This window comes from Hakea prostrata, chromosome 10 (genome assembly GCF_041222555.1).
Source record: "Hakea prostrata isolate BN-2017 chromosome 10, UWA_Hpros_2, whole genome shotgun sequence".
Classification (NCBI taxonomy): Eukaryota; Viridiplantae; Streptophyta; class Magnoliopsida; order Proteales; family Proteaceae; genus Hakea; species Hakea prostrata.
In genome coordinates, this window is record NC_142609.1 from 38,863,932 (window position 1) to 39,008,110 (window position 144,179).

General features: G+C 37.4%; 4 protein-coding genes across 19 annotated transcripts; 1 reads left to right on the forward strand and 3 right to left on the reverse strand.

Annotated features, from left to right (window-relative positions):
* Nucleotides 1–4,439: 4,439 nt before the first annotated feature.
* LOC149002832 (uncharacterized) lies at nt 4,440–26,966 on the reverse strand. 4 transcript variants are annotated; one of them, XM_089138886.1, is made up of 9 exons: nt 26,431–26,966; nt 22,699–22,770; nt 10,832–16,917; nt 10,140–10,674; nt 9,057–10,044; nt 8,874–8,952; nt 8,698–8,764; nt 8,406–8,528; nt 4,440–5,646 (listed from the first exon to the last, which is right to left on the reverse strand). In XM_089138886.1, exon 3 carries the CDS (start codon nt 16,525–16,527, stop codon nt 15,598–15,600), a length of 930 nt encoding a protein of 309 aa, XP_088995012.1. In that variant the 5' UTR covers nt 16,528–16,917; nt 22,699–22,770; nt 26,431–26,966; the 3' UTR covers nt 4,440–5,646; nt 8,406–8,528; nt 8,698–8,764; nt 8,874–8,952; nt 9,057–10,044; nt 10,140–10,674; nt 10,832–15,597. The 4 variants fall into 4 exon arrangements, 3 of the variants coding, with proteins under 3 accessions (XP_088995012.1, XP_088995013.1, XP_088995011.1); XM_089138887.1 differs by having other exon boundaries at nt 4,440–5,499; nt 5,621–5,646; nt 9,057–10,674; XM_089138885.1 differs by having other exon boundaries at nt 9,057–10,674.
* Nucleotides 26,967–36,654: 9,688 nt separating this feature from the next.
* On the reverse strand, nt 36,655–58,788 carry LOC149002833 (uncharacterized). Of its 10 annotated transcripts, XM_089137638.1 has the most exons (10): nt 58,136–58,788; nt 55,544–55,675; nt 51,325–51,396; nt 44,626–45,550; nt 43,938–44,536; nt 43,761–43,848; nt 38,622–38,760; nt 38,451–38,506; nt 38,184–38,249; nt 36,655–38,089 (listed from the first exon to the last, which is right to left on the reverse strand). In XM_089137638.1, the coding sequence occupies exons 8-10, from the start codon at nt 38,469–38,471 to the stop codon at nt 37,568–37,570; spliced, it is 609 nt and encodes a 202-aa protein (XP_088993764.1). In that variant the 5' UTR covers nt 38,472–38,506; nt 38,622–38,760; nt 43,761–43,848; nt 43,938–44,536; nt 44,626–45,550; nt 51,325–51,396; nt 55,544–55,675; nt 58,136–58,788; the 3' UTR covers nt 36,655–37,567. The 10 variants fall into 10 exon arrangements, with proteins under 10 accessions (XP_088993764.1, XP_088993757.1, XP_088993761.1 ...); XM_089137631.1 differs by lacking the exon at nt 55,544–55,675 and having other exon boundaries at nt 58,136–58,787; XM_089137635.1 differs by lacking the exons at nt 51,325–51,396; nt 55,544–55,675; nt 58,136–58,788 and adding exons at nt 49,238–49,303; nt 49,566–49,683.
* Nucleotides 58,789–64,912: 6,124 nt separating this feature from the next.
* On the reverse strand, nt 64,913–73,606 carry CPFTSY (signal recognition particle receptor protein, chloroplast (FTSY)). 4 transcript variants are annotated; one of them, XM_089137193.1, is made up of 12 exons: nt 73,225–73,606; nt 73,028–73,132; nt 72,817–72,890; nt 72,621–72,679; nt 72,473–72,510; nt 70,867–70,987; nt 70,703–70,771; nt 70,528–70,610; nt 69,903–69,971; nt 69,166–69,228; nt 68,922–69,047; nt 64,913–66,018 (listed from the first exon to the last, which is right to left on the reverse strand). In XM_089137193.1, the coding sequence occupies exons 1-11, from the start codon at nt 73,549–73,551 to the stop codon at nt 68,934–68,936; spliced, it is 1,122 nt and encodes a 373-aa protein (XP_088993319.1). In that variant the 5' UTR covers nt 73,552–73,606; the 3' UTR covers nt 64,913–66,018; nt 68,922–68,933. The 4 variants fall into 4 exon arrangements, with proteins under 4 accessions (XP_088993319.1, XP_088993320.1, XP_088993318.1 ...); XM_089137194.1 differs by having other exon boundaries at nt 64,914–65,955; XM_089137192.1 differs by having other exon boundaries at nt 64,916–65,904.
* Nucleotides 73,607–77,756: 4,150 nt separating this feature from the next.
* Nucleotides 77,757–108,984, forward strand: LOC149002835 (E3 ubiquitin-protein ligase COP1-like). The gene is made up of 13 exons (XM_089137112.1): nt 77,757–78,462; nt 81,020–81,097; nt 86,214–86,369; nt 86,970–87,329; nt 89,800–89,957; nt 90,093–90,158; nt 93,568–93,646; nt 96,157–96,312; nt 96,992–97,090; nt 105,534–105,638; nt 106,761–106,940; nt 107,813–107,923; nt 108,003–108,984. Exons 1-13 carry the CDS (start codon nt 78,127–78,129, stop codon nt 108,171–108,173), a joined length of 2,055 nt encoding a protein of 684 aa, XP_088993238.1. The 5' UTR covers nt 77,757–78,126; the 3' UTR covers nt 108,174–108,984.
* Nucleotides 108,985–144,179: the final 35,195 nt, after the last annotated feature.

Sequence of the window (144,179 nt, forward strand, 5' to 3'; positions counted from 1 at the left end):
TTTTACTTGAGATATGTGACTATTTTTATAACCAAGGAACGGAGCGCGATCAGGAAGAGACGGGGAGGCTAACAATGTATAGGTATTTAATGGAGAGACGGTATCGGACGTTAAGTCAAATAGGATAGCGGCTAGTATCGTATGGTATCGCGGGATACTTTAAACCTTGGATTTTCTACTAAATAAACTACCAAAAGTTATTAATTTACAAACCTAGCCTCACAAATAAAATAGTAAAGATGTCAACAGGTAACTTAATCCAAACAAGTAACTTAATCGAATAATTTTATCGGACGAATAATAATCAGCAAGAAAGGATGATATACCTGATACACGAAGAAAATTGCACCGAACCCATTGGACCGGGTTCGCACCCTTCGTCTTGGTTAGATCACAATCGGGACCCACCTTAACCTAATCTCACAATCGGATGAGGGTGTCGCATTATTGCTGTCAGTCACGAACGACCTCCCGAATCTTGCGATAGGAAGAGCTAACTTATAGGAAGCAACTATCGTCAAGACGGAAAGGGAATCGTGTTAAGAACGGTAACTACCTGCACCCCCAAATATCTAGGGAAAAACCCTACGATCGAACGATCATCTAAAGAAATCGAGAATTCACTTAACGGTCGAGATTTGGAGGTAACGTCTATATAAACAAGTGATCCGCTCACTCTAGAGGTATCTAAATTGTTTCCCTACTATTTGTATTCATTTTTTAGCCTATGCATTCAGCCAAAGCATTGTGATCAGTACAGCGACTGACTTAAGCTTCGAAGGTGGCCTCCCGACCCCAGCAGTCCGGCCACGTCTAACCTTGTTCTACAGATCATCTTCATAGATCCGAAGAGTAAACAATTTCTGGACGCATCATTTGGTGTCGTCTGTGGGAAACGCTTCAAGAAGTCATGGTCACCAGATCAACAGCAGCAGCTGCGGCGGCTCAACGAGAATTGAGCATTCGTCCTCCGAATGGAAATGATCCAAATCCCTGAAGGAAGCCGTGCTCAAGAGGTTCGTGAAGACGGAGGATTAGGTGATAACAAATGCCTAAACCATTTGAATCCTCTTCAACAACAATTGGAACAAATGCCAATCCAGTTTTGAAAATGCAGAATATGCTTCATGCGCTGATCAGGCAAGTAGTGGCTCCCCAAGCACTTGATCAAGAATAAGTCAGAAGACGTGCGGGAGAAGTAGATGTGCTCATACTTCTAGCGCGAGGGCATTCCCAACAATGGGATAAACAACTTGCCGAAGGCCAGAATTACGGTCAAAATGCTCAGAAGGACCCCCGAGGGTGAACCCAAGGATTGAGAACTGGGGAACTTCCTAGAAAGGACGATCGGCATGATCGGCCGCAAGTTAGCCGAACCAGAATGACTACGAGGCTACGGAGAGGTGTTCGTACTCACTCACCAACATCAAGACGTTCGGGTTGAGAAACCATTCGGGCTAACGATGGACGATCATTGCATATCGGTCGAGAGTGGATTGATATAAATAAAAAAATTGGGACAACTTTCCCGAGGGAGAAGGAAAGATGACATCTATTCGGTCATTAGAAAAACTCCATTCATGGAGGCTATTGTCGGGTTTGAGTTTCCATATAATTTTCGCCTCTCCACGTTTATTTCATTCGACGATTCGGGAGATCCCATTGCCCATATTAATTACTATCAGCAGACTATGGCAGTAGCGGGAAACTCTAATGAAATTCTTTGCACAGTATTTAGTTCCTCCCTAACCAAGGTAGTGCAGAAGTTGTTCTCAAACCTTCTTTCGGGAAGAATTGTCAATTTTAAGGAATTGGCCCGAAAGTTTATCGATCGTTTCCAAAGTGGCATTCAAATCAAGAAGACGGAGGAAACCCTATTTACGATCAAGCAGGGGAAGAATGAATCTATTAGGGAATACCTGAAGAGATTCAACAAATTCACTATGGAGATTGAAAATTTGGATAAACAGATGGCCAAAACTGCTTTGTTTACTGGGCTCACAAATTGAAAGTTACTAGAGTTACTACTTCAAGACATGCCTTCCATCTACTCAGAGTTGGTGCAACGGTGTTCAAAACAAGCAAAAGTAACAGAGATACTTGACGCACATCGAAAGAGCCAAAAGTGCTTAGCAAAGAGCAAAAGGCTCCCGAACGGAGCTAGAAACAAAAGTAGCCCATCCATGATCGGGCAAGAAAGCCACGATCAACTTGGAGATGGTACTCTCCCGATCAGGATGATTACACGCCCCTGAACGCTCCTCGATTGGAAATCTTGATGTAAATAAAAAACCAAGATATTTTTGAAATGGCCATAAAAAATAATAGCAAAATTGGGAGAAAAGAACATGGAGAAATACTGCCGTTTTCACAAATATTATGGACATTACACGAATGAGTGTAGACACCTGAAAGCAAACATCGAGAGATTGATAAACTAGGGGCACTTGACCAGCTTTGTTAAAGGTCAAGAAAACGAACAGAAGACCACCGTCGAGAAAAGGGACCGTTCGGGAAGCAGAGAGCGCCGGTTAGAGATAACTACCCATCGTATCCACTCCGAAACGTGGGGAGATGGATAATGAAATAACGGCTCTATTAGGCCCGCTAAGGAAGGAAACGTGCTTCCTAAGGCAACTCGCCCACTCTTCAACTAAATGGGCGAGATTAACGGAGACGCCGCCTCCTAGTAACCTCTATATAACCTCCATCCTAAGATGAGAAAGGTACAAGATTCAACTTACTATTAGTCTCTACACTTTGAGAACCCTCTCAAGGCCTTCTATTGTTGCCTAGACTAACTTGGGCGTCGGAGGCGGTTCCCCGACCAACACCAGGTCGGCCCACTCTTATTTTCTTTGTGATTGCAGGAATCTAAGATACTTGTATTCGGCAAGAGAAGTCTTCAAGAGTTCATCCAATTATCCGGCTCTTGAAGAAGGTCTAGACGCAAACAAATATGTTTAAATACTTATGATGTGCATGATTCCTTTAACTCACAGGTGATGAAATTGTCACTTTAGGTCTTTACTCTGACCTGCAGATTACAAAAGTTTCACTTGTTGCCTACATCTTAAGTGTTTCTTGTCTTAGTTGTTTTTCAGATTTGAATGGGTTCATACCCATATGGTGTCTCTCCATTTTTAGAGCAACAATGGAGGGAAGAAGTTCTGTACCTCCACTGACCTCCAAGGGATTCTAGCCATAAAACCACTAAAGATAATCCTGGTTCTTCTAATTCTATAACACATAAAAACAAGGCTAATAACCTTGCTGTCTCCAATTCCACAACATTCAAGAAGTGTAAAAAGAAAAAGAAAGATCCTAAACCTGTAGTTTCGGAGGTTGAGTGGCCATGTAGTCCGAATCCTGAGCCACTCAGGGAAATTGGCTGGCTTGAATCAAATCCCAAATCTGATCAAGCTACTAGGCCTGCTACTAGCTGAAGAACAGGCAAAATTTGCTGCGCTTCACTCGCAGCAGAAGAGCTTGAAAGCTTGCCAAGAATTTCTCTCAAGCAAGGTTTCTTCAGATGATGATGATGATGAGGAGGAGGAGTTAGATGATGAGGAGGAGGAGTTAGTGGATGATGATAGTGATGAATCTGAGCAATTCAAGTTTTTTATGGGGATTTTTAAAGATGACAGTGATTTGAGGAGTTATTATGAAAAGAGCTGGGAAAGTGGAGAGTTTTGTTTTTTGGTTTGTTGTGGAACTGGAAAGAAGGTTGGGAAGAGGTACAAGAGTTTAGTTGCACTTGTTCAGCATTCGACAACAATATCAAAGACCAAGAGCATCAGGGTAGCGCACTGAGCATTTGGGAAGAGTATCTGTCAGGTTCTTGGTTGGGAAATTCATAGACTTCCTAGCATTGTTCTGTCTTTAGATGGGCCTCTTGGTCAATCCCTGGGCAAAGAAGAATCTGAGGTAAATTGTTATACTGTTGCCACCACGTATTGTTTTAATTATTTGGCTCATTGATGATGTGAAGTTGGACAATGCGAGTGGGTTCGAAGGAGAATGGTGTTCAAAAGGAAGATCTTCAAAAGAATTTGGTAGTCCCTGATGATGATGATGATGACAGTGACGATGAGTAATGAACAATAGGCTCTGAATCAACAGAAGGCCGGCCTTGAAGATGGATCGAAGACACTGTAGAAAGAAAGATTCGCCTAGAGTAGATTGTATAGAAATTAACAGAGCAAAAGTGGAGTATGTGGCTTTAATGGGAGGACCCAAAAACCAGTAGTTTTAGATGTTGCTTGACTTCCTTCTACTTATTTCTTAAAAAATCAGATTGGTCAATTTATCTTATTTATTTGGTTTTCCTTGTAGAGCTAAAACAGGTGGGGATAGTTTTTTTTTTATAACAAAATATGTGAATTGTTTCCCTGCCAGACAATGTACATTTTCTGCTGAAACCCAATAAAACGAGTGGGGATGATTTCTTAACAAAATATCTTATTTCGTGCATTGACTACACTCTTATTGGGTAATTTTACAGACAAGGTGGAATTTCTCAGAGAATAAGACTTCATTCTTCCACTTCAATAGTTTTGCGTTGCATTTGTCTCCTCTACATTCCTATATTGCTCTTTGAGAGTAGGGCTTGACTTCTGGAAGTTCATATTCTTCTTGAGGTTATGAAAGTTATTGAGGGCCTACTTTGGCATAAAAAATGCTGTGAACAATAACAAATAGAAAGCGGGATACAATGTTAATTAACATTAAACGTAAGAAATGGAATTATCAATTTTTATCCAGATTCATAAATACTCTTTTGTATTTTTTTCCAAAAAAATTCTTCCAAGATTCCATTTTTGTGGCTGAAAGTAGGATAGCAGCAGCAGCTAGGTTTCATTTGCAGAGCTTCTATCCTGTTCTTCCACCCCTGACCCTTTGATGTTGCTTCAGTGCATTCCTTTCATGGACTTCGTGTAACATGTGCTTCAATTGGCTTCCAATTGAGGCGATGGTTTATTCAAATGCCATGAAAAATGGATTTTATTGCATCTACACTCTTAAGATTCCGGATTACTGCGTGTACCTAGTGCAGTATATTCTTCTGGGTCTACTGTGCTGACATTGAAATATATGTATAGGCATTTCTTATCATAACTAAGCTCATGCAGTGCAGATTATGGATGTGCCTGCCATTAATGATGCAACGAGTCTCCTTTGAGATGATTGAACTAGTTCAAATGGGGTGCACTTCTAGCACTTAGATACAGCTAATATAAAGACTTATTGGTTTCCCTTGGCTTATAATTACAGCTATCCCCCTCTAGGCTAACAATTGAGGGTTAAAATACATTTTTTTTGGCTCCATATCTTTCTTATAAAATATATAGGAAAAAGAATGAAACTGAGAAGCCACATAAGGTAAATTCAACGACTTAAAAACGCTTATTTGACATTCACAGATCAACTAAACCAGATGAAGAATCAAACAAAATCTTAGGACTGAACTCCCTCATTTCAGCAGAGCATCAACATCAGCTGCAATTAGTACCACAAGCAAATCAACAAAAGCACCAACAATTTGGGTAGTGGATCTGTTTATTATCCTCTATTTCCCAAAACGTAAGCCTGCTAGCTCTACTAGTTACGATTTCTATACCTTGAAACTCAACCGTCTGGAACTCCCTGGGAACAAAAAAATTTATGTAACAACAATTAGGTTAATACTTCAAAATTCACTTGTAGAACTTACAGTAATTAATGTCAACACCACATACCTATCTTCAGCACAAAAAGAGAGAAAAAAAAACTAAGAAAACATAAGATTTAGAATGATCCACAAAAGATTTAGAATAATCCATAGGCGTCAAAAGATTATTTTGACAAAAAAAAACCTATAAAAGCTGCTGCACGAATGCAATATAAAAAACATTCCGACTTTAATAAGAATAAAGTGAAATAGAGCAATATCCCAATTTCTAAACAAGAAAAATTAAAATGCTAATTACTTAACCACACTAGCTTGAAATCTAATGATGGGAGCCAGCTTGTCACTTAAAGAAATTAACTTCAAAATAAAACTAGAAAGACAGAAATAACTAAGCCTTCAACAACAACTTTTATCGAAGATGGCATCAACATACAAGCTTGATTTAAACAAGAGGAAGAAGTTGAAAGACTAAGGTACAGAGAAGAGACAAGAGGAAAAAGTTTAGGAAGATGCAAATAACCTTCAAAATATTTAGCATATTAATCCTAGAAGCAGCATTACATTTGGTTGTTTCACTGTCAAATCATTGATCTTTCCTAATCTACCATATCTATACCAATTCTCCTTCTCAAGACTTTTAAACTCAAACATCAAATGAAAATTACCTGAGAAGAACCTATTCCCTGAGTCAAATCAGTAGCTCTCACATTCTCAAACCACAATGTAGAATTCTCCTCTTTCAACTGATCAGTTCTGATTTCCAGATCTTCCAAGGATTTGTGGATGCCTACTCGAGAAGAAATGAAACTAGTTAAGAATATAATACATGTTAAGAATTATAGATCCTCACACTAAGAAATGAAACTAGCTAGAACAAAGGGGAATATATGAAAAACATACATAGAAAACCAATTTTACAGCCCTAGTTTTCAATCCTAAAATTGAAAATTTTACAGCCTACTAAACCAATCATACCAATGAAACAGTTAGTTAAAGTCTTAAATAACAGATTATTTAGATATTTAGATTTCAGCATGTGTCTTTAGTTATTTAGATTTCAAATCAGGAGTCCAAGTTAGGTTGTGGGATCCTTGTTTGTTAAGGATTCCCACATAGTGTTAGTGTCTTTTACTAGGGAATAAATAAGCCTATTATTTCTTTGTAAGTTTCAAGTCCGATTTATTGAATAAAATTGATTGAGTTTGAGGATCATGGTTTCCTAGTTGAGGGGGCCATGGTTGAGTGAAAAGTTTTGTCTAAGGATCAGCATTCTAGCATTGATCAACTTCTCTTCACCAGCATCTTCAGCATCACAAGACCTTTGTCCCCCCCAACTCCTGCCCCCCCATCACACTCCTTGCCTCCTATCACTCTCACAGCCCTCCCCCTCCCTTCCCCTGTTTTGCTCAAGGTCTAGGAACCCCCTCCCTCCACTGCAGACCCTTTCAAGCCCTTCCCCACCCCCAACAGCACCCTTATCACCCCCCCTAATGCCTACAACAGTCCCAGCCCCTCCCCCACCTCTCCCCTAACCCTACAGCTCCCCTACCCCCTCTCCTCCCCTGCAGCTTCAAAACCCCATGCCCTGTAGTTTCCTTTTCCCCAGCACCTTTAACTTTCCTTTTCTCTCCCTAGGATCACACCTACCCCTAGGCCTTAGTTCTACTATTATTCTCCCAATTAAACCTAGTTTCCCTAGTTCAGAAAAATTCCTGCACTTCATCTTCTTCCTCTGAACTTCTTCAGTTGTCAAGTAGGAGGACTCTCTTGGTAACTTTCATACCAAAGATAAAAATTACCAATCCTTAAGATTGGCAGCAGGTAATTAATCTGGACTGCAGGCTGGAGAATTCATATGGTAACAAACTAAAATGAGTCAGCCACACATAGTTCACTTTAACTGTCATTTAAACATGAATTTCTGCAATAGAAATAGATTTTGTGTTGTCTTCTAAAAAACAATAGCCAAACAAGTTAAGGAACGATGAGTTTGTTTTCTCGCATATTTCCTTTTTCACATCTACAGAAGAGTATTACAATGTATGCCCTAAAAGTCAACTACCCACCTCCTGAAATAAGCTAGTAAGATCACTTTAGGAGATGGAAGAAATGGTACTCTTGAGTATCCTTCTAACTCTTTAAACCTTTAATGAAAAGAACTTTGCAGCCACAAAAACCTTTGAGGAACCTTCTAACTCTGTAGGATCAGTAAAGGAGTCTCTGAATTTTAATGAAAATGTAGGCAACATCTAGAATAGAATCCCTTCAAATTACAAGATTCTACTATTTCAAATGGTTATAAGAGATTGATCTTAAGCACATTGCTGCAGCCTGGTGCGCAATTGTCTTTAGTTCTAGATATCCTATCTGATGAGCAATGCATGGTCAAAGAGGTCATTTTTACAAAAACTTACCAAGGCGTATAATTTTATTTACTTTATTTTTCATTAGTAGAAAATTTTTATAGTACTACTGTAATGCTTAATGTTTTTGAATACAACAATCTGGAATCATACACCTAAACAATAATTCAAATGAAAAACATCATCCAAACCACTAGTCTCCAATGCAAAGCTGGGGTAATGCTCAGCATACTTAATGCTAACCTCAACTCAACTTTATTGTGAGATTATGTGCTACCTAGGTACTCTATTGAGATGATACCTAAGTCATAACAAAGTAAATCACTAACTTAACAGCAAAAAGGTGTAAATAAAACAAGAATACAAATTACCAATTTTATGCCTCACAAGAAGAGTAGAACCAAAAAGCCCCTTTTCCAATATGTTCTAGTACTTCGTACTGCTCCATCTTTGGTCAAGTATTTGTTCCTTGATATCCTTGAAGATCTACAAATCTAGCATAACATAATTGAAAATTGAAGTGCAAATTAAGCACCTAAGGCCAACACCATGCACTATAACAGGAATATAAATAACTAGGGTACAAAGTTGAAAAATAAAAATGACAAAAAGAAAATATGCTTTACAAAACAATGGAATATAGCATTGTTGGAAAGAACAAACAAGAGGATTTTGAGGCTTCAGGTCCCTATGGCAAACTCCAGGAACATTGTGGATATAACTCATGCCCCTAAATAACATACAACTTTAAAAGAGTTAGAAAAATAAGTGTCACAAGGGAAGTTGGGTGGTATGTAAACTAGGAAACCATATAACAAAGAGAGTATATAAACGTTGACCTGAGTAGAACCTTGACACGGATACAGCTGATCGATCGCCCATGCCAGACACTGTTGAACCTTGTGAGGTACCTACTTGCTGTATAATCCAACAACACATAAAAACAACATTATTGCAATTTAAAAGAAAAAATATATTTTTTAACTTACATTTTAAACGATTTTTTTAATTTTATATTATACCTGTAACACTGACAAGAAATTAGACTATGGCATATCTTCATATCCAACATGCAAACCCAATGTGGTCACTGAAGATGGTATTCCGAATGATGGTACGTCGATGGAGCTCTGTCCTTCCACTGGCTTTTTCCTTCTATTCTTGTTTCAGCCTTTTTCATGCCAAGGTTTCTTTATCTTTGATCCACCTTTTTGAGATTCTTTCTTTTTAAAATGTAGTTGTGTATATGTTTCAGCAAATTCTATTGAAACATGGTCAACATGGTCTACACCAAATTCATCTTCGAACTCGGAGCTCCTGATGTATCCCATTAGCATGCCTATCGAGTATCTTGAGTCCAACCTCTGTATTACAGGCTTCATCAAGAAGTTTCAAATATCTGGGAGCCACCATCCTATACCGCTGTAAGTGACTTAATTTGTCATTTACTTCAATACCTTCCATTTATCTCCTGTCATTTAGGGACAATATTCTTATCCCCTTCATCCATCTCATCAAAATATATCTTTTAGGAATGGACTTTATTTGTGGTAATTCAAGACTTTCAAGGCATGACTACAAAGGATGCCTTCTCTCTCAAATAGTCTACAACTACATGTCATACTCCCCTCAATTGGATTATGCAGCACTTTGTGTTCCTTTCCAATCTTATGTTCACATTCATTTTCTTCCAAGATCACATAATGACAATTTAAATCACTTACACTCTGGCCTTTGATAACATGACTAAGATTCAACTCATACTCCGTCTTAAACATCTTAAATATATTTGGAGTATATACTCTAAAAGCTTCTCTCAAGACACCTATCTTTGAATGGAAACCCAAAGTATAGTGTTTCATGCATCAAACTTTTGTTTTAGTTCATTGGCATGTTTTGCGTCTACAACATCTTGAAAGTGTTCTATAAATCGTATAAGATCAAAACTGGACTTCAAACATTTTTTCAGATCCGCATTGATGCTTTAAGCAAGTTGTGTGCTCCTCACACCTATTATGAAAAATTTATGCATATAACAACATGCTCATTTTTCTTTCAATTTATATGTCTTATCCAACCAAGAAGTGTCTTCATACATCATATACCTGAGGTGTTTCTTTGCATTTTGCAAAATATGCCAACAACACAATGCATGATGGGTACTAGGTGAAACCTTTGCTATTGCCCTTGCCATTTCAGCATTTTGATCAGTGAATAGGATCTTCAGCTTCTTCTGACCATTACTTCTAAAGAAAGTCTCAAATAGCCACTTAAATGATTCAACAGTTTCATCATAAAGCAATGCAACACTAAAAATAACTAGAGTCCTATGATGGTTGAAGCCTGCAAATACACCCAAGGGCCTATATTCCCTATTTGTGCAGAAAGTAGTGTAAAAAACTACCACATCACCGAACAGTTCATAATCACACTGCATCTCATAATCAGCCCAAAATATATTTGTTATCTTTTCCTCATTGTCCATCTGTAAATAGTACACAAAAGTAGAGTTTATCTCCCGTTGTTTATCTAAATAGAGTATCAAACTCCCAACCTCACCAAAAGCTAGATCACGTTGCCGTTTGGTATTGAGATAATTCTGTAGATCTTTCTTGGTGAAGCCAAGATTTTCATTCCCTCCTGCATGGAAACCCCATAAATCAAATGTTAATTTGGTCCCCAGTTCAGTTCTCTCAGCTAAATCTATCTCAGTAGCTTGGGTAGTAGATTTGCACGCTAAGACCGCATTATGACGGTTGACATGTGAAGAAGAGGTGGTGTTCTCCAAAGTCTTTACATTTATACTGTCCATCCGCCTGTAATGATATGCTCATCTTTGCACCATAACCAATTCTACTCTCTGCACGATGTACTATTTTCACTTTATCTGATTCCTTTCGCTTTCCTTGTTTACTACAAACATAAGTCCTTTGCACGATAACAGTTGGATCTTCTGTGCTCTTATGGCAATAGGCTCTTCTTATACCAAATCCAATATTACGCCCATATACGTTATAGAAATTATAGGTTTCTTCCGACGCAAATCTCGTGCCAATTCGAGGCTCAGGACAACCAACCATTGCAATAAACTAGCCAATGAACCACTGAAATACAATTATAAACACAATAAAATGTGAGGAAACATATTTAAAATTCCAACATATTATTACAATTAGGTGTATCTAATAAAATTTTATTCTTCCATCAACAAATAGCACACACAAGTACACAAACAACACAATGTAAATTAAAGGTGTAAAAAATTTTTTTGATGGAATATGACGTTCTGGTAGTTATTCTAAATTGATGAGCTATGGATAAGTTACTCCAAATATTGTGGATTACCTCTTGGTAATTACTCTAAATTGATAAGGTATGGGACCTGGTTATTGAGGATGGCATTTGTAAGACTTAGTTGGATGCCGGGAATTACACTTCTATGTGGTTCAGCGACATACTTATAAAAGCTACAACATCTAAACTCCCAGAGTAATATCTTTCTATTTAAAGCACAACTGGAAAATGATAAAGCTTTAGAGAAACTTCAGATATCAGATTATATCATATTAATAGAGAACTATAGAAACTTCAGAGAAATTAAAATATACCATTTAATAGAAGCCTTAACCAATTTATGTAGCTTAATGAAAGTAGACAAGAAATTCATAAAGGACACATTTCTTTTCACCTTTATTCTCGACAAGCAAGTGCAAAATTTCCGTTCTGCTTTCTGATTTCATTATTTTGTTTTTGGCTTTCTCAATTAAAAACTTACATCATATTAAAATTAACACTGCTGTACACATACACTCGTGCAGAACAGCTGAAGTAATTTATCTTTTTATCCTTCTAACTACTGTACACATCCACTTGAGAGATCTGAAGATCTTACAACAGTTACTGCACAAGTTGGTCCTGAATTGCTGCTTTAATAAAGCTTAAAATCCACAGGTTCACTAGACCTCTATTCAGTCATGGATGGCACATTGTAAGTTTATATGGAAAACAAAACAAAGAAAACTATCACAAGGATTATTTAAGAAGATAACAAAATGCAGATCAGATACACCATAAGCCAACTATCCAAAGGTAACTACAAAAACTACAAAACAATGAGATTGATGACCAAAGTATAAGAGACCATAAACCTGAGAAACATATGGGAACAACAGATAATTAGAATGTACAACATGGGCAGCCTTCTCCTTTCTATGTATTCATGTGTCATCCAATTATCCTTTAACTGATTCTTATAAGAAACCAGGGTATAAGCTGCGTAACATGAAAATGGTAGATGAAAAGTGGGGCGCTAAAATGATTGGTAACAAATCTTATCCTGCTTGACGCATTAGTTTATTCTCCTTGTTAAAAAAAATGCAAAAAGAAAACACCTGGTTCAGGAATTCAAATGCCAAGATTCCATAGCGTACACATCACAAGCAAGCAATTAAAAATAAATAAATAAATAAAACATCATCATCCAAATCTAGCAACAATTTTTTAGAGTCTGACCACATAAGTTATCAAAGAAATTACCCAAAGAATATGAAATGGTTTCAGCAGTAAAATACGTTAGAAATCTCCATAGAGATAAGACCACAACTAGATAGATTTCCTCCCTTCAACTCCCACACCAAAACCTGACACATTCTTTCAGGATCACTAGAAACCAATTTGAACATATTCTATATGTAAATGACAGATTTTTTTTTTACTCGCAATCCTTTTATTGTAGGGTCACCTGCTTAGACATAAATCCAGGGCCACATGACCAGAAAAGGAAAAGAAATAAGACTTATGAAGATGATTTAGCAGACAACATCAGATATAAATGGTGACCTTCATTAGTTCTTCACATTACACTGTGTGTTGATATTTGCGAGGACTTGTCTCTAGTTAGTTGGATACCTCCAATTGAGAAGAGATGATTACCAAGAATTGATTGGCCTGTTAGATTGATGGGGCTCATTCTTTTATAATCAAACAAATGAACTATGTAAGATGTACCCTGTAGCTAGGGCTGACTTAAGGCCTTGGGTATCTGTGAGCTTCCAAATTTAAAAATAGCAAATAATTACTTGACATGGTGTCAACCTGAATTTCTTGAAGGAACAAAGATCAGCATCAGTTTGAGTCCCTTGCCTAGTAATGTACTTAAACCTTGGACATCAATCAGCTGGTTGAGAACTGACAGGAATGGCTCAGTGAGCTTCCTAATCTAATGGAACTTGTGTTGAGTAACAACTTTCTTCAAGTCCAATTTCTGTTTTTTTGGAGAGATTGTCAATCTTGACAGATATGGAGCTGAAGAGAACAATCTGAATAAAAGCCTTACCTAATTTCTATAGGAAGCAGCAAGAGAAGAGAATGCTCTTGTAAAGGAACAATTGAACAAGTTAAATGGAAATTAGCAACAAAATAAGAAACTCCATTTAATGAACTGTTAAGCAAAAAGAGTGAATAATAGAAAATTCCTTGGAAGTTTCAACTCTCAACAAGAGTGGAGGAGTACTTACCAAAGAAAGGTGGGAAATATGTAGAATGGACAAAAGATATCAGATTCATAACATCCACCCAGTAAGATGAAGAAAAAAAGGAAATGACAAATGCATGTCTGAAATGCAATAGATACCCACTAAATGCAAATGCATGACTTGCTATAACCTTGAAAAGATAAATGCAAACGTTCAAACACATGAGCACCATTGGCATTGAAAATATTATCGAACTTTAAAAGAAATTAGGTAGATTCATAGCGCACAGAAGAACCAGCATCATGCACTCAGACCCCATGAATTTCAAAATTTGGAAAAGTGTGAGAAACCGTGTTCACAGGGAAGCACATTCCTTCAAGATACAAGAAAGAAAACATTATTCACAAGATATAGGGCAAGCATTGAAGGTTTTACAGCTTACCAAGGAAGCAAAATGCAGAATCTCGTTTGCAAGATATGGAGTGAAGAAGAAGAACGACGAAAAGCCCTATTTTTCCCCTAGATTTTGTTTGTTCACAGGCTCGCAGGCTCTCTCTCTCTCAAAAATCTCTAGTTCGCAGCTCTCTCTCTCTCAGAAATCTCTCTCCGGAAGAACAAGCAAAACGAAAGTTAGGCTCAAACGATAATGAAACAGAAGAGGGTAAGTTTCACTCCGGATTGTTGAGCTTGTCATCGTCGGAAAAACAGTATTGAAATTTTCTCTTTCTCTGTTTCGCAGGCTCTATCATTCTCCTTAGTTTGTCCGTCGGAAAAACCATTGTCGTCATCGGAAAATTCCTTGTCGCAGCTCACTCGGAGATCTCTCTTTCTCTCTCCTCTCATATTGCTTTTCGAACAATGAATGCTTCGGTTCGGTCTAAATTGAGTCGGTTTGGTTTGCAAATGTCTTGAGCCGAACCGATTTACCTACTTAAAAACACTAAACCTTCACATGTTTAAAATCAACGGCTGTAGTTTATTGTTATTTTCTGGGTCAATCTGAGCCGTTCACAGCTCAATGCGGCGCATAAATGCGCAGCACCGAAGCAACATCCAAACAATCCCTATCTACCCCTTCTTGATTGCATCCATACCTATCTCCACAAAATACACAACAAATTAGCATCATGAATGAAACGACGAAATCAATTGCCTCTAAGATTAAATTATGTAACAAATGTAACAAATTCCACCTATATTTCCCAACAGAAAGCTTCAAGCAAGCAACAGTGTCATACTTAGAAAGAAGCAAACCAAACAGTGATGCAAAAACTATCTGCGGCCATCAAGGGGGCAAAAGTGAAACAAAACTGTATTATTTTGGAAACCTTACACAAGGAAAACCGATCGTTGATATTCTAAATCTATTTCACACATAGTCAAATAACAAAAGATAAGAAATAGATCACAGAGAAATTGTTCAAATCCCCTGGAATACACATTGTTCACCAAATTGTTCAAATCCCCTTTAGATAACATTCAGAAAACATTTAACAACAAATAACATCCTCAAGCTACTCATAATTTTCAGAATTTGCTGCTGATATTTCAGAATCTGATGAAGAGCTTGAGGGCTCCGAAACCTCCGGAAGGTGCAGGTTATCAGCAATTTGGTCCATAGGCCGACGCATATACCACAGATGACCCCTGTTTCGTGCATTTGTTCCCTCAATTTCTAACAATCTTTCATTGATCTGCTGTTGAAAACATAGAACGAAAGTATACAACTATGTACTCGAATCGGCAAATTTCGCCCCCCAGTTTCGGGGGGTATTTTTTGTCAAAATGAACTGAAATTTGGTGGGTAGCCTAATTTGATGCCAATAAACACAGTGGAATGACTGATTTTGCCTAAAAACTCACCCAAATTTGTGTTGTTGATCGCCATACACTCGACTTTATATACCGGTAAAACTGTAATTCTACAACATAAAACAATTAAACTTACATAAATATGCACAATGATAATAGAGTGATAAACATCACTAAAAAAAACTATTATACTAGTAACAAATACAAGTATACAACTACGTACCAGTCAATACTAAATACCAAGTATTATGCCTCGGTGGATCCACGTCCCCCAGTTCTATTCCGTTGATAGTTGGGTACAAGGCCCAAAGGCTACATTGTTAAACTTACGCTCCATTATTTTCTTGAAGTCACTCCAAGACATATCATACTGATGGTTGTTGACATACAAAGAAACCAGGCCTGTGTACTTTTCATCATCCATGACTGTAAAACTACTCCCCTCAGGGGGGTAACATGAACGGAGCTCTTCAATTGACATCATATGATCGAAAGGATATCGGTATGTTGCCTCCAACATAGCAGTTCTTTGCGAACCAAATGGAAGCATAAGTGGGACACCCTGATGCTGATAACCCCAACTATCATTACCCCAACCACCATACGTGCTGCCTTCCTGTAAACCCAAGCCCATGGAAGATCCATCATTATATCCATGGTCAGGTGTATCATCGTGTCCATAAGCAGAAGGGATAGCATAGCCATAAGCAGGTGTGGAGCCTACAGACTCCTCCAAGGTCATGAACCCCATCACTCCCGACAACCTGTCCATCAGATCGAAATAGCCGTATGAGCCATTCAATCGAGTATCATCACTATAACCAAAGCCATACGACCCATACCCATGCATGTGCTGCTGCTCCCCCCATGAGCCTCCCCCTCCCTGGCCGATTGTAGCTCGTAGGACGACCACGATAAAGCTCACCACCATGATCATCATCTTGGGTGGCATGCGTGTACTGAGTCTCTCCAGTGCATCTCTGGGGGGGATGTTGTGCCTCTGATAATGGAACATGATATCACTCCTGTACTCCACCACCACCAAGACCGTCGTCGTCATCATCATCCCTCCGAGTATGACTGGGACTGGGGGCAAGAGTGTCATCTGGATCATCCTCCTGCGTGCCAGGTTGCACCATCCAATCCTCATCCGCCGTGGTGGCAGCCGCCTGATGTACCTGCCCTTCTCGAGATGCCATGTACTCATCTACATCAACTCCCACAGCTTGAGCAATGACTAGGTCTGGCCTACCTCCAAGCTAGTCTAACACTGGCTTGCCCTTGTCCAACAACCAATCAGTGAATGGATGTCGGTCATCTGCAGTGAGCTCGAAGATATCATCGAGTTGGATGTCCCTGTCTGTCTCAGTGTTAGCCTTTTAACGAGTATTCTCTAACTTCAGACTCATGTTGTAGTGACAATACACGAGGTCATTCAAGCATTGACTTCCCAACCTATTCCTCCTCTGGAAGTAAATCATCCCAAATGTACTCCAATTCCTCTCACACCCAAAGACAGAGCAAGTCTGAGAGAGGATCCTCACTGCCACTTTCCGGAGGTTCTTTGCATCGCCCCCATACAAAACCCACCACTCAACTGCATTATCACAAATAAATTAGGATCAAAGAAAGTAGTCATAAAGCATAATTAATAGCCTCCAAACCCCCCCCCCCAAAAAAAAAAATGCAAGCCCACGCATGAGGATCCCGTTACTGGGAAGGCCAACACCCTTCCCAATTGCCATGTAGGAGAGGTTGTTTCCAAGTTTCAAACCCACAACTAATAGATTGCAATTGTGCAATTAAACAGTTGGATTAAGCTCGCCCACTATTTCGTAGTAAAATAACCTACCAAAATTCCAAACTAACCCAACGGTCACATCCTATAGAATCAAAAAGAAAAACTTTCTAACAGGCCATTTTTGAACACAAAACAGAGCATACAAAACCACAAAATCCATGAAAATAATGATGTTAAGCATTGAGCAGTTAAAAATTAACAAAAATAGCATTGACATCACTTGGAAACAACACACATCATAGCTGGTATGGTTGATGAATTTTGCAGGCAAAATATAAGTAGGGAAAATAAAGCAAAATAGAAAATTCCTATAAGTCTAGCTGCCTTACATTATAGTCAAAACTACCATTATAATTCACCCAAAAAAACTCCCATTATGGAGAAAAGAAAAATAGAACAAGCTGAAAGTGTAAACCACCTTCCAACGCAATGAAAGAAAATATATCTCTAAAATGGAGCATTTAATATTGTAATCAAGCTGTCCCTACACAGGTAGGGGGCCTACACCACTGTTTGTGAGAACAGTAACTTCTTGTGAATTTTGTTGTGGCCCTTCATGTTTCAATCAACATTGGTCTTGGTCTCTTTAACTAATTTTCTACTTGAGCAAAAACATAACAAATAAAGTCTCAATATGAGATAATTACTAGTGAGGCCACAAACTCAGAAAACCAAAGAATGACAAATATTTTATTTTCTTCCTAAATGTTAATTTGAAACTTGGTTCCAAAATTATCAAAACAATAAGCATGATTCTTAAAAGTCTTAAATCCACTATGAATTCAAGAAATGATTTATATTAGTGTCAGCAGTTATGAAATGTCATTCAAATACAAGAAAAATCATCATTCAACAAAGTGCATCAAAATTGTCGCAAAGAGGAAAGGTAAAAAAAAAAAAAAAAAAAAAAAAGAGAAAAAAAAAAAAAGAAAAAATAAACATCAAAAATTTGTCACAGTTATATAAAAGCCAATAACTCTTCACTTCATGTTCAAAGTTTATAAAATGGATGTAGATACAGCTCTCCGAGGGATATGAGGTTAACCTTTGGCATTACTTGCATGTAGGGTTTGAAACCATGGCAAAAGACACTTCAATTCTACTTTGACTTCAGAAATTGCAAGTTGGTACTCTCCTCACACCCGCAAGGGCCCGGCGGACGCCGCCCCCGCGCAGCGCCCTGTTCCTAATACAGGGCCCCGCGCCTAATCTCGACCGATCATACCGATCGATACTCCTCAACATCCCTTGATCAATAGGATTCCATTCATTGGGTATATTCTTTGTGATATAGGATTTCAATGAAATTACAATGAACACGATACTCATGAATAGAACAAGGGACCTTGATAAGACTGCTGATTTAGCAAGCCTAAGACCAAAGAGACAAGATGCAGAAACCCATTTGGCTACAAAAATAAGACTAGCTAATTGGTCAACCGCTGTTACTCCCAGTAATGCGGGTAGTTAAAACATAGCATCTTCTAATAGAATAACCATGACAAACACATTGAGAGACGAATCAAACTTTCTTCATCTTCATCTAATTTCTGAATTTCAGGAGTTTTAAAATTCTTGAACTAAATCAAAGATCAGAGAACTTTCTTCCCTCTTTCTATCAGATGGATCAAGATGTCACAAATAGACTTAAAACCACAAACATCTGCACACTCCCCCAGTCGCCCATTAAAACACCTACAACATCATTAGGTATAAATTGTTCCAGGAAAGATCAAAACATTGTGGGTGACATCAACTTATATACAAACCTCCATCCAATAGGTGATAAACTAATTGTTCCCAGAGTGGGGGGAAAGAATCCTCAACAAATAGCAGTGAGCAAAAATTAAATCCCTCGAATCTCTTTATAGCTTAGATAGAATCATAGAACCACACTAACTCAACCCAGAAACAGTACCAGTGTTCATATGGGAATGTTGATGGACAAAAATTGGCTAAAGAAATCCAACATCAACAAAATAAACTTTCTTAGGAATATACAATGCCAAGAAAATGTAAGGAATAACAGCAAGGATAGGAAGACAAAGATGAAACACAGCTTGTACCTCTGGTTTGCTTGAAGAAACCAACACCTTCGGCAAAAAAATGTCACTACAAAACCAGAAGAACTAAGCACCTTCGACTCAACCTTAAACCTCACCTTCAAGCTTCAAAGAACGGTTAACCTTCGACCAACTTAGGTTATTCTGCACGAGTGTCTTGTTCTTCACGAGCGTCGAAACCCAACTTAGGTTGTTCAGCTCAAATGGAAGAAGAAATGAGATGGAAAACAAGCTTCTTCTCCTTCACGAGCTTCGATCGAAATCAGTAGGGAAGAAATCGAAATAAATGGCGCAGGAACGATCGAAATCAATTGCAGCAAACCTCCTTGAAATCGAAATGACGAAATGAAATGAGGGTTGGGTGTTCCATATTGGGTTTTGTGTTTTTCAAAACATTTTGAAAATCTCAATTGAACCGCTGGTTTTTGAATTCATATATACGTATTTTGAATCAGGTACAAGTGGTTTGAATCGAACCGCATTAATGCGCTGGACTGAACTGTCAGGTAAACCACTGCTTTAACACAGTGTATTATGCATTAATGGCGCAGGACCCAAGCAAAATCCAAATATCTGCTTGTGTCTCAAGCTATTTTGAAACTATTATTTTTTTGATATCTCGTATGATATAAACAATGGTATCATATTGCGTATGTAGTCCCTTCCCCTTGGGATATTGAGATTATTAACTATGATTGCCAATACACTTAATTTCACGTGGAGCTTTTAAATTTGAACTAGGTGTGCACATGAGTAATTTCTTAACACTGAAGGAAGCAACAATACATGTCAATATCTAGTCGTATTTTTCAGGTAGGAAGCAACCCTACATACTGATTTCTAATTATGTTAAGGTAATCAGACTGAGAGAATTACAATCTGTTTTGCAGTGAACTTAATTACAGTTAGTTGGGGTGTCCTTTTAGACAGGATTGGAGTTATAGGTGGATGTTGGGTGTACTTGATTTCAACTACGGTGTGACATTAGATTAAGGAGGTAGGGTAAGAAAAATCCTTTTAGCCAGCCAGCAGACCTATTGGCCCATCTTTTGGTCACGTATCTTAGCCGTTATTTGAAAGAGAAAAAAAGGGCCACATAATAAACCCCACAATTTGAGATTTAAAAAAGGAGGGGAAAAAAAAGAAAAGACAGGCTTTGTTTGCATTTTTACTGTGAACGACAGTGGTGAAATTCTTATGCCCTATTGATTAGTGACAGAATAACCCAGGTCTTGGTGAGAGTTCTAGCTCATGTTTCTTCATTTCGGTATGGGACCTCACAATAAATTGATTGAGCATTTCCTCAAACTTCATGTCCCAGCATTCACTGGAATCACAAAAGACGTCCTATTCCCGAACAAGTGGTTAAAAGAAATGAAGAAAGCCTTTTGCCACTTAAGGTGTGATGAAGAGTAGAAGATATTGTGGGCCAAACAGAAGCTTCAACATGAGGCTGATGCTTGGTGGAATGCCACACAACCTGTCTTGGTGGCACAGCATCCGGTGATCACGTGGGAGATTTTCAAAGAAGCATTCTGCCAAAACTATTTCCAAGTGTCGGTAAGAGATTCCAAGGAAGCTGAATTCATGGCGCTTCAGCAAAGACCTCTTCTCTGTTCTTGACTTTCAGCAGAAGTTCGAGGAGCTCTTCTTCTTTGCTCCGGTATTTATGAAGACTGACTTGGAGAAAGCCAATAAATTCTCGAAAGTTTTGAGGCCTACCATCAAAACATACATGGCCATACAACCTATCGTGAGTTATGCTCAGGTTCTGAAAGCGGCAAAGAAGATTGAAGAAGGAGAAAGAGAGACCTACCAACTACAGAGGAGTTTGGCTAATAAGGGACCAACTCCTTATGTGAACAAAAATCAAGGAAGGTTCACTAGGCCTTCACCTTACCCCAGTCCTAAGTTTCAACCAAGAGGATCAGGGTTTGGTTATGGGAATAATGGTGCACCTAGGCGGCCAGCTGGAACTACTCAACCATCAGGACCCATCTATGTTAATCCGCATCCTGTCAATGGCCCTAGACCAACAGTTCAGCCAGCTATAGTTCGTGGTTCAGGAGAGCTTGCATGCTTCTATTGCAAGAAACCTGGACATATGACTCACTTCTACCCAAAGAAAGGAAGTCAGCCTAATACTTCTTTCAAGCCACCTCAGCAACCTCTAGCGGGAAAGATGTATAGTTTGACTGGGACTGAGATAGACCAGAGTCATGATGTAGTGACAGGTACACTTCTTATTGTTTCATTTCCTACATTTGTATTATTTGACACTAGAGCCTCACACTCATTCATTGCATCATCATTTGTGAGTCGTACTTCTTTACCATCTAGTAAATTGTGTCATGAACTAGTGGTTAGTACACCTACTCAGTCTCTAGTAAAACTTGATAATGTAGTTGGACCTTGTCTTATAACTGTAGAAGGATAAGATCTAGAGGCTCAACTTGTCAAACTGGATATGAAGGACTTTGATGCTATCTTAAACATTCTTTCTTTTCTTAGAACTTTGATGTTTAGTTTTTGAAAGGATGTTTCGAATATTGTAATCCTTTCTTTTCATTCTTGTTAATTAAATACTTGGACTTGTTTATTTCCTGTCCATTTAATTTTACTTAATCATGTATTGTATGGAATTGTCACTGAACCTAGATCTTGCGGTGTATCACCCCCACGAGTATTCGAATATGACCGGATCCGGCTGGGTGGGGTGTGACAGTCTAAGACTTGATCTTGCGATTATAGATCACTCCCTCGAGTGTTTGGGTACATGGATATTAGACGAGTGGTGATCTCCGATAAAAGGGAATTTGACTTGAAAGTTAAGAGTATGACAAGTTCCATCCTTTAATTTGCATATCATCTGCTTTTCAACCATCTAAGTTCACAATGAAATACCGGAAGACATTAGGGGGAATAAAAGGAAAATGGGAGAAGAGAATCATTAAAAAATACCTTTAACAAAACACTTGAAACAAGTAGAAAGTTGGCTTGGAAAAAAGAGCAAGTCAAGGAGCTGAATGAAAAAAACGAAGCACGAGAGATGAAGGGAGATAGTGATAAAAAGCAAACAGTGTGTGAGAGACTTATTTATAGCAATAAAATTTACTGTGTTGCAATGGAAGAGGTATGCATTTACTGTGTTGGTGGAAGGTGAGGGATTTTTTTTGGTAGGAAAAAAAAGGGTTGTTGAAAGTCAAAAACCATTTTTAAAACAAAGGAAATAAAAAATAATAAAAGCTCCTAAGTTTCTGATCTGATAATATCAAATAAGACCAACTTGCATCAATTGGGACTCCGGCATTTTGATGAAAGTGACGTGACGGTGATGAAAATTAACAAGAATGTGGGACCTCATCACAAAATGGGTCCTCCACGGTCCGCATGATGGTTTGTGTTTGCATTCATTTGACGGCTAAAATTTTTGGGCAACAAAAAAATATATCTTCCTAAATAAAAACAAGAAACAATTATATTTAAAAAAATTTAAGAAATTCAACATACTTACCATAGTTGCCGAACCAATCGACTCCAAAGAGGGTCTTTCTTAAACACCAACATAAAAGAATTTGACTATTCTCTGCAACAATACAAACTATGTTAGCTACACCAAAAGAATGAAACTCAACATAAGTTAAAGCTGGTAGAATTCCTATGATTCATTTTCTTCACAATTTACCCCCAATCACACAAAACCACAAAAAAAAGAGTTACTAAACGTTGCTCAGGAAAACTAACAAAGACTGGGCAAAGTAAAAATGCTTGTACTCAAGGTAAAATTGGAAAGGAAAATAATTAAATTACTGCCGGATAAGGACCAATTTAAACAATATCAATAATGAACGGGCAGATCTGAAAATTCTCTACATCAATTACAGTGTGACTGAAAATATAAAATTCCTTAAATACCTTTATATAGTCTAATTTAAAATTTGCAATCCTTACCCAAAGTAATAAAAGAGGAGAAGTTCCAACATTAGAGTTTATACAAATAGAAGAGAACGGACCCATATACAGCGAGGGTCATTCTCGACACAAGTTCAAGCAATTACCAAACACTCACTACAGGTGAACAGTAAGTAAACAATGGAGCCAAAAAAAAAAAGGAAAACAACTTATCAAAAGTGCAAGAACAATGAATATGCACCCCTTGGATCCTTAAAATAATTTTAGAAGAAACTAAAAAGGGCCATCTATTAAATAGATCTGAATAAATGAGGAGCAATGGCTTATCCTTTGTCTTTTCTATCTTCATTTTCTTTGTTTCTCTCATTTTCATCTTCTCCTCTTGTTACTAAGGAGGATGAAAACTTCATAAGAACCCCAAAAGACATTAGACAAAAGAAAAAGAGAAGTAAATCACTGAAAAGAAGGTGCTAAAGGATGTAAGGAAAAGCCCATCTCAAAGGATGTAATGAAAATACATATATACACGAAATACACAGACCATAAGCACCAGATTATTATTGCCCATAATGCACAGATATACCACTGACATTTCAAGTTTCACCTGAAGAACTGTGGGAGAAAAATGGGCTTCTCTCTTTCAACGCCAGAGATAGTTGTGGCAGCTAGTAGCGCGAGTAGGCGGTGGGGGTTTGCAAGAGGAGGAAGAAGGAGCAGAGGGGATAAACTTTCAAATCTGAAGCAGGAAAAATTGAATATTAAAGAGGAATTTGGCCATGTAGAACCAGAACTTGGAAAGTTCAATTGAAATAAAATGCTTAAGTTGAGAGAGAGAAGACAGACAAGTGAGAGACAAAGAATCCCTACAGCACTGAAATCATCTTTTCTGCCTGCAGAAAAGAATCTTTTCTTTTCCGTTCTTGCTCTTGGTTCCTATGGTACTCTCGCTATACTTCCCTCAGACTCCACATGGTATCTTAATGACACAAGTAGCCATTGCAATCAAGAGCTCTTTGCTCTCTCATGTCTACTTTAGTCTATAAACTTGTGTAGAGCCCTAGAGACTTTCTAACTCTTGTTGTAAGAGAGCAGATTGGTTCATCAAATAAAGGAACTCCGTTTATGTCTATTGGCATCATTTCATTTAGAGCAACCACAACCTTCCTTACTTGAGATAAGAAAGACTTGAGGCAGACACAAATTATTTTGCCGACAGCATTGTCAGCACATACCAAGACATGGTTATACTCAACAATGAGTTAATGATGCAGGAATTGTGTAAAATAGAGGGATTATTCAGTCGTCAAGGTATTTTTAGTAGAGTTAATTGAGGTATTGGTATTTGTCAAAGACAAATGTTATGGAATTCACTTTTATAGACTAATAAAGAGGGAGAATCGAACTACCTTGAATGCAACTTTTCTTTGTTTTGTAGATAACTAAAGGCTCTTAATTTCAACCATGTATCTAGTTTTATGTTTCATACCAAGAGCAACATTCCAAACAAATCTCTCTTTTTTCTTTTTCTTTTTTTTTTTTCCTTTTTTTTTTTTTTTGGGGGGGGGGGGGGTGTGGTAAGCCACATTCCAAAAAAATCTAGAGAAATGATTCATTAGCTTAAGCCAACATACCACATCGTGGAAGCTTATTTGTGGGATCTCAATAAATGAAAATAAATGTACATACTAGATTAAATGATGCAATAGCTAAACCCCCAACACTCAAATAGTAATGACAATGTTTGATGACACCATCAATACCCAGTGGGATGGGAAAGAAGCTCAATGAATTACTTGTGAAAAAACACCACAACCCCATTCAATGCTAGTTGAGAATTGTCAAGAAGTGCTAGGACCATATACGCCCAGCAACCATCTACCATGCATCAGTATAACTACAGAGACACATCGACCTTTATGTAGAGCCTTCACAAATTAACCTCGCACTTTCTTGTAATAATTCCAGATCTTGGTTACCAAATAAATCACAATTACCAATCAAAGTGAACAACTCCAATTAAGGAGATTCTCAAATAATAAAAACAAACACTAAAAATGACATTAAGATAATAATACAGTAAGAATAACTTCTAGATTACAACCATAGGTAAACTTGCTGAAAAAGAACCATCAAACTGTTGTTGAGTTGTTCAGAATAAAAACAAGGCTTTTGTTTTCAGCCCAGAATAGAAGAAGGAATAGGAGAGAACAATGAACTGCAAAAAGAATACGATTATAATCTGCAGAACATTAACGAGTGGAACCCCGCAAGCGGGACGACGCCAGTGGTCAATGGTAGCATCTTTGGTATCCACGGTTGTAAGATCATTGTAACTCACCAAAACAAATTAGCCTAGAGACCAATAAAAAGCTGCTAAGTTCAGTACGGAAGAAGAAACAGACATTGATCCAGTGAAAAGTTCAATTGTTTGTAGATCATCAAATCCTTTGGATATTTACCCCAAAAAAAAAATCAAATCCTTTGGATAATTGTAAGATCACTGTAACTCACCAAAACAAATTAGCCTTCTCTAGGCCAGGGGATGAAGAGTAGACTCTTGGGAGAACCCATTTTTTATGGGACCATTTTGGAACATATTTTGAAAATATTATTTTCTATAACAGAAATTTGCATGCTCTTACAAGACAATTGGATCTCAAATTTGTGACTTTAGGTGTTCATCCAAGAGTAAGGAGCTGTAACATTGATGGTTATAGAGTATCAAAAGTTTGACTCGGGATTTCTAAGTACAACTTTCCAGATTTTCAAGTTAGACCTAGAGGGTAGAACTTGGGTTATGGTGGAGGATTTGGGTGATCAGATATTATTTATTAACAAAACTAATTCTACATCTATCTCTGTACATGACTACTTTAGATCTAGAGGAAATTGTATATGCCTTACACCTTGTGAATGTCCCCTTGATCTCAAATACAAATTAAGGGAACATTTAGATTGTTTCACCTGGAAGATAACTGCAGTGAAGCTTTTATCTCGATTGACAAATAAATTTCGGTTGAAACTGGAGAAATTTCAAATCGAAACGAAACTTAAAAAAAAAACATACACAAAAGGAACTAAGTTGTAACTAGTATTAACCTGCATTTTAAGCAACTTAAGGGTGATAGATCATGGGGAACTCACTCGAAGCAAGAAACAAAAAAAACAAAAAATAAAAAAACCGACTGCAACTGATAAAAGTATACGAGTTCACGCGAACATAGACTAAATAAAGTGGAAAAAAATGAAAAAACTAGGGAAGGGGATGAAATGAACGAGATTTCATAAAGAGATGAACAAAAGTTAGAGAAACAAAAAGGATTGTAAGTCTAACCTGATACAGTTGCCATCAGCTTGAAATGCATCTGGCAAGGATCCCGCTTCATAAACTTCATCTCCCCAATGCTTAGCCAATTAAAACTCCAAAAGCTCAGTAAACCCACCTCAACCCATTAACTGCCACCAGGCACTGCAAAAACAACTTTCCTACCCAGCAACAGTCTCAGACCCTACCGTGAAGCACCACCACCACCACTCAACCCAAGATCCCAAACATAAGAAGAAAAAAAAACCCAACAAAACCCTCACTTACGTTCTCTGCCTCTCCTTTTAATTCGCTGACACTCACAAAACTGCTAACCGTTCCTCCTCACGAGCAAAAGAAGAAGAACCCCCACTCGAAACCAGAGCGATTTTCGTAAAACCACCGTTCCCAAAGAAGCTGATGATGACGATGGATCATAAATGAAAATACATCAAGTACCCAGACGTCTATATCTCCCTTTACCCTGTTTTTCTTTAAATCACTCTGATGACCAAAGATTTCAAGGGGGTAAAATATCGAGATCTCCTCCACCCTTTTACTCATCGAGCTTTCCACAATCACTCACTCTCTCTCTCTCCTCCTCAGATTTGTAGGGATCATCGGGGAGCACTGACGGCACTGTAACCACACAATGCAGCCGGGGCCACAAGTAAAAAACAATAAAAGAAATTTTTTAAATCATTAATTTCACATGTCAGTGTCAGCCCTAATGTATCGTGTGGTTGCAAAGTCGGCAATGAGCACTCTATGGTACCATGATGGGGAGATGATCCCGACTCGGTATTAAAGGGCTACGCTGTCATACAAGTTAGAGGACTTACATTGCAGAGGTGTCGGGTAGTGTAGGGGGCTATTGAGTCTTGTTTGGGTTCTACGCATTGACCATCAAGCCTAACATTTTGGATTGTTTGAATTTCAATCTCTACTGTCTAAATTCAATGGTCAAGATTGAATTTCAACTAAAATTTTGAATTTGACAACTGAAATCTTCAGTTGATGATCATCATGCCATTTAATGTATATGACCCAAGCAATTTCTAGGGCTATTGAAATTGCTCGAATTAATTCGATCAAGTGAAAATTCGGCCCATTAGATTGAAATCTGGTCAATTTCGATTGTTGAATTTCCATGGTTAATATCAAAATTTCGGTTTAATCGAGTATGAGTGATTCGTTTGACAGTCATCACAATAAATGTACAAAGACTCAATAAAGTCCGGGGCCCTATGCAGTGCAGAGGGTCACATGTTTCAATGGAACTCTATAAGCATTTATTACGCACTACAGAAGCAAAATTCCCCCAATCCACCCCTTTTCACTTCCCCATGTGGTCTGTACTTGATCGTTTGACCATTCCAGGCTGAGTTCCCTGCTCATCTGCTGCTGACCGTCCACGTGGCTCAAAAATATGCTGGTACGGGCATCTACTTAGGGTATATGTCATATATTTGATCATCCATAATCTTAACGATTCAAATCGAATCTTTTAATTACCAAAAATTTTTTTTTAAAAAATCGAATCTTTTAGCATTATATAAAACTGACAGCAATCAGTCGCATTATATCATGCAATTTGCATCGAATAGCTTAATTCCTCATTCATATCGTTGAGCTTTTAAGTTCGTCCCTGCATTGAAGTAATCTTTTTTACTTGCAGAATCTTTTCACGTGTTGTCCCTTCTGTGCACTCTCTTCTTCTGTGCACTCTCTTTGGTACTCTCGCTGTAAAATTCCTGGGGACTCAAACCACTACCTCTTTAGGTTCGAGCCTTGCCAACGCAGAGCTATTCTAGTGGTTGAAACCAACACCTCTTAGTGAAGAGGTTGTGGAATCGACTCTCACTAAGGCATATTAATATCCCATCCCCCGGCTTAATAAAGCCCTTTGTACAAAAGAGGTTTCGAGCCTCACGTGTCTACCATTTTACAAAGCGTTTTGTTAATCAATTCTATTTTATGAATATAATATATATAATATATCACAAATGCGGAGTATTTTTATCTATTGTTCATGTCATATACGGGTGAGCGGGTGTAAATGGATTGAATTCGAATCGAATAATAGTAATATTATATCCGTATTCTATTATATTCTGACGAATTTGGACAATATCTTATCTGTTTTCAGACGGATTTAGTCAGATTCTTATGATAATCAGATAATTATTTTCTTAAGTAAATTCTTCTAAATGTATGTATATGGATTGAATATATGTTTTCAACTACCTATTGACATCTTTAATATTTTATTTGTGAAGCTAGGTTTGAAATTTAAAATTTTAATAATTTTTGGTAGTTATTTTAGTAGAAAATATATAAAATAGTCACATATCCCTAGTAAAAATAATAAATAACTAAATAATCCAAACAAATAACTTAATCAGATAATTTTATCGGACGGATAATAATCAGTAAGAAAGGAAAAATACCATATACGCTTCCTATTAGTAATCGAACGGATTCGGATCCATTAAACCGATGCGGTTGTGAATTTGGGAGCGGATCTCGATTATCCATTTACACCCTTAGGCGTGAGTCGAACATCCAATTGCTTCAATTTTAATTATTGGAAAAATACTTTATTTTTATGTCAAAATATTTGAACATAAGACAACTAATTTCAATTTGGTCAAATAGTCAGCTCAACACTTTCTGAAGTTCACTTCTCAGAATGTGCTCTATTAGTTCTCAGAGTCAAGCTAAGAATGAGCATTCGATGGACTTCTTGGGAACCACTTCTCCTCTAAACAACATCTTCCTCTACATCACATTTCTCATGTACCATTAAGCCAAACATCTGAAATGTTAATTTTGTGGGATTTCATACTTTGTTTTGTAAACTAAACCCAACCATATAAACCATTATGGTGTGGGGAACCTAAGATTTTTATCCATATAAACCCCTCATGGAGATCATTAACTTCCATGTGATAGAGTGGCCATTGATGAGTAGCAGCAAGTGAAATCAATATTGAACAAAAGTAAATTAGCTGATGTGGGCATGCATTTCTTATATTGAATATAACTTGTAAACTTAATGTGACAATTAAACTTGTGTTGAAGTTATTTGAACTTATATTTAATTAAAATTTGTAATGAAAATATGTGACCATTTACTTTATTGATGGGAGGAGTGATTAAGTTACAATTAAAACCAACTAAGTTGCATTGAAGTTATCTAAACCTTTATTGAATAAAAGTTTGATTAAACTTGTAATAAAGATATGCTACCATTTATTTCCCTTATTGGGAGAAGTGTTAAGTTACAATAAAAGCCAACTAATTAAGTCCCTTTTTCTATAACCACCACCCCCTCTTTGTCTCACTGAAATACAAAATTGAGAGATAGAAAAAAGTAAAAAAAAAAAGGTAAATATCACTTACCTCCCCTCTTACCTAGCAAATGTATCAAACACCTCCCCTACTTTTTCCATTAAATTTAACTTTTACCGTTAAATATTTTTCTAAAACCCCAAACTACCCTTGGCTAAAAATATTTTTTATTTTAAACCCTAAATTATCGTAATCACCCTAACAGTTAAAATACTAAATTACCGTCAATTAAAATAATTGTTAAAAAATCAAAAAGGCATAATTAAAACCCAAATTATCTTTAGTTATTAAAAGCCAACATACCTTTTTTTTTTAAAAAATTATCAAAAAATTAAAAAAACCCAAAATAGTAGTACGTGTTTAATTTTATCAACATATCTTTTTTTTTTAATTACATTTTTGAATTTACTTGATAGTAGTACGTGTTTTTTTAATTGTTTCATCAAATTAAAAAAAAAAAAAGGTATCTTGGGCTTTTAATAATTAAAGATAATTTGATTTTTAACTATGGTGTTTTGGTTTATAATAATTATTTTAATTGAGTGTAGTTTAGGGTTTAAAATAAAACAAAATTTAGCCAAGGGCAGTTTGGAGTTTTAGAAAAATATTTAATGGTAAAAGTTAAATTTAACCGAGAAAGTTAATAGAGGAGAGGTGTTTGATATATTAGCTAGGTAAGAGGGGAGGTAAGTGATATTATCCAACTAAGAGGGGGTGTAAGTGCTATTTGTCCAGCTAAGAGGGGAGGTAAGTGATATTTACCCAAAAAAAAAAAAGTAAGATTATTCCCAAGTGACAATTAGGATCCAAATCGAATTTTTACCTATGACATGCTTATCCAGAAGCCACCCCATCAGCACAAGATTATTGGGTTCTTCATCAGTTATACCCGTTATACCTAATTGTTCTCAAATCCACTAGTACATGGGGAGTCACAACCTACCGTCCAACCCCTTGTAGTCTTACGCATTAAGCATTTTACAAGATCAAGTTCTACCATTGATTGGGCTAATATGACCAAACCTTACCCATGAGACTGGTGTTCAATGAAATGCTAGAACATGGTAAAGTGAAGAATGCATTTTATTTGAACATGTCATCCAAACAATGTTTTCTCTTAATTAACAATTACATTCCGAAAATGAGAATACATACCAAACTTACATAACATTTTCTGCTTGAAAAGTGGAAATGCCATTAGCCGCATGATCCCCGCATTCAGCCAATCAGCTTTGAAGACTTTGGATAAATATTTTCTACAGCATCGTATGGGTGTTAGGTTGGGGGGAAGGGGTGAGGATATTTGATCTTCCTACTGCTAATCACAGTGAAAAGGTAAACAAAGTGTAGTTACACAAAGATCAAATTTGAGGATCAAATGACAACAACCTTCTCTGTTCATCTGTTGGATTTAGTAGCCATTGGCAAAACAACCATGCTACCCCAACCACTGATGATAAGGAGAGCATCGCTAGAAAACCAAAATGTGAAACATCATTTGCAATTATAACTACTCCCAACATTACAAACTCTGCAAGGCTTGCCACTGAAATCTCTGTCGTCGCAATTAGTAAAGAAGGACCTTCATGACCTTGGTTATGAGGCTCTTCATGACATTGGTCATGGGTCTTAAAGGTCTTGATCATAGTGATGAGGTGGGCTAACTTGAATGGTGGAATTACTTAAATTCTAACTCTTGACCTTTATTTCTCATTTCAACTTCATGACCATTCATGGCCATTACCATGAGTGGGGGTTAAGGTCTTTGAATGGGGTAAAGCCTATTCATTCCAAAGAAGTGAATATGAGAGTTACTTCCCCAAGTAGTGGGGAGGTTAGGTCAAGGGGGTTTATTCACATTAGTGGAGAAGGGACAAACCATTGATTCTCCATTAGTGGAGAATTGATTCTCCCCTTGTGGGGAGGTGTGGTTTGGGCCTATATAAACCCAACCCTTCCTTGCATATTGTGTGCTATTGTTACTCTCCTCACTCACATTATTTGTTTTACAAAGTTCATTTCTTATTTGAGTTGTCTAAGTGTTGTGCTCTAGCTTTACAACAGGATCATGGTGAACCCTGTGCACGCTGTGGTAGTCTAACCTCAAAAAACTTTCAGTTCAACTCCAAAGGTCCATAAATGGCTAAGACTTTCTTTAATGTTAAGGTAAAAGACAATACACTATCTTTAGTTAAGACAACTCTGACTTAGCATGATAAATTCCTAAATCATACAACTACATCCCAAAGATCGAATTTTCCACTACAACATAGAAGTTTCATGAGACGCTTACAATAAAACACAGGAAGAAAAGTAATGGCACTCTTTGGGAAAGAGAACCACTCCAGTACACAGCAACAGCTAGAGTGAGAAGCGAAGCCTGGGATACCAACCCAGCTGCTCCAGCCTGACACAACAAGCCATATCAAGGAAATAATTGCAAATGAGGAAAGGAACTGAAGAGAGAAAAAAAACGAAAATATTGAAAATAGGAATGTCTTTATAGAAATAAAGGAACCTTCAGCATGCCTAGCCGCATGACCAGATTTGCTGAAATAAATGTTGCAGCAACACCCATGAAAGCACATAATCCACTAAATCCATCAATCAATTGATGGATTTAAACCCGATAACAGCCAACTACAGGCTCAGAAATCATGAATCTTTCAGAGAAAAAGGAAGAAACAAGAAAATAAATGCAGAAACATCAGGATAGGATTTCACAGTCGATCACAAGGTGAATGGGGGAAAACAGGTTTTCCTGGATCTGTCATACACATGGGCATCAAATAAGACAATTTATAAACACCATCTTGCAGTTCTATTCTGAACCAAAGGAAAACCACAGAACTAAATCACTTGTAACTCTTACTAAGAAACTATTAATTAAACTCATTCAGTGGTATGAGCAAGATTGGGGTGGACAAAATCTCCAATCTCTTGCCTTCACACAAGAATCCAACATAACCAAGGCTTCCAATTTGGTTGTATGTTGAATTGAAGCTAGCCAGCAAAGTTGCACAGATCAGAAGTCAAGAAAGTACCTTGCTGTGTCAAGAATGCAATCATTAATCATCCAGGAGTAAGGACAACATTGAAATAGAGGAGCACATAAGCCAAACTTGCAGGAAGGACGGGCTTGTTGCCTGTACTTTGTCCACCCCTTCTTGATTGCATCCATACCTATCTCCACAAAGTACACAACAAATCAGAATTAGGGTGAGAGAACCAAGCATTTTTTATTTATTTATGATAAAAATGAAAGTTGGATTAAAGATTTAAGCAGAGGTTACAGCTAGTGTGAGACATAGTGTATTTATAATTAGACCCTATGTGTCCAGTAGTCAGGCTGAGAAGCCAATCTCTTGTTGTGTCCTGTTTTAGATTACAAACTTCTAGTTTCGATGTGATTGGTAATATCATCGCTAGCAAAGGAAAAAGGGTAGGTGATACTTGTGATATCTCCCCGCCCTTAGTTAGATGTTTGTTTAGAGTTTGATCACGCCAAATGTACCGTAGTTGTACATTGGTTTGAATCGCTCTTCTTATTACAGTCCAAATAGTTTCTAATAAAAACTTCAAAATATGTCCTGGTTCTGCCCTGCCTTGTTGTAGATCCTTAACGATTCCATTTTCAAGTAGTCCTACACTCCATCTATCTCCTTGTGACTCAGAAGATATACCTGCACATAAGAGTGTTGGTAAGTTTCCAAAATTTGTTAATGACACAAGCAAATAAGGCAGCTGATTGAAGAATTAATATCATTATTTGTCATCTCCTCTAAGTGATTTGGATAAATTTTTTGGTCCTTAATCCATCTATTTACATCATTTAATAGTTGGATTGGGTCAAGGTTTTTATTATTTATGAGTTTAGCATTCCTGTTTAACCAGATAAAGTAGCATGTTATTATGAAAATTGAAAAAAACCATTTCTTTGTATGTTTATCCATGTGCCGTTCATGAAAGAATGAAAAGCATAGATTAAGGATAGAGTTGTTTTGGATGTGCCCTGTTCGCAACCCTAGTGGTTCTGCTGCCCATATTCTCTTTGTCCATTCACATGATATGAAAAGAACCAAGCATTTTGAAAATGAAAACACTTACGATTGAATTTGGTGAACCCCAAGGGTTTCAGAATTAAAGGGTTATGGTCAGACCCAGCCGCCGGTAATTTATCCACCTGTTGGTTTGGAAACAAACTCAACCACCCTGGAGAGAAGAAAATCCTATCCAGTTTTTCCTTAATCAGGTTTGGTGGTTTTTACTTATTCGTCCAGGTGAATGAACACCCCGGAGCTGAAATTTCAGTCAAATTTTCATCATTAATAATTTTTTTCAGTCCGGGCAAAGCACCTGAGGCTCGAAACACTCCTCCAATTTTATCATTGGCTTCCAGGAGTTCGTTAAAGTCGCCCAATATGACATAAGTTTCAGCCAAGTTTTGCAAGTTGGCCCCTAGAGTCTCCCAAAACCCTCTCCTTTCCGAGTATTAAGGTGGAGCGTAGATGAAGCAAGTCACATAGCTCCTCCCCTCTATCCAACATCGCACAAAGAACATTGAATTGTCCCAGAAGAAAACTTCCGCTTTGCAATTCATTGAGTTAAGGACTAGTAGCCCCCCTTTCAAACCTCTCAATCCTTTACTATCTTCAAACCCTATCACCATATAATATCTGAACATACCTTTTTTTTTTTCTCTACAAACTTAACATGATCCTGACATTTGGTTTCACACAGGAAAACTAAATCAGGTTTATGTTTTTTCAAAGATTTTTTTAGGCATTGTTGAGTAAATGATCCATTAATTCCCCTCACATTCCAAGTCATGAATTTCATAGTGAATCCAACAAGCGAAATAAACCTGAGGGTTGAGTTCCAATAGACACAGGCTGATTTCCACTTTCTATATCCCCAAGAAACACATAGATCACAGAAAATTTTACATGTTATTTCACATAAAAGGAAATACCATAAAGGGAAAGCTAAAAAAGAGCAACAACGTAGGTTCCAGCTAAACACTCTCATGTAGGACAAAAATACGAGAGCAACAAACTACCGACAAGAAGTTATGCAAAAAACCTATTCCTAGATTTTTTATCCAGTTTTTCCTCCAGATGTTAAAGACAGCAAGAATTGAAATAAGAAAGACAATGCAGAAATCAAAAAATTCAGAGTACTTATGATATGGAAAGACTTGAGAGAAGCTCTGGGAAATGCCGGCATCCGGTTCCTCCACTGGATTTGGAAACACATCGTGCGCCACCGCCTGATCCTGTGCCATTTGTTGCATAGGTATCCCAAAATCCGGATTGAAAAGAAAGCGAGCCTCCATGGATCCCCATGAATCGCCTAACATCACATTAGGATCCTGAGGGTCCCTAAGCAAAGCATCAATGAGGGGGCTAAGGCGTTCAAAGGGTTGCAATTGCGAGAAATCAGGGGTATGAGTGATTTCGGGAGAGTTCCTTTGGCGCTTCCTACTAGGATAGATAATGACATCATTGGGATCCATTGTTTCCACCACATGGTGGGTAACCTCATCAGTCTGTGTGCTTGCTTCACAAGGTTTCGGGGTAACCACACTCACCGACGTTTCTAATTTTGTTTCCGTCTTCGGGCAATCGCAATTGGACACGAAAGTAACCGATCGGGTTTTGAGGGCTTTGATGGTAACTCGCTTGAACTTTTCGATTCTCTCCATTGCTGCCAGTACCTTTTTAAAAATTTCAGATTCCCTTATCGTATCATCTTCCTTTTTACCTTCCATTACCCCTGCCACTTCAATTCGGAGTCCTTCATTCCCTTTTTTGTTTTCTTTATCTTTTTCTTTGGATCCATCAGTTTTTGGTTCTTCCCCAATCCTCTGTTTTCCTTTCAACTTAGAAATATTTTCTAAATTCTGTTGCTCGGATTTGAACAAAACAGCCTCCTCTAGCGCTCCTTCTTCCTCAGCCTTTCCTTTTCCTTCATTTCCTTCTCTATTTTCTTTATCTTTTTTCTCGGATCCATCATTCTTTGGTTCTTCCTCCATCATCTATTTTCCTTTCAATTTAAAAATATTTTTGAGGTTCTGCTGCTCGGATTTGAGCAAACCAACCTCCTCTCGCGATCCTTCTTTCTCAGCCTTTCCCTTTCCTTCTTCACGTTCAAAAACATGTTGCTCACCGCCAACCTCCCACGAGATCAGCATCTTGCCCTGGTGGTCATCCATGGTTTTTTTTACTTTGTTTTGATTTTTCTTGTTCTGAACAGTCACCGCCTGATCACTGCCCTTGCTTCCTGCACCAATGACCAAGGGACTTTCAGTATCCTTATCCAAATCCTTTTAAAGCATCGCCTATTGAAACATATTAGAAACCCCTTCAGAGTCCTTAGGAATCGTTGGAAACTCTCGGCTGACTTGTTCCTCTGGAATTTCTAAGGCCACGTTTGGTTCCGCGATTCTATGGAATCCAATTCAGAGTCATGTTTCTATAGAATCATGATTCTGTGGAATTAGGTTCTGTAGAATCATATTTGTTATAAAAAAAAACTGTTTGGTTCTCTTGATTCTGACAACTGAATCTGTTTGAAAAACCACTTGGTTATCCTGATTCTGAAAGTAAATCTGTCTGAAAAACTGTTTGGTAACCTTGATTTTGAAAGTGAATTTGTCTGAAAAACTATTTGGTTACCCTGATTCTGGGAGTGGATTCAGCCTTTTAAACAAACCACCACCAACAACAACTTGACATACTGGGTTCAAAAAAAATAACATTCTAGAAAATCTTGTACAAAAATAAATAGACATTTCACATCTGCCTCCCCTTGAGGTATCTTCTGAAATGAATGTGATTTTTCTTGTCATGTATTAAAAAAAAAAAAATTCCATGCCACGTATGTATGGCCATCTAACATAAGTCCTTTGTCACCTTCAATTACAGGTAAATATTTTAACATTTTGGCTCACACTAAGACATTTAATATAAAAAGCTTACAATCAATTTTGAAATGTGGGTACAACACTGAGGGCTAATAAACATGTATAGTTGACCAATTTTGCAACTGGAGCACTAATAACCCACTTGATATCCAGAAGCTCTTGATACTGAACAACCCTTAAATATGTCATTTTATTGTAAGCACAAATTTATATTATCCTTCTCAGTACTATACAGACTAGATCATATTTTTCTTCAGGATTTCTTCACTACTGTGATTCTGTAACTTCTTACGGAATCGCCTGATGAAAGCTTCTGCCAATTCATTGACATCATCTCCTCTCAGAGCTTCTACCTCTATATTTATGGTTTCTACACAGGATCCTCGCCATCAATATGCACTACTAAATGTCTATATTTAGTGATTGGTACACTAAAACAGCCACCATTTAAGGTTTTTTAGTGACGGGATTATGGAACCGCCGCGAATTAGCTTCTATTTAGTTACTAACATTTAGTGGCGGTATGTTTTGAACCGCCACTAATTCAACATATTTAAAGTGTAACTAAGTCATACTTAGTGACGTTACACGTGAATACCGCTGGTAAATTACTACCAAATAGTGGCGGTTTTCTGTTTACCGCCACCAAATAGGTTAACATTTTTTTAAAGATTATGCCTTAAATCAAACTGAAACCAAACCAATTGACACCCTCAGTGTGTGATCTAGCTAGGAGACCATACCCAATCTAACTTCAGTTTGCTTTTTTTATAATAATCAATCAACAGGGTTGCATAATCTCAAAGAAAAATCTTGGGGAAAAGAGAAAAAGTGAACTGTAATTTAACTTCATCTGTGTATCTCTTTGTTAACTTTAATTTACAAAATTTAGTGAAACTGTGTCTCATACTCCTGCTTCTGCCGATCCTCATCATCACTTCCTCCTCCAATCTCCAGAACTCTTGGGTGGAAGAACTCTAAATCCAATTCATCCTCACTATTAACATAAACAACTTTGAATATATCATACTTGATGTTAGGAGAGAAAGGTTCTAAGTAGAGTTGAATTGTATTTCTATAGTCAGAATTGAGAAGCCATGAGTAGCAAGACTCAAGTGATTTCCACACATAAAGACATGCAACCCTTGGTCTCTCATCAGTACATTTGAAGCAAACCCCAGCAGCTAATCCTTCCATCTTCAAGAAATAAGACTTGAACAGTGCCAGACACAAGTAAGGGAGGTTGTCTTCAAACCCATTTGATCTCAAGTCCATTGTGTTCACCAAAATGGTGTCGTCGGTAGAGAATTTTGCCGCCGGAAAACCATTCTTCGATTCGCCGGCGTAAGCGTTGAAGAAGGTATCATCCAACAAGATTGCCATACTAGATATTTGGTGCAACTTGGACAACTAGAAAGGCACAGAATATTCAATCCTTTCTTAGTTTGGTTTCCAATTCAATTGTTTGTAAAGAAGATTTGAATCAGATTATGATCAGACTTACAAGAGTTTCATGAAGAAGCTTCCTTTTATCATCAGATCTCTTCATCCATGCTCCATACCAGATGATCTGAAAGTTCAAAAGAAATCAGAAAACCATAATAAGAAAGCAAATTTGAAAGAACCCAAGATGGAAATAGAGAGATTAGAAGGTATATACTATTTAATAATGAGATTGAACTGTCTTAAGTTTCTGGTGGTTTGACAGATCTGTCACTCTTCTAGCCAATTATGCATTTTGAACTAATAAGATGAAACAGAAATAATTTACCTGATTAAAAGCAAGTGCCATAGATACTGCTCCTCGAATGAGACCAGCCCACCATACTGTAATATGCAGGATCAAAATTGCCAATTAATACGTCAATGTTAAAAAGGATGAAAATCCAATAAACGAAACAGAAAAAATAAAAGATGAAAAAGCAAAAAATCACCAGCTTACTTGCTGTTTGAAGGTAATTTTTGCATGAGGAGCCTTCTTAGCAAAGTTGGATAAAAATGACAATGGAAAGACAAAAGCTGCTCTCCCCACCAGAACCAAGCCTAGTAGTATCGAACTCACTCCAACTGATTTCCCAGGACTACAAAGAGAATAAATCAAAATTAAAGGATTTAATATAAGTAAATAAAAATCTAAAGTTACAAATAAATGCAGTTCTATTTGCAACTTATGAACCAGAAAGTAGTCCTGTAAGTTGAAATTCAATGGCTGACATTCAAAAATATAAAAGAAGTACAGAGAAAGAGAATTAAGAGGTATTCAACAGCAAGAAAAAGTGAAAAACATGAAGTCAAAAGGATTATTAAAACAGGCCAATTGCATACTGTTGAAAGAAACGATTGTAGTAGAATGGCTTATTGATCCATGATCTCAAGCCCTTTATTTATAATAAAGTGGAAAGTAGACTATTACAAGGAATAGAAGTTTACATGAATGCAAACTCTAATTTAACTCATATACAAACTCTTATTAGACTCCTAATAGAATCCAACACTCCCCCTCAAGTTGAGGCATGGATATCACACATGTCCAACTTGACCAAAAAGTATAAAACACGTCCAGGTAAACATCTGCAATTTGATCTTCAAACTTATAGATTACGTCTGCCTTATAGACTTCCATTTGATTTGTCCTCATCTTTACTGCAACTTTATGTCTCCAAGGAAGAACGCCCAAGTAAAAAAGTAGAATCTTCAAATGTTGAGAAGACTAAATTTCTGCACAAATCTGAGGGAAAATATATTTTTGGGGTAACAATAGCTAGGGTAAAACAGCCAAAGTGAAAGTTTTGATTTGTAGCAATGTTAGATCTTTAAAGGAAAAGTTTACCAAGGGACAATCTCCAAAGGTAGGGGAAAATTTGTTAAGATAAGTGACAATCTCCAAAGGTAATAGAGATCAAGTTCTGCAAAGGTCAAACGACAAGTCCTTTGCAAGGTTAGATCTCCGAAGGGAAGATGTCAAGTTAAGGGGCAAATCTCCAAGGTTAACGAGAGATCAAGTTCGCAGTCAAAAGATAGCTCTATAGCAATGTTAGATCTCCAAAGTGGAAGATTGCGAAGGTAAGGGACAAACTTTCAAAGGTAATACAGATCAAATTCTACATAAGGAAGTCTACATGAAAGGCTTTGAATTGTAGACATCTTTAATCTCCCCCTCACGTGTAGCGTTACACGTGGGAAGATAATAACAAAGGAAATTCCAATGGGGAAACTTGGAAAGGAATAAATTGTAATGGTAAGATAAAAGTATCAGGAAAACAAATCTAGAGAAAATGACAAAATTTGAAAGGGGGTTGACCGAGCCTACGGTGCCACTAATGAAGGTCTGATATTACCAAATGGACCGGATTAGAAGATGTAGTCAAAGCAGAAGTAGATCCTCCAATCGGCTCGAGCAAATAAAGTCCATTTACCATGACCAATCTCCTTCCCGGATCCGAAGTGGCTAGGTAGGAGTTGGTAGGGGTAGTAGAGGAAGCGATGGTCGAGGCTGACCGGCGAGAAGACGCATAATACGTCCAGAGTAGAGAACTCCTCCGCGAAAACCAACATCTGCGAGAGGGTGTGGTGGAAACGCTCGAAATATTAGTCTTTGGTTTTCCCGTCTTTGTGCTCGTTTTGCTCAAAATCAGCAGGCTTCCCATGCGGTTTCCAACAATTTTCCTTGGTATGATATGGTTTGTGCACGGTGCTCACACTGACAATCTCCTTAGCCGGATCAAATTTAATGCGAAGCAGTGTAAAGCTGATTTCTCCATAATAGGAGTATGAAGCAGACTAATCGACGACTTTCCTCACACCGAACAAGAGCATAAGCGTTTAGTGTAGGAAAGGGAGAACGACTAAGACTTGCACTCGATCGATCGTACTCCACGCCAAACCCGCCAGAACAATACCGAATCTTATCAATGTACTCTTATATGTGCCACATCATCCGGATTAGTGGGGTGATAATCCCCATAAGATCCAACTCTGCCAAAGAGATCGCAACTCGCATAATAGTGGGCCACGTTAGTTCCTTTTGGGTAGTCTCATGAAGCTTCTTTCGTATCTCATAAACCGTGCATCTCCCCAACGTCCAATGTTTCAGTAGCCTCCAGCCATTTGGGTGCGGTATCAAGTAATAGGTAACCCCGGCAATATTTGGATGCATGGAATTCAAAAGGAATGACATAATAAGAGAGTCGTTTGATATCCATTTATCCTGTAAACACTTGCGGTAGTGGGTTTGATAGTAGGCCCGTAATGTATCCAACTAGTCCTCTTCCGCAATAGTCAAGTAGCGGATCAAGACCGATCAAGTAATTGGCCGCAAATCTTACCGAAAGAGAATGAAAAGTGGAAAAATATTCGGATCGTGGGGGAGTATCATCAATAGTTGTCATGTTGACAAAATTATCTGCAGTTCTTCAGTCTTCACCCTCTCGAAGTAATAGAAACGTCGCAGAATGCAATAGCCAAACAACTCAGACAATTTTTCTCCTCCTTTTTTTATTTATTTATTTATATTTTTTTTTATAATTATTAATATTTTTAATAGAACTAGAGAAAAAACTGCGTCCCGGTTTTTGGCTAATAGAACCAAAGACAAAAAGGAAAAATATGGTTTGTCTATTTTGGATAATGAGCTAAGAACCGAACCAAACCAAGCTAAAAACCGAACCGAGGTTGAACCAAATAAAATAACCAACGATATATTCTTCCTCACACGCCACACGAAAAATTGAAGACTTACCGGTTCGATGGTGGAGGAGGAGCGATGATCGAAACTCGAGAAGAAGAAGATGAGAGGGGGGCTCCTCCTTTTTCTCCGTTCTTGGTCTTTTCTAATTGAGCTTAGTGCGGGGAACTTGAAGAACTGCGGAAAAAGGCGATGGGTTTGAAAAATTAGGAGCCTAAGGTGCGATGTGATTTCTCTTCTAATCAATCAAAAGAAAAAGCAAAAACAAAACAGAGGAAGCAACGGAATCGCGTCTCTCCCCCCTCCTCCCCCCAATCGAACCAGAGTCACGAACAAAGAACAAAGAGAGAAAAAAGGACGGAACCGAAAAGAAGAAAGAAAAGAAGGTCGATGGGTTAGAACCACGGTGATGGTTCTCTCCCGATATGGGTAATTTCATCTAGACCCCTAAGGTTTGGTCCAGGTCACTTAGTCCAAAAAAAGTCTTCGCATATGGCTCCCCTGAGGTTTCTAAAAATGACTAATTCAGGACAAATCATAATTTGATGACTAAAATACCCTTATGGTGCAATGGTCAAGATTGTATCATATATGCCATTTCGATCTAACGGTTTATATTAAAAATAAAATTTTAATTACAATTTCAATCTTTTTATTTTATTCTCAAGGATCTTAAGAATTTAAATTTACAAACTTATACCCTTGATTGAAAACCAATAAAATCACATTCCCAATGGTATTCTCATCAAAACCCTAATTGTCCTCAACGTAATGCTACTAAGACCGAGACATGGATGAAAGAGCAACCGGTCAATATTACGGCTCCCATCTCGGCACCCATTGTTTGTGACACGAGAGAAAATCTTCTTAGTATCTGCAATGTCCGCAACTCCATTGAATCTATCATACTCGCTCTTCTAGCCCATATCAATCCAAACGCTGATGAAAAGCACGGGTGATTTTCAATGCAACATGTCGATAATGAACTCGAACGAGAGATTAACGGGGCCATAGATTTCTAGTTTTACTCAGAGCTTTCTATTAATGAAATGAGACTAGATAGGATAAGTAGAAAAAGGTAGAATTTTGGGAAGATAGGCTTGGTTGCAAGGAAAGATCGTCTCATGGAAAATATCAATATGCACGATTCGAGGGGAAAATCCAACGCCACCCAAACCTACCTCATCTTCGATCCAGCTTGATGTTGGTCTTCGACGAAGTAAAAGATCCGATCAAATATAATCAGACAAGAGGGGTTGGGTGGATTGAAAATGGTTAAACGCAGTGATTGGACAGTGAAATGAGGCATGGTCATGAATCACCATTGTGGAAATCAAGGGTATATATTTGTAAATTTGAATTCTTAAGATCCTTGAAAATAAAATAAAAAGATTAAAATTGTAATTAAAATTTTCTTTTTAATATAAACCGTCAGATCAAAATGGCATATATGATACAACGACCAACCATAAGGGTATTGGTCATCAAATATGATTTGTCCTTAATTAGTCATTTTAAAAACCCAAGGGAGCCATATCAAAGGAAGATTTTTTGACTAAAAGGACTGGACCAAACCAGGGGTCGATTAAAATTACCCTTTTTGGCAAAAAAGAAGAAAACGAGAAGAAAAAAAACCCAATCGAATGCAAAACAAGAACGAAAAAGATAGTGCAGAGAAAAAAAAAAAAAAAAAGGAAAGAGAAGAAAAAGATCATAATCGAATTTAGGCTCTCATGCCATGTTGAAAGAAACGATTATAGTAGAATGGCTTATTGATCCATGATCTCAAGCCCTTTATTTATAATAAAGTAGAAAGTAGACTATTACAAGAAATAGAAGTTTACATGAATGCAAACTCTAATTTAACTCCTATACAAACTCTTATTAGACTCCTAATAGAATCTAACACATACCTTCCAGTAACACATTTGATGAACCTTCAAGTGCTTGACACCATGGGATAAACTATTCTCTCAAGGTAGAAAAAGTATATAGACAGATGGCTGGTCATCCTCATGAAAACCCAGAAATTGTTTAAAGTACTGAACCATATTATAAATTGTCCAAAGTACTCAAGCATCATATTGTAAATAAAAACATCTAACAAATCAAATCATGACCCATGATTAGTTAGTACTAGAGAATGATCTGTAGTAACCTGCATACATTGTTTTCAAGTGAAGGGAGGGGGAAGAAACAGAAATTGTGCATATACATAGTAACTAGAGCTAGACAGCTCTTAAGACTCCATTCGGGCCTCAATGAATTAACATAACCAACAATAGTGAATTAACATAACCAACAATAGCAAAACAAACCAGTAAGAAAAGTACCAATTGTTCCAAATTCAAAGAAGCACCAAATGTAAATAGCAATTGTTCATAAAAAAAACATAACCATCTTGTAAATTGTCCCTTGGGGCTTGTGACCCGTCAAAAGATTCTTCACACAGCCAACTGTCCAACTAAAGCGTTAAAGAGGATACCTGAAACCAATAAAATATCATAAATAACGAATATGATTCAACTGAATGTACTGACAAATGCATGAAAAACAGTAAACACATATCTTAACCTCATCAAGTATATCTATCCAAGTAAAACTTGATAACAGTTGCTCTATCCTCCTCTTTCTCACTTGGTAGTGCATTTCCCAGCTGGCTATTTTTTGCAAATATATCTTTTGCAAGCAGGCGGGTCTCCAAGTCAAGTTCTGGTATTGCATTAATTGCATCACAAACAAGTTCTTCTTTACCCTTTTTTCCCTCTCTTTCCTCTCTTTCCTTTCCCACACTTTTGGCCAACTCTCTCAAAGCACCTGATATCTCTTTCAACGGACTCACAACTTTATCAGCTCCTTTCTTCTTCTTCTTAGGCTGTCCAGAGACATCATCAGCCCGTGGTCTACCTCGAGATCAACTGGCACCCCCCCTCTTGTCCTCCTTGGTTGCATGGTATTTCAGCTGCATTAGCATCAAGGTCAAAACCCAAATTGTCTATCCCAATCCCATGCAATGGGGTGTCTTGGTCATGTGGTTCGATTGGTGAGTCATTCATAAGATCTGCAGCAGTTGCAGCCTCATGACCAGTTGCAATCTCGTTGCCTAAGGCTGCAGCAACATCTAGGTGAATTTGACGCACAGAATGCTCTTTCCAATACTTCTGCTCCTTTTTCTACAATTTTAAATAAAAATTTATAGCTTAGAAGTTACCATATAGTATTGTGAATTGACAAATGATAGTTTATGAATATAAACTGTTACCTTGACATCAGTCCAAAAGTGAGGGCCAGCATCGAATCTCATTTCACTATTGTTCCAACCAAGACCACTTTGCTTCTGTAAATCTGAAAGTGCACGGAGCCTAGTTTTCCAGATACGAAAATGATTACGGCATTGATCACAATCATAATGTTTGCCATACATTTGATGTATCTTTCTACTTATCTCCATCCAATGTTCTTTCTTGAGTCCGTTGTCTCCATCTCTACCACTTCTATGGATTTGTAAGAACTCCTCCAAGAGTGTGAGGGATATGTCTGTTGGCCACGATGCTATGTCTTTGTCTCATGATTGTGACGCATTTACAGGCTCCATCTGGTACAAATATAATTGAGTGACAAAGTACATGTATATATGCAGTTATGATGCAATGCTACCACAAAAATCCACACCATAATTTCATAATGTATGACAAAAAGATTACCACATAATTAAGATAAAAACAAAATGCTTTAGTATATCTGACAACAAAAGAGTTATTAATTTAACAAAATACATCCATTTCTAAAATACAAATCAGTAACCATGCCTAGCAACTATAAATAGTATTACACAACACACAACAAATTGTCCTATTTGTAATAGTTTAACCATGGTCATATCTTGAACTAAAATTTTCAGATGTTGCACATTCTTCTTTTGAGACTTCAACACATCTTCCACATCCACATCTTGTTGTATCTGCATACCACTGGATGTCTCTAAGGGTGTGTGATGTTCTCCAATTGGCTCACACCAACGGAAGAAAGAGCATCCATTTGGAAAGTCTTCACACCCTTGGTACAACCTATCAGGATGCCTGGATGAGACTGAAATTTTGATGGCTGAAAGTTTCCCACAATTGCATCTCTTGTTCTTATACTTCAAGTAAGAAGTTGTCACATCATTTACACTAGACGTTGACATCCTGAAACATATGATATACTTAATACCAAAATGATGGTCATAGTAAATCCACACAATTAAAATAGAGATGCAATTCTAACAGTAGAATTAAACATATTGTGACAATTATACTACAAAGTTAACCAGAAAATTAAAGCAAATCGAAGTACATTTCAAACTCAAAAACATACATTTAAATTAATGTACTTCATTTTAAACAGTAAATGTTAAAACTTAATTGTCTGATTCTGACTCATTGTCACTCTCCGATTCTATGTCTTCATCATCATAAACTTTGGTTGTGTATGCATGCCACATTTGTTCTGCCAGTCCATTTCGAAATGCTTCTGCACCTAGATGGATGTTGTCGTGGTCTTCATTTTCATCAGACTCACTATCATACTCATCTTCAACAATGTGAGGTGCAGAAGAGGAACCTGTTGTGGTCCCTAACCCTTGCGTCCCCTCCCCAGCAAGCCATTCCTCCTCTTCTTCAAGAGTGTTGTGGTTCAAAATGGGGTTGTGAAGCAATACACAAGCTATAACAATCTTTACTTGAGTTATGTATGGAAACGTTGCTTCAACCAACCAAAAGCACCTTCTATGACATGGCACAACCTTGCGTGCCTCAAGTTAATCAACTCCTTTGCATTTTTGGGTCTTTGATTTCCCCTCTTCCATTTCTTGAGATGGTACCTAACATTCCGACATGGTGTCAAAAAACCTCTCTGATTGGCAAAACCAGCATCCGCAAGATAGTAGTTACCAGGTGGAACAACTAATTTTCCATCTCCATCTCTATGAATAGCATTATCCAAAATGCGAGAGTCAGATGCAAACCCTTCCCAACCAGCAAGTACATATGTAAATTTTTTGTCATGGTCGCATGCAGCTAAAATGTTTTGTGTAATTTGACCCTTTCTATCACGGAACTTCTTATGTTGTTCATCCAAGACCCACACTGGTATATGAGACCCATCAATCGCTCCAACACAATCTTTAAAGAATGGGTAGAAGCTTTTATGGTTCTCAGCTATCTTCGGATATGTGGTGAGACTAGGGGGTTTTAGAAGTAATGGGTGCAGTTTCATCATTGCGTTTAACACTTTATTAAAGTGTCGACTAATTGTCTCACTAGAATGCCCAAAATTGTGGTTCAGATTTGAATTTTTAATGTGATGTGCAACACAATGCAGGAACATCGTCACTTGTTCCTCAACTAATACCAATTTGTTGTCTTCTAAGAGCCCTATCGTACGCAACAAATGAATCAAGCTATGAATTGATTTCTTGCTCATTCTTGTTAGCTCACGACACATACACTCGGTGCCACCAATCATACGTTGGGTCTCAAGAAATCCACGTCGACCATCTAGTCTATATGGTTCCCTCCTAAGGTATCTTCTTATATACCGGTCCATTATGATGACAACCACAGTGGCCACCATAATAATTATCAACTCAATGCGGTTGGGGAAGACACGATCTCTTGGGTAAGCCATTTTTCAGCAAGGTGAGTATCGGACTTGGGCCTGAAATGTAATTATAGGGAAAATATATATAGATTAAATAAATAAATAAATAAAATAAAAATGAAAGAAAAAGAAAAAGAAAGAAAGAAAGAAGAGAGTCTATGATATATCATAAACCCAAGACTTCTTCATCCCTTCTTAATATCAGAAACCATCATCTCCACATATCCAAGTTTTATTTCTTATACATCATAAATTCATGAAACAGATGCAATATTATGAAACCACCTACAAATAAATGTAAGACAGTAAACCTAAGGATAACAATTCCAAATATGATGTTCAAGCTCCCATAAAATCAGTAGAAAACTCTGGCACAAAACCAAAATAAAAGCAAACCAGTGAGACCCTGGGCTTCAGATCAGGGATGAACTGGAGCTCCTAGTGATCTAAGATTCTGAATGTCCTCAAAGTCTCTAGTGGATCAGAGTTCTTATTGCTGAGAAATTGGATACCCAAAGTTGCAGGAGAAACTAAGCCTTAGCAATTCTACAGGGTTTAGAAGGTCTCTCTTTGATGGATTGCAGCAGCAGCAGCAGTCTATTTTTTCAATTGGTGCTCTATCAAGAGGCTCTCAACGACAGCTCGTGGCAGTAACAGCAACAGTAACAAATTAGGGAATCGATTAGCAAAGGGAACAGGGAAGAGAAGATAGAAGGAAGAGAAGGGGTAAATGGATGGGCTATCTCAGCTGTTGACTATGGATTACGCCATAGGTAACAGCAACATGGCTTGTTATTTCAATTCTTCTAAAATTCTGTTCTATTAAGGAAACAGCCACTAAAGATTCAAAAAGAAATAGAAATGATCTAACACTTAAAATGAAAATGTAAGAAGATATAGCAAGTAGCAACTCAATGAAATGGTAACATAAGAATTAGAAACTGATGTTTATTAAAAATTAAAAAAGAAACCAAATAAACTTCTAAACTCCATGTGATCTAATATTGGGTCCCATAGATCTTCTAAGATTATTCTCACTTAAGTCAACTATGAGGCTGACACACTGATGACACAAACAGTGGTTTGGTCTCTTTTTGGCCCTTCTAGAACCAGCTTGGTTGGTTGTTCCTGCTTGAACAGGCCTGGCAATGCTGGTCCACTGTGTCCTGGTTCCATGGTCTTCTTCCATCCAGCCTTTGATTCTACTTCACCTATGGCTCCCTAAATGCCACATGCAACTGAACCTAACAGGATCATCTCTTTTTATCATCCCAATTCCACAGTTCTTTCCAAATTTTCCACTGAAAATTTACATGTCCTCAGTCTGTTCCTCCTCTTTCCCACAAGTGTTTGAGACAATTGGACTCTGAGATGTGGGCCCACATGATCAAGAAGAAAAAGAGGGGGAGGGGGTTGCTCAAAAAGCCACACTCAGAGCTCATTCTGTACATGGTAGAGAGTAGACACAATTAACAGGTGTCAATTCAATCCCAAAACAGATTAACAGGACTGATACCAACCAATTGAAACTGGGACTTAACGAACCACTTAATAAGATTAGATTTTGAAAAAATTTACAGATAACTGGTCACCCCAATTCTGAATGGTTCACCTCATAGGCCCCAACTGATGACTAACAAAACCCAACTCAAGAACGAAACTTAGAAAAAATAAAACAAAACAAAGATAAATAACCAACAGAAAACCTGGAACTGGACCAAACATACTTATAAACCATTCACCCATTGAAAACCCTAAGATTGATATCTTTCTTGACACATTGATTTCTCCAAAGCCCTATCTTATCACAACCCATAATAACCATCCCATTCAAAATTAACAACCTGAAATGTGCCCAATTCCATAACAAAGAACCCAAATTTTATTCTCTTATCACTGAACAGTTGGAAGAAGAATAAACTCACCATACATTTGACAAAAGCTATAGAAAGCAAACCAAGATTCATTCTCAAACATGAGATGACCCTATCTGATGTGCCAAATTGAAAGCAAGGATTGAATATTTAGACCAGCTTATGAGTAAATCAAAATTAAAGGATTTAATATAAATAAGTAAATAAAAATCTAAAGTTACAAATTCAATGGATGACATTCAAAAATATAAAAGAAGTACAGAGAGAGAATTAAGAGGTATTCAAGAGCAAGAAAAAGTGAAAAAGTTGCGACTCGCGAGCTATAACTTGAGGTTTCCCCGCGAGTTGGAAGAACACTACCTTGCTTGTTTTAGTTTTCCTCTACTCCATTGGATGTCTCTGTTGTTTCTTTTGTTTTTGGTTTTCCTGCACTAAGAGAGCAAGGAGTGAGACGCCATTTGCAGAAATGGGAAGAAGAAAGCTACGAATGGAAGCCAAATCGATGGAGGTTACCCAAGAAATTGAAAAAGAGAGAGATCGAGCTATCATTGCTTCCTCTACTCCACTGGATATCTCTGTTTGTATTTCGTTTTTGGTTTTCCTGCACGAAGAGAGCAAGGAGTGAGACGCCATTTGCAGAAATGGGAAGAAGAAAGCTACGAATGGAAGCCAAATCGATGGAGGTTACCCAAGAAATTGAAAAAGAGAGAGATCGAGCTAGCCTTGCTTCCTCTACTCCACTGGATGTCTCTGTTTGTATTTCATTTTTGGTTTTCCTGCACGAAGAGAGCAAGGAGTGAGACGCCATTTGCAGAAATGGGAAGAAGAGCTCGGGGCCGGGAGCAAGAACCCCCGGCCCCAACGGAAGAACCCCCCCGAACGCCCAACCAAAAAGACGCCATTTGCGAAATGGGAAGAAGAAAGCTAGAAATGGAAGCCAAATTGATGGAGCTCAACGAACCCAAGCACTCGAGCTCGACGGACGGAAGAGAACCTCTGCAAGAGCTGAACCCTAGAGATACAGAAAAGCACGATAATACTGATTCTGTTCGAGTCTCCCAAATTTATACCATGGTTCGATTTGGGTGATTCTATTTGGAAACCACCTCAAGAGGTGGTTTCCAATGAAATCGGGTTTTTACACTAAAAAGCAGGTTCCAATAGAATTAGGGTTCCGAGTCAAGCATAAACCAAATGGTTTTTTTTTTTTGGAATCATGATTCCCTGGAACCTGATTCCAGGGAAACGCGGAACCAAACATGGCCTAAAGTTTTCATTTTCTCCTTGAATTTTTCCTGATTTTTCTCTTGAACTTTCTTTATTTCCAGCTTTTTCTCCACCGGAATAGGGCGATTCTTCACAGAGTCCTCATCCCATCGACTTCCACTCGAGCCGTCCTTCACTTGCCATCGACTTCCTGCCCCCATTCTTCTCACCATCCCTGGCAGAGTTAGAAAATCTTCTAACGCCTTTGTTGATAACAACCGATCCTTTCCGAATCTTATTGGAGAGGTAATAAGAATTCTGCAAATCTTATCCCCCATACCCACCTTCGTTTCTCCCTGTCGTACCGGCTGACTGACACTTCCCCGCTGAGTGTGTGATCTTCCCGCAGATATCACCCAACGTCAAAAGTTCATATTTGACTTGAACGTGAATCCATTCCTCATTTGTACTTTGGATTTGGGCGAAGAGTTTCACTGGAAGGTTAGAATTGAGCATCACCTTCACCCTAGCCGAATCAACAGGTAAGTTCATACCTTCTACCTCCAATTGTATATCCACAACCTTCCCTATCGCACTTGCTGCCTTCAAGATCATTCCATACTCGAAGCAACCGAAACTAAGGCCATGTAACTGAACCCAGATTGGTACCAGAGGCCCGTCATCTCCTTGCCTCTCCGGTATAGGTTTCAAAGCCAACTGCAGCAGACCATTTCCAATCCACCATGACGCTCTCGACATAACCTTGTTCCTGTTTATCTCCAACCCAAATATTGCCCTGGAACCCGTCTCGGCCGTAAGTGAGATATCGATCACCCCTACTGGAACCCAAAGCTCCATAAGAAATCTGCAGATCTAAGAAATATGCAAGTTTTTTAAACAAGAAATATTGCCCTGAACCCGTCTCTGCCCGTAAATGAAGTCAAAAACCTTTTTTAAAACAAAGGAAACAAAAAATAATAAAAGCTCCTAAGTTTATGATCTGATCAGATCAAATGAGACCAACTTGCATCAGTTGGGACTTCGGCATTTTGATGAAAGTGACATGACGGTGATGAAAACTAACAAGAATGTGGGACCACATCACAAAATGGGTTCTCCACTGTCCGCATGATGGTTTGTGTTCACATTCATTTGACGGCTAGAATTTTTGGACAACAAAAAAATATATCTTCCTAAATAAAAACAAGAAATAATTATATCTAAAAAAATTAGATACTTACCGTAGTTGCCGAACCTATCGACTCCAAAGAGGGTCTTTCTTAAGCACCAACATAAAAGAACTTGACTATTCTCTGCAATAATACAAACTATGTTAGCTACACCAAAAGAGTGAAACTCAACATAAGTTAAAGCAGGTAGAATTCCTATGATTCATTTTCTTCACAATTTACCCCCAATCACACAAAACAACAAAAAAAGAGTTACTAAACGTTGCTCAAGAAAACTAACAAAGACTGGGCAAAGTCAAAATGCTTGTACTCAAGGTAAAATTGGAAGGAAAATAATTAAATTACTGCCCGATAAGGACCAATTTAAACAATATCAATAATAAACGGGCCGATCTGAAGATTCTCTACATCAATTACAGTGTGACTGAAAATATAAAATTCCCTGTATACCTTTATATAGTCTAATTTCAAATTTGCAATCCTAACCCAAAATAATAAAAGAGGAGAAGTTCCAACATTATAGTTTACACAAATAGAAGAGAACAAACCCATAAACAGCGAGGGTCATTCTCGACACAAGTTCAAGCAATTATCAGACACTCACTACAAGTGAACAGTAAGTAAACAATGGAGCCAAAAAAAAAAGAAAGGAAAACAACATATCAAAAGTGCAAGAACAATGAATATGCACCCCTTGGATCCTTAAAATAATTGTAGAAGAAACTAAAAAGGGCCATCTATTGAATAGATCTAAATAAATGAGGAGCAATGGCCTATCTTTTGTCTTTTCTATCTTCATTTTCATCTTCTACTCTTGTTACTGAGGAGGATGAAAACTTCATAAGAACCCCAAAGACATTAGACAAAAGAAAAAGAGAAGTAAATCACTGATAAGAATGTGCTAAAGGATGTAAGGAAAAGCCCATTTCCAAGGAGAAAGGATTAAACCATATAGTTCTTCTACTCCTCTATATATATATATATATATATATATATATATATATATATATATATATGATACCATCATAAGTGCGTGGATGACATAGCGCGTATGTGAGAGCCACACACGAGCGGGAGCGAACGAATCGTTTAATCTCCTCACCATTGATCACGTGATTTGATTTTTTTTTTTAACCACAATGTGTGTGTGAGTGCCATGCACTTGTCTTTCGGTGATTAACAGAACAGGGTTCTGCCTGAAAAACGTGAGGGTCAAGTGACCAAGACTGTTGTGGTGACAATAAAATTTTTCTCAAATCTCAGATTTGATTAAATCATTGTTACTCCAAATCCTTTGGTGCACCACATGCCTTTTCCATATTAACTGATCTTACACAATCAAGATGCTCAGCCACTACCTACGTTGCTCTAATGCACATAGCAGGCGGGACTTACTTGCAGGACTTTAGGACTGGCACATCAGATCATGTAGTGCTCAAGTTAATTAGTACACAGGTCTTATAGGGAATTTATGCCAGATTCATCCCGGTAACAAAGATAAAACTTCCTTTAAAATTTGTGATAAAATAGAAAATAAAAATTAAGAAGTGAATATACATATGAAGTGCAGATGATGCATGATGTCAAAATTTAGAGGGGCCTAGGAGAGATGATAGAAGCACGACTGTAGGCTTTCATCCTCAAATCCTTCATCTAAGAAATTAATAGGAAAGAATATATACAAACAGAGGCTCTAAGATGATGCATGATGTCAAAATTTAGAGGGGCCTAGGAGAGATGATGAAAGCACGACTGTAGGCTTTCATCCTCAAATCCTTCCTCTAAGAAATTAATAGAAAAGAATATGTACAAACAGAGGCTCAAGATAAGCTACATCTTAACCACTTAGGGTTCCCTTTCGGGATCCCTGAAGTGTAACTAAATACTAAGTAGAGAAAAGATCAAAACATACCATTACGAAAGCTTGTCTTTATTTCTTCAAGAGAATGTTACAAAGTAAGAACTTGTAACAAGAGTGAGCACCATTACACTTGGAGAGCCAAGAAGAGAAAGAAACTTCACACTTCTCTATTCTCTTCATCTCACACTAGATACTTCTATTTATAGACAAATGGAGAGTATTATTCCTAAGTACACATGTCACCATTACAAACTAAGATACAATGTACTATTACACTTGTCAAGTTATAACAAAGATGGAAGAAAAATGTCTAAGGTACATTTTTCAGGGTACTAGAATACCCTTAGCCCTTTTAACTATTTACAACTTTGTCCACTGAGGTGTCACTTTAATGATTAAAGGAATGATTCCATGCAACACCCTCTAAGCATGCAGCTGTGTATTCTGCTTGGGACCGTAAATTTGGGATTTCGTAAAGAACCACCCCGTGGCATTCCATGTAGTATAAAACTACTGTTTTCCACATTGGTTTGGTTCAGGAGGGTAACCCATATTTTATAAACAGGGTTCTTGCCTGGCATACTTTTATCTTAGCATACTCAAGTGTGATAAACACTATGTTTTGTAACCCGTGTTCATGGTTAGCCGGTTTTATACTAGTCTAGCCTAGTTTACACAATGTTTTTCATGCTTGGTACTAGCATGGATCCTGTTATAGCCCGAATCGAGGGTTAAGGACAATTATGTAGCTTCAATGACATCTTCCCAGTCAAGGAAGATTCCTAATATTGTTTCCTTGGTAAACCACGTAGAATGTGGCCTTACCCTTCTTTGTTCTCAATTGTCCATACAGGAAGGCTGCTACATGTATCGCATTGGCCAAAATTAAGATATTCAATGTGGAAAACAGTAGTTTTATACTACATGGAATGCCACGAGGTGGTTCTTTACGAAATCCCAAATTTACGGTCCCCAGCAAATTACACAGCTGCATGCGTAGAGGGTGTTGCATGGAATCATTCCTTTAATCATTAAAGTGACACCTCAGTGGACAAAGTTGTAAATAGTTAAAAGGGCTAAGGGTATTCTAGTACCCTGAAAAATGTACCTTAGACTTTTTTCTTCCATCTTTGTTATAACTTGACAAGTGTAATAGTACATTGTATCTTAGTTTGTAATGGTGACATGTGCACTTAGGAATAATACTCTCCCTTTGTCTATAAATAGAAGTATCTAGTGTGAGATGAAGAGAATAGAGAAGTGTGTAAAGTTTCTTTCTCTTCTTGGCTCTCCAAGTGTAATGGTGCTCACTCTTGTTACAAGTTCTTACTTTGTAACATTCTCTTGAAGAAATAAAGACAAGCTTTCGTAATGGTATGTTTTGATCTTTTCTCTACTTAGTATTTAGTTAACACTTCGGGGATCCCGAAAGGGAACCCTAAGTGGTTAAGATGTAGCTTATCTTGAGCCTCTGTTTGTATATATTCTTTTTTATTAATTTCTTAGAGGAAGGATTAGAGGATGAAAGCCTACAGTCGTGCTTCTATCATCTCTCCTAGGCCCCTCTAAATTTTGACATCATGCATCATCTTAGAGCCTCTGTTTGTATATATTAATTTCTTAGAGGAAGGATTTGAGGATGAAAGCCTACAGTCGTGCTTCTATCATCTCTCCTAGGCCCCTCTAAATTTTGACATCATGCATCATCTGCACTTCATATGTATATTCATTTCTTAATTTTTATTTTCTATTTTATCACAAATTTCAAAGGAAGTTTTATCTTTGTTACCGGGATGAATCTGGCATAAATTCCCTATAAGACCTGTGTACTAATTAGCTTGAGCACTACATGATCTGATGTGCCAGTCCTAAAGTCCTGCAAGTAAGTCTCGTCTGCTATGTGCATTAGGGCAACGTAGGTAGTGGCTGGGCATCTTGATTGTGTAAGATCAGTTAATATGGAAAAGGCATGTGGTGCACCGAAGGATTCGGAGTAACAATGATTTAATCAAATCTAAGATTTGAGAAAAATTTTATTGTCACCACAACAGTCCTGGTCACTTGACCCTCACGTCTTTCAGGGCAGAACCCGTTCTGTTAATCACCGAAAGACAAGTGCATGGCACTCACACACACATTGTGGTAAAAAAAAAAAAAATCAAGTGATCAATGGTGAGGAGATTAAACGATTCGTTCGCTCCCGCTCGTGTGTGGCTCTCACATACAGATATATATATATATATATAGGCGAAGTAGAAAAGAAGAAACCCAACCAATTTGAAGCAGAAGTTTCAAGTCGTCAAGATGAAAGATCTGTTCACAAGCTCCTACAAGAAATACACAAACCATAAGCACCAGATTATTATTGCTCATAATGCACAGATATACCACTGACATTTCAAGTTTCACCTGAAGAACTGTGGGAGAAAAATGGACTTCTTTCTTTTAACGCTGGAGATAGTTGTGGCAGCTAGTAGCGCGAGTAGGCGGTGGGGGTTTGCAAGAGGAGGAAGAAGGAGCAGAGGGGATAAACTTTCAAATCTGAAGCAGGAAAAATTGAATATTAAAGATGAATTTGGCCATGTTGAACCAGAACTTGGAAAGTTAAATTGAAATAAAATGCTTAAGTTGAGAGAGAGAAGACAGAGAAGTGAGAGACAAAGAATCCCTACAGCACTGAAATCATCTTTTCTGCCTGCAGAAAAGAATCTTTTCTTTTCCATTCTTGCTCTTGGTTCCTATGGTACTCTCGCTATACTTCCCTCAGAGTCCACATGGTATCTTAATGACACAAGTAGCCATTGCAATCAAGAGCTCTTTGCTCTCTCATGTATACTTTAGTCTATAAACTTGTGTAGAGCCCTAGAGACTTTCTAACTCTTGTTGTAAGGGAGCAGATTGGTTCATCAAATAAATGAACTCCGTTTATGTCTTTTGGCATCATTTCATTTAGAGCAACCACAACCTTACTTACTTGAGATAAGAAAGACTTGAGGCGGACACAAATTATTTTGCCGACAGCATTGTCAGCACATAGCAAGACATGGTTATACTCAACAATGAGTCAATGATGCAGGAATTGTGTAAAATAGAGGGATTATTCAGTCGTCAAGGTATTTTTAGTAGAGTTAAATGAGGTATTGGTATTTGTCAAAGTCAAATGTTATGGAATTCACTTTTATAGACTAATAAAGAGGGAAAATAGAACTACATTGAATGCAACTTTTCTTTGTTTTGTAGATAACTAAAGGCTCTTAATTTCAACTATGTATCTGGTTTTATGTTTCATACCAAGAGCAACAGTCCAAACAAATCTCTCTTTTTTTTTTTTTTTTTTTTTTTTTTTTTTTTGGGGGGGGGGGGGGTGGTAAGCCACATTCCAAAAAAAATCTAGAGAAATGATTCATTAGCTGAAGCCAACAAACCACATCGTGGAAGTTTATTTGTGGGATCTCAATAAATGAAAATAAATGTACATACTAGATTAAATGATGCAATAGCTAAACCCCCAACACTCAAATAGTAATGACAATGTTTGATGACACCATCACTACCCAGTGGGATGGGAAAGAAGCTCAATGAATTACTTGTGAAAAAAAAACACCACAACCCCATTCAATGCTAGTTGAGAATTGTCAAGAAGTGCTAGGACCATATACGAACAATATGCATCAGTATTACCACAGAGACATGTCGACCTTTATGTAGAACCTTCACAAATTAACCACGCACTTTCTTGTAAAAATTCCAGGTCTTAGTTACCAAATAAATCACAATTACCAATCAAAGTGAACAACTCCAATTAAGGAGATTCTCAAATAATAAAAACAAACAATAAAAATGATATTAAGATAATAATACAGTAAGAATAACTTCTAGATTACAACCATAGGTAAACTTGCTGAAAAAGAACCATCAAACTGTTGTTGACTTGTTCAGAATAAAAACAAGGCTATTGTTTTCAGCCCAATAGAGAAGAGAGAACAATGAGCTGCAAAAAGAATGCGATTATAATTTGCAGAACATTGACCAGTGGAACCAACATTTTACTCGAGATCAATACAAAAGCTGCTAAGTTCAGTACGGAAGAAGAAACAGACATTGATCCAGTGAAAAGTTCAATTGTTTGTAGATCATCAAATCCTTTGGATGATTGAATGATCACTGTAACTCACCAAAACAAATTAGCCGTCTCTAGGCCAGGGGATGAAGAGTAGACTCTTGGGGGAACCCATTTTTTATGGGACCATTTTGGAACATATTTTGAAGATATTATTTTCTATAACAGAAATTTGCATGCTCTTACAAAACAATTGGATCTCAAATTTGTGACTTTAGGTGTTCATCCAAGAGTAAGGAGCTGTAACATTGATGGTCATAGAGTATCAAAAGTTTGACTCGGGATTTCTAAGTACAAGTTTCCAGATTTTAAAGTTAGACCTCGAGGGTAGAACTTGGGTTATGGTGGAGGATTTGGGTGATCAGATATTATTTATTAACAAAACTAATTCCACATCTATCTCTGTACATGACTACTTTAGATCTAGAAGAAATTGTATATGCCTTACACCTTGTGAAAGTCCCCTTGATCTCAAACACGAATTAAAGGGAACATTTAGATTGTTTCACTTGGAAGATAACTGCAGTGAAGCTTTTATCTCAATTGACAAATAAATTTCGGTTGAAACTGGAGAAATTTCAAATCGAAAGAAACTTAAAAAAAAAACATACACAAAAGGAACTTGTAAGTTGTAACTAGTATTAACCGGCATTTTAAGCAACTTAGGGCGTGATAGATCATTGGGAACTCACTAGAAGCAATAAACAAAAAACAAAAAATAAAAAAACCGACTGCAGCTGATAAAAAGAATATGAGTTCACGAAAACATAGACTAAATAAAGTGGATAGAAATGAAAAACCTAGGGAAGGGGATGAAATGAACAAGCTTTCATAAAGAGATGAACAAAAGTTAGAAAAACAAAAAGGATTGTAAGTCTAACCTAATACAGTTGCCATCAGCTTGAAATGCATCTGGCATGGATCCAGCTTCATAAACTTCATCTCCCCAATGCTTAGACAATTAAAAACTCCAAAAGCTCAGTAAACCCACCTCATCCCAAAAACTGCCACCAGGCACTGCAAAAACAACTTTCCTACCCAGCAACAGTCTCAGACCCTACCGTGAAGCACCACCACCACCACCACCACTCAACCCAAGAACCCAAACGTAAGAAAAAAAACCGACAAAACCCTCTCTTACGTTCTCTGCCTCTCCTTTTAATTTGCTGACACTCACAAAACTGCTAACCGTTCCTCCTCACGAGCAAAAGAAGAACCCCCACTCGAAACCAGAGCAGTTTTCGTAAAACCACCGTTCCCAAAGCCAAAAGCTGATGATGATGACGCTGGATAACAAAAATGAAAATACATCGAGTACCCAGACGTCTATCTCCCTTTACCCGCTTTTGCTTTAAAGTTTAAATCACTCTGATGCCAAAAGATTTCTTTTTTTTTTTTGGTAACCGATGCCAAAAGATTTCATGGGAGTAAAATCTCGACATCTTCTACCCAAAAAAACAAAAAATCTCGACATGTCCTCCACCCTTTTCCTCAAAGAGCTTTTCTCTCTCTCTCTCTCCTCCTGAGATTTGTAGCAATATTTAAGTATAGAAGCCCAAGGTTTTAAAGGGCTACGCTGCCTTGCAGGTTAGGGGACCTACATTGCAGAGATACTGTGTCTGGGAGAGTAGAGGGTTATTGAAATTGCTTGAGTTAATTCGATCAAGCGAGAATTCGGTCCGTTGGATCGAAATCTCGTCAATCTTGTCAATCTCGACGGTTGAATTTTCATATTTAATATCAAAATTTCGGTCTAGTCGACCAGAATGATTCAAGTAAAGTGGAGGAGACTATACACTGCAGAGGGTCACAGACTCACAGGTTTCAATGGAGCTTTATGTCGTTAATGCACGCCATCCTCTATAATGACCAAATTGCCCTTCCCTGAATCCCTTATTCCCTTCTTCTAATTTCAAATTCCCCAATCCACCCCTCTTCGCTTCCCCATGTGGTCTGTACTTTGGTCGTTTGACCATTCCAGGCTGAATTCCCCGCTCATCTGCTGCTGACCGTCCACGTAACTCAAAAAAATGATGGTACGGTCATTTAGCTGTTAGGGTATATGTCATATATTTGATCATCCATAATCTTAACCATTAAAATCGAATCTTAGCTTTATGTAAAACTGACAGCAATCAGTCACATCATATCATACAATTTTTGCATCAAATAGCGCCCCTTAATTACTCATTCGTATTATTGAGTTTTAAGTTCCTCCCCGCATTGAAGTAATCTTTTTTGTTTTTTCCTTTCAGAATCTTTTCACGTGTTCTCTGTTCTGTGCGGTGTGCACTCTCTTTTGTACTCTGGCTGCAAAATTCCTCGGGGACTCCAACCTCTACGGCTCTACGACTTCAGGTTTCGCTCCTGACGTGGCTGCTATTTCACGAGTCCGGATTTTTGGAACCATAAAAACCTGTGGGGCCCACAGTGAAAAATATTTTTTGAAAAAAAAAAGCATGGGGGAGCACTCTGTGCTTTTCCGACGGAAAAATGATCCGAATTCTATAGGAATGGATCTGTAAGTCTTCATTTGGTAAGCGAAGTTAACCCAGTTTTAACTGCTACAATCACCCAAGTAAAATATACCTCTTTAAGCATTTAATCATCTTTTAAAGGGCCTATTTGGTAAATGAGTCTAGAGATTTTAAATATCTATAAATTTCAAATCTATGGATTCATAATTCATCAAATTAATTGTTTGGTTGTGGAATAAAATTTGTGGAATCATTATAAAAAATTTATTTGATTGACGTGATTTTTATGAATGTACAAATGTATAGTGTTTTTATAGTGGCAATGAAATCTTTGGATTTCACCCCACATTCATACATCTACAAATTCACGTTTTCAATGTTAAAAGATAATCTCTAGATTTCATGAATCCAAAGATTTTCACAACTAAACGGGTATAATTCTCCGATTCATGAGTTCAGAGATTTCAAATCTTTGGATTAATGTAACCAAACAGGCCTTTAGGGTATTGGTTACATGAACCCAGAGATTTGAAATATTTGAATTCATTAATCTGAGAATCATACTCGTTTGGTTGTAAAAATCTCTAGATTCATGAAATCTAGAGATTCACCTTTTTACACTAAAAACGTGAATATGTAGATTTATGAGTAAATGATGAAATCCAGATATTTCAAAAAAACTATAAATTTGCACATTCACAAAAAGCATGTTGATCAAATAGTTTTTTAGGATGAATCCACATATTTCATTCCATAACCAAACATCTAATTTTATAAATTATAACTCCATAGATTTGAAATCTCTATCTCCAGACTCATGTAACCAAACAAGCCCTAACGGAATTGTGTTACCCATAATCCAAGTACGCGTTTGGTAACATTTATGCTCTAAGTGATCAGTTCTTATGCAAAACCGTTTTTTAATGTTTCTATGCTAAAATATCATTATTTGCTTGATAAATCCCTTCTAAAAATATTTTCAAATTGTTATTAGAATAGGCTAGTGTTTGATAAACTCGTTCTAATTTTATCACTATTGTTTATATTCTTTGATAAAAACATATTTTTGATGTTCTGCAAAAGGTGTTAGTCAGACCACTTTCGAATCGGTCTATTCTTAAAGAACAAAAGAAGAACGAACCGTTTTAACAAACGCTTCTAACCCTTTTTTCCGTTCCCAAATAACTGAAGAATGCCAAAAACGTCTTTTTGAAAAGAACGTCACCAAACTCGCCTTGACTTTACCATTGAAGGCAGCCCATTCTCATTGGTTATTTTTTTGATTAACAGATATCTGGTTCGAAGAATTCTCTGGGTGACTCGGAGCAGGGAAGGAGACTTTGGATTAACATTTTTGTATATCAAACGATGCACAATTAAATCTAATTCCTAATTCAACGGAAGGGAGTCCATATGGTATCTTAAAGACATAGACTGACAACTCCCAAAAGGGAAAAAAAATGAAGCAATAGGGAATCATAAGGAATCCTAAGGAAAAAAATATGAAAATGATTAATAAGTAAAAAAGAAAAATAATAAGTTAAACCAAGGTACGCAATATCACCGAGTTTCGGTGGTTTTGGTTAATGGCGAACTGAAACCTAAACCGAACTTTGGTTTTGCAAAATATTGCCAAAATTTCGGCGTATATCGCCTAATCAATCGATAAATAGGCAAAATCTTGAATTTTGCGATATTTAGCTATTTTTCGTGATTTTATAGTGAAATCTTTAAGTCAATGGACAATCTTACCAAATTTGTCCCAATAATTCAAAACCTAAAAGGCAATGTGCCAAACGTGCTTAGGAAGGAGAATATACATAAAATAATTCAGATTAGGCAAACATTTTGTAACAAAATCTTCAAAATTAATGAACAATCTTATCAATTATATAATAGTGATTAATGCCTCAAAAGGCAAGTACCAAATGTCGTTAGGGAATAGTATATACATGAAAGAATTTTGGAAACAATTTAGGGCCTGTTTGGTTACATGAATCCAGAGATTTCAATTATACCTGTTTGGTTGTAAAAATCTCTAGATTCATGAAATCTAGAGATTCACATTTTTACACTAAAAACGTGAATCTGTAGATTTATGGGTAAGGGGTGAAATCCAGAGATTTCAAAAAAACTATACATTTGCACATTCACAAAAATCACGTCGATCAAATAGTTTTTAAGGATGAATCCACAGATTTCATTCCACAACCAAACATCTAATTTTATAAATTATAACTCCATAGATTTGAAATCTCCAAACTCATGTTACCAAACGGGCCCTAAAAATTATGTAATAGAATCTTCAAGGTCAAAAGATTATCTTTCCAATTGTATCCAAATGATTTAGGCCTTAGAAGATAACATGTTAAATGTGATTAGAAAGGAATATTTACATGGAATAAATTATAGGAAATAATTTAAAATTATTAAATATTTGCATAAAATTATGGTAGATACCAAATTTAAACGCAAAATGACCAAAAATACCTCAGGGGGTCGAAATCTACAGATTTTTGGGTGAAATATCTACGAGATTTCGTCTGTTATCACCATGGCGAACTTTAGCGATATGTCGCACATTGAGTTCAACAAAGGATGTCCCTGTAGATTGCCGTGGGAAGATATCTGAATCTCCAAATGGGGAATTAAAAAAGGAGAGTAGTGTAGCAACGAAGAGATTGAATTAAGTCAGTTAGGTTTGGATCAATCCGGTTTAAATTAATTGGGTTCAGATTCACTCAAGTTCAACCTTAATCTTGAAAAATAAAATGCTCTCAGCTGAAGGATGGTTGTAACCACAGCTGCAACAGACGATCTGACCCCGAAACTACGAGAGGTTCCTCGGCATCTGCATCCAATCCATCTCTAAAGCATGATTTCAGCTTAAACAGTTTATATATGGAGTAACAAGATCTCCTACTCCATTTCCTTAGAAACAGCAAAAACAGCCTCTCCTAAAGAGCAGCTCTATCTCCTTGGAAGATTTGCAAAAATGAAGCAATACAAGACAGGTGTGCGAAGTGTGAATTGTGGGATTACTGCATCGGTGGTGTAGAGAGTATATGGTGCGAAATATAGCCAGATATCGCTCTTAGAGAACCGAGCGATATGGCGAAATCTCATCTAAATTTTGACCTCCTTTTCAAAGTTTTTTTTTTTCTCTCATTTTGAGCATAAATTTGGTGCATACCCTAATTTGATGCTAATATTTGATAAATTTGAATTATTTTCTATAAATTATTCCATTTAAATTCTCCTTCCTAATCACATTTAACATGTTACATTTTAAGGCTAAATCATTAGGACATAATTAGAATGATTACCTGTTCACTTTCAAGATTATATTACAAAATCATTTCATAATTTAAATTGTTTCCATAAATTATTTTATGTATATATTATTCTCTAACCACATTTGGCACGTTTGACTTTTGAGACCTAATTCACTAGAATATAATTGGTAAGATTGCTTATTAATCTTGAAGATTTTGCTATAAAATGTATTCATAATTTGAATTTTTCCATAAATTATTCCATGTAGATTCTCCTCCCTAATCACACGTTACATTTTGAGTCTTGAATCATTATGACATAATTGGTAAAATTGTCCATTAATCCTAAAGATTCTGTTGTAGAATCGGGAGAGAAATTGTCTATAAATTGCAAAAAAATTGCCTAAAAAATTGCAAAATATCGATATTTTACCGATATAACACAATATATCGCAAGAAAAAGCGAAATATCTCACATTATTGAGTTTCAGTGGCTGTTTGGGTTTTCCATCCACCAAAACTTGCCGTACCATGAGAGGGTCCAGGGGCTTTTGAATTCCTTAAATTGCCCTTCATTGTTCTCTTTGTCTAATTTTAAATTCCCCAATCCACCCCTCTTTACTCTCCGGTTTGATTTGACCATTCCACGTATTTTACTTCCCGTGGAAGTGGCTTAACAGTATTTACAACATATGGGTTCCCAGTGAAGTATATTCAATGGGTTATGGTTTTGCATCTCCAATAAACAAGTCTCTATTTTAGTCAATAACCCAGCCAACCCAGGTCTCGGCAAGGTGATCCATTTCTTTAGGCACCACTGGGGCGAGCCCCCCATTGCCCTTTTAAAGATTTTGATTAGTTTCATTAGTTTTCCATTATTTTTCTCTTTCTTCACATAAAATATCAATATTTGGTCCTACCTAATATTAAAGATAACTTAAAAGGTAAAAGATGAAAGATGTACATGTCATTCTTATTTTTTATCTAATGGTTATAATTGATATCCGATTTTTAAGAAAGAAACAATTAACTCCCAATTAACCAATGGTGGGATAGTTGAGCGGTTAACCACCCAAACTCTTATATATATTAGTAATATCTCCCCCATCCCATAATATCAATTTGCCAGCTAAAAAAAAAAACACAATTAACTCCCAATGAGAAACTAACTCCTAATCCCTAATTTGATTGGGAGATTATGAGTTTGTATTATATTTAAAAAAAAAAAAAAAGAGCATTAGAATGAACCTTACTTTATTAACAAAGAAAGCTTGAGAGATGCTGTCTCACTCTCCTTCTCAATCACTTCGGTGTTCGACTAATGAAAGAAAAAAATCTGAAGCATGACTCCTTTCTCTAGGTTAAAGCCATATCCACTGACTCGTGGGATTGGAAAATTAATTCTCATGGTAAGAGATTATATGAAGGAAGAGCTTTTATACTGCTAATTGGCAATGGAAACAAAATAAACCCATGGCACCATTGATGGATTCCTAACATCCCTAAGCTTCAAACCCAAGGTATGGATCTTTCTAATGGCCCCTTCTACAATTTCAGAGTTCACTGATCCTATATCTATTTTGACCAAAAAAAAAATCCTATATCTAGATTATTAGAAGCATGGTGGACACCAGAACATGTCAATGCAATATGCAATATTCCTATTCCTCTCTTTGAAAATGAAGGAAGATGATCAAGTCAATTGGTTTCCTACTGCCGCCAGAAAATTTCCGGAGGCTTCGCACATAGACTTGGTGAAGAATCCTCTGCTTCTTATACTCAGAAATTATGGCTGAAGCTCTGGAAACTGAATTTATACCCAAGAATTCAAATATTTCTTTGGAAAATTCTCTTGGGTAAACTTTCCACTCCAGATTTATTACTCAGAAAGGGATGCAACATACAAGATTCACGAGTACCTAGAATTGATAAAGTGGACCATAAGTAGATAAAGGCGCACTCCAAATTTAAATATGTGATGAAAAAATGTAAGAAGAAAGCAATCCTTTGCCTAATGGAATAGAGTATCCAAACTCTCTAATGAGAAGCCCACGACAAGCATGCCAATTAGCGTTACAGCAGCCGTGAGTAAATGTCGGTGTACTTGCTGCTACTATCATGCAAGTCATTAGATTAACTACTTGTGAGTTGTGACTGATTCATATCATTACAAGAGATCATTACAAGAGATTCAACCATATCCCGACTAATGGATTGGTTACAATTTTTCTTAGGAGAGATAACCTAAGATAATCGGTGAAAAGTACACACTCCAGAATTAAACCAAATTGCCAGTAATCTTTAAAATGTTTCTTAAATATGCACTATAGTATACTGAATTAGAAATTCTATTCAGACATGGTTAGAAAATTTCAAAATTCCTAAATTATCTCTATTCTCGTCTCTTTAGAATGTTGTGTTGGTAAAATAGAATCCTAAATTTCACCTTCTTTCTTTCTTCTTCCTCCATCTATCAATTTACATATCATTTTCCAATATTTGATATTAGCATTAACGAATGATAATCCCAGCATGAGCGAGGTCAATCAAGCTAATCAATTTACAAACTTCTGTTAGTTCCACTCAGCATATAGGAAGAAGATGAAAAACCACAAAGATCATGATGCGGACTTCGTCGACGTCTGTGTCCTCCGCAAGGTAAAATTTCTGAAACTTCAAATAAGACTGTCAAATGTCAGCGAAGATAATGTAGGGATGGGAAGCAACTACACTCCTGCCTTGGGTAGTTGCGGTTAATGCTTCACTTCCCAGTAACTCAGGTACCAGATGCTCTTCTGACTCCTGGATTCTCAAGGTTTTTTCTCACAATTTTCTCCTGCTCAGCGACCTGAACTCTAGAGAAGCAGCAACTTGAGTGAAGTTTCTAAAACACATATTCTGTAATCCACCATATGAAGAATCCATTAGCCCACCACACTGAAGGCATTACTAGAGAAAGAAGAAAAGGACGTAGCATGTTGAGTTCCATCAGCAACCAGACTTCCCCAATGCCTCCAGCACATGTGAAATCATGATCAAAAACCAAAGGGGGGAGGAAAGAGAGACAGTAACAAAATACCAAAGCAACAAAGGCTGTTTAGGTTGCATTCTGGAATAGTTTTATGGATCTAAAGCGCATTTTGAATCTCAATTTTTGTGTTTTTTCTGGCTTAGGATTGTTTGTAGACCTATTATCTATTCCGTGAATGCATTTTAAAGACAGTAATTAAAATTTTCAGTATTCTTAAAATTAACATATCTAATCAACAAAAATTCTCACATGTTTCAATTTCAGTTTTTTGCCAGTGTTAAACCATAGATTATTGAACACACCACATTTTTCTCCATGCAAATAGGGCAATCTGAACCCCCAAAACCTGATGTCATCAGAAATTTACTATTGCACTTCATTCCTGGACTCTCCATTGACCAGCAGATGCAGTTCGGCTGCCTGATGACAGCCTTGCATGTAAGTATTCCTCCCCATACCAGCACCAAAGTCACAAGCATCAAATTTAGGTTATTAAATTTATATTTATATTTTTTCACTTAGTTCTTTATTGCAGTATTATCTTTAAAGTACTATTAATCTGGTTAGGACTTGACTTGACAGTGAGTCCAAGTTAGAATCCTCCCTACAAATCCTACCATAAGTATGATCCTTTTTTCTATTTTGAGTCCGAGTTGAAAGTTATATCAATCATAATTGCTATATAGAGATCTAATTTCTCAGTTGAGGAAGTTGATTGGTGGCTTGCTACTTTGACTAGAGCACGTAAAACAAGGCAAACTAAGCAACGTTGATGGACCATATGGCAAGCAATGCCTAGTTCGCAGGGCTTCTTTTTAGAACAAAAAATTACGAGTTCACTCATAATAGAATAAAGAGCAATCTTTGTAGGACAGTCTTTGTGGACAGCCATTGGTCATCTGCCCATGATCTGCCAAAAAGTATATTCTGTCAACCGTTGCTGACCCTCTGGATTAGAGCTTCTAGTAATCTCCCACCAAACCCCCCCCCCAAACAAAAAAGGGGGGGGGGGGTTGGGGAGAACAACCCTAACTTACCCCTTCTGTTTTTAAAATTACCCCATGACCTGAACAATCAACAGAGAATTCCAGCCATCAGAAACCTTCCCATTGCAATCAAATACTCCCTGGCCCATTAGAGGACCCAATACAATCCTGTAACCAGTACCACTACCCCTCACTTGAATCCTAAGGACCTCCATATCAGCTTCTTTCTAGGAAATCCTAAAAGTGATCCAATCCACCCATCACTTTTGGCCCACATTTGGATTGAAAATCTCCCCCCCCCCCCCGGGTGATTGGAATCCAAATCCAAACCCCATCCCCATTCCAATCTGCACTTTCCTGAAACCCTAAATTGCTGAAACTTCAATTCCAGCAATATTCCTTCTGCAACATGGACTTGTACGGACTAAAATCTGGTTGGGAACCCTCATAGAGATGAACTGGATCCAATTAATTTTGGTCTGAATAGCTTAATTATTTTAGGTTAATTTATTGACTTTATCTTGTGATTTTATCTTAAAATCCCATTTGGGTTTTCGTTAATGATTAGGATTCTTTGGTTTAGAAGTCTCTTAATTTATCCCCCCCCCTTCTGTTCTTCTTTTTCTTCTTTTTCTTCTTATGACCTTTCTTTTCCCTCTCCCCCTACAACTACAATTTCTTCTCAGGTTTCCCCCTCTTCTTCTTTTCTATCCTGCCCCTATTTATTCCTCCACCAACAAAACCCTAAACCTCACTGATATCCTTATGATGCCGTATGAACAAACTGATTCAATTGATTCCAGTACAACCTCAAAAAGAACCGGTCCAATGGGGTTTGGTCCAACTAAAGTCGGACTTAATATACATTAATTATACATTTTATTTCAGTTTTAAAATTTTAGTCTTCTAATTGTTCTACTGTTCCTATGTGAGGGTGAATTCAGGTTTGAATTTTGATTTTGAGTTCAACTAGGATTTGTGTTTTATTTCCTTTAGATAGCTAGTTTCCCCCTCTTCTTCTTTTCTATCCTGCCCTATTTATTCCACCACCAACAAAATCCTAAACCCACCGATATCCTTATGATGCAGTATGAACAAACTGATTCAATTGGTTCCAGTACAACCTCAAAAAGAACCGGTCCAATGGGGTTTGGTCCAACTAAAGTCGGACTTAATTATACATTAATTATACATTTTATTTCAGTTTTAAAATTTTAGTCTTCTAATTGTTCTACTGTTCCTATGTGAGGGGTAATTCAGGTATAATTAATTCAGTTTTCAAATTTTAGTCTTCTAATTGTTCTACTGTTCCTATGTGAGGGGTAATTCAGGTTTGAATTTTGATTTTGAGTTCAACTAGGATTTGTGTTTTATTTCCTTTAGATAGCTAGTAACAGGGTGCAATTTCAGATGGAATAAAATGAATTGAGTGTTATTTGATAGTGAAAGTTCCTTCCTGTCTCTACTCCCCACTTTTTCCCCTTCCTATTCTTCTAATTTCCCTCCAGTGAAAGCCCTCCATAGCAGGCCAATTCCAGGCCTGCATCACTTTCCCTACCTTCATCTCTAATAAACCCATCATTTAACTGTAACCCTAAAATTGAACAGAAACCCTGTTTTAGCCCATTCTTCTTTCCTGTTCGTAATAAATTCTGACTTACTGTATCCTAGTTGATTTCCTTTCAATCTAGTACTGGATCATCACTCTTAGTTAAGAAATTGGATAACATTTTAAAGCCCTATTATTACCTCTGGATTGAAGTAGTTCCATAGAGGCAGATCAAGAGGTGGTTAAGCGATGATGTGGTCTCAGTAGCAAAACCCCAAGTAACCACCAAAGGATTAAATTAATATGGGAACAAGAGGTATCCCATCTAGCTGATGTTAATGAAACTGACCATTTTTAGACCTCAAGAGAAAATAGCACTGACAAAAGCCTCTGCATCGAATGGTTGGAGGTCTTCCAAACCTTCACCAACTCCTACAAACTTTATGGGGATCCCAAGTTCATCAACCACACTAACCTGAAAATTTGAAAACACAGAATTCTCAGTACAAAGTGCTGTCAGGTGCAATAAGACTAGTACAACTAACAGAAATTTGAGCTGCCAAGTTAACAACACAAAAAGATTTCAAGCATACCACACAGCCACCTCGAGCTGAACCATCTAGTTTGGTCAAGATTAAACCTGTGATTCCAACAACCTGTTATAGAATTAGTGAATCATTTAGGTTCTATTGCAACCATTTAATTTACCAGAAACAATGATGTTGAAGCACACATTTTCGTCTTAATAAAAGAAACATTGCATGGATTTCCAACGCTTGGGTCTAATTTTTGACAGGAATAAAGTCGCCAAAGCCAGACAGGAAGGGAAAAAGAACTACAAATTACTTTGAACTGCAAAGGGAAGTATAACATTACCAAATTTAACATCTGACAAAACAAAAACTACATACAGAATTGTTGTTTCTATTGAGAAAGTCTCCTTTCAAGAGTAGAAAGTCAGAGATTGTCATGTAAATGAGTTATTGAAAGAGAAAGAGTCACCAGAGTCATGTTATTCATGGCATGCACTTTTCGTTTAATGTTTCATGCCTAAGATCACTAAGGCCTTGCAAAAGTTTTAGCAGCAAAACCTGATAAGTTTTCTAAACTAGTAGCATCATGGAACACTTCCAGTTCCTGGTTATAGTGAGACCAAAAGCAATGGGAAAAAGCAAACAGTAACAAATAATTAATTTGTGTTGTGTAAACTCATAATAAGAAATTCTTTTCTAGCAAAAAGAAAGAAAAGCTTGTTATAGAAATAAGCCACCAATTATCAGAATGTCAAAGGATAATGAGCATTAATGCTATTTCAGGAAGGGAATGTTACATCATTGAATTCTCTGGCCTGTGGTAGCATATTCAAACCAGTTGTACCATCAAGGACTAGAAGGATCTCCTGCAAGATAGTGAATCCCAGAATTACTATACATCACAAGTTTAAGGTTTAAGCTTAAGTATATTCAAAGTATAAGGAGATCAGTGTTAAAAGGTTTATTGTGGATAACCACGGAAATAAGACTACACATACAGAACACTATCTTAAAGCCACATCAAGAGAAAAGGTAATAAGTGGGTTATGCTTGAGCGCCAAATATAATGGATATGCCAATCAATTGCATATATTCCAATCCGAGAGTAGCACTCAATGATTATATCTCTGTTGGCATCATATTTAAAACTCGTCTAGGTTAGGTGAGATCTCGGAAAACTCAATAATCCAGAGCTGATCAAGATGTCACTAAGGTGATTGCTTTGGCATCCAGGTGCCTTGAATCCTTGACAACTAGTGTCACTTTGGTCAACTAAACGGGCATTTTGGTTGCCCTGTTGATGTTGTTGTGTCCAGGCCCCCTTTAATGCTTAGTCAACCTATACACTGTGAAAACTATGTGGTATCACCAAGGTACAAATAAAATTTAAATCCTAAAGGATTTGTCAGATGGTCAACTTACATTTGGTGCACCAGAAATGACTTTACTAATAGCCTTCTTGCATGCAATCAATTCTTCCATTAAGCTGTAGTTTGTGTGTAGACCTAAAGAAGCAAAAAATTATCAATCAGCTAAAAGCATGTCAACAAAGGAATTAAAAAAAATATATATAAAGCAGTTGGAACTGCATACGTACGTCCAGATGTGTCACATAAAACAACATCAAAAGCTTCTTGTTTTCCTCTTTTTACAGCCTGAGAAAGAACTAACCAGAGACCAATTTTAGATGGTTTTATTCTACATACTACCCAGGTATGCAGAATTTATTCTATCAGTCCTACCCTTCATCTTCTTGTGTACCTGATGATGCTTTGACCTTTTCTCCTTCCCCAACAACTATCTCAGACCCAGTTCTTTCAGCCCAAACTTCAAGCTGATCACTAGCAGCTGCTCTAAATGTATCACCAGCTGCCATGAGTATCTGGAGCATATAAGACCATCGCTTAAGCAAGGAGCAAGAATAGTATATAGACATGATTCTGTTCGGCACCATCAGATTCAATGAGGAAGCTATGACATACAACAGGTAGAAAGTTGCAGGATGAGAACACAACATAATATCATATTCAAACTGCAGAAGATTGATTGATTCTGTATATTATGCATGTAAAAAATATTGTGCACTGTAATGGTTCGGACCCTGTCAGCAAACCAATTGCAAGCTGGCAAGAGTGGATGGCTGTGTTTGGATACATCCAGGGACAAACTGACTATTAAGTTTTCTATCGTGCCCCCCCCCCAGCCAAAGAAATACATATATATAATAAAAAAGAGAGAGTAAAATACACATGCATACAAACACCGAGGAACATAAGCAAGGGGTATGCTAACAATTCCAATGATCCCCCACCGTCTGACACTGTCTAGTGCAATGTTGTCAAGGTGGTGTCTAGGTGCAGCCTCATTGTGCAATAAGGAACAACTTGGTGCTCAGTGCATCTGGTTAGACTGACTAACATCATGCCTAAATTCAGGAAAACAAAAGACATACAGTAAGTAACTAAATTACTTCCTAATATACAAAATATAATGATCTACACTAAATGGAATGAAGAAACAAAAGATTATGGTGCGGTATGGTGCCGCCCTTGATGCCCACCCCCCACTTGGGTCTAGCAGTCATGGCAGCTGGCCAACACCTAGCTCTTTTTGGGACTGTAACTAGCATGATCTAGGACCAAATCTTCTATTTATATCATGAGCACTCACATTCTCTTCTTACCATTTTCTTGATCTTTCAAATATATAGACTCGGACAAAGTCCTTTACGAGTTATAACTTAAATACAGTTGACCCCTTCCATTGCTTTGGTAATCCCTCTTATATTGTCCCAAACCTAATGTAGTGAAAGTCAGCCATCTGCGACCCACAGTTCTTTTAGAGCTTAATATGGTCTACTAGCCACATGCCTATATGGCTACATCCAGCAAGCCATTCCTGATTTCCATGTAACATTAAGCCACAGAAAAGTGAACGTAAGTCACCCAAGACTCCCTACATTTGAGTCGAATATACTAATTCCATTTTTACCATCCACTCTGTTTAACTTTGCCAGTAGTCATGTCTGCTTACCACTTGAATGTCGGTAATTTTTAACCCTCCACCCCTCAACTTTTTTAGTATCTCTAATTTGGGCACTGTAACTCCTTACTATGCAATTGATTGTGTTCGTTGCACTTATCTGAACCACCACAAATGATCTCCCAATATTCGTGGTGAAAACATCAAAGCTTAACATCCACAGAATTGGAAAACTAAAACTAGTGCTCTGTTGGTTGGTCACCAATTGTTAGAAACAAGAATATTCTTTTTACCAGATATTCCAGTTGTGCTTCATTTAAGAAGAACAAATTCAAATGTAGAAAGGAAAAAAAAATCCAGATTCAATTCCAATGGAGCATCTCACCTTAACCCCTTCTTTCTTTAATCTGTGAGCAAGCTTCCCTGCAATTATTAAAGTGAATAAATCTTAATAGACTAATAGAAGAAATTACGGCTCATGTAGTGAAATCATAGATAGAGGAACACAAATTATATTCACTCAAATAAACTACCAAGAGAAGTTGTCTTCCCGCCTCCATTGACACCAACAACCATGATTACAGCCGGTTTCCTGCAAGAAAGGCAAAACGAACAAACAAGAATTACACAAAAATTCAATGTTAACTACTTTTTCTTTTCTTTTTTTAATTAATTATTGGGAAGACTCAAGACGTAATATCAGAACAACAACCAAAAACCGCATGTAACCTGAATCCCAGTTGGAGTTCAGTCTTATTCGCCTTGCTAGTTAGTAATTCAAGTACACTTGTCTTCAAAGCATCCTGTCAACAAAAGCAGCCAAATAAAATTCACGCCACGCAACTGCGTGCTCCTAAAATACAAATTACAAACTATATCCTTAATTAGTAGATAAAAGTATAAAACCCGCGGAGCATTCTCTTTCCTCAATTCATAGTACCTTAATTTCAGTTCCAGATTTAAGCTTCCCGGCATAAATGTCATCTCGCAAGTTTTCTACAATCTTAATCGTGATTTTCGGACCAAAATCAGATACCAGCAGAGCCTACATGAGTATATATATCTTCATCAAATACACAGAACAACTACAGAAACACTCCTATTCGAAGCTTACATGGAAAGAGAAAGTGAACTCACTTCTTCAAGTTCATCTAAGATTCGATCAGTATCTGCAAGATTCCAGTAGAGAAGTAGCTCGTCGACGACGGCTAGTTTTTTTCTCGTTTTGGAGAAACCAGAGAAGATTTTATCAACATCGCTCTTCGCTTTCTCCTTGATCAGACGACCTAGCTTCGTGAAAAACCCCGTCTGGCCTGCCAAGCATTTGAACCTGTCTCTGCTGGCAATTGGATCAACCACCGGGGGGAACCGGCTTGACGGGAGGTTTACAAGGATTGAAACGGTTGTTGCAGGTCTGAGAGAAGGAGATAACAGAGTGAACCCGAAAGGAGAAGCAGAATTCATATTCTTCCCCACTCTGGTGTTTCTGCTTTAGCCTTGGGTTGAGGATAAAGGACTGAGGAAGACAACACCAACAGATGTCACATGACAAAATTCCTCTCTATGTCTTTACCGGCCAACCCATCCGACCAAACCCGGTCCAATGTCTTGTGCAAATGGATGCTTAAAACCTTAAAAGTATGGTGTCAAAGGGCCTAAAGATTTACCAAAAAAAAAAAAAAAAGGGCCTAAAGATAGTCTACCAAAAAAAAAAAAGGGCCTAAAGATAGGTGAAAGTAAAGGTGGCATGGGGTTTGTCATTTGTCATCAGGATTCAAGATTCTGTAGGCCTTCCCTTTTTTGCAGTCTCTGATTGAATACTGTTGATAATATTTTGGTTGGAGAAGTTTTAGCTCTCAGGAGTGGTGCACTACAAGCTTTAGCAAAGACCTATGATCATGTGTAGCTAGATCTGGAGCCGATCAAGAACATCAAATTGCAAATCACCCCATCCCCTCATGTATAAGATCCATAGTAGAAGATATAAGAAAATTTGGATATGTTTTCCTCTCTGTTTCTTTTTTTTCATACTCCTATGAAGCTCAACAATGTTGCAGACATCCTAGCTCGGAGAACACAGTCTTTCAGGCGACACTGTGTGACATATCTCCTCTCCTTGGCAACAGAGTATTTGTAATTCTATTTCTTGGCTAAGCCTACTTAAATGAAAGTTTTATTACCAAAAAAGAAAAAATGGTATCAAAGGGCTAGGAGGTGTTTTACGTAATTGGGGACATTAGGGAGCTACTGGCTACATCCCGGGGATGGTTGGTTTCTAGTATTTCGAGAGAGGTTAATAGAGTTGCTGCCTCTCCAGCTAGGTTGGGTCGATCGGTTCCAGAGAGGACTTATGTACCTATTTCCACTCCCTATATCCTAGACACTTGTTCTTAGGATGCTAGGCGGCCACATGTCTACACTTCTCAATAAATTTTATTTTTACCAAAAAAAGGGGGTTGGGTTGGATCAAACCATCTTTGAACCCTAATCCTATTCGAGAGACTAAAATCAAAATCCACCATTTTTAGAGTTGAAAAATCCCCAATAGAAACCCAACCTTGTCATGATTTCTCTAAGCTTCCCATCCTAAGTTCCTAACTAACCTTGATAGGATCCGGTAGGCTCAAGTACGTTGGCCCTAATTTACCCTAGCTTTGAAATAGTTTTGCTTCTTTTCTAAAGTTTTAATTTTATAATTTTAACAGACTAAGACTCATTTTCTCATTTTTAAATAATGGATTCCCCCGTTATACATTGTACATTGTAGACAAATCCATCACTAAAAGAGAACTTCGTATAAGACAAAATGACACTAAATAACTTAGAATTTGCAAAAACAATTCATAACCAATTTCTTTTTAAGAAATTTAAAATTAGCTCAATTCATCAAAAGATATGATCATACATCTAGAGTTATTAACAAAGTTGATGATGGATTGTTGACACCTTATTTCTAGAAAAAGAGAAAAAAAATTGATTAAGTTAAACTAACACAATGTCGGGTAGAGTAGGGTTGGGTTGGCTTGAGGGCCAAACCTAAACCTGACCTAACCCTGTTATGATTAGTAAATGTGCAACGCAAACCTGCCATTTGGGTTGAAAATTTTTGAGTTGAGATTGGTCCAACTCAAGGAGGGTTTGGGCCAATAATTATTCATTGATGCCCCTAACTTAAATAGGAAAAAGTGTTGTACACTTGTACCATCACCCCTTAAGTTACCCCTTCAAATTGAACTAATGCCACTTCTTTTTTTTGTGGGTTCAATTCCGGCACTTGAGAGACGCTTTTTCTTATCGAGACTCAAGAGAAAGCCTGGTCTTTATGATTGGTGCGAGATGGATCGTTGTCCCACTTCTACGAGCGGTGATTTTGACACTATCTACTTCTAAGAGCGTGTTTATGCCACTATGTCGCTGTCATCTTTCCCACTGCAAAGTATAATTTGACTTATATTTTTTTTATCACAAGACTACAAAGAAAGATGCAAAGAATGGTGATTCCAATAATCCGTTGACAGTAGTACCAATTGAAGTTTTCGGTGGATAGTTATCAACATAAGTTAAAGGTGGTTAGTTAGTTTTCGGTGGATAGTTATTGACATAAGTTAAAGGTGGTTAGTTGTTGGTGGACAATTAGTTGCACAAACACCAATGGTTTGAAAAATGCATGACTTAGGTTTAGTTCTATCATGTTATGATGATGTATCTTTGTCTTAATTCTCTATTACCACATGTAATCTTCTCTTTGTTCCAAGGGAGAACAATAACTTTACTGACTCCCTGGCTTGGATGGCTATATCAATGCCCGTGTCTAATAATTTAGTCTATTTTCACTCCATGACTTTCTAATTTGATGTAACATTGTTATATTTAATTTTCTCACGGTTTGTTAATACATATAATTCTTCTACCAAAAGAAGATAGTGATAGTTCTTGAGTCCGGATTGACGGGGAACACAGACGGTTAGATCTTGACCATAAATTATAGGAGGGCCCACAGGGTTAGGTGATGGGATTTAATTTTTTAAATAATTTTTTATTTTTTATTTATAAGCCTCACCTAATTTGTAGTAGTTGTAAAGCTGTAACTAGGCCTGTAAACGGACCGGATTCGGCTCGGATACACCAGTATCCGAATCCGAATAGCAAATCCGCTATCCGAATCCGAATCCGAAACTTTATTGGATATCCGATAATAATCCGATCCGATAAAATATCCGATTATTTATTGATAATTGTCACTTTTTTACATGTTTTATTATAAATTTCTAATTTCCGGTTACCGAATACAGCTATCCGAATCCGGTTACCGGTATCCGAATCCGATTATCACCTATTTTTAAAGAAAAAATGTTAAATACTCTACTCTATCCGGATATTATCCGATCTGATAAGCAATTATCCGAATCCGAATCCAGTTGCTTAATGAACGGATACGGATATTTTCCGGTAAGAAAATTTTCGGATACGGATACCCTTAAACGAATACGAATGCGAATTCGGAGACGGATTTCGGTTATCCATTTACAGGTCTAGCTATAACGAGAGCACTCATTAGGAGAGATGATCCACATTCATGTGGTTGTTTTACCGGATTTTTATCCGCTCCCGTTCTGACAGGGTGCAGTTTCCTCCGGTGGATCGTTGGATTATCGACACGTGTAATATTCAAATCCCAAGGTAAAGATTCAACACTCTCCTTTTCTTCATCATCTCCATCTTCGGCTCTGACAGTCGGAGTCGGCGTCACCACCGCCTTATTCCTCTTCACCTCCAGCAACAGTTGAATCCGTCACCACCATCAACTGTTATCTCACCTCCCTCCCTCTCTAGCCATAGATTCATCCCTTCATCTCTCTCTCCTTTTCTCTCTGTAACTATAAATCCTTCCATCATCCATTTATTATGTAATCTAATCACCTGAAAATTCCAGATATCCTTTTCCATTATAGTTTCGTATTTCAAAAATGACAGAACCAGAGTTGCAATCTTCATCTTCTCTACTTTGTTTTTCATTATTAGTTTCGTTTGTTTTGTACATTCTCAGAAAAAACACATATCCCTAAAATTTATCGTTGCAATAATATTAAAAAAAAAAAATCGTTGCAATCTTCATCTTCTCTCTTAATATGGAAGAAGTGGAAGGTGAAATCAGGTTTGTAAATGGAAGAAATGGAGGATAAAATCAGGGGCCGTGTCTGATATTTGCAACTTGCAATTGCAGATTTCCTGCAGATGCATAACACAGACTAGCCAATCTTTTTTTCGATTGTATTTCCTGCCCTAATTTGTTAGATTTGGAACGATGAAAGCTCGTCTCTTAAATCTCCTTCCTCTGTTGGTTGGATTGATCAGATTAAGGCTTTAGGTGATTATGGGATTGCAGGTAGGGTTTTCTATTTTTCTTCTTCTGGTGTTTAGCTTTCTTTGATTTGTGTGGTGGTGGCGAAGTAGGCGTTGTCGAAGCCGACAATGAGAAGATGAAGGGAAGGAGAGAGTCGATTAGAGAGAGATGAATGAAACTGGGTTAAAATATGTTACTCAAGAGTTGAATTTTACCTTAGGATTAGAATATAATCCAACGATCCACATGAGGAAACTGTACCCTGTCACTCGGAATAGGAGCGGATAAAAATCCTTGTTTTAGCAAAAAGAGAAGAAAAAAAAGGGAGAGTAATGGTTAAGTCTTGAACCATGGTTCAAGTTAAACCGCTGTCCGGGGGCGCAAAAATAGAAAAGGTGAATCAAGATCCGTTTCCGACGTGGCCAGTTTCCACCCTCACAGTTCTTTTATTTTTTCAGTAGACCCACAGTTTCCCAGTTTTACACTTCTCCTCCCTGGACGCCGAGTATGGGTGAGATGTGGATGATCACCTGCGTCTCATCTCTCTTTCTCCATCAATCTGAGCTTCTGAAGTAACGAAATTGATTTAAAAAAAAAAAAAAAAAGACTCTGCAACTTCAATCGATTTCTGTTGGAAAAGTCGAGTTCACATCGATACACTTGAGAGAGACAGAGAGGGAAAGATAGCGAGCTTGATGGCTGAGTCTTCAATGGGGGCTCTCGTACCATCAGTGAAGTCGGAAGCAAAATTTTCGTCAGCAGTAACAGGGTTTTCAGAGGCAGTTGATGAGGCTGCAGAATTAGGAGAAGGTGTAGGAGTTCTACCGGAGGCAACGGCGACGGTGGAACTCGATAAGGATTTCCTGTGTCCTATATGTATGCAGATCATGAGAGATGCTTTCCTCACAGGTTGTGGTCACAGCTTCTGCTATATGTGTATCGTCACTCATCTCCAAAACAAGAGTGATTGTCCTTGTTGTGGCCACTATCTCACCAAGAACCAACTCTTCCCAAATTTTATCCTCAACAAGGTTCTGTATCTTCCCCCACCCTTTTTTTATCTGCTTCTTTCAATATTACTGTCGTGCTAAATGGAAAATTTATTTTTGGATGGTATTTGGAGAGAACTTCATTGGAAACGTAGTCTTGTCAGTGTCTAAAACTATAGATCGGTAACCTAATGTTGAGAATTTTGAACATTTTGATCTTTTTGGGATTCATGATTAGCATTTGAATGAGCACCAGTGGATGAGTTAGAGAGTGGTATTTTGAAAAATCAGCCAATAATAACCGACATCAAGTCTGTGGGACTGATGGAAATTGTCAGATTCAAATTTAACCAATTGGGTTCGTAACTCTCTACCTTTACCGTCGGCTGATGTCTCAAAAGGCTACTCTATGCTAGCACTCCCTTGGGTCCAGGCCCTGCTTGGAGTTTTGCCCCGTGATTTTAGAACTTAATCCATTGTGTGGATTTGATGCCAAAAACGCCAAGCTCCCAAACCGTTAATGCAGAAGACCTAGGACTGATGAAACTCTGGCAGTTAGGTCCTTAATTCCCTTTGGGTCGCAGAAGACCTAGGACTGATGAAAATATAGCTTGGATTCATCTAATCTTTTTTGTTCATGAATATCTCAAGTAAAACATAAATTGAATTTCTTTTTGGGGCTAAGAAGCAGAATATATATACTTCATAGTTCTAAGGAATACAAAATTTCCTGTTAATTTGCCTGAAAGAGACCGAATAAGACATTTTACAAAGGCTACATATTTCTGTACACTCCAAAAAGAATTTCAGCAACTCAAAAGCAACCAATAGATGAGGAAACTACTTTTGAATACAAACTCCATCATTGAGGTGCCATCAGGGCATCTATAACATCTATTCATCCTGTGATTGCGAATCAATAGATATGTTGAACAATTCTTGAGTAAAGTAATAAAATAAGAACTGTATCATGTAACTTCATTTAAAAATGAAACCCTTCTTGAATCACTATGGAATAAAGGATCTCCTTAAAACTTCATTTTCTTTGTAACATTCTCTATAAGTCAAGAGTATTATGGTGGAAGTTTGGGATGGTATTTTGGTTTCAGAGTATAAGGAATACAATGAACTCTCAGATTCTGATATAGACGATAGATGAAATGCTCAATGTTATAAATAGCTTCCATACCCCCTCATCTCACCCAAAAAGAAAAAGAAAAGTAAAGAAAAGAGTATGGGTCCATGTGTTTAGCATATGGACTGTTTGTGTAAATCTCCATCAATTGGGTAGATGTGATGAAGATTGTCTTTCTCCATTTCAATTATAGAAAATAATTTGAGGGAAATTCAAGTTTTTACCAGGTGAAAATGACAAACTTAGGTGGAAACCTGGGAAATTTCGAAACTTGAGACTTTTTTGTGCAAGTTTTGACAGGTTAGGGAGTATTTTGGGGTGAGACTCTACATTTAAGCTAATTAGAGTATAAAAAACACATTAGCACATGTATTTTGCTAAAAAGGTCAATGTAGATATGTCATTTAATGTACATAGTAACATCAATGTAGAGTTGTCCTAGAAGTACACTGAAAACTTAATTACTTAAGTACATAATATTCATTATATAATTTCTAAGTTCAAAACATCAAATACAAAGTAATTGACAATAAAAGGGTAGTACAAGTGTACAACTCAATGCCAAGAGGAGTGCCTTGATGGATTCATCCTATGAGTTGAGTAGTAATGTGCCTGTAACATCCTCTTCTTTGACCAACGAACATAAACATCCCATGACATGTTATGCTTATGGTTGTCAAGGTAATCGACAATTGCAACTCTATAAGTCTGGTCATCAACATGCCTAAGATAGCTAGTCTGATGGAGTACACAATTTGTATAGAGAAGTTCTGATGGAGGGGGTATTGGTCGTGGTATTTGGGAAAACATGAAAGAAACAAAAAAAAAAAAAAAAAAAAAGGGAAACCACAAAACTTGTAGGAAAAAGTCCCAGGTTTCCATGAAATTTCCTAGGTTTCCATGAAATTTCTCAGGTTTCCCTCGAATTTTTTCTTATAAACTGGCTGGTTCAGCCGGTTTGGGTCAGGTTTCGACCCAACCTCGAAATTTTGAGGTTTCGACAGTTTCGATCGAAACTTGGGACTTTTTTTGGGTCCCCCAAAGTTTTGTTTTGAGGTTTCAAAAATGTGAAATTTCGATAGTTTTGACCAAATTTTATACGATGATTTCAATCCGATTGATTTTTTATTTTTATTTTTCTAAATGTTTGAGTTTTTTGAGAAATGCAATCAAGAATTCAAAAAATTTATGCTTTCTATTTTACTTTTTAAAGTGATTCGTGGTTTTTGTTCTTTAAGTTTTGTGCAGAAGATGAACTTCAGTTTTCTTTGGTTTTTATTGGCAGTTTCATCAATCCACATATTGACTATCTGGACCATACCCTTTTTATCATAACTCAAAATCCTTACTTTACTAGACTTGGATACTATATATATGTTGCACTCTTTTTAACTGCTTATCAAGCACTACTAGTATCTTGAATTCTTTATCATGCACCTTATCTATTTGAACTACATTGTGTAGCTATTGAAGAAGACTTCTGCTTGTCAAATACCAAAAACCACGTCTCCTATGGAGCACCTTCGCCGGGCAGTACAACAGGTCATTTACTGCTTCTGAGCCTGGAACATTTTGAAAGAGACTTGTAAGCTCTGTCTTCAGTTGGTTATGATCATGTAAATAAAGCTGGTTCTTATGCACTTCTGTTTTGATTTTTCTAGAAATATATTCTAGTGTTGTATCTTGCTTTAAAATTATGAGACCCTGATGAAACCGTAACTATATTGATGCGTCTATCTCTTAATTCCAAATAAAACTCTTTATGGAATATACAATTCTTCTGTTACATGTCCGTGATGGGAACAACTGACACTAAATGTTCATGAAAGAAGCTATTGAAGTAGCATGTTAGGGTAAAGTACAGATATAACCCCTCAATTAATTTGTGACTGACTGGCTACTCTTGCTATGAATCAGTCAAATTATTGTAACAGTTTGTTCATAAGTAGTGTTTATCTTGTTCTGTGGAATTAATTTTTCTTTTGCTGGGTTGTTATTTGACAGTAGATGTCCCATCCATCGAATGGAGTCTGAATCTCACCTTTTTTAGTGTGCTTTAATATTCTTTTGTCATTGTTGCTGAAAAACAAATTTATCCATTAAAAGATGAAAGGCATACTGATATCATTAATTTTTGTTTTTATGAATCAGTCAAATTATTGTAACGGTGTACAATGTTATTTTATGTAAAATGCTGAAAGAGTATTTTGTTGTTAAATGCTTTTACAATAGGAGAGTTTTTAACTTATTATCTTGATCATAGTTGTCAAGCGTCGCCTAGGCGATAAGGCAAAACCAGGTTGCCTTGACCCAAAAATGGGCTAGGGCGCCTAGGCGATGCCTTGGTTTTTGTTGTCATCTATCGCCTTGTCGCCTTGACAACTATGATCTTGAATGTCCTCAGGCTTCATTCTTGTCTTTGCATTTCTCTCATATATGGCTGTTTTGAGTCCACTAATTTTCTTAGAATAATACTAGCCTATGGCTTTAACCAAATAGAATATGAATGCTCCCAATATTTTTATTGCGTTTATTAAGTTGAAGGCTACATCAAAGTTGAATACGGAATAGAAGCTTTGTTTCTGCTGCAATGTCTGGTGTTTCTCATTTTACTAGTAGCAGGGCAAAGAAAGCTGATTATGTGCAGGAATAGGCAAAGCAATAAGGTTGGAGCTTGGAAGTTACTAACTTTTATTGGGACCACAAACTTGAAAGGATGTCTTGATCGGGGTTCATAGTTTGTAGATTTTCTTCAAATGGTATCGTCTTTCAGAGCCTGGGAAGATGATATTTGTAAAAGGAAATTTGGAAGGCACAGCCCATAGTTGTTTGGTGTGTCAAACACCAATGGCAAAACTGTACTTGAGGTCTTGGCTGTTGTGGTACAGGCTGAGATGTGAACCATCATGGATTGGATTCAAACCAACTGATTAGGAGCAGCATGTGCACATTGGATTTGTACAGTTGAAATAGGGAAGTTTTTATTTGAAGAATGCATGGCTAAATTCCATTACTTAGTGACTGGTTTTGAGTTTGAGTGGGATAAGGAAGTTGTAAATACTTCTGTAATGGCTTATATCCACAGATTAATGCTACACTTTTAGCCAGTCGAACTATCTAGTATGGAGGAAGCAGTCTAGTTAGCATCAGGTCTAGGAAAATTTGAGGAAACCATGTAACCAAAGGAATTTTCTAGACAGATATTATATGTGTTATAACTTTCTCCCCTAGCAGTCTTCTACACAGGATAAGTCAATTTGGTTAACAAACCACAAGTTAGTGGTTCCCCTACGTCATCTTGAAGACCTAACCAACCATCTTCACCACCCCTGCTTGATCTTTTTATAGCGTCTGCAAGGCCTAACAGACTATATTCTGTACCCCAACGTGGTTTTGACTGGCCATCATCTTTTTTGGCATCCAGCTGCCATTAGGTTTTTTACCTCTATGGGCATATCGGTGCTTAATGTCCATCCTGTTTGATATCTTATGTTGATAATGATATTTTTATCCCTTATATTTTAGAAGAGCATCTTGGATTTGAAATAGTTGATCTACCAATAGAGCAGTCAATAGATGAATTGCCAACAGTGATAATTATGAGGATCTATTGCTTGTTATGACCTTTATCCTTTTTTGATCACTCACAAAGGTACTAAAGATAAATCGGCACCACCGCTTTCCAGATCTGTGTGAAGTGCAATGACTCTACACTCTATAGTGATAAATAGTGGTGGTTGCATTGATGTTATCTCTGAAGAAGCAGTTCATAATTTGGGATTGCAGGCAACCACATCCAACCCCCTATAGAGCTGCATGGGTGAACAATGCTAACTTGAAGGGGATTGACATATGTTTGGTCACCTATTCTATTGAGGAATTCAAGTTTAAAGTGCAGCGTGAGATTCTCTCTCTAAAGATCTATGATATTCTTCTTGGTCAACCATGGCTGTTTGAAAAATGTTCACCATTGTGGATATGCAAATACCTAATCTATTAAGCATGACAACAAAGCCATGAAATTTCTTCCTACTAAGGATCTCGCTAACATGAAACTCAAAAAATAGCGGGATTATTGCTTCTCCAGCAAATTGTTTCAGATTGTCTCCTTGGCTGCTCTCCAGACTTGACAGTGTTGAGTTCTTTTCAGAAGAGGAGAGCTGATGCAGTAGCCTTGTCCTGGTGGGCCTGACATGATCCACTTTGTGTGTGAGTTTTCTTCTAAAGTTGCGCATGGATGGGTGTGAGTTTGGTCTCCCCTTTCCCTTCTTCCTATTCTTCTACTAATCTCTTTGTGAAGCTCACTGTAATAGACCACCTACAAGGTTTGCATTACACAGTACTCAATGCAAACCTGGATCACCACTCCTAAATCCAGAAAGCACAATTGTAGGAATCATAAAGGGCATTGATATCTTTTGCTCATCAAAGAACTCCAGTAGCAAGGTTCGAAACCTGTAGATAGCAGTTTCTCCAGTAATTGATTCAGAAAAACAGCATTGACAATCAATCACATATGACTCAGACCACTACCATGAACTTCCAGAGGAAACATGTATGATTTTCCAGTCTAGATCTTCACAAAAACCCTAGTTTGTCTTTCTATGAACTAGGGTTTCATTTCCTCAAACTAGAAACTTAAAACAATTCTGGGAACAACTTTTACAGTGAGAAAAATAGGAGAGAAGGGCAGTGTGATAGAATGCATCTCTACTGTACCAGCCAAACCCATCTTTATATAATCAACGTAACATGAATACAAAAGGAATTTAATTAGACTAGGACACTAAGGACTGGAATCCTTAAGCAAAAAGGAAACCAAGATAGAGGTACTCCCCATGTCCTGCTACATCATATCTCTGTCTCCAACAAGTCAGTTTGGTTGTCAAAAAGAAATAACATAAAAGGATGAGGAAGCAGAAGCTGAAAAAGTATGGTTGTTATGGGTGGGTGCAGACATTGTCCTCTTTCGATTTCCAGTTTGCACTGCCATGTGTGTCTTTTGATTTTCTCCCCAGTGCCCAATTTGGCTTTCCTCTTGCATTACATAGAATTGATTTCTGAGCGATTCATGGCTAAGGCTCTTTTTGGTATCAATTATCATTCTCAATTATGAGGTTTTTTTCATTATTTTAAGTTGTTTGGCATCTATTATCAGTTTTATTTTTATTTAAAATAATAGAAAAATTTTCAAAATTCATAATGAACTTTTTGTCTATTATGGATTATGGTGAGAATTTCATTCTCTTCATTTATGCACAAATTTACTTAAATTATTATGGTTAAGATGAGGGTAAAATAGTCAATAATCAGTTTTTTATAAAAATTATACCTTTTCCCTCTTTTATCACTTGCTCACTATTATTTTCTAACAAATTTTGTTTTTGACACCAAACTTATTTTTCATTCCATAATTTATTTTCGACAAAATTCACCAAACCATTTTTCATTATTGACCAATAATGAATTCTTGTACTTATTTATTTTAAAATAGGCATAATAGAGAATGAGAATTGATACCAAAAAAGCCTAAGGTACTAGCCTTATCATACAAATCTGCATCGAATATTATTGAAGACCCAATGGACAAGTAGCTTGTTCACCTTAATGAAAGTCCAGATGACCAGCATTATTTGTTATGTTTTCAATGAATAAGGACCTTCCAAGTCAGATCTGCGAGCCTCTTTTGATTTTCACATGATCAACCCTTGGATCTTTACATACATGGAACACTGGATTTTTGAATCAGCATCCGCATTTCTGATCCAAGTTCTCCCTGGATGCTCTTAATATGTAGGAATTAATGTCAGTGGATAGTGACCTCAGCCCCTGCTCTACCTGAACCGAGGTTTTGCTTGCTCACAGGAATGAAGTTACATAATGAAAAGAATCCAAACCAAATTTTGGAATGGGATTTCAGGACTGGCAAAAGCTGATCTGGACCGGTTGCCAAAGTCTGAAGTTTCTAGTCTTGTAGGAAAAAGCATCCCTTCCAGAGATCTTCAGTAGAATGAACATGTTGGAGAATCTGAATGCTGACAATGGTCCAATGGCTGATACAACCAGAGTCAGAGATCAGGGGTAGAATAATAATGCAGATTCAGAAAAGGATTTGTTGGAAATGGTGGAGGTGGTTTTGACTCTAGGACAGCTACGCAACAAAGTGACACCGCTTTATGGGAGTGTGGAATTACAACATTAACCCCTTACCTTAGTGCCATGTCACCTCTGCATATGAATAAGGAAGATAAACATCTGCAACATCTTGACACCTAACCTTGAGATGGATGTTGAAATATGGCAGGTGAAATCAGAGGCTTGAAAGCTGCATAAGAGTGCATGACTGAATAATGAAATGTTTCTAACAAGATTGATGTAAAAATATCTGCACAGATAATTAGATATTTTTATTTTTTTTATCATTATTAATATCTGGACATGGGGTAAGTAAATTATTAAAATTATTGATGTGACTGGCATTGCCTATCCTGCTCTGGTGGGTAGTCCATGGTAAAAGGTTTATATGTTAGTCACTCTTTTTTGCTGGTCAATTGTATTTTCGTTTTTGTGTTTGTTCGAGGATCAATCGGTGTAAACTTATAATTCATGCCTGCATTTGTAGGCTTTAAATATGGCTCTTACTGAAAATCCATGACAGGGTTGTGAAGTATCAGTTAAAGAGCTAGACAGCCTATTGTCCATCCTGGTGGAGAAGAAAAAAAAGATGGAGCAGGAAGAAGCTGAGAAAAATATGAAAATTCTACTTGACTTCTTGAATTGCCTGAGAAAGCAAAAATTACAAGAGCTTAATGAGGTTTGTATTTATGAAATGTTAACTTTTTTTTTCCCTTAAATTCATTCATGTGTTTATTTGCAGTTTAATGAGTACTACTGGAGGTTACTTATTCTTTTTCTTTATGGGTAAGACATATTTATGCGTCTTCTATTGATTACTTGGGACCACCACTTACTGTCCCGTCTCCTTCATTGCCTTCTAATGGGTCTATTGGTCTACTAAGAAGATAATGGGATATCATTATCATTTTCATTATCATCATCATCATTATTATTATTTTGAGAAAAAGGCAATTGATTTATTCACATTAGTATTATTGCTGGTATTATTCTTAGCAAATGTGTACCACTTGAACTTTTCACTGGAATTATTTTAGCATTACACCATTTTGACCTCACCTTTCTGAGTCAAATCTATCGAACTTGAATTGTTCCTGCACCACTGGATCCCTGTATCATGTTTTGCTGACGAAGTTGACCTTTTGGTGGTGTTACCTTTCTTGCTTTTGCAGTACTGTCAGGCTGTTCATTGACCAATTTATTTTTTTTGGATGAATTCATTGACCATGTACAGTTGCAGATTTGGTATATATTTAATGTGCTTATCCACTTTCTGCAGGTACAAAATGACCTCCAGTACATTAAGGAAGACATTAGTGCAGTAGATAGACACAGGATAGAGTTAAATCGTACAAGGGAGAGGTACTCAGTGCAGTTGCGCATGCTTAATGATGATTCTATGGCATCAAAAGTCTGGCCTCCATCAATGGATAAACATGGTAGTAGTCTTATGCCAACTGCTCATAATGCACAAAACTGGATGGGTTTAGGCAGTTTTCTGGACCAAAAACCTGATGTAAAAGCTACACAGAGTTCTCAGGGACTACAAAGAAAGGATGCTTTTAGTGGTTCTGATGCGCAAAATGTTGTTACTCACTCAGGACTAGCTGGGGCTAGAAAAAGGAGGGTGCATTCACAGGTCAGGAATCGAATCAGGTGTTAATTTGTGTAATCTAGCTAATTACATGCAGTGTCACAATGCAATAGATATTTGAGAAGATCCAATGTGCATTTGGTTCAGTTAAACAATGATATACTATGAGTGTATTGGTTGACCTGCAAGGCACTCGGGGATGCTTTCATCTGGAGTTCTTCAACATGAGAAATTGTAGTTTTGACCTTCTGGACAACCGTCAATGGTATAAGGAAGGACAGCAGCATGCTGGTAGAATTCCATCTGCTATGTGGTGGCTACAATATTTCCATGTTAAGAGATTCAGAATATCCTAGGTGGTGGTTCCCACGGATGCATGTGATCCATCATCCCTCACAGGCTAATCTTTCGTTTCTGTTGAACTGTGTAGACCTGATCATTGTTGTTTACTATATGGTATAGGGGAGAATTCCCCCTATCATGGTCTGCCAGTGAGCTGTTCCAGCGGTAATAAATGTTTAGTATTTTTCCTTTGTCTTCTTAAGTAGTTCTGTTATCAATCTACAACTCTATCCCTTTAGTTACCTAAGTTTCCCTGCTGTTTAGTTCCTGATTCTATTAGGAAACCTGTCTTGTGATTCTGTGTCTTAATATGAAAGAGATAGAGAAAGGTGGGGAGGCAGCACTTCATCTATATGTTGCTAGCCTTCTTAGCAACCTTTTCTCTCTTTCTTTATCTTGTATGGTTGCTGTTTGGTAAAGTTTGAAATTGTTACACATTCAAAGTTCCAGTTAAAATGACACATTCAAATTCAAAGTTCCAGTTAAAATGACACACATCTAAAACTAATAAGGTTGAGGAGCCCATTACCTTTTTTTTTTTTGGAGTCTTTTGAATATGAGAATATTTTATTTATTAAATTTGGGAACATAAAAAGTTGTGACAAGTTAGGTTTTATCCCTTGGACAAAACTGGTCCGGGCCCTACCCGATTCTATGTTAATTCAAATAAATTAGAATTATATATAAATTGAGTTTGATTTAGTTTGAATAACTTAATAACCAAGTATGTCACTAACCCATGGCCTAAATGTATTCCCACTTAAGTAACTGTATCAGTCTTTTTGACTCCATTGCTTCAAGACTCCAACTGCCATTAGAGAGAATCCAAGTCTCTCCAAGTCTCCAAGACTTCAACTGCCATTGAAGGTTGTGATATTGTGATACAGTTCAAGTAAAGGAGATCTTAGCCAAGATTTCTTTTGATGACTCAGTAATTTTATAGAAGGTCAGGAAATTTTAGAAAAAGAAATGGATTGAAAGGTTAAATCTCAGTCAACAATTCATTGGGTTGTGTAAGATTAGAAGTTCAAAAACTATTTTCAATGAGGATCTCTGTCTTTTCTAAAATTGATGTATGAGCAGTTAATTTTTCGGTAAAAAATAATTAGTGTTGTTGAATGTACCTGCTGTTTTGTTTTCAGAAGAACACATCATGTAGGTCTGTCAGCAAGGAATGGATAAAAATCAGGGTTAACCCAACCTTTCCCAGCCCTATTAGGGCAAATCAGAGCTGGTTGGACTTAGAAGAACCCTGGCAGGGTAAGGTTGGATCTTAAGCTCTCGTATGGTTGAGTAGGGTTAGGTTTAGGCTAGCTTGACCATTGACACCCCTAATGATCCATGTACAAGATATCCAAACACATATGGTATAAAGTTTGACCTGTTGTACCAAAAAAGAAAAAGAAAAAGTGTTTGACCTGTGGTGCTGTCACAACACCTTTTGGGTGTGGAGGTTTGTTAATTATGAAACATGCACAAAAATTGTGTGGAATAAGGTCCTCATCTGTGGTGCTATTCCCGTTGCTTCTAGCTGCAGCACATGATGCTTCTTTGATTCTTTTGGGTCAGTGACCACTGTCCACAAAAGTGGAAACTGTAACTATTGATTTGTGTTTCCTTCTAATAGAGGTTATTTGATACGCATTGGTTCCTTTTCCTCACCCATTGTATAGGGTATCACATTGTATTGGATTCTCTCTTCCTGAGGCCTATTGCTGGTCATTTAAGGATTATATAACAGATAAACCTTACAACCACTGTAATCAGATGCTCCTTATGTTTGAAGGTGAAGGATGCTATGGAACAGAAAATTTACGGATGTCAAAATTCTGTTTTCCACCACACAGTTCCAACTTTCTGGACCTCCCAACAAAAGTGACCTTCTATCTCATATTTGTCGCTTGAGTGCTTGATACAAATATGTGAGCTGGCTTAGTTTGAAAATTTGGAACTATAGATCCAATTCATGGTAGGCTGAACTTCTAGGGTTTAATGGTAACTGGACATGTTGCCAATCCAGAGGGTCCCCATCCGAGGATGATCCATGTTAAGTTGACTGAAATTAGAGAGATTGTCTAGTAAAAACTTGACACACCAAGCATATGAATGTGATATATTTTTGTGTATGTATTTTATAGTTGTTTTCAGTTTTCTCATTGCCATTCTTGTATAGTTCAATGAGCTTCAAGAATGTTACCTGCAAAAGCGGCGATCTGGGGGTAGCCAATCATATAAACAAGAAAAACGAGACACAAATGCCACAAGCAGAGAAGGGTATCATGCTGGCCTTGAGGATTTCCAATCAGTGTTGACTACCTTCACACGATATAGGTATACAAATAACTTGTCGATTGCTTTGGGTTCATGTTCAGCTTGAGCAATTTCCTGTTTTTGCTATTGGTGCATGGCTGGGCCTTATATCCAATGTGCTGATATTCTTTTATTTTTTTTCACTGGCTTGGTCAGCCGATTGAGGGTCATAGCTGAACTCAGGCATGGGGATCTTTTCCACCCGGCCAACATTGTATCAAGGTAAGTTGACATATACCTTGTGGTTTCACTCAAGTAGAGAGATTTCTATTTCCCTTGGAAATTGTTTTTCTTTGCTCAAAGAGGTAGACCTATTTGAGTGGATTGATTTGCTACAGCAAAATTAGAAAAAGGGTCCTTTGATGCATCATGACAAAGGATGAATTAGCTTCTTTCAGTATCCTTATATTTACCCTCAGAATGGTTTGGTAAGTTGAAGTGTAGGAGTGCGAATTATAAATTTATTTGTTATGGAATCCATGGGGAAACCGTATCCATAGGATTAACGGGGAAAAAAGGCTAGTCACAGAACCTCATAAGATGTGAAGACAGACTGCTGTCGGATCTGCTTCATGCTCCTAGGTCTCACAGAAATAGTTGTTTCTTATACCCACCAGACATAGCTTTTCTAGCAAAAATGCTTATTCTTTACAGAAGGGAATAATGAGTGCTCATTTCTTTATTTACTAGGTCGGTCAGTCTCCTAGGACAACTACTCTTACTCTAGTTACTCTTTTACCCTGTGTATGTAAATTAATTATCCATCACTGGGTCATCAAGTTCTAATCCCTCACAAGGTCCTCCTGACATCACAGCTCTACACTAGCTCTGGGTTCTCTGACTCCCTGACCGTTGGCCATAGTTATGTGTGGGGTTATATTGGATGATGTGATGATGTTACTAGGTGCCTCTAGTCCATGGTTCAACAACTCAAACTTGAGAGTTGAGGCCCAACTTGCTACCTCATAAATTGAACTTGAGAACCAACTTGAATTAATTTGTCTTCTCTTCAAACATTTCTGTTGTTTATTGTAGTGGTGACTTTTTGTTGGGCCAACTCGAATGGCCATCTCAGCCTCACAGGGTTTTCTATGGGGGATGGGGCTGAATGCCAGAAACTTGTTATATAGCTTATGGTGGCCTTTCAAACACAACAGCACCCTTAGATTTATGAAATTAATACGTATAAATTATACTTTGATTTTAGACCATAGGTTGTAATAGTTACAATGAACTAAGATCTTAAATGCCCTAATATCCTCATAAATTTATTCATAAAAAATAATCAAACTGTACATTTTGTGTAAAACTGCTTCAATAAATATTAGAGACGTTCAAATTACATTCTCTTGGATGTGCTTGAAGCTGAAGGTACGCTCGATTGGTTCTAGCCTAGATATAATAGGTTATCATCCATAGGTGCAACTCTGACGAAGAATCGCACAAAAAATTGAGTTGAAATGGTGAACAATGCAGCTTCCTGCAGAGAAAATGGCAAAATTCAACCAAGCTGAGTCAAAATATCTTGACTTGATTGAGTTCTGGGGGTATTTATATATCAAGTTAGGTTTATATCTGGTTGAATCATGATTGAGATCTCAACTCAACCGAGATATTGCACATTTTTATTTCACTTGGGATCTTTCTCGCCTACTAGAAAAAGTGAGATGAGATCTTGCGAGTTTTTAATTTATGACATTGACAAGGCAATTGTGGAGTTGTAGGCATCTTGACAACCATGATATACATTGTTGTTGATCTTACTTAACAGCTCAAGCGTTTGGGGTTATCAGTTTTAACTTGATATGAGGGAAAGTAGGTTAAGTGCTTGACCCCTGGGAAGTGCAGTGGGGTTCCCTCACACTTGCTCCCCTCAGAGCCAATATGATGGTGTTTTTGCATTATCATTCACAATATAATGGTGATGATTAAAATCTACAAAAATGATAGAAGAGACCCTGCGAGTATAACTTGTTTCCAAGTTCTATTCAGTACTATTTTCTTCCTATCTAGGTTATTTTGGGATTTTTATCAGCTCCAGTTCTTACATGGTACAGTTTCTTCCTGTGCGTCGTCAAATTTCTGACATGTGTAATATTCCAATCTTAAGGTCATAATTTAACATCAAGTAACCCACCTTTAACTAAGGTTTGTTTTCCCTGCTCCAACTCCCAACCTTACCCCAATCCTCTGCGTCTTCGGCTTCGATTCCGGTGCCGATGAAACCACCTTCATATATTTTTTCTCTCTTCTCTGCACTCTCCATGTATAGTTTATTTATGACCGGATTTGTTTGCCTTCGCTGGGAGATTGGTAGAGAAAGCCATTTTGTCAGATGATCTTCTTCTTCCTCAACCTCTCACTCTCAGCCATCTCCATTGAAAAAATCATAGAAGGAGAGCTCCAGACCACCATTGATGCCCTTCGATCGAAAGGGCTATGATATCTTTGGCAACGCCATTGAAACCTCCATTCTTCAGCTATGGCCTCTTCGATTCCTTTACCTTCTTTACTCCCTCCGGCTCATCTTTGATTCTTTGTATTATCTGGATCTGGCTTTTCTTTTTAATGAATGAATCTAGAATTTTAGGCTTTGAAATACATCCAGACCCAAGATTCTATTGTGGTGCTGCAGAACTGTAAAGGTTTTGGATTTGTTTCTTGATCTCGTTTATTAGGATTAGCAATGTAGCAAGATTAATGGTTGAAGAAGATTATGGGTTTAGACAGTAAGTTGTAACTACAGATTAAGAACGTTAGTTTCGGTTCAGGTTTTCATCATTCTCAATAGTTGATGAGTGGACATTCATGAGATGATATTCAGGTTTTCATCATTCCATAACTTGTTTTTCTATTAAATCAATCTGTCGCACATACTCCATAACCCCTTATAACCAGAAGCAACATCTCCATAACCCTGTATTCTTCAGCCACTCTAAGATCATTTTCTCTAAAAGTTCAATCAGGCCATTCGTGCCTCTGCCAGAACACCTCCTTCAAAAATCTGCCTTCTCAGATCCAGCCACTGGTGATCTTAAATCCAAAGACAAGATAACAATCCAACGTAATTTCTTCCATTCAAAGTTTGAGTTTCTTGCCTCTGAAACTGCTAGAAATTGCCGGAATCGGTGTATTAGATGGAATCTGAATACACTTCTGGGATGGGGAATATGATGCGGATTACAGAAGATTTACTATACAAGGAGAGTGCAGAGAAGAGGGAGAAAATATATGATGGTGGTTTCATCTGTGCTAGAGTCGAAGACGAAGACATAGAGGATTGGGGTAAGGTTGGGAGTCGGAGCAGGGAAAACAAACCTTAGTTAGAGGTGGATTACTTGATGTTAATTTATTACCTTAAGATTGGAATATTACTTCTACCAAAAAAAAAAAAGGAAAAAAAAAAGATTGGAATATTACACATGTCAGCAATCTAATGGTGCGGAAACTGTACCATGTCAGAACTGGAGCTGATAAAAATCCGTTATTTTGTTTTATACTTCTAGTCTTCCAGAACTCAATCTTATCCGCTTTGGTTTGGCCTTCTTTATCTGATTCTGTGTTTCACTCTGGCTTTACCAACCCCTTCTGTGGTAAGTAAATATGTTGACACTGTAAATGCCTTTTGCAGCATTGAATTTGACCGAGATGATGAGTTATTTGCTACAGCCGGGGTTTCTCGACGCATTAAGGTTTTTGAGTTTTCCTCTGTAAGTATCAGAAATTATGTGATTTTGTTTAAGCATTACAGATACTGATGGTTGTCTGTAGGTGTAGTAGATGTTTTATTCCTGGCTTGATTTCAGGAATAAAATTGATGTAGAAGTGTCTATGCTGATGCTTGTTTTATGACATTGAACTCTCAGGTGTTGATATTACTTTTTAAAAAGAAATGGAGGTCTCAAATCCTTCCTCAGCTATTGTAGCTTGTTATAGTGGTTCCAGGTGGCGTACGTGTTTTGGGAATCGAGCTCCTCTACTTCCTGATTTTATGAGCCCACTGTGCATGCTACGCTGTGGGTGCACTTCTCCAGCAAATATGCCGATCTAGTGGTCGGGAGACAACCTTCAATTTTTAGCACCAAAAATTGGATTTTGAGTTGGAGGTCAGCTGCCAACCACTAGACCGGCATATTTGCTGAGGTGGCCCACCCACAGCTGTAGGGTGCATGATGAGACACACAATCAAGAAGTAGAGAAGTTTGTCCCTGCCCTGATCTGGTGATCAAAGCCATCCACTCATCCAGTTTCAGAATATTTATAGTTATTATTATTACTACTATTACTATTGAAAGCCACTTTTATTTTTATTTTTAATGTATATGATCATCTGTTCATTTTGTTTGCTAAACTACTCTTAATTTGAAGGCATCCATTTTTATTTTTAATGTTATGACCATCTATTTGATTTGGTTGCTATACTTTCATAATAATGACACAGATGTGTCCCATTCAACAACAACAACAAGAAGCCTTGTCCCAACTAAATGGGGTTAGCTACATGGATTCTTGCCTTCCAATCAGTTTTGTTTGAGGCCATGCTAGATACAAGGCCTAAGCTATGCATATCCTTTCTCACCACTTCTCTTAAGGTTATCTTAGGTCTACCCCTAGCTCTTCTAGTTCCTTCAATCTGGATTATATAATATGTGAACTTATATTTACCTTTGATATTTAGTTTACCGTGCTGTTTTATCTTTAGGCTGATCTTTGTTGGGAACCTTCTATTTTTATTTCTATTGTTGTGATTGTCTTATCAATTTGTTTGGAACTGCGTAGATATATTGAATAAACTAGCTATTATTTGTGAACTTATATTCACTTGTGATATCTAGTTTTACCTTGTGGGTATATTTTTGCTTGTCCTACTACCGCTCATCAAGGTTCAAATTTTTTTCTCTTTTGGTGTTTTGATCTTGCTGAGTTAACTGAGATACTGAAATTTCAGTGAAGTGTTCGCTGATATTTGATATTTTTCCTGCTAAATTTCAGTGGTTCATTTCATCATATTAATGTTTGGAACTTCATGAGAACCCTGCTTTAAGCCATATAAACGCATTAAAATGGTCAGTTTGCCATAAAAAGGTTACTCACAATGTTTGGGTTCACACCTATGCTTGCAAGTATATGATTGGATCTGAATGTTTACTTATTTACTCATTCATTAAGTATAAATGTGTATAAATAGTAATTAAGTAAATCATTAAACCATCACATGGAGGATGCATTGAGCATAAGTACACTATGTCTCATACTTTCAAGGTATCAATTACATTATCAGTTCAAGTGTTCAACTTATTGACATTTCAACACTCTATAAGTGCCTAGGGAAGTATAAAACTAAAATTCACTACTTATTAATAGTAAACTACTATCCCATTCTTGATCAGTTCCACTAGAAGTGTGTTGGAGTTTACATGTGCTGCCATGTCATGGTTTGCGAGTATAGTCCACACGCTTGACATGGATAATGCATCATGGATATGCTAAGGCAGCCTATTCTAGGTGTTTAATATATATTTGATTGATCCCCAGGAAATATCAAACTTTTGAAGTAGAAAGTAATTGAATGATAGATTGTCCTATGTTGAACACATTAGGCCAATTTACTCTAGATTTAATATATGTTGAACACATTAGGCCAATCAACAAGTTGTAGATTGGCCTACTATGTTCAACATATATTAATCTATCACATTCCATGTTTTGATCATATTTTTATTGAAAGATATGTATCTTGGGAGAACATGGTTTATCTCGAAATGAAGATAAGGCTTGAGAATTGGTGTTGGGAGATTTAATGAAATGATTCTCCATGTTTGTCAGCATTGATGTCGCAAAGAGTTGATGAAATTAGAAAGAAAGGGGGGGGGGGAACCCCATCCTATGTAGGCTTCTCTGTTGAAGTCCCAAGCTTAGATAGTGTATTTATAAAAAGGGCAACAAGTAAATTGTGCATGAAATCACACTTTTCGACCAAAACCTACTTCCTCTCTCTGTTTTCCCTATTTCTTTCTTGTGCTTAGTTCCGGCCCAACTGAGATCTTCAGAATTTTTAATGTTATATGGCCATTTTTTCAATTTGTGTGCTGAACTACCGTAATTTGGAAACATGCAAATGTGTCCTGTATGCACTAGCTATAATATCTGAATTTATATTCACCTGCGATATTTAGTTTTACCTTGTTGGTTAATCTTTGCTTGTCTGGGTGCTTTTCAGGTGGTGAATGAACCTGCAAATGTCCACTGTCCTATAGTGGAGATGTCGACACGTTCCAAACTCAGTTGCCTCAGTTGGAATAAGTATGCAAAGAACCATATAGCCAGTAGTGATTATGAGGGGATAGTAACTGTTTGGGATGTAAATACTAGTCAGGTAATAATAGCTTCTTCTCTGAGCCATGAAGGCTTTCTCATTCTAGTGTCCTACAAATAGGTTGGAGGCTGGACTGTTCTGACGTGCCAGTAAGGGGACATATTGTTTAATGTGGAAGGTCCAGAAATGGCCCAATAAACCGAAGGATAGGAAGTAGCATGTTATAATAGTTATAATATAATAAGACTGTATGGTGTTCTACATGAGTCTGGATCGGCGACCCTTACGGGGCACTTTGTGCTCCCCAGACAGTTCCCGACCACAAAAATACCGGGGGGGGGGGGGTACCACTGTGGGTCTCGCCCCTTTTAATTTTTTATTTGCGGGCCCCACCTGATTTTGTGGCTGAGAAGTGTAAGTGGAGCACTTTGTATTCCTTGTCAGGGGAGATGATCCGGACTCGTTCTACACTGGTATAAGTTTGTGCTTTTGATGCACTGTCTAGATTTCTGGTTCTCAAAATCTTCCTTCATATGGCGATCTTCAGCAATTGCTGAATATCCGGTAAGAACCGGTTAGTCTATTGACCAGCTAATGTTTCTTGATCACATGTGCTCTTAACTTGGGGATCGGATCATCACCTTCACGAGCAACTAAACCACACATATCTTGACAACAATCTTATCTTATACGTTACTGGAATATTAACTTCTTGAAATTGAATTTTGTGGGTTTGCAGAGTGTGATGGAATATGAAGAACATGAAAAACGAGCTTGGAGTGTTGACTTTTCACGCACAGAGCCATCAATGCTTGTGTCCGGTAGTGATGATTGCAAGGTATTGTGTTACATTTTTTTAGTTGAATGTCCAGCTGTCCTTGTTTGACATGGTGATCAATGAAGTTATTTTTAGCTATTGTTAAGGGGAAGGTGAAAAAGAGGAAGCTTACTGGTGGAGGACTGGCAGGGAAGAAGGGAATAGTCTGAGAAGAAATCAGATCTGCAGGGGTGAGAGGAACTCCTAAGAAGGGAGGGGGAAGAAGAAGATTGAACGAGAATTTTTGCCACAAAAGCACTTCATGCTTCCTTTCTATTCAATCTGTCCTTGCTTTAGTTACACTGTTAGGAAAGGGCAATTTGGGAAATGACAGATCCATCGAGAGCTCGATAGGAAAAAGAGGCGGTAATTAAGAGTTTTATACCAATCGAAATTGGTTAATGCTTTCCTATATAGAATATACTTGTAAATTAGCCTATATATAGTGATATTATTTTGAGGAGTGCTTACAAGTTCTATGTGAGCCTCCACAACTAAATCGTGGCTTCCTTCTTCTCTTCTCCCTCATTCTTCCCCGTATTCTTTCTCAAAATAACATGGTATCAGAGCTGTAGGTCCTCTTATTCCTTTCGATTCTAAGAATTACTACTACAAACAGTTCTATAGAAGGGAAAGAAACCATACCTGTGTGAGAGTCGTTTCCAGAAATTAAAGGGATGCAGTTACGTTGCACTTGTTGGTGATTTTTATTTTGATGCAACTCCTTATTGAAGATTGGTGCAAGAGAATGCCCAGCTTGGTGTCAGATCTGCATTTTTTCAGGTACGAATAAACTGCGCCTGTTTGAGATATTTTTCGTTTTTTGATTTGGGGCTGAGGAAGAGTGTCTGTAGTCCTCCTCACTCTCGATCTGTTTAAAGTTAAGAGAATAGCCATTCTGGAGAAGAAGCAGCCGCCGGAGTAATTGCTGGTTGGTGTGACTTTTCGCTTCCGACGCTGTTTGAGATCAGAGAGAGAGAGAGAGAGAGAGAGAGAGAGAGAGAAGAGTGACCTGTGACGCTGCTTTAGATCAGAAATTGGTGTGATTTTTCGTTTCCGATCGGTGCTTTAGATCAGAAAGAGAGAGTGAGAGAGAGAGAGAGTCTTCGTGAAAGAGACGAGTATGGTACCATCTTCGTGAAAGAGAAGAGTAATCGAACTTGGTTTTAATTTGTTTTCTGGTTCGGTTGGTTCAACTTGGTTTTAATTTGTTTTCTGGTTCGGTTGGTTCAAGTGGTCCAAATTAATCAAGTTGGTTTATTTATGGTTATGAGATTAATTCTGATTCTATTTCTGATTTCCGATTTTCGATTCTGATTTCGGGATTTGATTTTAGTTGTGTTGGATATGGGAGAAACTTCAAGTAAAAATACCATGACTGAAATTATTTCTTCATCCTCTCATCGGTTAACTGAGAAGAAATTGGAGGGTGGATCAAATTTCCACCAATGGAGGGCTATAGTTAAAATTGTTCTTACTGGACGGGGACAGATAGATCATTTGACTAAGACTGTACCCATAGATGATGATACTTGGGCAATTGTTGATGCATGAATACTTGCGCAGATGTTTAATTCATTGGCCGATAATATTATAGATTTGGTTACTCACTTACAAACTGTGAAGGAATTATGGGAGTATTTGAATGTGTTGTATTCTGGTTAGAATAATCTGGCTAGAATCTACGAATTGTCCCAGGAATTTTATCGAGTCGATAGAGAAGGCAGAGATATTACCCAATATTTTGCAGATTTTAAAAGAATGTATGAAGAACTAAACTCTATTCTACCTATCTCCTCTGATGTCAAAACTATGCAAAATCAAAGAGAACAATTAGTTGTTATGGGTTTTTTGGGAGGTCTTGGAAAAGAGTTTGAGGCAGTTAGAGCATAGATTCTTGGTAGTGATCATGTACCCACGTTAGCTGACACATTTTCAAGAGTTCTTCGTGTTGCAAGGGAGAGTACCAATAACTCTACAGAAAATTCAGCTTTGGCAACAGTTTCTCGAGGCACTTATGGTGGACAGAATATAGGACGAACTCGAGGAAATAATACTGGAAAATATCCAGGTTCACACAACTCTACTGACAGCCTAGGACAAGTTAAGACTTGTCATCATTGTGGTCGTCCAGGACATATTCAACGATACTGTTGGAAGCTTCATGGGAAGCCCCCACACATGGCGAATGCAATTATCACTTCTGAATCAGCGTCTACAAAAGTTCATCTTGAGGGTAAGAATGTAAATATGACTGAGGAAGATTATATTCGTTTCACTCAGTTTTAGGCCACTCAACCACAATCAGCCACTGCCACCCTTGTTCAGACAGGTAATGCTACTGCTTGCCTTTTAACCACATCTCACCCATGGATCATTGATTCAGGAGTTTCTGATCATATGATCGGGGCTACAGGTATATTTTCCTCTTTTGTTCCATCATCCTCTTGGTTACACTTGCTGATGGCTCTCATATCAATTTTAAAGGAGTGGGTACAATTCAACTCACTCCATCCATTACCCTACCCTCAGTTTTTTACGTACCTAATTTGCCATTTAACCTATTATCTGTTCATAAATTTACTTCCACTAATAATTGTTTGGTGAAATTCTTTCCTGGATATTGTTTATTTCAGGATCTTACGACGAAGAAGATGCTTGGTAGAGGCCGTATGTCTAGGGGGTTGTATCTATTCGAGGAGATATCCTCTATTGCTTGTTCTAGTATTTCCATCCCCCATCAAATACATTGTTGGATGGGGCATCCCTCTCTGGAAACCCTAAAATTGGTAGATAAAAGTTTTCATTCTCTGTCAAAGTTGGATTGTGAGTCTTGTCAATTTGGAAAACTTCATCGTGTGAGTTTTCCTCGTATAAATACAAGATCAGACCACCCTTTCTCTCTAGTTCATTCTGATGTGTGGGGACCCTGTCTTGTTAGTTCTACTTCAGGTTACAGATACTTTGTTACATTTGTGGATGATTTTTCAAGAGTCACTTGGCTTTATTTAATGAAAAATCGTTCAGAATTATTTGACATATTTTGCAATTTTGTTATTGAAATTCTTACTCAATTTGGTGTTCCTATTCGTACTTTTCGTATTGATAATGCCAAAGAATATTTCTCTGATCCTTTTTGTAAATTTATGGAGTCTAATGGGATTCTTCACCAATCCTCATGTGTCGACACTCCTTAACAAAATGGGGTTGCCGAAAGAAAAAATAGACACTTATTGGAGGTCACCCGTTCTCTCTTATTTGAGATGAAGGTTCCTAAATCCTTTTGGGCTGATGCAGTTTCAACTGCTTGTTATCTTATTAACAGGATGCCTTCATCTGTCTTAAAAGGTGGCATTCCTCATTCTCTCTTATTTCCTTCATCTCCCTTATTTACTTTGCCTCCTCGCGTATTTGGTTGTGTGTGTTACATTCGTAATCATCGCCCAGGGATCTCTAAACTTGATCCTCGTGCACATAAGTGTATTTTTGTGGGGTACTCTCGCACTCAAAAGGGGTATCATTGTTATTCTTCTGACTTACGAAGATATTTTGTTACTGTAGATGTGTCATTTTTTGAGTCAACTCCTTTTTCCATTGAATCTCATAGTTTAACTGACCTAAATGATGATCTATGTATTTTTCAAAGTGTGCTCCACAAGGTACAGTTCCTACCCCTCCACCTCTGCCAGACATCACCAAAGTGTACATGCGCCAGCCAAAACCACCAGCTCCCCCCTCTGCACCTACAGTCTCTACCTCTATGCCGACTTCGTCTGTTGATCCTGCGGACGATCCTGCCAAATCTGACCTTGATATTCCCATTGCTCTTCGGAAGGGTACTCGTTCTTGTGTTTAGTATCCCATCTCTAACTTTATTTCATATTCTACTTTATCACTTGGGTTCTCTACTGCTCTATTTACTATTGAGACTTATCCTATTCCTAAGAATGTTCTTGAAGCCTTGTCTAATCCTAGGTGGGTCAGTGCAATGAACGAAGAATTACAAGCCTTAGAAGACAATCAGACTTGGGATCTTGTGCCTTTACCCTCAGGAAAGACGGCTATTGGTTGTAGGTGGATATTCACTGTGAAAGTTAATCCTGATAGTTCCTTAGCTCACCTGAAAGCTTGTCTCGTTGCCAAGGGCTATGCTCAAGTTTATGGCATAGATTATGTTGATACTTTTTCGTCTGTTGCCAAGCTTACTTCCGTCCGTATTTTAATCTCTCTTGCCGCTACATACAAGTGGCCCTTGTTTCAGTTGGATGTGAAGAATGCTTTCCTTCATGGAGATTTACATGAGGAAGTGTATATGGAGCAACCACCTAGGTTTGTTGCTCAGGGGGAGAAGAATAAGGTTTGTCGCCTCCGCAAATCATTATATGGTCTCTAGCAGTCACCTCGAGCATGGTTTGGACGATTCACTACTGTTGTAATAGAATTTGGGATGACTCGTTGTGAAAGTGATCACTCTGTATTCTTTAAAAACTCTAATGTAGGCAAAATCTTTCTTGTAGTTTATGTTGATGATATTGTCATTACAGGAAATGACACTTCAGGAATTGATAGGTTAAAGACCTATTTGCAAGAGAAATTTCAGACCAAAGACTTGGGCAAGTTAAAGTATTTTCTAGGAATAGAAGTTGCCCAATCAACAAAGGGCATCTTCTTATCTCAACGGAAGTATGTATTAGATTTGCTTTCTGAAACAGGAATGTTGGGATCAAAACCCATAGACGCTCCCATGGAATGTAACTTAAAGTTAATGCCAGAAGATGGAACCATTCTTGATGATCCAGAGAAGTACAGAAGGCTTGTTGGAAAGCTGAATTATCTTACTGTGACTAGACCTGACATTGCCTTTCCAGTCAATGTTGTGAGTCAATTTTTGTCTACCCCACGAACATCACTTTGGGATGCAGTTATACGAATTCTGAGGTATCTTAAGAAAGCACCAGGACATGGACTTCTTTACACTAATCATGGGCATAGAAATGTTGAAGGATTCTCTGATGCTGATTGGGTTGGATCACCTATTGATAGAAGATCGACTACAGGCTACTACACATTCGTTGGAGGAAATCTTGTATCATGGAAAAGTAAGAAACAAACTGTGGTAGCAAGATCAAACGCAGAATCTGAGTATCGTGCTATGGCACAGGTAACATGCGAGATGGTATGGATAAAACAATTGCTCCAGGAATTAGGAATTATTGATGACACATCAATGAAGTTATGGTGTGATAATCAAGTTGCGGTTCATATAGCATCAAATCCAGTTTCATGAACGTACCAAGCATATTGAAGTTGATTGCCACTTTGTTTGTGAGAAGTTACTACAAAGCATAATATCCCCCAAGCATGTGAGGACTGGAGAACAACTCGCAAATTTGTTCACCAAAGCTCTAGGGAATACAAGAGTCACCTATATTTGTAACAAGCTGGGCATAGTAATATATATGCTCCAGCTTGAGGGGGAGTGTTAGGAAAGGGCAATTTGGGAAATGACAGATCCATCGAGAGCACTAACTCTCGATAGGAAAAAGAGGCGGTAATTAAGAGTTTTATACCAATCGAAATTGGTTAATGCTTTCCTATATATAATATACTTGTAAATTAGCCTATATATAGTGATATTATTTTGAGGAGTGCTTACAAGTTCTATGTGAGCTTCCACAACTAAATCGTGGCTTCCTTCTTCTCTTCTCCCTCATTCTTCCCCTTATTCTTTCTCAAAATAACAGTTACAATGCAAAGTATTTGATGTATCCAGCCCCCAGGCAGCCCCAAAAAAGCCTAGAAGGGCCCAAGCCCATCAGAAACAGGGCCTAAACCAAAGGGGGTTGAATTCTATCTAGGGGTAGAATGGTCATTTTCCTACCCCCTGGGTCAAGTCATATTTGGTTGACCAAGTCCAGTTTTATTTTAGGAAAATAATTCTGTTTTTATTTCCTGTTTTGGAGTCCTAATTGTTGAGTTAATATTGGTCTTTGATTGTTAGTTGGAGTTGTTAGTAGGTGAGGATAGGGTTCCCTAATTGTAGGAACCTTATCTTAAAAAGAATTCTATTTAGTTAAGTTCTATTCAAGTAGATAAGTGGAACCCAATTTAGTAGGGATTCTTTAGTTGAGTCTAGGAATTCCTTAGTTGAGTCTAGGAAGGTCAGTGGAAGCTATAAATAGCCTAGTTATTTGATGTAGTTTTTCAGTCTGGATTAATGAATTGAGTTAAAGTTTGAAAAATAGGGTCGTGGGTTTCCCTTGAAACCCATGGCTGGCTTCATGTGAATTTACTGCAAGTTTTCAAGTTCTCTTCTGCAACTCCTGTAACAGCAGCCACCTACAAGTAAATACAACCCCTTTCCCAATCCCCAGAAGCCATTCCCCATCTCCTACTTCTTCCCACGTTTTCAGCTCCCACCCCAACTAGGATTCCTTCATTCCAGCCCCCTTCCCTTCTTGTTATGACCTAGAGTTGCCCCTTTAGTTTCAGCCCTTTTCCAAACCTCCCCTAGCCCTTTTGTTTCTCCCCATTGTCTTCTTCTTCTAGAGGCAGCAGATCCTACTTCTTCTAGGAGATCATCAATGCCAGCCCCATTCCACCCCCTTTTTCCCTCTTTAGAATTGCAGGAAGCTTGTGAGTCTAGTCCTACTTTTAGTTTCTGCAAATCTGAAGTATTTTGGTGAGTTTGAAAATTCTGCAAGTCATCTTCTACCTTGAGATTTGCAGAAAATTCAAATTTCCAGAATCTTGATCTTGTTAAAAGTCTGATCAATTGGGAATTCATCCTAACTGAAAGGACTTCCATTGAGGACCAATCTGGGCAGCAGAACAGCAAGATATTACCCAGCCCTAGCCTAACCAAAACCCTAAACCTAAGTCCTACTTGGTCTGGGATCTGCCTTCAAGTCTAAATTCTAATTCTCATATAAATTCAGGTCTGAAATAACAATCCCAGCAGGCTTAAACCCCTATTCTGCCTTAGCCGAAACATCCTATAAACCCTGATTGTGTGCTGGTTCCAAATTAGAAAATCCTGAAGATTAACCCTAAACCTGGGTTTACATCAGTATTTAAAGGGAAAAACAAAAACAAAAGCCAAAGACTCTTAACAACTTCTGGCTAGACTAAAATTGAAACTGATATAAGTCGCTTTCTTGCTCCTATCTCTCTTATTAAATTAAAAGATCAAAGTCGTATTTTACTAAATAAAACAAGCTTCTTAAAATTTTACTTGGCAAGACCTAAATTGAGAGTGAGGTTGCCCTAGGGTGGTGATTTTAACTGTGAAGTTCAAGAAAGGATTGTGATTAAGGAGATCAAACCAAATGTGGACTGCTCCACCTGTGGAACCATGGTGGTCCTTGGTTCCTATCTACGGCAGAGGTTGATTTGGAGGTTTATAACCGGGTGTGGGGTTGCCTGAGGAGATGGTATTAACCCTAGAGTTATGAACCAAAAGAGATGGACTGGTCCAATGGTGGAAACCAGCAATAGTTAATGGTTCCCACCTACAGCAGAGGTTGACTTGGGAGTTAAAAGATGAGTGTGTGTTTGGCTTTGTGGGGATATTAACCCTAGGGTTCTAAGGAAGAAGGGTTTGTGAGGAAGGAGATTGAACCAAAAGAGATGGACTGCTGCTGCCATCCAGTAACTGGGCTCAAGATTGGGCTTTTAAAGATAGAAGTTGCAGCAGATAGAGAGAAGAATCTATAGCATCAAACCTGGCAAGAACACAGATTTGATTTGATGCTGTATTAGTTATAGGAAGGGGAAGAGAGAGAAGCATATGGAACCTTGGATCATCAATCCATTTTTTCCAATTGGTGTGCGGGGTAATTGCAACTTATATGACCTCGATAACATAAAGTTAGCCTCCAACAAAAAATAGACTCTAGATAGATGACTCTTCACTTTCCCAAACTGATGAGACCAAATAAATAGAAATTTCTCACTCGAAGACTATTTTGTGATTAGTATACTTTGCCCCATGCCTTAGCTACAGCTCTTATATTTAAAAGATTAATGCACTTACAAGAATGACCTGGAAAATAAACAATGTTCCTATCAAATCCACCCTTCAGCTGCATCACAAGCACAGCTATCAAGGTGCTCTTTTGTGTCAAAGTATGCTTTTCAAAACGTGATGAACACTGGGTTGGACCTTTAATCCAAGTTGACACCTATCAGGTGGGTGAGAAAAGGTAGCAATTCCCTTTTGTAGGTGCAGGCTGGATGAAGAAATAAATCCAAGGCAGCAAGCACAGGTGGGGGATGAAATATATTTTCTGCCAATAATGATAGGTTAAGCCGTCATCCGACTCCTGGTACAAGAGCCTTTCTTGTGCTCTCTCTCTCTCTCTGTCTAGTCGTGTCTATGATTTGAGGTGTATTATAGGATAAATTTCATTCATGTTTTCTGCTCTCCTTTTTGTCTCACAGTGTGCAATTGTCTACTAAACAGGTTAAAGTGTGGTGCACAAAGCAGGAAGCCAGTGTACTCAACATTGACATGAAAGCAAATATTTGTTGTGTCAAGTATAACCCTGGATCAAGCATCTATGTGGCGGTATGTTTTCAGACATACTCTTAAGTTCTGGATTCACTGGTGCGGGGTTTTCTGCCTTTACCGTTTATATATATATATAAAATTTATAATTTTTCTATATTATTATTGTAATTTATTGTCATAGTTGTCAAAGTGGCAAGGCGACCAAAGCAATTGGGGTTCCCACCTAGGCAAGTAGGTGACAAAGCGGCGCCTAGGCGGCAATAAGGCGACCAAAGCGGTTGGGTCAAATTTTTTTAATATAACTACTTTTAAACTACTTTTCAATACAACTACTTTCTATAATAAGCTAAACAGATATTCAATAGTCACATTCATAAAAAAAAAAAGCATTCAAGAATCATAATTATGAAAAATTATTCAAAAAAAGAACACAAACATAAGTTCATCTTATCAAACTATTGTTGTTAAAACGTTTGCCTAGGCATTTACTGATTCATTGATTCTTGATGTTGAGTATGGCTTATGCTTCACATTCTGTTGCTGGCGGGGGTGGGGGGGCAGCGTCCCCGGAGCAAAAAATAGGTTCTATGTCACTTTGGGCCTTGGAGTTCCTTTGTAGATTGGTCGTCAATTAAGCGGTTCAAAAGAAAGCGGTTGAAAAACCGCTTTGCCACCTAGGCGTCCGCTTTGACAACTATGCTTATTGTTTCAAAAAGTAACAGGTCCTTGTGACAGCAATATTATGCCTTATTATGATGATTATTACTGCTCTTGTTGTCCACTGCTTGAATACTCATATTCTCCAGTACTAGAATACTGGGTTAAGCTAAAATTGAGACCTTAAACAAATGTATATGTACTTACTAGAATATATGGATTAAGAAAACAAGAAGTGATGCCATACATGAATGTTTTTGTGCCCTTTGTCTACTTGGATCAAATTTTTAGTAACTGGCCCCTTTCCCCACCCTGCTTATGGTCACTCAACTTCATTCTTACCTTAAGTGTACTTCATTTAATTGTGAAAGTATTCCTTTTGTGACCATGAAGTCATCCTCTCACTTCAAGCCAACCACTTCTCATTGGGTATGAACTTGCCAAAACTCTCCCACTCCACTTATGTAAGATTTACTCTAGACCCTTTACATATGTAGCCAACCATTTTGTGGTATTGTGCAGGTAGGTTCTGCAGATCATCACATTCATTATTATGATTTAAGGAACTACAGTCAGCCACTCCACGTATTTGGTGGACATAGGAAAACTGTTTCATATGTAAAATTCTTGTCTGAGAATGAGCTTGCATCTGCATCTACGGACAGCACATTGAGGCTGTGGGATGTAAAGGAAAATTTGCCGGTAAGTTACTTTTGTTGAGAAACTGCTACTGTTCTTGTCAAGACATTTTAAATGTACATTTATTCTGCTATGACCAATATAATGCACCTACGCCTTCTTTATTTCAGTAAATACCTTTTGTTATGGATGGATAGATGCCTTTGTTTTTGGGAGTCAAGCAGAAATTTTAGGACTTCCATATTACTAATTTTAAGGTTCATAGTGTGGACCTATGTTCAATAGTCATCTTCACCTATGAACAACTAACAGTTGACGAGCTCCCATTGTATCTAAAGAATGTTATGGGAACTAGTTTACTAACTCATTATTATCACACAGAGCTAGGAGAGGTGCCAAAATGGCTAAAGTTGCTGACTTTGTGTTGGGTGGAAATGAGAGGATAAATTGTCACTGATATTGGTGAAAGCTTCTTACAGTAGTTTAGGAGACATTGTGTAGACTTGCGGGTAGCTTTTAGGGAGCATGTGGACCAATCTTGAAAACTCAAGACTTTTATGCATGTTGAAAATTCTGGAAATATCAATGGAGAGCGTACCTGGATGTTGTCGTTCCGTAAAATTGCTAGTTATTGTTTCCTTGTTCAAAAAATGTACTGACTCGTCGGAGGATAACACTGTTGCCATCCAATGGGGTTCAACAGATGCCTAAGGAACGTAAAGGGCTGCCATTTGTAACTGACTTTTGGACAGGGAAAACTGGAATTTGAGTTCCCTGATGGATGAAGCTAGCACAGCTCCTAGCTGTTTGTTTGAAACTGCTTCATTTCACTCCCCTGCCCCTCTACTTGTATTGGTCAAATATAGATTCACTGATTTTAAATGCTTATTAATGCGATAAGTATTGCTGTATCACATTTTGTTGAATATCATCAGGTGCGCACATTTAGAGGGCATACGAACGAGAAGAACTTTGTGGGTCTGACTGTTAACAATGAATACATTGCTTGTGGCAGTGAAACAAATGAAGTGTTTGTTTACCACAAGGTTAGCAAAGTTTTCATAGGTAATGTATTCAGCTTCTTTACACATCTGAAATTAACTTGACTCTGGCATTTATTTCCAGGAAATCTCTAAACCTGCAGCTTGGCATAGATTTGGTTCATCTGAAGTAGATGATACTGATGATGATTCTGGATCCTACTTCATTAGTGCTGTTTGTTGGAAGAATGATAGTGCGACAATGTTAACTGCTAATAGTCAAGGAACCATCAAAGTTCTTGTCCTTGCAGCGTGAGTTGGATGCAAAATCTCTCTTTAGTCGCGGTTTAGTTGCTCTGTATATCTTATAGTAGGAATGTGTAAAGTTTTGCTCCATTGTGACCAAGTGTCTTTGTTTCATGTAATGAAAAGAGCCTCTCTAGGAATAGAAGTAAAGCCGCGTCTATTATGATCTTCCCTGATCCCACAATGTCGTCACCCTGTGGGATGTCATGTAGTAAAATGCTTGGAGATGTTAAAGCATTAAGGTGGTAGTGGTACTTTTTGATTCTCTGTCGTAATTGACCCAAGTCAGCCAACAGCTTCAATTCCGGAAATTTTGGTTAAATTAATGAAAGAATTTCTTGGTAGAGAATTAATAAATTTCTTTGTATTCAAAATCCACGAGTACGAAGCACGCATGGTTGCTCTCTTTTTGCTCATCTCTTTAAGAATAAGGGACGTTTTATTGTTGGAAAAAAGGTATATGAAATAACACAGAACTTGGGTGTTGGGGTTTTTATGTACGCCTTCACCACTATGAGCAATTACGTTATAACGAATTTAACAGAAAGTTGATAGTAGATTCTATTATGCACTGATAAATGTGAACGTAAGAGTATTTATGCAGGAAATTTCAGCTCATTTTGAGAATCAGGGTGATGCAACATGCCGTGTGCAATGCGCCAAAAGGGCTTTTGTCTTTGCTCGTATGCCGCTCATAAGCAATAGTGTGTCCTATTATCATTAATTGAGATTAATAAGAAGCATCAATTACTTCGGAATATGACTCCTTGGTATTCGATGTGATCTAAACATAAATAATTCCTTAATATAGAAATAATAAGGCACTTTATTAATGAATTTCCAAAAGCCAATATAAATTCCTTATATTTAAAAGAGCAAATTGCACCGGCACGCTAAAATGGAAGTCTTAAAACATTAACATCCCACTTTATGTTTAAAAAACACAGACATTACAAAGTTGAATTTTCATTGGATGTATTAGTTCAATTTGTCACTGAAAACTATTAAATCACTGTTTAGTTTCTCTCAATTCAAAAAATATGAAGACAAATAATAATAAATAAACAGTGATTTAATAGTTTTCAGTGACAAATTGGACGAAGATGTCAAATGAAATCTAATTTTTGAGTATCTGTGTTTTTTCAAACATAAAGTAGGATGTTAGTGTTTTAAGGCATCAAATTTGGGGTACCAGTATAATTTATTCTATTTAAAATATTACTACAATTTTAAACACCACCCCCAAGTTACCTCCTAAAATTAATATCATCTCCTGAGTTATCCAAATTTATCAATCAGACCTCTTACTGGGTGAAAGTATATCAAAGACATTCCCTATTATTAAGAAATCACAATTAAGTGTTGATGTAAACAGTTTAATTATTTCAAAAGGACAAAAATAACTTCAATGGAAAACCTTATGTTTGATTTGTTTTTTTTTCTTTGACTGGCTGTGACTTTTTCCTCTCTTACTCATAAATCCTCACAAAGTTTAGAAGATATCGTCAATGAATTGTATTTTTAACTTAAGCTGTGAGAATAATACTGAAAATTGATAAATACAAACTAAAGTGAGATCAATGATATTAATAATTAAGGGGATAATTTGGGTAAATCAAGGATGACTGATAAATTTGGTAACTCAGGGAATGCCATTAATATTAGGGGTATGGGTGGCACTAAAAATTTCCCAAAGTATTCTTTACATTAGCCTTGGGTATTCATATTCTCCATTACTAGAATATTGGGTTAAGCTAAAAGTGAGACCTTAATTCATTATTATGATTTGAGTACTATAGTTAGTTCTAGAAGATTTGGGATAAGAAAACTAGAACTGAGGCCATACGTGAATCCCATGCACTCAATTTCATTCTTACTAAGAGGGTAATTCATTTGATTTTAAAAGTATTTCTTTTTAACCAACGGGGGTTGGTCCAAGTGGTAAGTAGTTTGGTCCGCTTAAGTAAGGTTCCGGTATTGAAACCTTGTGGATGCAAAAAATCCTCGTTGGGAGACTCACCCACCACAGCCAGGTGTGCGACTCGGGTTGAACATCGGATTAGTCAGGGCAAACCGCAAAGCCTTGAAAACCGGGGTTGGCAACCAAAAAAAAAAAAAAAAATATTCCCTTTGTTTTTGGTAGCCAAGCAGGATTGTAGATGGTTATATAAATCTGAGTCTTTGAATTTAGAACTTCCTTATTTACTAACTTAGGGCTCATAGTAAGGACCTAGGTTCAATATTCCTTTTCACTTGTGAACAACTAACGGTTGGCAAGCTCCCATCATCTCTAAAGAATGTCATGGGAACTAATTTACTCTCTGATTATTAGCGTAAAGAGTTGATAGAGGTGCCAAAATGGCAGAAGTTGCTGACTTCGTGTTGGGTAGAAATGAGAAGATAAAATTATTTTACTGATATTGATCAAAGCTGCTTATAGTAGTTTATGGAAAATCCTGAAGACTTGCAGGAAGCTTTTAGGTTTGAGTGTGAACCAATCTTGAAACTCAGACTTGAATGCATGTTGACAGTTCTGGAAATTTCAATAGAGAACTTACCTAGATAATTACCCTTCAGTTGAATTGCTAGGTATTGTTTCCTTGTTCAAAAAATGTACTGTGACTCATTGGAGGATAACACTGTTGCCATCCAAGGGGGTTCAACAGAAGCCTGAGGAAGGTAAAGGGCTGCCATTTGTAACTTTTGGTTTCCTGATAGATAATGCTAGCACAGCCCTTCCTAGCTGTCTGTTTGAAACTGCTTCATCTCGCTCCTCTGCCCCTCTACATTTATTGGTCAAATATAGCTTTAACTGATTTCAAATGCTTATTGTATCACATTTTGTTGAATATCATCAGGTGTGCACATTTAGAGTTCATACGAACGAGAAGAACTTTGTGGGTCTGACTGTTAACAATGAATACATTGCTTGTGGCAGTGAAACAAATGAAATGTTTGTTTACAATAGGTTAGCAAACTTTTCATAGGTAATGCATTCAACTTATTTACACATCTGAAGCTAATTTTACTCTGGGATTTATTTCCAGGAAATCTCTAAACCTGCAGCTTGGCATGGATTTGGTTCATCTGAAGTAGATGACGATACTGATGATGATGCTGAATCCTACTTCATTAGCGCTGTTTGCTGGAAACCTTGCAGCGTGAGTTGGATGTAAAATCTGTGGTACTTACTGTTTAATTGTTTTGTATTTCTTATGGTAGGAAATGTGTAAAAGTTGCTCCATTGTGATCAAATGGTCCTGGTATCAAGTGATGAAAAGAGCCTCTCTGGGAAGCTAGCTAGAAGTTAAGCTGCCTCATTTATGATCTTCCCTAATCTCACGATGTCGGCAACCTTGTGGGCTATCTTACAGTAAAACTCTTGGTGATGTTAAAGCATTGAGCTGGCACTTTTTGATTCTCTGTTGTAGTTGATGTTAAACTGCTTCATTTCACTCCTCTCCTCCTCTATATGTATTGGCAGTAATGGTAATTTATGCCAACAGAGGGTCAGAAATTTGATTCTTTTTCTCGTCTCTTTAAGAGTAAATAGCAGTATTGGACGTATAATTTTATTGAGAGTTCTTTACATTCGTCCATTTTCACTGGGAAATAGGGCGTGCTTCAAAATAAAAAACCTTAAAAAGGATGTCCCCCTTTTAACCGAATCAGTTATCATATATATACTTGAGACAATTAAAGCCACGTGGGCCAGCTTTAAGTGAAGCAATAGAAAAGAAACCCTATTGCCACTTCACTCTTCTATATATACATATATGGTTGCCGCACAAGAAAGATAATAGAAAAAAAAAAAAAAAGCAAAAGGCACAAAAGAGAGAGATAGAAAAACGTGAAATAGAGGAGAGAGAATCGGAGCGGGGGAAGAAAGGATTTTCTGGTTTCTTCGGCGAATCTTACGGTGATACGTTGTCGGAATGAAGTGAGATTTAAAGGGAATGGTCGTGACACCTAGCTCTTCATATTCAACGGACAAAATATCATTCCACCTTTCTCCATTGATGGATTGATGGAAGAAGAAAGAAAAAAATTAAAAAGGTTGAGAAGTGGAACGTGGAGGAAGACCGTTAAAGGAAAAAAAAAAAAAAAAAATGGGGGAAAAAGATGAAAAAAAAGAAAAGAGAATTATTTCTTTTGTTTTTTGTGTGTTATCGGATCGTATCGTACAAGTTGTCCCACAATATTTTGTGTGAAGGTTTTTTTGTTCCACAATATTTTGTGTGAAGGTTTTTTTGTACGGAGTAAATTATTCCTAAGGTTTTTGGGTGTTTCGGATTCAGTGGAAGTGACGGATCGAGGAGATTTCGTTCCGTTGGTATTGATTTTGTGAGTTCATATGAAATCAATGGTGAGGTTCTTTCAATTGATTAATGGATACGAAAAGCCATAGATCAAGTAATTGTACAGGCTTGCAAGTAGTGTTGAAACAGGTGGAGCTCTAGTTGACACTTTGGCAAGGGATACAAGTAGACAGAATTTGCAGGTTGTTCAAGCGCAAAACAAGGGCAAATCTGGAAAGAAGCGAATGAATTTTGCTTTGGATTTGGTGAGTGGCAGTGATCTCTTGGAGCCGGCTGTGACAAAAGGAGAGATGGAGCCACGTCACGTCGTATAGCGGTCATGAGCTGTACAAGGACACTCCAAGTGGGGGTGTGTGCCATGCTTGTTTAGTGATGGCGATAACAAAAGCATTCCTGGAGGGGATGTGGGTCATGCGTGTATAGCGGCAATGAGCTGTACGGGACACCCCATGTGGGGGTGTGTGCCATGCTGGTTTAGTGATGGCAGTAACAAAAGCATTCCTGGAGGGGATGTGGGTCATGCGTGTATAGCGGCCACGATGAACCGGACGGGACACACCCCAGGTGGGAAGTGTGCGCCATGCTGGTTTAGTGATGGCGGTAACAAAAGCATCCCTGGAGGGGATGTGGGCCATGCGGTAAGGTGTGGTGGATACACAGAGACGAGAGATGGGTGATTGCAGAGAGACATCATCAACGGTTTTTTTCAAGGTGGTATGCAAAATTCAAGCCAAGGTGGAGATTGCAAGCCAAGGTGGATGTAATTATGGTTTTGGGATCTGGGATTGAAAGAGGGTTTGGGTCAATATTAGTACGGGGGTAAAACTGTAATTACTAAGGTTAAACCAAGTAATTATGGTACTATGGTTTCAATTACAGATACAACCAAAATATGAATATTGAATAGTTCATACAAGACACCCAAACCCAACAATATATACTTGAGACAATTAAAACAAAGGTTTGAAATGTCAGGCAAAAAATTGCGTGCACGGCAAAAGCCAAACAACAATTTTGGGAAGTCATAAATGTCCAGAATCTTGTGCAATCGCCTACCAAAATAAGAGAAGAAAAAAGTTAGATGACTGAACCCCAGCAGAAGACACCAGCGGTCAGAGTAATGGAAGTAAACTCAGCAAAAGTGATTTTACTGAATTTCCGGTTACGACTCAACGACTTGGGTTGTCCTTAAGTGACATGCCGATTTTAAGCCAAAATGTCACAATATTTTGGCGATAATATACCTTGAATTTAAAACTCAATTTAAGGTTTTATCTTTATTCTTTACCCCACCCCATAAGATGATAATATCTATGCCCAAAATTTCAATTTTCAAAGCTAAATCAGCATCAATACCTGCCGTTCATACAATGATACAAACAAAAAAACTAGTAATAGATGCCTATTCTTACGGTTGTGGAACAGAAACTTTCAGACTCCGATGGCGGTGGAGAAGTTGATTTGGTGATGATTGTGGGTTGGGTCTCGAGAGGAACCAAAATGGGTGAAGAGTAGTAGATAATGTCGTCCTTCGTCAACTCGTTTGCATCGTTTATACTCTGTTCTTCCACATCGAAAGTCTCACCAATTGAAGAGACACTATCACCGGCAGCAATCGGGTAGGTGAGCAGGTACTTGACACCATTGGCAGTCTGGTTTCGAGTCGGGCAAGCACATCTGAGTGGGATTGTCAGTGACAATCCAACGGAGAGATTGTAACTGTCGTATTGGTTTTGATTCATCAAGGCTTGACAAGTAGTGAGACCCTGGAAGGTACCGTTTGCAACGCTAAAATATGTCTCTTTTTTGTCTCTCAGGCTGTAAGAATCCAGGATGTAGGAAGAACTGTGCTGGTAAAACTTACCTGAACACGAACAATTCGCCGGAATTATGACGAGGGTACCCGTGGGAATTCCGTCGACCACAGTTATGTTGTTGATTTTGGCAATCTCCGTCGCGTCTACTTGCAAGAGGTAGCCGATGCTGGTGGCTGTGTTGTAGGGATGAACTGATCGAAAGGTGAGGTAGGAGATGCAAGAGTTTGCAAGACCATTGCAGAGATACCCATTAACAGAAGCGTCGTTCGTGTAATTATAACACTGAAGATTTTTCTGCCGGAGGTAAGTCTGTTGAGCCTGCGAGAGATCAAAAGAATGAAACAGAAATGGAAAAAGAAACAAGAAAAACTGAGAGAGTAAAGAGGAAGGAAAGGCGAACGGCCTCTCCATGGGAATTGGGGAGAAGTATCTTTATTTGCTCTTCAAGATACTTTCTTCTGTAATAAAAACTTTGGTTCACAACCACAAGCACCGTGTCAAACTTGATGGGTCCACATCCAGACATCTTTCAGATGTTTTTTTTCTTTGGTAAACTTCAGATGTTGAGGGTGCGTACTATCGGCGAAGTTCCGATCCGTTCCCAAATCCCCCTGATATTTCCAAAATTATTCCGATCCGAACCCAAAGTCACCCAAATGATTTTCACGGTATTCCAGAGAAATTTATGGGTCAGATGGAACCCAAAGTCACCGATTTTTCAAATGAAAACTTTCCTACAAGCTACGGACGGTGGAGCCCTCATGGTTATGGATTTTTATTTGTTGCGGCGACGGCTCAGATTTGGCACATAATCAATATTATATCAAAGGCAGCAGCTCAGATTGAGCACATAATCAATTATATCAAACGGTTGTAAAAAAGAAAGGAGTAATATATATATGTAAATATAATAGATTATTATTTTATCTAAACGTTTAAAATTTTTAAAATTTACAAAATCAATCCCGTAATCGACCCAATTCCCAAACCCTTTGTGCGCTCCGCCTGCAGGTGGTGGCAGTGGTGGAACGATGAGTAGGCGGAACGCACAAAGGGTTTGGGAATTGGGTCGATTCCAAGATTGATTTTGTAAATTTCAAAATTTTTTAATTTTTAGGTAAAATACTAATTTATTTTATATATATTGATACGAGGTTTATCCGGATCAGCTCGCGCACCGTGATTTATATCCTCAAGGGAGTTTTTTTACATTAATGCCTGCCGAGTGGGTGCGAACTCAAAACCTCCCCTAAGGAAGTTTGATCTTTAATCTTGATTATGTGGCCAAATTTGAGCCGTCAGCAATAGTAGGTAGCTGTTACCGCAAATAAAAATCCAGCTCTCATCCAAGTTATCCGCTGCAACTCTGCAAGAAAGTGTCCAATGAAAGCAAGGAGCTTGGCGACTCCAAGCTATTTTTCCGGCGACTCCAAGCCATTTTTCTTGCAGTTCTTGTTGAAAGCTTCGAGTCTAACGACCATTTGGGAATCTAAGAAAGTTCCGTTAGATGTGACGGAGATGGTAAAACGGGGAAACTGAATTGACTGCAACCTATAGGTTGGGAGTTTCGGTTCGAACCACAGGTAGAAGATTCAACCGCCAGTGGCAACGATAACGCCGAGGATGAGTAAGAAGACGGAGGTGAAGCAGTAGCAGATCCGGCAGCAACTACGACTCGCCGGAATCTTGGAGGAAGTGGCTCTGCTTGTGTATTTCGCCGAAAAATTGGCGATTTTCTGGCGAAATTTTGCAATATCGATTCGGTTACGTTTTTTATTTCGCCCCTCAGGTCGAACTTGGCGAATTTTGCTGAAATTCGCGGATATGTTTTACCACTTGAGAGGTTGAAAATGAAGATATTTTTGACAACCAGACACCTGGAAATTGATCATCTCACACCGAAGTGAAAGAGTCGAAGCCAAAAAGAAGAAAATTTGTAGTCGAACATCTTCGAAATTTCTAGAGAGAGAGTCCATTGATAGATCAGTATCCATATCATGAATTTTTGAAATCTATATTATACAAAGAGTCATTATTTTGCTAATTTAAATTGAGGTGTGAATCCTGTGATACCTACGCTCATTCGCAAAAGACTGAGATTAAAAATAGATGAATTAACAATGAAAATAGAGCATTTGTATCAAAACTCTCATATTACCAATAACAACCGTTTGTCATGGTCAGAGATTTTATTGTTGATGCAGTAACTTCTGTACGAAATGCTAACAATGAAAAAAGAATAGTTTGAACAGCATTTGTTAGTATCATCGAAAATATTGTTAAAATACTTCTACGAGAAGGTTTTATTGAAAACACGAAAAACACGAGAGAACACAAGGAAAACAACAAATATTTCTTGATTTCAGTCTTGCAATCTTGACGGAAATGGGGGCATATAGAACTATTTTAAAACATACATATCCATCAACCATGTTTACCAATCTATTCTAAGGGTTTATGCATGGTTTTAATATAAATAGTGCTACACAGTTCTTCTTGCATTTGTTTAGAAACATTTGCACCAAAGAAGAGTTCACTCTTCTCAAAATTTACCTCTTATGCAGAAACAATAGGAAATTGGTCAATAGTAGCTTTGATTGTATTTAAGAATTACATAGCAAAAAATGATAACATCATCAGTAAATAGAAGAAGAAAAAATTTTAGAAATATACTTGGTCATAAAAATTCCCTTAGAAGTTTTGAGATCAGGGTAAACATTTAGATTTTTTTTTTTTTAATCTGAGGTTCATTCAAACCAACTCATGGGTATCTTGATTACATCCTTACGAGTGCTTTTATAATTAATATAGGCAAGACTTTATTCTTGACTCTGAATTTTTATCAAAACTTCTATTATTCAATAAAAAAAAAATAAGGGATCAAAAGACATTCTAGTCTAATACCTATCTGATCCTTAAACAAGTTATATGTGGATTTTTCTAATTTAACTAAAAAGGATGCAGACGTGATCAAATTGGGGACCAACTCACATCACTTACAGGATAATCCAAGCATATAAAAAATGGCAAAAATAAATTTGCACTCAAGATTTCTCTGCCGGAGATAAGTCTGTTGAGCCTGTGAGATATCAAAAGAACGCAACACAAATTAAAAAAAAGAAACAAGAAAGGCTGAGAGAGTGAAGAGGATGAAATGCTCGACGGCCTCTCCTCCATGGACTTGTTGTGTACTAAAAGCGTGGTTCCGCATGCATCTACAAGCACCGTGTCAAACTAGTTGGCTTGTTAAATGTACAGAGCATTTGAACCCGGTAAGGGAAGAACCCCCACTTTTCGGACTTATGTAATGAAAAGACTTTTGCCACCTTTGGACTATTTTTTACTCCAGATTTTGGCTAAGGAATGACTTTTTTCCCCCTTGGTATGGGGTCCAAGGGGTGAAATCCTCAAAGGCGGAAATTTGGGCATGAGTAAGGGTTTAAATGGATAACCGAAATTCGCCCGAATTCAGATCTATATCCATTTAGCAGTATGTGAATCCGTCAGATTACTAATAGGATCAAATATGGCATTACCCCTTTCTTATCGATTATTATCCGTCCGATTAAGTTACTTGTTTGAATTCAATTTTTTTATTTTTATAAATTTTTACATGAGATATGTGACTATTTTTCTAAGTTTTCTACTAAAATAACTACCAAAGTTGCTAAATTCCTAGATTTCAAACCTAATCTTGCAAACAAAAACGTAAAAATGTCAACATGTAGTTGAAAACTTATATTCAATTTGTATTCATGACCATTTAGAAGAATCTACTTAAGAAAATAATTATCCGATTATCATCCAAATTCAACTGAATCTGTCCAGAAACTAATAAAATATTATCCAAATCTGTTCAAATATAATAGGATGCGGATATGGTATTACCACTATCCGATCTGTTTACACCCCTAGGTGTGGTAGAGGATTTCATCCCTTCATTCCAATTGGACCCCCGAGTTACTATCCTGGGGGGTGCACAAATGAGTGACCATCCAACGGCCTCTCTGGATGTGCCCTACGTGTCACTACTGTAATCTAGACCATTGCTAATGTCAACCCTATATTTCTGGTTAAGCCGTCTATAATCAACCAAGTTTGGACTAAGTGAACATGTATGGTTTATCCATGGAAAAACATTGCCTTTTACTCATTTAAAATAAAAAAATTAAGAAGAAGAAGAATAAGAATAAGTAAGGGTGTCAATTGCATACCGAAACTGTTTAACCGTGCCGTCTTAAACTACAACGTACCACACAGTTCAATAAAGAAATTCGGTATTGTACATTACTAGTTTTCAGGTACTCATACCGTCGGTATGTACCGAAATCGTATCGAATTGGTACAGTATCAAATTAAGAGATATAAATGCAATATTACAATTAAAACACTTTACTTTCACCTCACCCAACCCCTAATTCCCTATTTCAGGTTATCGTTTCATCCTTCACTCATCTTCTTTGACTCTGCAAGAGTAGCAAGAGGCGGAGAGCCAGAGCCTAGAGAGAGAGTTTTGCTTACAATTTATTTCCCCTTTTTCTTGCCATCTGAAGCCACACACAAGATTGTCAAACTAGTTGAGATCTTCTTCTTTGTTGACGCCTTGACGGGCTCGATCATCGATGGTTATAGGTAGATGATCATTCCATTTGTTTTGAGTCCTCAATCAATAAAAAAAGAGCAAATTACATTGGCACCCCAAAATGGAAGGCCTTAAAGCATTGACACCCCCATTTTATGTTTAAAAAGCAAAGATCCAAAATTGAATTTTCATTGGATATATTTGTCAAACTTATCACTGAAAACAATTAAATTACTGTTTATTTTAAAAATATCATTCTAATAAACAATGTCTGAAAAATTTTTAGTGATAAATTGGACAATATATACAATCAAAATCTAATTTTGGGGTCTCTGTGCTTTTTAAACATAAAGTGGGGGTGTCAGTGCTTTAAGGCCTCCATATATTTTCGGGGTGCTAGTGCAATTTGCTCTTAGAAAAAAATAAAAAATCATATGCAGTTTAGTTTCTACAATTCTACCCATTGTTTTTCAGTATCTATACTTGCATCTATAGAATGTGACTCTGTATCTTTTATGATGCTAAATCTATGTGGACAACGCTATATACCTTTGACATATTTTAACTTCCAATTGAGAAATCAAGTAAAGGATGTTTAGTACTTACTGATGGAGGTCCTAAAAGGAATTGATGATGCTTCTATAAATCAGAATTTTGAGCTAGCTTGTCTTTCTATAAGGACAAGAATAAATCAAGATCAATATTTAAAGTTATAAACTAAATTATCAAAGAAGTTACAATTATCCTTCAACTAAAGTTAAAACATAATCCAAATGTAACCAAAGCTGGACATCAGAGTTTAGAAGAAAGAATTGTTTGTCTGTAGCAGAAATATTATAATTACTTAAATGAAAGGCAGCATCGCCCTCTCTAAAGATTTAAGAACGAAAATAAAACACAATGCTACGAAGGACACTATCGACTCCAAAGGTATCGTTGACTCTCCACTAACACCCATCTGCGTAGGAGCAATCCTAACACAAGCACGAAGCTCCATGCGAGTCCACCTCCTCGCAAGTCGATCCCTCAAAATACTCACCCGATGACGGATTCTCCATTTGAATGGAGTTCTCATAACCTGCAATAAGATCTAACAAAATATACATATAAAATGAATGAGTTCAACAAAACTTAGTGAGGTCAACTCAGCTACATATCAAGCATTCATCCACAAAATTCTCACATGCCACATATGAGACTAATAATGATAACATGACTAATGAATGAATATGAAATTATGCTTCTAACTCTATCATGATGTCTCTATGGTAGACACGCATTAAGTTATACACTAGTATCTTCTAGACGGTCTCAATCACTCTCCCTCAATAAGAGATGTCTATTGGGTTCTCCACAATTGTTCGGTCAAGTCGTATCAATCCATGGTTGGGGTGTAGATCACCCCGCTTTCACATTACCATTTGGAATGAGAACTGGCGCATGTCAAGGACAACTCTAGGCCCAATGCATAGTCATACAGTCTCATACTATATATGGTCCAAATATCAGTCCTCAACAGGATATATCTGTTGGTCCGATATCCTTATTCACCTAGAAATGGGATCCTTAAAGGGAGGCATTTGTTAGACTCCATTTATCAACCCTATGATTTTGTGATAATTACTTGCCTACCTGTAGTTTGATTTTATTACTAATAAAATCCTGTTCTTTATGAAATTACTGTTGCCCCCTTCCTTATAACGGTGTTAATTAAGTAGCCGTTAAGTTTGAATATGTAATGTCTACTTTGTCCTTCATTAAAATTAAGAAATCAAAAGAAGATGCTACCCATTTATAAAAACTAGATTAAATGTCAATTTTACCTTAAACTTTATTTATTTTGAATTAAAGAAATGGGCAAAATCCAAATCCGATTTGGTTTTCCACCTTCACTAAACTTCATTTATTTTGAATTCATTTATTTTAAATTAAAAAAATGGGCAAAATCCAAATCTGATTTGGTTTCCCACCTTCACTAAGCTTCATTTATATTGATAAATATAAGGGTATTTTGGGTTTTATGAGAAAATATAAAGATGTCATATCATCAGTAAACTAACGGAACTTAACGGTAGGGGGCATTAGTAATTGTACACAAAGTTAAAGGTTGGGTTAGTAATTTTGAAAAGTACAGGGGATACAATAGTAATAAAATCAAAGTACAGGGGGGCAATAGTAATTATCCCTATATATATATATATATATAGACAATTTCATATTAAAAGAAGTGACAAGAGTTCTAAACACGCTTAAGTTGTGACAAAAAAAAAATCACCACTTTGATATGCACCTCAAGCTCACACTTAGTAAATGGTTGATTAAAATGAACTATTTGATTCTTCTTTCTATCCATGAAAAGTTGGAAAGCCTAAAAGAAGTGAACAAGACTTTTGAACACGCTTAGGTTGTGACAAAAAAAAATCACCACTTTGATATACACCTCAAGCTCACACTTTTTTTTTTTGTGGAAATAGGTTCATTCATTAGAATAAGAAGGGGGAAAACAAAAGCCTGGCTCAAGCACAAGCATAGCTTGAAGCCAAGGGGAGCTCACAGGCCAAAAGCACTTGGAACCAAGTGAGAGACCACGCAGGGCCAAAGAGTCCGCAACTATATTAGTAGAGCGCGGGATATAGGAAAACAAGACCATGAGGGGTGGATCAGCAAGAGCCAAGATATTAGCCACCACAGAAGCTGCAGCCAGAGGAACAAGTAAACCATCATTAAGGGCTTGAATGGCCACAAGACAATCCGATTCAATAGAGATTCTATGAAAACCAGCGTCCAAAGCACTCAGAAGTCCTTCCTTGATCGCATCAAGCTCACCAATCAAACTAGTAGACATAAGCATCTCGTCCGAAATTGCAAAAAAAAATCACCACTTTGATATGCACCTCAAGTTCACACTTAGTAAATGCTTGATTAAAATGAGCTATGTGGTTCTTCCTTCTATCCATGAAAAGTTGAAGAGCCTAAAATAATAAATTCTGTTAAGGTAAAGATGTTATTAAAATACAAATTTGATCATCATTCGTACCTAGTGAAGGGGTATCTAATCACAGTATATAATCTAACATTTTTTTCCTGTATAGTGTATACGGCGCCAAAATGCGAATAACACAGTTTTTTTTTTCTCCAATAGTAGTGACTAGCACAAATTGGTTCAATGATATTCATTTCTCAAATTATTTTATTTATACAATGAGAGTACCAAATTCAAATACTAAAAAGCAACCAGCATAGAGTCTAATTCATTAATTATACATTTTCTTGAACAATTTGTCATTTTTTAGAATCATCAATTTTTTATTTTTTTTGGAATAAGTGATTTTTATATATTGTGGATGTGGGTATTACATAATATGCCATCTGGTAGAATCAAACACACGACCGCTTCACTAAAAGGTTTCAATCTTATCAACCGAACAATACCTAGACTTAAATTTATAATTCAAAGCCATCAACAAGATTAATCCACACACACTTGGAGCAAACACCACGATCCAAAGAAGAAGAAAAAGAAAAAGAAAAAAAAAACTCTTCCCTTTTATTATGAGAGATTAAATGTATCTTAATTGAGTTCAACCATACCTACCCACACAAAAGAGGTGAAATGACCACCTTACAGCTCTTACTTGGATACATTATGCACATCTCATTTAATGTCTCATTAAAACAATTTTGAACATCTACCCATGTACTATCAATCAAAGTAATGCATTCGAAGAGAAAATTTAAGACTCCCTTAATGTTACCAAAGATGTCAACGAGTTGGGTTGGATTGGCTTTCCTTAAACCCAAGATCAACACTAGGGGCCTAAATGTAAACTCAGCCCCAACTTTGTCTTGGACTCGGCCAAACTCTATTAGAGCTTTCCTTAACTAGTGTGTGTCCTAATTGACCCTGATTCGGTCGGGTTAACCTTGATTATCCTAATTTTGTCTCAAATTAATCTTAATTGAACAAGTAAACATACATTTCATATTTAACCAAAAAAAAAACCCCTTCCCAGGCAAGCACATTTGGCACCCAATCTCAACCTCGAGTTTAAAAATTAAGATTAAGTTTGGATCTGGTTATTTCAAACTGCTCTGATATCTTCTTAGATGGAATTTTCAAGATACCACGAGAGGAGCAACTGTTGAAAAAAAAAATTATATAATAGAATGATTTGTGTCAAACCTTAATAAGTTCAAATGAAAACTATCCATTATTTTAAAGTCTTTTATCCAATGGAAGAAAAGATGGTTTGGGCAAGTATTATTGATTATATATATTCTAATAATTGCGTTGATAATCTTCATGGATGGCATTCGGTCATCATGAAATACAATATGATTGAACTTAACAATAATTGTTTTTGAATATAACTAAAGATTGATATTCAGTTATTGAACTTAATTAGTAAATTTTTTGAAATATAACTACCAATTAATATTCAAATAATGTTACCTTCTTATTGTTTTCCTCCAATGTCTCAATTAGGTACAGTATAATCGTACACCCATCGACTTTATAATATGTAAATGATGATATTAAAGTATTTATAGACTTGTACTAAAAGAAGTGAACAAGAGTTCAGAAATGCTTAGGATGTGACAAAAATAAAACCATTTTGATATGCTCACTTCAAAACTTGGAAGGTGTGAATAAGACAACCAGATTATTTATGAGATGGTGAGACCAATGGGGTTGAAGAAGGTTTGCAAGTTTTAAGTTCAACCAAGATAGTAAGCGAGCTAGAGATTCATACATGAATGGCTAGAGACAGAGGTGGCCCTAGTAATTACTGAAATTTATGACACAATAGATAACATGATTATAAAGATAATGCCAAAAAAGATATGTACATATACCAATTATATATGCTTTCGAGGAAAAGACAAATATCCTCACATGGGGGCAGCCCACGTGTCAGCCCAATCCAGAGAGTTGGAGTTGGGGGATAGGGGGACGGCCTACCCAGATAGAGAGGATTTAGATTAATTGTGAGCTATAGCTTGAAGTGAAATCCCTGCATCCAAGTAAGGTGTTCATTTGACTGTTCGGCTGCTAGATGCCCTACCCATGGTACCAAGGTTGGATCCTAGGTACCACGAGCAAGGCATCCATCCCTTGCCCGGACACACAAGATTTAGATTCCTATAGCTTTTACCAGTTTTGGGTTAATCAAGGGCAAAGTTGTCTTTTCACATGGGAGGGGAAAGATGCACAAATGGGAGTACATGGGTAAGCCACTCCGGGATGGGTCTTTTTTTTTTGGTACATAAGGCGGGGTCAAAAGACCCCAAAAAAAAAAAAGAAATAAGATTAGCTAGCTTGAAAATTAACACGGAGAATCCCATCAAACCGGAGGAGGCCCCGAATAAAAGACCAGAATTCCGGATCCATAGAGAACCTAGACAACCAATCTGCAGCTTGATTATCATCTCTTCCCACATGACTGAAACGAATATATATCATACTACTATTATAAAAGTATGAACTCAAAAAAGATGGCTACATTTAGTTTTCCCCAATTACCCCTATGAATTCACACAATTATCATATTTGTATTAGATTCACACAATTAGTATGTCTACAATTGTAAATGCAAAAGATGGTGCATAACTTTTTCAATATCCTTGTATTAATCAGTTAAATCTTGAATTAGTAATAAATAATGCCTAAAATTGTAAATTAAAATTGAATTAATTTTAAACCAAACCTTCATTCAATAATCAAATGCTTATACGATGTCTCATTGTATTCTCAGAAAAGAGATAAATAATAGACCCGGGTAATAAAACAACCGATGACAGAATAGTTAAAGCTGATAGGAAGGGGAAAGGTTTTATGCCCAAAGCACTAGGAAGATGAAAAGTTTCTAAATCATAATTTCTTCCTTTACACTTTCCAAAAATCATAATTGCTTGATCCGTTAGAAGAAGCCGAGAAGCCATAACAATGTGGTCACACAGAGGTTTGTTCATCTCCATATAGAACACGACCACCATTCGCGCATGACTGTTGAGTACATCTGTTGAGCGAGAACAACAGAAACCATTTCTAAAGCAGAGCAGGAACAACGGAAACCAATGAGTTCAAACCTACAGAGGATCATTAGCGTACATGAAAAAGAAAAAGATAAAAGGAAACCCTAAAATTTCCTACCCAGATTTCATGTTCTATTTTCAAAACGTGGATGTATATAAAATTGCCTATGTTTCGTTCGTTCCAGATGAAGAAATCGGTGGAGAGGAGCGAGAAGTCGCAGAGTCAGAAGAACGACAAAAGAAGGGATGAACTCGAAGAAGGAACGTTAAATTTATTGAAACGCAATTCGAATTACAAATTTACAAGCATTTTCTAAAGTACGATCGGACCACCGACAGGGCGGCCGACAAGGACAGCACCGATTCTAGCGGAGAGGTGCCCATGGTAGCGGATAAGGCACGGGCTCCGCCATGGGCAAGCACGACAACAGGCAAGGAGAACCACAGAAGAGCGCAGAGAGCGGAGGAGGTCCGGATGCTCAAATTGACATGGTAAGGCGGGGAAGGAAGAAGGCAAGGTCATCAGTGAATATGGTCAAGGCGGTACGCCATCTCCGACTGTAAGTTCTTGAGTTGCTATAGCGTGTTGGTCGATAGTCATCAAACATGGCGTGTTATACACATAATATAAACAGCCCTGTATAATTAATTTTTAACCTAAGGTGTTAGTACAACAATGTTCAAAGCTAAGTTACCCAGAAGCCGAACCAGTTCAAGTCTGAATCTGAAATCACATACGGGACCAATTAGTCCCATTTCCATTGTTGGTCATACCATATTGTGCTTGCAAGCACCTGGGATGCCTGGGTGGGTGAGTGTTACGAAACCGCCAATGCATGGGACCAGACCCCATGACAGTGGTCACATGTAATGTGGTAATATAGAAAAGTCATTCAAAATATGAGCTAAGTTTTAAGTTGAGTCTAACCGACTCATAAGATTATCCTGAATGAACTATGACCGATTATAACTGAATTACCGTATTATATTGTACATTAGATCTCTCCAGAGAATGTAAACACCAGCCTAACATGAACTTGAAAAGAATGGGTCTCGTGTGAGAGATAAAAGAATAGCACATACAAGTACGAGAATGGACAAATCGGCGCACCATGACATGCCACTCAGCCAACTGTCTGAACATGGGAACTCATGGCGTGCACACTAATATCACACTTTGGATTGCATACATATAGTTTCATCGGCTGCAATTCTGGCACCAATGCATAATAAATAGGCGGTAGATGCGACTCCAAGGGACACGCCTACAGACCACCCAGCACACTAGAATATTCATCCAAAGACACTTTGCACTTGAGAAGCACAATGATACACACAACCAATGCGCTGGAAAGACAGGGTGAAACATCAGTAGAATCTGATCCAACAGGGGTCGGCTCATAGCCAGTCTTATGCGAAAGATGTACAAGAACAATTGACGGTACCAGGAAAAGGCGGAAGCAGAAACCACAAGGGACCAGATAAGAAGGATGAGATGGAGGTAAGGCACCCACTAGACCTGGGACCAACAGCTCAATCCCAGAAAACCAGGAGGGAGGAGAGAAGCCCGGAAAACACAAGGAGAAGACAAAGGCAGGTGGTGAGCACGTAGATGAAGGCAAACAGGGTGGCAGAACGGAAGCCACACTGGGGGAAACCCAAGGGTACCCGACATAGGACTAGGCTAACCGGCCTCCAAATATAGCGACTACCCGCACCCACCGCCCCAAGTAAAGGAGAGAAAAAAGAAAAGAAAGAAAGATGGAGATGCACAGGAATATGGTCAAGCTGCCAGGCAGCGAGAACCACAAGCACAACAATGCAAACGGCACGAACAGCGACGGTAGAGAGGCAGCAAGGGCCAGGGAGCTGTGTTGATATGCGACTAAGGCAAGTTATATCAGGTGACTATGCGATGCAAATCGATGTCAAGTGCTCATTTTTTTCCTGCTTTCGGTTAGGTTAAATTGATCCATCTTGATTGAAAGGTGGCTGGAATAACTATCTGCAGATGTGGATATCTGTGTACAGCAGAATAGAGGCTGTAGGTTACAAGGAAGCCGCACAGCCAAACATAGTGGTGCCTCTAATACAAAGCTGTACTAAGTGGGAATCCCGACTGGTTGGAGGTTCATGCCTGGCAATTGTAGATAAACTTTGAAGCTTATAACTAATTTTCATCAAACAGCATAGTTGAAATGGGGACAGCCAGAGGGGAGTCTAAGAGGTGGGTAGATGCGCTCACAACCGCAAGATCGAAATCAAAGGCACAAACAAAGAGCCTCATTGAAGAAGCTACAATCAAAATGACAGGAGGCACCATAGTGCGCATACATCCATAATCAAAACCAAAAAGATGTGAAGAAGGGACATCAAACCCATGGTAAAGAAGAGAGAGTAATACTAAGGAGGGTCCCCAAAAAAATAAAAATATTGACAAGGGCAGGCACTTTTTCCTTTGTGTTGCTGTTGGTCTATGGATGGACCAGCAGACTAACACCACAAGCAAAGGGCAATCTCACGAATATAGCTAACTCAGAGTTTTATTTGTAAAAATCCAAGAAAATTTCTCAGTCTAAGTTCCAGGTCCAAGAGACCCTAGCTAACATATAACATCACAGATGCTAAATACGATCAACACAAATGAATATCTCGGCTAAAAAACGAACAACCAGCAGTCAACACAAAAAGCTGGAAGCAAGCTCCGAGAGCCCACCAAACAACAAGTAAATATGAATGTGGAAAAGAAGAGATAATGGCTTTCAAACAATTAAACGATATCATTCTGTATAAAAATATTAAAAAAAAAAAAAAACCTCCACGGGGCGGAGACAGGAGCAAAAAGAAACAAACAAAACGAGAGACAAGGGAAGGACAGAGATAGCGCCCCAGGCGGGATGTTGCTGATGATGCGATGGGGAAGGGGATAAACCAAAGGGGAGCTCACAAAAAACAAAAAAGAAGAGACAAAGTGATCTGGAGCAAGGGACCTTTGAAGGGGACAGAAAGAAACAAAGAGGCAAGAAAGACCTAAAAAGATCCCATGGGTCAACCACAAAATCAAAAAAAAAAAAAAACAAGGAGAAACAAAAAAAAAAAACAGTAAAAAAAAAAGAAAAAAAAATTAAAAACAAAAAAAGAAAAACAAAGGATTACGGAAGAATATATATAAAATAAACTAACGAAGCAAAACATGGTGCATAATTTCTTATAGGAATTTTCAAGTTCATTCTTCAACTGCAGATTTTCCTTTCTTAACCGCTACTTGAAAAATATGAACATGAATTTTTGACTCATCCACAAGCTCAAAAATGTAGGTATTTGCTTTTTCAAGTTGATTGCCGCGTACAAATGCCATCCAACTTGCAGAGAGTGTAGTTCTCCTTGTAGTACTACAACTTATGGTTACTTCCCATGCTTGGCCTTTTCTATTCCAAAGGGTGACCTTCATTTTCTTCTTAATGTTTATATGCTTTTTGACAAAGTGTCTCTTGGGATATTCTGTGTGATAGCATACGTTTGGTAAAAGAATAATAATCAATGACAAGAACAGTCAAACAATGATAGCAAAAAATAAGTTATATATATATGACATGCTTGTCCTTGGAAACTACATATTATTATCCTATATCTCTTTTTTTTATTTTATAACAAGATTTAGCAACTCCACAAAGGAGAGGTTCCACCATCAGATTTTATAGCTTCCTTGCATATAATTTCACATAATGAGATCATGATTTTCTATCTCAAACCAATGCAAACCAGAAAGCATTGGTCAACATGCATACATGCTCACACCTAATTTACCTCTACAAGTATAAATTGTGGGATGCAAGTTGAATTCTCCAAAGATGGAGAGTGAATTAGTCATATGATTGCAAAACTAAGCAAAAGTTACATAAAAACTCACCAAATAAGAACCCACATTTGTTGCATTTAAACACCTCGAGAAATAAGGAAATTCAGAAGTAAAAGACTATGCTTCTTTCCAAATTGTTGTTGCTTGTTCTTCAGCTGTAGGCATCCTACTTTTTGTTATTGTTGTTGCAAGCCTCTTTGAAGGGGAAACTATGGTTTTTGAAAAAAGGTTCATGGGTCAGCAAAACATTCTGCTCTCTTTTAGCTCCCTTGGATTCATTTGGTTTAAAATCTGAAAGGTCTTCATCTGTTGTATGTATTCAAGATAGCATTTATAAGATACTTGCAAAATAATATATAACTTATCAAAATAAAATATGAGGCGGGACTTTTCACATTCATATATACCTAGATTATCTTTACTGGTTCTAGTTTCTGATGATGCATTACTTTTCTTAGCTCCACTAGATAAGTCATGCTCCGGATTTAGGTTAGCAATAATAACATAACATCTCTCACAAGCACTCTCATCAAATACTGAGACATTAAAACATGTATTTCTATCATATCCAAACATAAGAAAATTGTTGTTGTAGAGGGAGTGATCTTCTACAAAATGTTGCCAACCATCTTCAATAAAAGTACCACCTATCGTTTTACTTAATTTGATTTGCCAACGGCTACCGAGTGGAATCCTCTAGGGTGGTTATATGCCTCTCTTGAAATGTGCTGCACAAAATCTCGTGGATTCCTTTGCAAGTTATTAACAATAAAATACACAAACTTTTAGAAATATATTAAAACTGAATAAGGAACACCAAGGGTAGTTTGATCATAAACACTCAGTTGATTATACTATACCCATATAACACTATTATGTTTGATTTATTCTAAAAATCTAGGGAAAGAAAATGAAAGCTGCATGATCCTCTCATGGAATCCTCTCTTGATTCCATGAGGAGATAAAAACTCTAATTCTACACCTAAATACTTGTGTCTAAATTTGTCTATGATCTATTCTACCCTGCAATGGGTTGAAACTATGAGCAAAACACAAGGGTTAGAAGTCCAGCAATAAAAAACCAGAAAGAAACGAAAAGAGACAAAGCATTCTACTGTTTTGTCTATGAAATCAGATACAACAACGGGATCTTGTGCATGGGTTTTTCTCTATCCTATACATTCATTTGTGCCACTCAGAAGAGGCTGTGGCTACACCCAGAATTGATTAAAGACACATACACAAAGTTGGTCAAGTAATGTTTCAGTATCTTCTCTGCATCTATGTAAGTGATGACCAACCCCTCAAGATGATGGGAGAGTTCAACACTGAGATTTCGTTTGTTCAGCAAGTGAATGGAAAAGCACAGGACACCACAAACTAGTAGACCGAAATCAGTGAAAATACGGCAAGGATGACCATTTGAGATCAAAAATTTCAGCCCGGAAAATGGAAATGAAAATAAACTCTCAAGTTTAAAAAACTACCAATCTTTGCGTGGAAAAACCCAGAAGAAGGATCTTGAAGAAGTGAAGCCTGTCGGCTGTAGGTATGTTCTTGCTGCTCTTCACCATTTTTAGGTTTTCAAAGCTTTGAGGGCTGTAGATTGCAGAGCACTGAGTGAGTTTAGAGAACAAGCAAAAGAGAGAAAGCACTGCCTGGGTTTAGAGAAAGCTTTGGTGTTCACTTAAATGCAGGACTCGCAGCACAGAGTGAACGCTGTTTTGAGGTTTACAACTTAAAATTTTTTTTTTTTCCTATTTTTCCTTGAAATCTTAGAAGTGTTGATTGTTTAATTGTTTGAGATAGAAAAGTTTATTTAGATTAAAAAACTTGTCTAGTGAAGTGGCAATTCAATTTCCCACCTCAAACTTTTTCAAAACCCTATAAAATATGTGAGACTTTGTGAAAAAGTAAAATATGAGACCCACAATTAATATTTTTCCACATTTACCTTTTCTTCTCCCTCACCCCATTATACATAGGGTCCACACCTAGAAGATTGTGAAGCTTCATATCCCTATGTAATACTCCACGACAATGGTAGAAATTTTATTAAAAATAATAAATGTAAATTATTGTATTGACCTCACTTATAACCATTAGAGCCACTGAGTCACATGTCCTTTAACAACAATTCGCAAAAACAAATGAAAGCGATTTTCATGGAAAAATAAAAAATAGGTGGAGCCTTGTTTTTTACTTTTGATTATGTTTTCAACTTTGTAAGTAGAAATAAGTTGTATAAATTATACTAAACACTGCTATTTCTATTTATTTGGATAAAAAATGGCCCCCAAACCCCCCCCACCCCCCCCCCCCCCCAAAAAAAACACCCCCCCCCCCCCCACCCCAACCCCCCCCACCCCCTTTTTTTTTCCCCCCCCCCAAACCCCCCAAAAAAAAAAAACAACACACCACCCCCCCTTTTTTTTTTTTTTTAAAACAATAATAAAAATCATGCCAAAGATGGCCAAATGAGAATCAGAAAAGATAATAAAAGTGATGCTTTACCTTGAAATGCACAGTTCCGTGTGTCCTTTCGAATTGTTCCTCTCTTCTTTTATAACAATTGTTAAATTAATTTCTTTTTTTATTTTGTTATCATCAATTCCAAATCAAAATCATCTCCCCAAATGATGAACCTTTTGTGTTCCCTTTACACTTTTTAACCACAAAATCACGTAAGGCCCGCAAATGAAAAATGATTTTAAAAAAAAGTGTTGATTTGAGAGTTGTGAGAATATTGAGAAAAATGCAACAATGGCAAGGTTCCTAGAATATTTGGATTGCTTTTAAATCGGGGCTGTCAATGACCCAAAAACCGTTCAAACGCCGGCTTGACCGGTTGAACCAGCAAATCACAACCCAAGAAAACAAACCCATCAGCCATTGACATAGCACTCAAGGTCTGCAATCTAGACCATCATTTTACCAAAAACAAAATAATGTCCAGACTCTAGAACACTAACTTCAATTTAATTCGATATTAATCCGTAATCTTTAATAAAAGCCTCCATCATTTCAACTTAATCTTTATAAAGGGTTGTTATAATACTCGTGGCACCTGCCCATTATAGCCTATTATGTATTTGTGAAATAAAAAAAGTCAATTAACAAGCAAAATACTGCAAAAGAAATACTATAGATTACATAATCTAATCAATTACAGCTTTTGGTCACAAGAAATTGGACTCTTTAGAGAAACAATGTCAAGGAAAAATTAGTCATTTTACATTAAAATAAAATAAGCGAAGTTTAATACATGATTGACTTTGCTAATCTCATAGAGTATGTAAGGGACATCGATTACACTCAAATGCAGGACCGGCTCACAAGAAACTGATGATAAATATGTATTTTGTAGGAGGGGTGCGGAGGGAGGTGAAGGTTAGAGGAACTAGAATGCCCCAAGTGCATCAGTATGTAGAGGTTAATTGGGTTTTCCATGTGATGGAGGTGGAGGTGAGAGGAAATAGAACGCCCCAGGTGCAGTAGATTCTAGAGGTTTATTGGGTTTTGCCTGTGATGGAGGTGGAGGTGAGAGGAAATAGAACGCCCCAGTTGCAGCAGATTCTAGAGGTTTACTGGGTTTTGCCTGTGATGGAGGTGGAGGTGAGAGGAAATAGAACGCCCCAGGTGCAACAGGTTTTAGAGGTTTAATGGGTTTTGCATGTGGAGGTGGAGGGGAGAGGAAATAGAACGCCCCAGGTGCAGCAGATTCTAGAGGTTTATTGGGTTTTGCTTGTGATGGAGGTGGAGGTGAGAGGAAATAGAACGCCCCAGTCGCATCAGGATGTAGAGGTTTAATGGGTTTTGCTTGTGATGGAGGTGGAGGTGAGAGGAAATAAAACGCCCCAGGTGCAGCAGATTCTAGAGGTTTATTGGGTTTTGGTTGTGATGGAGGTGGAGGTGAGAGGAAATAGAACGCCCCAGGTGCAGCAGGTTTTAGAGGTTTAATAGATTTTGCATGCGATGGAGGTGGGGGTGAGAGGAAATAGAATGCCCCAGGTGCAGTAGGTTCTAGAGGTTTAATGGGTTTTGCATGTGATGGAGGTGGAGGTGAGAAGAAATAGAATGCCCCAGGTGCAGCAGGTTGTAGAGGTTTATCGAGCCCTCCATGTTTATGAACTGGGGGATTAACCAAGGTCGGACGGATGCAAAAGAGCATTGAAAACTAAAGAAAAAGGATGAGAAAGAGAAATTGAAGACCACACTTCCCCATCATTGTAAGGTAATTAAGGTTCTATCCTTGATGCCTTTGCAAATGGGAAGGGGGGAGAGAGATGTACTTATAGAGTTGTAAGGTGGAGAAAATAGGAGTTTGTGGTTCTATTAATATACCCAATTTCACCACTTCACAACCACCACCAACACTAATCCACTAATGCAGTTCTTCTTTTCTATCAATAGGTAACCTATAGAGTCAAAAAACAGTTCCAGCTCACAAGATTCTCGTAACCAATTTAAAGAACAAGTTTAGCAAAGAAATACAAGCTTTCATCTTCTATTTAATTATTAGACCTTAGCACATAAACATAATGTATAAGCTAAAGTCCTAGGCGAAGCTTTGTCCTGAATAACATTTACAATTATTTAATCTCAAGAAGTCCAGCAGTATCAGTAGCGTCTTTGTTCTCTTGGATCCTTTGGCTTCGCTTGAGATTCTACAATTTCTTGAAACATTTTCACAAAACTTTTGCAATCTGCTAGAGCCTCAACCGATTAAACAATAATATGTATGTTCCTTCGGAAAATCTACAAGGGTTTAGGGAGAATAGAAGTTAGCTTAAGGCTAGTATTCATTTTTAATTATTCATGAGTTGCTGTGATGAGTGTAGGCTTTGGTAGGTGTATGGCAAGCATGTTGTGCCCAAGAAGAGGAACAAGAGAAAGCTGTAGAGGCTGCACTATAGAGAAGCTGAGGATTCTGGAGAAGCAGGTTGAAGGGAAGAAATCCAAGGCTTTGTCCAAAATCCTTGAAGAGAGAGGAGAGAGCCGTGAGCAGAATTTCTTCAAGAGAGAGAGGAGAGAGCTGTGAAGAGAAGGGAGAGTCAGAGACGAAAAAATGCAGAAAATTCAGGGTTTTCTCTGAATTTCGGGAAGAGAGAGGAGGGAGGAATATCTTTTTTGGGTTTAAATAAAATCAAATTTAGGTTGAACTAATAACCGTCGGATTACCTAATGCTACATTGTACAATCCTAAGAGGGAATTAAAGGGAATTGCAGGAAAAAGAAAGTAATAAAACTAATCATTTCTACTTGCAAGAGATAGCCGATGCTGGTGGCTGTGTTGTGGGGAAAGACTGATCTAAAGGTGAGGTAGGAGATGCAAGAGTTTGCAGGACCATTGCAGAGATACCCATTAACAGAAGAGTCGTTCTTGTAATTGTAACAGTCTAAATGTTTATTCTGGAGATAAGACTGTTGGGCTTGTGAGAGATCAAATGAACGAAACAGAAATGAAAACAGAAACAAGAAAGACTGAAAGAGTAAAGAGGATGAAAATCTGAACTGCCTTTCTTCCATTGAATTGTGCAGAAACTGTTCTTATTTGCTCTTCAGAGATTTCTGTAATGAAGGGTTCTGTTGATAATGACAACAGAGTTCGATTCTAAATTTCTAATATTTTTTGAGTTGTTAGTCCAGATCCAATTTTCCCACTTGCTCCTTCAGCCGCCGCAAAATTTTGACTTTTTTCATGTACAGAACCGAGTTGACTTGATGATGAGCATGTTATAACTTATACGTCAAGATCAATCTTTGATATCACATCCAATCCCAGAGAGAGAATAAAATGGTAAATTAATATTTTATAAAAAGATAATTAAGAAATGCCCCCACTACACGGACTATAACTATAACCCCACCGTTTAAATATTCATATGAGAATGAATCATAGTTTTTTCCTTTTTGGGAAATCATAGTTTTGTTCTTTTCCATTTTTTGGCAAACAAATCATAGTTTTTTTCAACAAACAAAAATTTAAATCATAAAAATTGAGGAAGTGGAGTCATTGTTGCTTCACTACTTCACTACCTCTGATCTTCGACATGGAGTAAGGGAGACAAATTGTTGTACTAGTTACTTAGCCAGTTTGGTTAAATTTTTAATGACCTACTGAACCATACTAGAATGCTTTGCTCTTTTTGTTCTACAGGAAATACAAGGCCTCAGTTCTTTAGATTGTAACTTTTCTTTTTTTAATATAAATCTCTCTTTCCTCTATAAAAAAAAAGAAGTCAAAATTAGCTAACAAAAAATAAAAAGAATGAACCATGTTAACAGTAAACAGAAGAAGACAGACAACTAAGTTATGTGACAGAAGCTTAGATCCTCTAATAGTAAGTGTTCCTGAGTTCCTGTCCTATATTAACAGAAGCTTTTGCTGCAGATGATGCTAAACTTGTCATCTATGGATATAACTCTTTTGTTGTGAAGGTCTTGTCCTTTGTTTGGGCCACCAGTGGTAGAAGCTCATCAATAAGGTTCTATGGACATGGGCGTTGTGGTATCGTACATACAAAGGTAGCTGATCTGCATTGCACCAAATTGTGTCAATCTTGTGGTCGATGTGGTTACTCCGATATGTAAATGTTTTAACCAATTGGTAACAAAGTCCATAACCAGATTAGGGTTGGGGTCAAGTTGGTTAAAAAACGACCTCATTCCTTATCAACCATATACTATAACATATGAGCATCATAACTGAGAAAATCCAACGTAATATTGGTTTATCAAGGTTTGAATGATTAAATAAGAAATAGCATAAATGTAGCATATTAGTCTGAGGAAGAAATTCAATTTGTAGGCCTAATGATCTAAACGCCCAAATGCACCGAGTCTGGGATAACCCATAAATAGATGCCAATTTGATTCAGAGGTTCCGCCACCACATAGCACACAATGGCGTCGAATTGTTATCCATTTGGAAAGCGTCTCTAATCCTGCATTATGCAATCGCCCCAAAAAAATTAAACTTTGGATGAATCTTAATTTTCCAAAAGAAAAACCACCAAGCATTAATCAAGATTAGTATTTGTAACAATGGAATGTCTATGACTTAGTTCTCTATAAGCAAGCTTTGTAGTGAAACTTCCATTTGTGGATAAAAAAGAACACCAAATATTGTTTTCATGGGAAAGGGAGATGTTACTGATTGCTCCAGCAACAGGGCAAGGAAATGTTTGAAAAATCCCATTGGTTAGATGAGATCGATTTTCCACCACATCAATGAGCCTGGATTCCCTTGGTTGAAAATGGGTATAAACCTCTCCAACTCTATGATCCGAGGTAGATAGACCCACAGATCAAACCAAAATGAGGTATCACGATCATTTCAAGTTTTCTGGTGACCATACCTGCAAGAAGAGGAAGAATTTTACATAATCTATTCCAACAATTAATTTGATCCTAATTTTTCCCTATCTTGGAATCAAAGATCGATGTTTTAGAGAAATCTTTGGCTTTGAGACATTGCACCCAAGTGGAATTTGGTTCCGTTAAAAGTCGCCAACCTAGCTTCAAAAGAAGGACCGTATTCATCAGTTCCATTTTCTTGAAGCCTAGACTTCTCGTTTCTTTTGATTGACAATATTTTCCCCAAGCAATAAAAGTTAGATGTTTGCTTGTATCAATGTTTCTTAACCAAAATTTCTGACAGATCAACTCCATTTTCTTGCAAATTGTTTTAGGGAAGTTAGTTGTTTGCTTGTATCAGTATACTGCATATGAAATAAGGGTAAAGTTTATAGAATCGATTGCAATAAAACAACCCTCCCAGCATAAGAAAGGGTTTTGGATTTCCATTTTGCCAATTTAGAAATCATTTTTTGCGGCATAGGTTCCAGATTCTTGATTTTTGACCTAGCACACAAAAGAGATGACCTAGGCGGATAGAATTACACTTCATTCTCTTTAATACCCAAGACCTCTAGAAGTTTCTATCTAAGTAAGAAAGGGGACATTGCAACCAAAGAAAGCTTCACTTTTGTCCAGATTTATGACATATCCAGTAAGATTGTCAAAAATATCGAACCCAATTTTAATCGCACACATCCTCAATAGCAGCATAACAGAAAATAAAAATATCATCAGCAAAAAACAAATGTAAAATTTCGAGAACATTCGGGGCAATTTTGATACCTTTGAAAGCATTAACATTTATAAAGGATCCAAGTAAACGAGAAAGAAATTTCATAATCAACAAGAAAAAATAATGACTAAGTGGGCACACTTGCCTAAAACCTCTCGAGCCAGAGAACCAATGGTAAGCATTTATTAATTTTGACGGAGAAAGAAGTAGAGGAAATGAAACATTGAACAAGGTCACACCATTTAGAATCAAAACCCAAACATTGAAGTAATTTTAATAAAACATTCCACTGCACTCTGTCATAAGCTCTAGTCATATCAAGCTTTAAAGCAACAAAGTCTTGCTTGGCCCTAGTCTTAGACAAAAAGTGAAATATCTCTTGTGTTATCAGTATATTATCACTAATCTGTCTGGAAAGGACAAAACCCCCTAAAGAGGTGAGATGAAATCATGAAATAGGGGCTTAAGTCTAACAAAAATTTTGGCCAAAATCTTATAAGAGACATTACATAGGCTAATAGGTCTATAGTTAGGCACAAACAAAACATAATCTTTCTTAAGTATAAAACAAAGAAGAGTATGAATGATACCAAAAAGAAGTGAAGCATTATGAAAGAAATTTTGTTCAAAAGTAATCACAACAGGTTGTATCCGATCCCAACATTTTTTTTATAGAAACAAGCTTGAAATCCGTCAAACCAGGAGCTTTAAAGGCTCCAATGGCAAAAACAATAGATTTGATTTCAATTTCATTGGGTACCATGACAAAAAAGAATTACCATCAATCGAGTAAACAACAGGAAAGAGATCTTCTACTAAAGGAGGCAAGAAGGATTGGAAGAAATATACAAATCACACATGAATTGGGTAAAACAACCTGCAATCTTATTTGGTTCATCTAGGAAGGCATCACCTATTTTTAAAAATTCAATTGTCATTTTTCTTCACATGTATTTTGGATGCTAGGTGGTAAAAACTTGTATTTCTGTCACCATCTTGAATATAAGTCATTCAAGATTTTTGGAACCAGAACATCTCTTGGACATTATACATCAAATGCATCTAAGTAGATTTTTCTCTATAAATTGTCTAGTCAGGGTTTGGAGAGTTCTCAATAACACTCAATTCTAAGGAAGAAAACAAAAGGAACAAAATACAGTTGAATCAAAGAATTGTTTTCTAGCATTATCATCAAAGAGTGGTGGTGTGTGTATAATTTTGACCATTCAATGAAACCTATGCTTAGAACAATTGAGGAGACATTTTTTGTGAAGACGAGAAGGAGTTGAAAGTAGAATATGATTGAAATTTAGATAGAGTATTCTTTCGTTTCTAATTTTGAGACTTACCTTTTGTTTTTCAGAAAGGATAAACAAATTACACTTGTTTTGAAAAGCTTCTCAAACACGAAAATTACAATTTTTAATAGCAATCGAATGATCCATTTCACCAAACATTTCTTGATAGCTTTTTGGTATTTTGAAAATAATAGAAAGTCAAAAACGGATCATTGGTATGTTACCAAATACAGCGTTAGCAGTCTAACATGATTCCTTACGGCTGCGTTTGTTTGCTGGAATAAAGGTGGGGTGGGGGTGGGAAAATTCTTGAAAAATGTGTAGATTTCTTACTTTTCCTTTAAATCCTAAAATGATAGAGTGTTTGGTTGCTTGGAGTGGGAAAGTGGGAGACAAGGTTCCTTGAACTGCTGATGTGGCAATTCAACTTTCTCACCCCATGCTATTTTAAAACTCCACATATTTGGTGAGATTTTGTGGGAAAGTTGGGAAAAGTAAAAAGTAGGACCCACCCAATCACTTTTCCACAAAACCCTTTCCTTTCATTTTCTTCTCCTTCACCCCACTACATGTGGGACCCACATGTTTTTTTTTTCCACCCCTTTTTTCCCACCCCACCTTTGCAAACAAACGCAGCCTACAAGTTCGGATCACCTCCCCCTCCATAAAGCACATATTGCTCCCACATGGTAGGGCTGCAATTGGGCTGGGCTAGGTCGGGCTTTTTCAATCCCAAACCCAGCCCTATATATTCTAATTTAAGCCCATTCTTTCTTAGTTCAGGGCCAATAATTATTTTTAGTTTACTCGTGATACTTTTATTTTATATATATAAAATAGTCAATAAGTTGATAGTGTTGCTTTAAATATAAATAAATTCATACTCCATAATTCTATATTGAGCTCTAAAAATCTCCTGCAGGTGATGGAAATTGAAAACTTCACACATTGATATCCTTATTCAATAAAAAAATCCATATTCAAAACTCTGTTAACGAGTAAATCAACGACAATTTAGTAATAAATTTTTTTTTCGTAGTTAAAGAAAATGATAATTTAGTTACAAACACATCTATCTGTTCTTAATAAAAAAAAAAAAATCCTTGAAATATCACATTGGAGGCAAAAGAAATATGTCCATAATCATGATGAGATTTTTTTTTTTTTTTTTTGGTAAATTCATGATGAGAAGTTGGGGTGTAAATTTGTTAGATATTAATTCTCTATATACTAACTTTTATTATTTATAATATATTATCTCACTTTAGTCCCCAAACAAAAATCAATGATTTTTGGGAACTAAAAATGACTTAGTTCAAAAAATAAAAATGATCTTAGAAATAATATAAAAAATGAATTTATGGTCTAATATGATCAAAATGACTGAAGGTCAAAGTTAAGACTTATAGTTATATCAATGTTAATATGAAGATTAAGGTAAAAATCTAGTACATGATCAGGATCAAATTAAATAAAGATTAGAGCAAAAAATAGGGATCAAAATTAGATGGATGCTTATTACATCCGTAATGAGAATATAATTTATTTTAGGGATAATTACTATTGGCACCCTGTACTTTGATTTTATTACTATTGTATCCCCTGTACTTTTCAAAATTACTAATCCAACCTTCAACTTTGTCTATAATTACTATTGCCCCCCTACCGTTAAGTTCCGTTAGTTAACTGATGATGTGGCATCTTTATATTTTCTCAAAAACCCCAAAATACCCTTATACTTATCTCTTTATTTATTTACCTTTTTGTCAAGTTACAGTAGTACCCTTAATTAACTGTGGGAAAAAAAAAAACTATAATTCGTTTTATTCTTTAATAAAAAAAATAAAAAATAAAAAGCAAAAAATACCAAATAAAGAAAGAATGATTGAATAAAACTCAAATAGAAACCGAAGATGAAGGGAAATCGAATTCAACTCAAATTCGAAACTGAATATCACCTAAAAAAATTCAAAATAAATGAAGTTTAGTGAAGGTGGGAAACCAAATCGGATTTGAATTTTGTTTATTTCATTAATTCAAAATAAATGAAGTTTAAGGTAAAATTGACATTTAATATGGTTTTATAAATAGGATAGAATCGTCTTTTAGTTTCTTAATTTTAATGAAGGGCAAATTAGACATTAAATATTCAAACTTAACGGCAACTTAACACCGTTATAAGGAAGGGGGGCAACAGTAATTTCGTAAAGAACAGGGTTTTATTAGTAATAAAATCAAACTACAGGGGGGCAACAGTAATTATCCCTTTATTTTATTATTTTTTTAAAAACATGATCATGTTTTTAAAATTTGACATGTATCTAGTATTCACCCATGTGAATTAGAATTAATTCTTCTCCATATGGGTAGAAGGTCCAGACTCAAATTAGGGCCAAAATCATGGGCCAAAATCAACGCCAAGATTAGAGCCAAGATCAGGGTCACAATCAAAGCCAAAATTAAGGCCAAGATTATGGCCAAAATTAGGAAAGGCCGGGATGGGCTGGGCGGCCCAGAGAGTAATCCCAAGCCTGCCCTTAGCCCCAGTCTCAGTGCTGGCGAAATTTCTGGCCCTAATCCTATTCTTAGGCAGAATACAGGCCCTAGTAATTGGCTAGCAAAGGAGCGACCGGGCCGAACCACCCCTACCAAATGAGCTTTCCACTCCTTGTCTCAGCGAATCTTTCTTTCAACCTGCGGTTGCTTCTTCACCAAACAAAAAAAAAAGGGTAATTTTCATCTGGACCCCCTGAGGTTTGGTCCATGTCACTTTTAGTCCAGTTTAAGTTTTCTTTTGCATATGGCTCCCCTGTAGTTTTAAAAAATGATAAAATAAGGACACACTTAACAAAAATAGTTAGTTTAGTAAATTTTTTGACAAAAATACCCTTGTTTCCTTCGGTTCAACCCTGATTCGTCCTGCAAATCCTAAAATCTTACAACACCAGAAGCTATTACGGTCAATGGAGTGCCGTGGGAAGAACAGCTGTTACAACGACCTTGGCGGGTTGTACAGCTGAGCTCACTACTTTGTTCAGAAAAAGATTACTTTCTGGTCACTGGAATGTTATGCTGTCTGTAATGGACTTTTGGGTGGTTTTGCAGCGATCACCGCCGGTTGTTCTATGGTGGAACCATGGGCAACGATCATTTGTGGATTTGTGGTTGCTTGGGTTTAGATCACCGCTTGTCTTTGGCCTTCCTTTTTAGCTCTCTTTCTTCTCTTTTAAGTCCTTAAAATTTAGGTTTCAGATTTTTCACGGCTGCTCTGGTTTTCTCCATGAGGAGCCGTTTTTTGTAATCTTGTCTGCATTGGATCTAGGGCTTCTTGTGTACTCTGAAGGTATGTAAATCATCCACCCTTGCTTACAATTTTTAATTGGTTGCATTCCCGAATCTTTCTCAGCAATTGGGGGTATTATTATTGCGTGCTTTCTTTATGATGCACTTTCCTTTTTTTCTTTCTTCTAGTTGATGATCCACTTGAAGTTGCTCAGCTTCATGGAGGGTGTAGTGCTTGGGAAATTATGTTTACGGCTCTGTTTGCAAGGAAAGCTTATGTGTATGAGGTATATGTAGAAGGAAGGCCTTATGGGTTATTCATGGGTTTCAATCGGTTTGAATAAACTTGCAGAAAAGTTCAAGTATGATGATCCACTTGAAGCTGCTCAGCTGCATCCTGGTGTTTTTGTCACCGTCAGTCCAGTTTTTGTTTGCAGTGCCATTTAGAAACGAACCACGGTATCTATTTTAATAAATTAAAACTTATATAATAAAAGGAAGTGCAAAGGACACAAGGGTATTTTTGTCACAAAATTTATTAAACTAACTATTTTTGTTAAGTGTGTCCTTATTTTATTATTTTTTAAAACTACAAGGGAGCCATATGCAAAAGAAAACTTAATCTGGACTAAAAGTGACATGGACCAAACCTCAGGGGGTCCATATGAAAATTACCAAAAAAAAAACCTCCGGTCGCTTCTCAATAAATTTCTTTTCTTTTTTATAAAAAAAATGAGTAGGACTCATGTGGGACCCATTACAAATTTCACCTCTAAATTTATTATTATTATTATGCAGATACAGGTCCCAGTAATTGGATAGCAAAGAAATATTGCAGAACACTCGTGCTTGTCTGATCGTGCTTGTCTGATGGAGGGTTGATCCGGACCCTCTTCCGGTCAAGATCGGCTGGCTGGTGACAGATTTAGTGGGCTCTGTTTGCATCTATCAATTTTTTTTACCAGTTTTGGACCATTTCCCTATTTAATTATTGTTTGTTTGCCGGTAACTGTTACCGGGAGACTTATTGATGCCAGTTGACCCGGTTCTTGAAGTCCGCGACACACAGCCAGGGCTAGCAGGCAGACAGAAGTAGCTGCAGTGTCGGGAAATGGGCCAGCTATGGGCCTTCTCATGGACCTTTATCTCGACGAAAGGGCATTGGAGTTCTTTTGCCATTTGCGACCTCTATGCTCTATATATTTTGTAGGGCCATAGGGTCTGTTTGGGGTTTCGTTCTGCCGTGGACAGTTTCTGGCATAGTCAGTCCAAAGTGGGCCCGCATAACATGATCGACCAAACGTCCGCTAAGGACATGATATCCAAACCTAATGACGTTTATGTCCCCCTCTTGTCTGGTTTATAAATGGAACCCATTCACGATTTGAATATAGAGGAAAGGGGCATAATGGCCGTCCAAAAAGTGTTATTGGAAATCCAAATCCTTTTTCAAAACAAGTAAATATAAGAAAAAAGTACCCGCCAAAAGAAGAACTGCTATGGTGTGTCAGTACTACTGGAACGTTTTTGCTTCCATGGCTCTCCTGGTTTTTACTCAGATCAGACCTAATGTCAAATGATAAAGAATTGAAGCTATAGAAGAATAAAAGAGAAATTAGTCTTTTAATGGTGGTTAAGAAGAACACCAATATTCAGTTGCCATCAAAACGCAACACAAAATACACTTTCATACTTGATGCGTTCAATTTGACGGACCCTTGGATCTCTGCAAAACAACGTCAGGTATGGGCTGACTCAGATGGTCTAAAAGCTACCTCTGAAGGCTAAATCAATATGAGCACCACTATAGAGTTTTAATGAATAGCAGAGCTCAATTAAAAGACAAGAATGAAAAGAAACGATTTAGTTATCTTCCTTTCACTTTTTGCTTTGATTTATTTAGGGTTTATCTCTTACCGTTAATCATTGGAACAATTCACAAATCTCATTATTAGTCGTCTAATCATAAGGTTTTTCCTTAATGTGAGTTAGTTGCCGTTTCCATATGGAGTAAAATCGTCTATCCCTAATTTAACGGGTCACGTCTCCTTCTATGACTGTCAGGATCCTTGGTGCTTACAATACCTCTGGATTTAATTATCAAACAGGTCTCGACCGGAATAATTGAATTGACCGTGGTTTGACTCGGTTGATTGTTATCTTTTACTTATCAATAGTTTTTATATTAATTTAAAATAAAATTAAAATAAAGATAAGAAAATTAGAAAAATACCACAAAAACTTTTAAAAAACTCAAAATCTATAAATAAATAATAAAAAAAACTCCTGAAAAAATGATATAAACCCTTACAATGCAGTGAATCTTGCTCTTGAAGTTTTTTGAGAGTGACTTATTAAATTTGAGTCGAATTGCAATTTAGGACCAAAAGATACCATTAGTTGGTACTGTGGCATTTGATGTGGGTGAGGTGAGGGAGGTGAAAATTAATGAAGGGGCCGGACCACTAGGTGGGGACCACTTCAAGAAATGGTCTGCAAGATCCGCATGATGATTTGTCTTTGCATTCATTTGATGGCTAATTGGACATACATGATACATAGCGGTGATGAGATTTTAATGTTATAATTTTGGCAGTACGGGCAGAAATATTTATATGATACCTTATTATTATTAATATTAAAGGTGTCATAAAATCCCATTAAATTATGGCTCCATTAGATATTTCTTTTGAAATACCTTTTTTTCCTTTTTAATTTTTTAATTTTT

What these genes read in the sequence shown, in the direction of transcription:
- LOC149002832 (XM_089138886.1), bottom strand. Translation starts at nt 16,527, where the DNA reads ATGAGTACATGGCATCTCGAGAAGGGCAGGTACATCAGGCGGCTGCCA.
- LOC149002833 (XM_089137638.1), bottom strand. Translation starts at nt 38,471, where the DNA reads ATGGCACTTGCTTTTAATCAG. An exon ending in TGGCACTTGCTTTTAATCAG is followed by an intron (nt 38,250 to 38,450) that starts GTAAATTATTTC and finishes TTGAACTTTCAG; the next exon opens with ATCATCTGGTATGGAGCATG. An exon ending in AGCTTCTTCATGAAACTCTT is followed by an intron (nt 38,090 to 38,183) that starts GTAAGTCTGATC and finishes GTGCCTTTCTAG; the next exon opens with TTGTCCAAGTTGCACCAAAT.
- CPFTSY (XM_089137193.1), bottom strand. Translation starts at nt 73,551, where the DNA reads ATGAATTCTGCTTCTCCTTTCGGGTTCACTCTGTTATCTCCTTCTCTC. An exon ending in CGGGAAGACAACTTCTCTTG is followed by an intron (nt 72,511 to 72,620) that starts GTAGTTTATTTG and finishes TAATAATTGCAG; the next exon opens with GGAAGCTTGCTCACAGATTA. An exon ending in TCATTTCTGGTGCACCAAAT is followed by an intron (nt 69,972 to 70,527) that starts GTAAGTTGACCA and finishes ACTATCTTGCAG; the next exon opens with GAGATCCTTCTAGTCCTTGA.
- LOC149002835 (XM_089137112.1), top strand. Translation starts at nt 78,127, where the DNA reads ATGGCTGAGTCTTCAATGGGGGCTCTCGTACCATCAGTGAAGTCGGAA. An exon ending in ACTACCTTCACACGATATAG is followed by an intron (nt 89,958 to 90,092) that starts GTATACAAATAA and finishes TGGCTTGGTCAG; the next exon opens with CCGATTGAGGGTCATAGCTG. An exon ending in CCGGCCAACATTGTATCAAG is followed by an intron (nt 90,159 to 93,567) that starts GTAAGTTGACAT and finishes TGCCTTTTGCAG; the next exon opens with CATTGAATTTGACCGAGATG.